At 44.5% G+C, this 144,179-nt stretch overlaps 1 protein-coding gene across 2 annotated transcripts; it reads left to right on the plus strand.

The window, feature by feature from the left end:
• The first annotated feature begins 19,235 nt into the window (after positions 1 to 19,235).
• On the plus strand, positions 19,236 to 83,302 carry LOC138639149 (sodium/potassium-transporting ATPase subunit alpha-2). 2 transcript variants are annotated; one of them, XM_069728737.1, is made up of 24 exons: positions 19,236 to 19,415; positions 19,719 to 19,776; positions 39,991 to 40,095; positions 40,339 to 40,398; positions 47,631 to 47,834; positions 47,921 to 48,034; positions 48,701 to 48,835; positions 48,971 to 49,088; positions 52,472 to 52,740; positions 52,835 to 53,033; positions 54,784 to 54,893; positions 54,992 to 55,126; positions 55,362 to 55,551; positions 55,634 to 55,809; positions 57,454 to 57,590; positions 58,286 to 58,436; positions 58,577 to 58,745; positions 68,224 to 68,378; positions 68,571 to 68,694; positions 72,821 to 72,966; positions 73,489 to 73,619; positions 73,921 to 74,022; positions 74,370 to 74,461; positions 82,913 to 83,302. In XM_069728737.1, the coding sequence occupies exons 2-24, from the start codon at positions 19,765 to 19,767 to the stop codon at positions 82,939 to 82,941; spliced, it is 3,063 nt and encodes a 1,020-aa protein (XP_069584838.1). In that variant the 5' UTR covers positions 19,236 to 19,415; positions 19,719 to 19,764; the 3' UTR covers positions 82,942 to 83,302. The 2 variants fall into 2 exon arrangements, with proteins under 2 accessions (XP_069584838.1, XP_069584837.1); XM_069728736.1 differs by lacking the exon at positions 19,236 to 19,415 and having other exon boundaries at positions 19,600 to 19,776.
• The last annotated feature ends 60,877 nt before the right edge of the window (positions 83,303 to 144,179 follow it).

Raw genomic sequence — 144,179 nt, forward strand, 5'->3', positions numbered from 1 at the left:
GTCTGTGTCCAGCTGGGGTTGTCAGGGGGTACATGGTGATGTTCCTTTTATGTCTATTTCGTCATCCACCCCTTCTGAGGTCCCAGAGTTCTTGCCGGATTACCGGGATGTATTTGATGAGCCCAAGTCCAGTGCCCTACCTCCGCCTAGGGATTGTGATTGTGCTATCGATTTGATTCCTGGTAGTAAGTTTCCTAAAGGTCGACTGTTTAATTTGTCTGTGCCTGAGCACGCCGCTATGCGGAGTTACGTAAAGGAATCCTTGGAGAAGGGTCATATTCGCCCGTCATCGTCGCCATTGGGAGCAGGGTCCTTTTTTGTGGCCAAGAAGGATGGTTCGCTGAGACCTTGTATTGATTACCGCCTTCTAAATAAAATCACGGTCAAATTTCAGTACCCCTTGCCGCTGCTGTCTGATTTGTTTGCTCGGATTAAGGGGGCTAGTTGGTTCACCAAGATAGATCTTCGTGGTGCGAATAATCTTGTGCGTATTAAACAGGGCGATGAATGGAAAACAGCATTTAATACGCCCGAGGGCCATTTTGAGTACCTGGTTATGCCATTCGGGCTTTCTAATGCTCCATCAGTGTTTCAGTCCTTTATGCATGACATCTTCCGAGAGTACCTGGATAAATTCCTGATTGTATACTTGGATGATATTTTGGTCTTCTCGGATGATTGGGAGTCTCACGTGAAGCAGGTCAGAATGGTGTTCCAGGTTCTGCGTGCGAATTCTTTGTTTGTGAAAGGGTCAAAGTGTCTCTTTGGTGTTCAGAAGGTTTCATTTTTGGGGTTCATTTTTTCCCCTTCTACTATCGAAATGGACCCTGTTAAAGTTCAGGCCATTTATGATTGGACTCAGCCGACATCTCTGAAGAGTCTGCAAAAGTTCCTGGGCTTTGCTAATTTTTATCGTCGCTTCATCAATAATTTTTCTAGTATTGCTAAACCGTTGACTGAGTTAACCAAGAAGGGTGCTGATGTGGTCAATTGGTCTTCTGCTGCTGTGGAAGCTTTTCAAGAGTTGAAGCGTCGTTTTTCTTCTGCCCCTGTGTTGTGCTAACCAGATGTTTCGCTCCCGTTCCAGGTCGAGGTTGATGCTTCTGAGATTGGAGCAGGGGCTGTTTTGTCGCAAATAAGTTCTGATGGCTCGGTGATGAAACCATGCGCCTTCTTTTCCAGGAAGTTTTCGCCTGCTGTGCGAAATTATGATGTGGGCAATCGAGAGTTGCTGGCCATGAAGTGGGCATTCGAGGAGTGGTGTCATTGGATTGAAGGAGCTAAGCATCGCGTGGTGGTCTTGACTGATCACAAGAACTTGACTTATCTCGAGTCTGCCAAACGGTTGAATCCTAGACAGGCTCGTTGGTCGCTGTTTTTCTCCCGTTTTGACTTTGTGGTTTCGTACCTTCCGGGCTCTAAAAATGTGAAGGCGGATGCCCTGTCTAGGAGTTTTGTGCCCGACTCTCCGGGTGTTCCTGAGCCGGCGGGTATTCTCAAAGAGGGGGTAATTTTGTCTGCCATCTCCCCTGATTTGCGGCGGGTGCTGCAAAAATTTCAGGCTAATAGACCTGACCGTTGCACAGCGGAGAAACTGTTTGTCCCTGATAAATGGACGAGTAGAGTTATCTCTGAGGTTCATTGTTCGGTGTTGGCTGGTCATCCTGGAATCTTTGGTACCAGAGATTTGGTGGCTAGATCCTTTTGGTGGCCGTCTCTGTCGCGGGATGTGCGTTCGTTTGTGCAGTCCTGTGGGATTTGTGCTCGGGCTAAGCCCTGCTGTTCTCGTGCCAGTGGGTTGCTTTTGCCCTTGCCGGTCCCGAAAAGGCTCTGGACACATATCTCTATGGATTTTATTTCGGATCTCCCCGTCTCTCAAAAAATGTCGGTCATTTGGGTTGTTTGTGATCGCTTTTCTAAGATGGTCCATTTGGTACCTTTTGTCTAAATTGCCTTCCTCCTCTGATTTGGTGCCATTGTTCTTCCAGCATGTGGTTCGTTTACATGGCATTCCGGAGAACATCATTTCTGACAGAGGTTCCCAGTTTGTTTCGAGGTTTTGGCGAGCCTTTTGTGGTAGGATGGGCATTGACTTGTCTTTTTCCTCGGCTTTCCATCCTCAGACAAATGGCCAGACTGAACGAACCAATCAGACCTTGGAAACAAATCTGAGATGTTTTGTTTCTGCCGATCAGGATGATTGGGTGTCCTTTTTGCCTTTGGCTGAGTTCGCCCTTAATAATCGGGCCAGCTCGGCTACTTTGGTTTCGCCGTTTTTCTGCAATTCTGGTTTCCATCCTCGTTTCTCTTCAGGGCAGGTTGAGTCTTCTGACTGTCCTGGTGTGGATACTGTGGTGGATAGGTTGCAGCAGATTTGGACTCATGTGGTGGACAATTTGACATTGTCTCAGGAGAAGGCTCAACGTTTCGCTAACCGCAGGCGCTGTGTGGGTCCCCGACTTCGTGTTGGGGATTTGGTTTGGTTGTCATCTCGTTATATTCCTATGAAAGTTTCCTCTCCTAAGTTTAAGCCTCGTTTTATTGGTCCATATAGGATTTCTGAGGTTCTTAATCCTGTGTCTTTTCGTTTGACTCTTCCAGCTTCTTTTTCCATCCATAACGTATTCCATAGGTCATTGTTGCGGAGATACGTGGCACCTGTGGTTCCATCCGTTGATTCCCCTGCCCCGGTTTTGGTTGAGGGGGAGTTGGAGTATATAGTGGAGAAGATTTTGGATTCTCGTATTTCGAGACGTAAACTCCAGTACCTGGTTAAGTGGAAGGGTTATGGTCAGGAAGATAATTCCTGGGTCTTTGCCTCTGATGTTCATGCTGCCGATCTGGTTCGTGCCTTTCATTTGGCTCATCCTGGTCGTCCTGGGGGCTCTGGTGAGGGTTCGGTGACCCCTCCTCAAGGGGGGGGGGTACTGTTGTGAATTCTGTGGTCAAGCTCCCTCCTGTGGTCATGAGTGGTACTTCGGCTGGTTCTGTCTATGAGCTTCCTCTGGTGGATGTGAGTGGGGCTGCGGCTTCTGAGTTTCCTTCTTCAGGTGACGAGGTTAAGTCGTTAGGTGCTGCTCTATTTAACTCCACCTAGTTCTTTGTTCCTGGCCTCCAGTCAGTGTTCCAGTATTGGTCTTGCTTTCTCCTGGATCGTTCTTATGGCCTGTCTGCCCTGCATAAGCTAAGTTTTGCTTGTGTTACTTTTGTTTGCTATATTTTCTGTCCAGCTTGCTATATTGGTTTTTCTTGCTTGCTGGAAGCTCTGAGACGCAGAGGGAGCACCTCCGTACCGTTAGTCGGTGCGGAGGGTCTTTTTGCCCCTCTGCGTGGTTGTTTGTAGGTTTTTGTGTTGACCGCAAAGCTATCTTTCCTATCCTCGGTCTATTCAGTAAGTCGGGCCTCGCTTTGCTAAAGTCTATTTCATCTCTGTGTTTGCATTTTCATCTTAACTCACAGTCATTATATGTGGGGGGCTGCCTTTTCCTTTGGGGAATTTCTCTGAGGCAAGGTAGGCTTATTTTTCTATCTTCAGGGCTAGCTAGTTTCTCAGGCTGTGCCGAGTTGCATAGGGAGCGTTAGGCGCAATCCACGGCTACCTCTAGTGTGGTATGATAGGATTAGGGATTGCGGTCAGCAGAGTTCCCACGTCTCAGAGCTCGTCCTATGTTAGTAACTATCAGGTCACTTTGTGTGCTCTTAACCACTAGGTCTATTGTGGTTCTGAATCACCTGTTTATAACAGGCAGCCCCCCACAAATATTGGCTGTGAGTAGGAGAGGAAAGACACACACAGGCAGAAAAACAGGATTTAGCACAAGAGGCCACTCTAGCTAAAATAGGAAAGGATAGGACAGAGTTCTGTGCGGTCAGTATTAAAACCCTTCCAAAAATATCCACAGCAGATTATACAAAAAATTCCTCCATCTAACTAAAGACGTGGAACGTATATCTGCAACTCCAGAGACAAATACACTCAGAGCAGGTATACAATCAAAAAACAAGCACACAGCTTGTGTGCCATGGAAAAAGAAACATACACTTACCTTTGCTGAATTGGCAGCTAAGCAGGAGAAGCCAGACAGAGATCCAACACTTCCCAAGAAACATTGACAACTGGCAAGGACTAATGAGTCCTGCAAACCTAAATACCCCAGTCAGAATTGCAATTAGCAGATACACCTGTCCAGGACTGCAGCCCCGGGACAACTGCATTACCACCTACAACCACCGGAGGGAGCCCAAAAGCAGAATTCACAACACTCTGCACTGTTAAGTCTCTGTACCAGGAATCAGGGGCTCTGCACTGTTAAGTCTCTGTACCAGGAATCACAAACTCTCTACTGATACCGCAGGAACCAGGGGGTAGAAGTCTCTGCACCGGCCAATGTCTCTACACGGGTCTCAAAGCACCCCTCTCCAGTCACAGCAGAGTACGCTTTCAAGTACTCACAAGATGCATTCTTTCTGGGCAGTCTCCCTGTATTTGTCCTCAGACCGGGAGCTCTCTCTCTCTCCCGGAGCGCAGCTGCACCCTGCTCTGACCGCTGCTCACGCTGCTATCTCCCTTGCACCCGTGCCTTTCCCGCTCTCTGCCCGCTTCCTTCCTGTCCCAGTCTCTAAGTCTGCCCCCTGGGGAAACTGCAGCACAGCTCAATGGTTCCAGGCACAGAGCCGAGAAGGTAACCGCCCCCAGACTCTTCTGGTGTTTCACCTCCTTACATCTTTGTTATATTATCTGCAGCCGAATCATGGGTGGAAAAAGTTGTCATGTCGGACTGGGCCAGATGGAAAAGACAGGAAAAGTGAACGATTCCATCAGAAAGAACGTCAGTGGTAAGTCACCATCTGTAACTGCGCAGTAATCACTTATATGTTCTGTAGGACTGGTATCTACCACTGACCATATGGCGGAAATATCCATGTTGGTCTTTATATAGAGATGATTTTCAGCAACAGCACTGTCATCTGCTGAGGTCCTCCTCCACTATTAGGGTGCGTCACCCAGTTATAATCAAGGTTACCTGGTTAGGGGCCCACTCAGAAGTTTTGCCCCCCACCCATGAACCTAAACCCTAGCTTCGCCTCTGCTGATACAATGAAAGAATGAACCACAAAGCGTAAAATATTGCATGTTTTCACCCAGAGGGGAAGTTACAGTTTTTTTTTCTGTATTTCTGAGCATGTGTTACACTGTATTAATGTTATTTTCCCAGCTGCACCAAGGCTACAGGGAGGTCTGTCTGTGTTCCGCATTTGCACAAAGCCAGGGGGCAGGTGAGCTGCAGAGGAAGTATGGGGATGCAGAGTCAACAAGGGGGTCAAGAGCTGTAAATATCTCATTAAGGAGGGAGGATCTAATTCGGTCTGCGTGATGCAGGGAATCATTCACACAGGCTGATAAATCCACCAACTACACTGGCTTGTGAATGTATTCACCCCCTGGCATTTTTTCGTGCTTTGCTACCTCACAACCTGGAATTTCACTGTTTTTTTTGAGGGCTTGCATCAATTAATGTAAAAAACATGAACAAATACCCTGCTGTAAGTAATTAACTAAACGTAACAGTGCATATGAATAACATTGGGTGCTTAGTAAACATTATTTTTTATTTTAAAAAAAGCATAAAAACCATCCCACCACGACAAGGTGTACCCTAGTTCAGGATGATCCTAACCTCTAATATTAAAACCTTACCCAAATGACCCTTGACAAAAAAAGATTCGCCACCCCTGCCCTAAAGCAAAACTTTTCCAGTTCCTTCAAGTTAGATGGTTTCCTCTGGAGAACAGCAATATTCAAGTCTGACCACAGATTCTCAATTGGATCAAGATCTGGGCTTTGAGTAGGCCACTGCAAAACATTCACGTTTCCCCTTAAACCACTCGAGTGCTGCATTAGCAGTATGCTTTGGGCAATTGTCTTGTTGGAATGTGAACCTCCACCCCAGTCTCAAATCACCGACAGCCTGAAACATGTTTTACTCAAGAATATCCCTATATTTAGCATCATTCATCTTCCCCTCGACTCGGACCATTTTCCCTGTCCCTGCTGCCAAAAAACATCCTCACAGCAAGATGCTGCCACTACCATGTATCACTGTGGGGATGGTGTTCTGGGATGATGAACTGTGTTGGTTTGATGCCAGACATAGCGTTTACCTTGGTGGCCAAAAAGTTCAGTTTTGGTCTCATCTGACCATAGCAGCTTCCTCCATACATTTGGGGAGTCTACCACATGTCTTTTGGAAACTCAAAACGAGTCTTACAATTTTTGTGTGTAAGTAAAGGCTTTTTCTTCCCACTCTTCCATAAAGGCCACCTCTATGGAGTGTACGCTTATTGTGGTCGCTTGAACAGTTACTCCAGCCTCTGCTTGGGAACTCTGCAGCTCCTTCAAGGCTACCTTTGGTCTCTGTGCTGCCTCTTTGATTAATGCCCTCCTTGCCCGAGCTGAGAGTTTTGATAGGTGGCTCTCTCTTGGCAGGTTTGTTGTGGTACCATGTTCTTTCCATTTGATGATAATGGATTTGATGGTGCTCCAGGGGATCATCATAGTTGACCCTGACTTGTACTTCTCAACAATGTTGTCCCTGACTTGTTTGGAGATCTCCTTGGTCTTGATGGTTTTGTTTGGAGATCTCCTTGGTCTTCATGGTGTTGTTTGGAGATCTCCTTGGTCTTCATGGTGGTGTTCGGAGATCTTCTTGGTATTCATGGTGTTTGGTTAGTGGTGCCTCTTGTCAACGGTGTTGCAGCCTCTGTGGTCTTTCTGAATAGGTAAAGTGTACAGTATATACCGCCCGACGTGTGACACTTAAATTGCACTCAGGAGGATGTCCTGTCACTAAGCATGGGACTTATGAAGGGAATTGCTTGCACAGAAATTTCATAGCAAATTATTATTATTATTTAATAAATATAGCACCATTAATTCCATGGTGCTGCACATGTGAAAAGGGGTTACATACAGGGTTATAGATATCGTTAACAGTAAACAAATTTACAGTGACAGACTGGTACAGAGGGGAGAGGACGCTGTCCTTGCAGACTTACATTCTTCAGGATAATGGGGAAGAGACAGGAGGTTGGTGTGCTGCAGCACTGGTGGTGGTGAGGCGGCTGCTCGGGTGGTCGTGGTGGCAGCTCGGGTGGTCAGTGACGTGGCGTCAGCTCGGGTGGTCGGTGATGTGGTGGCAGCTCGGGTGGTCGGTGATGTGACGGCAGCTCGGGTGGTCGGTGACGTGGCAGCAGCTCGGGTGGTCGGTGACATGGCGGCAGCTCGGGTGGTTGGTGACGAGGCGGCAGCTCGGGCGGTTGATGAGACGGCAGAATGGTTATTGCAGCCTGTAGGCTTTCCTGAAGAGATGGGTTTTCAGGTTCCGTCTGAAGGATCCGAGGGTGGTGGATAATCGGATGTGTTGAGGCGTGGAATTCCAGAGGATGGGGGATATTCGGGAGAAATCTTGGAGGCGGTTGTGTGAGGAACGAATAAGTGTGGAGGAGAGTAGGAGGTCTTGGGAGGATCGAAGATTACGTGAGGGAAGATAGTGGGAGATTAGTTCAGAGAAATAGGGAGGGGACAGGTTGTGGATGGCTTTGTACGTCAGTGTTAGTAATTTGAACTGGATTCGTTGGGGAATTGGGAGCCAGTGGAGGGGAGAAGCAGGGGAGTAGCGAGGAGAGAGGTGGATTAGCCGAGCAGCAGAGTTGAGGACAGACTGGAGTGGTGCAAGGGAGTTAGCGAGGAGGCCACAGAGGAGGGTGTTGCCGCAATCGAGGCGGGAAATGATGAGGGCATGCACAAGAGTTTTAGTAGATTGTGGACTGAGGAAGGGACGGATTCTGGCAATATTTTTGAGTTGGAGGCGACAGGAGGTGGCAAGAGTTTGGACGTGCGGTTTGAAGGACAGGGCAGAATCGAGAGTTACCCCGAGGCAGCGGATTTCAGGTGCGGGAGAGAGCGTGATGCCGTTTACTATAATAGATAGATCAGGTAGAGGGGATACGCGAGATGGGGGAAAGATGATGAATTCGGTTTTGTCTACATTGAGTTTTAGGAAGCGAGAGTTGAAGAAGGAGGATATGTCTGACAGACACTCCAGGATTCTGGACAGAAGAGAGGCGACTGTTGTGAATTCTGCTCTTGGGCTCCCTCCGGTGGTTATGAGTGGTAGTGCTGCGGTAGTTGGATCACAGCATTTATCAGGTGTATCTATTTTTTGCAATTTGGGCTGGGCTATATAGCCTTGCTTGATCCTTTAGTCAGTGCCAGTTGTCCATTGTTTTTGAAAGATTCACTTCCCTGCTGGTCTCTCCAGTTTGCTGTGCTTTTCTACAAAGATAAGTCCTGGCTTTGTTTTTTCTGTCCACCTGCTGTGGACCTTAAAGTTTTGTGCATATTCATGTTTTTGTCTTGTTCAGCTTTGTCTGTGAAGGATTTTTTGCAGCTAAGCTGTGTCTCTGGAGATGCAGATATACCCCCCATGTCTTTAGTCAGATGTGGTGATTCATATTTTCTGTGGTGGATATTTTCTAGTGTTTTTATACTGACCGCATAGTACTCTGTTCTATTCTTTCTTTTTAGCTAGTATGGCCTCCTATGCTAAAATCTGATTTCATTTCTGCGTATGTTATTTCCCTCTCCTCTCACCGTCAATATTTGTGGGGGGCTATCTATCCTTTGGGGATTTTCTCTGAGGCAAGATAGGTTTCCTGTTTCTGTCTTTAGGGGAAGTTAGATCTTAGGCTGTGTCGAGGAGTCTAGGGAGTGTCAGGTACCCCCCACGGCTACTTTTAGTTGCGCTGCTAGGTTCAGGGTTTGCGGTCAGTACAGGGACCACCTTCTCCAGAGTCCATCTCATGCTGCTCCTAGGCCACCAGATCATAACAGTACAACTGGCCTACAATGAGTTAATTGCATCTCAGAAGAAGGGAGAGAAGCTTTTGAGCCATTTTTTTTTCCTTAGCCTGTTCCTCCCTCTTAATCTCTGGGTGGCTGCGGAACCTAGTAATAACATGAATGTTCAGGAGTTAGTTTCTCGTGTGGATCAGCTTGCTGCTAGGGTACAGGGTATTTCAGAATATATTGTTCAGACTCCTGCCTTAGAACCTAAGATTTCTACTCCTGATTTATTCTTTGGTGACAGATCCAAATTTTTGAGTTTCAAAAATAACTGTAAACTGTTTCTTGCATTAAGACCCCGGTCTTCTGGTGATCCTATTCAGCAGGTTAAAATCATCATATCTCTGCTGCGTGGTGTCCCACAGGATTGGGCATTTTCCCTGGAAACTGGCAATCCTGCTTTGCTTAATGTTGATTCGTTCTTTCAGGCATTGGGGTTGTTGTATGATGAGCCTAATTCTGTGGAACAGGCTGAGAAAATCTTGTTGGCCCTGTGTCAGGGTCAAGAAGTGGCAGAATCGTATTGCCAGAAATTTAGAAAATGGTCTGTACTGACTAAATGGAATGAGGATGCCTTGGCGGCAATTTTCAGAAAGGGTCTTTCTGAATCCGTTAAAGATGTTATGGTGGGGTTCCCCACGCCTACTGGTTTGAGTGATTCTATGTCTCTGGCCATTCAGATTGATCGGCGCTTGCGCGAGCGCAGAATTGTGCACTCTATGGCGTTGTCCTCTGAGCGGAGCCCTGAGCCTATGCAGTGTGATAGAACTTTGTCTAGAGCTGAACGTCAAACATTCAGGCGTCAGAATAGGTTGTGTTTTTACTGCGGCGATTCTGCTCATGTTATTTCTGATTGCCCTAAGCGTATAAAGAGAACCGCTAGTTCTGTTACCATCAGTACTATACAACCTAAATTTCTGTTATCTGTGACCTTGATCTGCTCATTGTCATCATTTTCTGTCATGGCATTTGTGGATTCAGGCGCCACTCTGAACTTAATGGACTTAGAATTTGCCAGACGTTGTGGTTTTCCCTTGCAGCCTTTGCAGAACCCTATTCCTTTGAGGGGCATTGATGCTACACCGTTGGCTAAAAATAAGCCCCAGTTTTGGACACAGCTGACCATGCGCATGGCGCCAGCCCATCAGGAGGACTGTCGTTTTCTGGTGTTGCATAATTTGCATGATGATATTGTGCTGGGTTTTCCATGGTTGCAGCTACATAATCCAGTGTTGGATTGGAAATCCATGTCTGTGACTAGTTGGGGTTGTCAGGGGGTTCATGATCAGATTCCTTTGATGTCAATTTCCTCTTCCCCCTCTTCTGAAATTCCTGAGTTTTTGTCAGACTTCCAGGATGTATTCGATGAGCCCAAATCCAGTTCCCTTCCACCGCATAGGGACTGTGATTGTGCTATTGACTTGATTCCAGGTTGTAAATTACCTAAGGGCCGACTTTTCAACCTGTCTGTGCCTGAACATGCCGCCATGCGGAGCTATATTAAGGAGTCCTTGGAGAAAGGGCATATTCGGCCATCTTCTTCACCGTTGGGAGCTGGGTTCTTTTTTGTTGCCAAGAAGGATGGCTCCTTGAGACCCTGTATTGATTATCGCCTCTTGAATAAGATCACGGTCAAATTTCAATATCCTTTGCCTTTGCTTACTGATTTGTTTGCTAGGATCAAGGGGGCTAGCTGGTTTACTAAGATTGACCTTCGAGGGGCATATAATCTTATTCGTATTAAGCAGGGTGACGAATGGAAAACTGCATTTAATACGCCCGAAGGCCATTTTGAATACCTTGTGATGCCATTCGGACTCTCTAATGCCCCATCTGTGTTCCAATCCTTCATGCATGATATCTTTCGGAGTTATCTTGATAAATTCATGGTTGTATATTTGGATGATATTTTGATTTTTTCCAATGATTGGGAGTCTCATGTGAAACAGGTCAGGATGGTATTTCAGATCCTCCGTAATAATGCTTTATTTGTGAAGGGGTCAAAGTGCCTCTTTGGAGTGCAGAAGGTTTCTTTTTTGGGTTTCATTTTTTCTCCCTCATCTATAGAAATGGATCCGGTTAAGGTTCAGGCCATTCATGATTGGATTCAGCCCACATCTGTGAAGAGCCTTCAGAAATTCTTGGGCTTCGCTAATTTTTATCGTTGTTTCATTGCCAACTTCTCCAGTGTGGTTAAACCTCTGACCGATTTGACCAAGAAAGGCGCTGATGTGACGAATTGGTCCTCTGCGGCTGTCTCTGCCTTTCAGGAGCTTAAACGCCGATTTACTTCTGCCCCTGTGTTGTGTCAGCCAGATATTTCTCTTCCATTTCAGGTTGAGGTTGACGCGTCTGAGATTGGGGCAGGGGCCGTTTTGTCTCAGAGGAATTTTGATGGTTCCTTGATGAAACCATGTGCCTTCTTTTCTCGGAAGTTTTCGCCTGCGGAATGCAATTATGATGTCGGCAATCGGGAGTTGTTGGCTATGAAGTGGGCATTTGAGGAGTGGCGACATTGGCTTGAGGGGGCCAAGCACCGTATTGTGGTCCTGACCGATCATAAGAATCTGATTTACCTCGAGTCTGCCAAACGGCTGAATCCTAGACAGGCTCGATGGTCCCTGTTTTTCTCCCGTTTTGATTTTGTGGTCTCGTACATTCCTGGTACTAAGAATGTTAAGGCGGATGCCCTCTCTAGGAGTTTTTTTCCCGATCCCCCTGGGGTTCTTGAGCTGGTCGGCATTTTGAAGGAAGGGGTGATTCTTTCTGCCATCTCCCCTGATTTACGATGGGTTCTTCAGGAATTTCAGGCTGATAAATCTGATCGCTGTCCTGTGGGGACACTATTTGTTCCTGATAGATGGACTACTAAAGTGATTTCTGAGGTTCATTGTTCTGTGTTGGCTGGCCATCCTGGGATTTTTGGTACCAGAGATTTGGTTGGTAGGTCCTTTTGGTGGCCTTCTTTGTCGCGGGATATGCGTTCTTTTGTGCGCGGGCTAAGCCTTGCTGTTCCCGCGCTAGTGGGTTGCTTTTGCCATTACCGGTCCCCGAGAGGCCCTGGACACTTATTTCTATGGATTTTATTTCCGATCTTCCGGTTTCCCAAAGAATGTCGGTTATCTGGGTTGTCTGTGACCGATTTTCTAAGATGGTTCATTTGGTGCCTTTGCCTAAATTGCCTTCTTCTTCTGATTTGGTTCCGTTGTTTTTTCAGCATGTGGTACGTTTGCATGGTATTCCGGAGAATATTGTGTCCGACAGAGGTTCCCAGTTTGTCTCTAGGTTTTGGCGGGCCTTTTGTGCCAAGCTGGGCATTGATTTGTCTTTTTCTTCTGCATTTCATCCTCAGACAAATGGCCAGACTGAGCAAACTAATCAGACCTTGGAGACCTATTTGAGATGCTTTGTGTCTGCTGATCAGGATGATTGGGTGGCTTTTTTGCCATTGGCCGAGTTTGCCCTTAATAATCGGGCTAGTTTGGCAACTTTGGTTTCGCCTTTTTTTTGTAATTTTGGTTTTCATCCTCGTTTTTCTTCTGGGCAGGCTGAGCCTTCTGACCTTCCTGGTGTGGATTCTGTGGTCGACAGGTTGCAGCAGATTTGGGCTCATGTGGTGGACAATTTGGTGTTGTCTCAGGAGGAGGCTCAACGTTTTGCTAACGGTTGTCGGTGTGTTGGTTCCCGGCTTCGGGTTGGGGATCTGGTTTGGTTATCTTCCCGTCATGTTCCTATGAAGGTTTCTTCCCCTAAGTTTAAGCCTCGATTTATTGGTCCTTATAGGATTTCTGAGATTATTAATCCGGTGTCCTTTCGCCTGGCGCTTCCGGCCTCTTTTGCTATTCATAATGTCTTCCATAGATCTTTGTTGTGGAAATATGTGGAGCCCGTTGTTCCCTCTGTTGATTCTCCGGCCCCTGTGTTGGTTGATGGGGAGTTGGAATATGTGGTTGAGAAGATTTTGGATTCTCGTTTTTCGAGGCGGAAGCTTCAGTACCTTGTCAAATGGAAGGGTTATGGCCAGGAGGATAATTCTTGGGTTTCTGCCTCTGATGTGCATGCCGCTGATTTGGTTCGTACCTTTCATCGGGCTCATCCTGATCGGCCTGGGGGCTCTGGTGAGGGTTCGGTGACCCCTCCTCAAGGGGGGGGTAGGTACTGTTGTGAATTCTGCTCTTGGGCTCCCTCCGGTGGTTATGAGTGGTAGTCCTGCGGTAGTTGGATCACAGCATTTATCAGGTGTATCTATTTTTTGCAATTTGGGCTGGGCTATATAGCCTTGCTTGATCCTTTAGTCAGTGCCAGTTGTCCATTGTTTTTGAAGGATTCACTTCCCTGCTGGTCTCTCCAGTTTGCTGTGTTTTTCTACAAAGATAAGTCCTGGCTTTGTTTTTTCTGTCCACCTGCTGTGGACCTTAAAGTTTTGTGCATATTCATGTTTTTGTCTTGTTCAGCTTTGTCTGTGGAGGATTTTTTGCAGCTAAGCTGTGTCTCTGGAGATGCAGATATACCCCCCATGTCTTTAGTCAGATGTGGTGATTCGTATTTTCTGTGGTGGATATTTTCTAGTGTTTTTATACTGACCGCATAGTACTCTGTTCTATTCTTTCTTTTTAGCTAGTATGGCCTCCTATGCTAAAATCTGATTTCATTTCTGCGTATGTTATTTCCCTCTCCTCTCACCGTCAATATTTGTGGGGGGCTATCTATCATTTGGGGATTTTCTCTGAGGCAAGATAGGTTTCCTGTTTCTGTCTTTAGGGGAAGTTAGCTCTTAGGCTGTGTCGAGGGGTCTAGGGAGTGTCAGGTATCCCCACGGCTACTTTTAGTTGCGCTGCTATGTTCAGGGTTTGCGGTCAGTACAGGGACCACCTTCTCCAGAGTCCGTCTCATACTGCTCCTAGGCCACCAGATCATAACAGGCGACATCTGAGCCAGAGAGGTAGATCTGAGTGTCGTCCGCATATAGGTGGTACTGGAAGCCATGGGACTTTATGAGTTGTCCTAGGCCAAGGGTATAGATGGAAAAAAGTAGAGGCCTTAGGACAGAGCCTTGGGGGACTCCAACAGAGAGGGGGCGGGGTGAGGAGGTAGTGTGGGAGTGGGAAACGCTAAATGTGCGGTCGGAAAGGTATGAGGCAATCCAGGACAGGGCAAGGCCTCTGATGCCGAGGGAAGAAAGAATCTGTAGCAGTAGGAGGTGGTCGACTGTGTCGAAAGCAGAGGACAGGTCGAAAAGGAGGAGCACAGAGAACTGTCTGTTAGCTTTGGCTGTAAGTCATTAGTAATTATGATCAGAGCAGTTTTGGTGGAGTGGTGGGTGCGGAAGCCAGATTGGAGGTTGTCAAGGAGAGAGTTAGATGAGAGGTGGGAGGTGTTCTGTCCCATCATGAGGTGAATGCAGGTGTTGTTGACTAAGAGATTTGTACCTTCAGTATTTTCCTCGATATGAGGCAGATAGGATCAATGCTGCTCAGCGTCCGAAGAGATGTTGCACACCAGGGATTGTGCAGTCCAGACTTGTTTATTTGGGAATCTGGACATACAGTGTATAACTGGTAATACAGTAACTTCTCCAGAAATGCAGGTGTAGACAAGGTACAGTAAGATGTAGCACCAAGTGTGACTGCAAGTGAGCAACAAAAGGTCGAAAGACTGATGCCTTCCTAAGCCCGGTTAAAGCATGTCCTCTCACAACAGCATGAAACTGAAACTGAAATGGCTGCCAGAGGAAGAGAAGACTTGACCCCTGAACCGGAAGTGAAAGACATGCCCACAAAAAATAATGAATTACAAGCTGCCATACGGAAAAAGGCCATTGGGTGGCAGCAGAGTAAAATATAACAACATACCGTATATACTCGAGTATAAGCCGAGATTTTCAGCCCAAATTTTTGGGCTGAAAGTGCCCCTCTCGGCTTATACTCGAGTCACGGTGGGTGGCAGGGTCAGCGGGTGAGGGGGAGAGGGCGCTGAGGTATACATACCTAGTCCCGGCAATCCTGGGGCTCCCCCGAAGGCTGTCCCACGGTCTTCGGGTGCTTCAGCTCTTCCCCTCTTCAGCGGTCACGTGGGACCGCTCATTAGAAAAATGAATATGGACTCCACTCCCATAGGGGTGGAGCCGCATATTCATTTCTCTAATCAGCGGTAATGGTGACCGCTGATAGAGGAAGAGGCTGCGGCACCAAAGACCAGCTGTCCGGGGGAAGGAGCGGGACGCCGGGAGCAGGTAAGTATTGCATATTCACCTATCCCCGTTCCCCACGCCGGGCGCCGCTCCATCCGGCATCGCTCCATCTTCCCGGTGTCTCTGCGCTCTGACTGTGCAGGTCAGAGGGCGTGATGACGCATATAGTGTGCGTGGCGCCCTCTGCCTGATCAGTCAGAGCGGAGAGACGCCGGGACCGGACGCTGGGAGCTGCAAGCAAGAGAGGTGAGTATGGCATTTTTTTTATTGCAGCAGCAGCAGCAGCAGCAATGGCACAGCTTTCTATGGTACATCAATGGGACAATAATGAACGGTGCAGAGCACTATATGGCACAGCTATGGGACAATAATGAATGGTGCAGAGCACTATATGGCACAGCTATGGGGCAATAATGAACGGTGCAGAGCACTATATGGCACAGCTATGGGGCAATAATGAACGGTGCAGAGCACTATATGGCAGAGCTATGGGGCAATAATGAACGGTGCAGAGCACTATATGGCACAGCTATGGGGCCATAATGAACGGTGCAGAGCACTATATGCCACAGCTATGGGGCAAAAATGAACGGTGCAGAGCACTATATGGCACATCTATGGGACAATAATGAACGGTGCAAAGCACTATATGGCACAGCTATGGAACAAAAATGAACGGTGCAGAGCACTATATGGCACAGCTATGGGGCAATAATGAACGGTGCAGAGCACTATATGGCACAGCTATGGAACAAAAATGAACGGTGCAGAGCACTATATGGCACAGCTATGGGGCAATAATGAACGGTGCAGAGCACTATATGGCACAGCTATGGGGCAATAATGAACGGTGCAGAGCACTATATGGCACAGCTATGGGGCAATAATGAACGGTGCAGAACATTGTATATGGGGCACAGCTTTATATGGAGCATCTATAGCGCAATATTGAACTGTATGGAGCATTATATGGGGCTCCTGATTTAATATGGATATTCAAAAACACTTAACCTACTGATGTCTCAATTAATTTTACTTTTATTGGTATCTTTTTATTTTTGACATTAACCGGTAGCTGCTCCATTTTCCACCCTAGGCTTATACTTGAGTCAATAAGTTTTCCCAGTTTTTTGTGGCAAAATTAGGGGGGTCGGCTTATACTCGGGTCGGCTTATACTCGAGTATATACGTTACATAGAAACTGAAGAACATACATGGAACAGCACAGGAGGAAAGTTGAGCATGGACATGCTGCTCAAGGAGTTTGGAAGCAAACGAGAGCAGTGATATGGGGCGATAGCTGGGCATAGCAGTTGGGTCAAGGATAGCTTTTTTGAGGATGGGTGTGATGGTGGCATGTTTGAAGGCAGAGGGGAAAGTACCAGAAGATAGCGATAGGTTGAAGAGATGGGTTAGGGCTGGAATGAGCGTGTTAGTGAGGTTGGGGAGCAGGTGGTAAGGGATGGGGTCAATAGCAAATTTGTTGAATACATATGCACGGACCAAGTTTTAATTATTTGATCCCATAAAATTAACTTATGTCTAGATTTTTCTCACTATTTAGTGCTGATGTATCTCACACAAATCGGATTACAAAAATATTTACACACAGGTTGTAATGTAAAAAAAAGGGAAAAAACAAGTCACTGTATATAGGAAGTCAATCAAAGCTAGTCAAATTACCATTTAGATGTTGCAATAATTGTGATAGTTGTGTACAAACTGCTTTACGTTATTGTCTGCAGCAAAATTGCCTGTTAATGCGTTTGTGTGCTGTTGAACATTGATGTCTCTAAGGTCCGCCTAAAAATTATCCGATCAATGATCATTTGTTTGTCCGCTCCCTGGAGACAGGGCGGTTTTAGACAAAGTGGGGCTCTGGGCAAAAGTTTAAAGTGGGGCCCCAAATACTCACATATTGCACCATCACACAGAAACATTTCGATTGCAGTTGTTGCGCTGTTAAACAAGCGTGATTGACAATATTGAAGTCGTTTGATGCTTGTTCCTGAGTTTCTTTACACTGACTGAAGAAGAATGATGGGCACAAATAGTCTTCGATACAGTATAATGCAGGTCCCATATAGTATAATGCACTCCCCTTGTTCCTTGATAGAGTATACTGCAGCTCCCCTCAGAATATACTGCAGCCCCACACACACACAGTACAATGTAGCCCCCTCAGGGTATAATACAGCCCCATCAGGGTATAATGCAGCCCCCTCAGAGTATACTGCTGCCCCCCTCAGGGTATAGTGCAGCCCCCCACACAAACAGTATAATGCAGCTCCCTACACACACAGTATAGTGCAGACGCACACACAGTGTAATGCAGTCCCCCACACATACACACATAGTATAATGCACCCCCCATACACAGTATATTGCAGCCCCCCACACAGTATAGTGCAGCCCCCCATACAATATAATGCAACCCCCACACAAAGTATAATGCAGCCCCCACACACAGTATAGAGCAGCCCCCATACACAGTATTTTGCAGCCCTCCACTCACAGTATAATGCAGCCCTCCACTCACAGTATAATACAGCCCTCCTTACACAGTATAATGTAGCCCCCATACACAGTATAATGCAGCACCCCCACACACAGTATAATGTAGCCCCCACACACATACAGTATAGTGCAGCCTCCCGCACGCAGTACAGTGTAGCCCCCACACACAGTATAATGCATCCCCCACTCACAGTATAATGAAGCAGCCCACTAACATAGCATAATGCAGCCCCCCACTCAGTATAATGCAGCCCCCACTCACAGTATAATGCAGCCCCTCCACTCACAGTATAATGCAGCCCCCAAACACAAATAGTATACTGCAGCCCACACAGTACACACATCTATACACATACACACACACACACACACACACACACACACACACACTACACATATACAATACTCACCTCTGCTCCACGCTCTGCTCCAGGCTCATCAGCTCCAGTCCTAGCACAGCGTGGCGCACGATGAAGTGACATTATCATGTGTCCGCTGAGTCAAAAGCAGTGTGGAATGATGGGGGAGGGAGTGTTGAAAATGATTATTTTAATATCTGTATCAATTATCCCGTCAGCGATCACTTGCTGAACACAATCAATTGAGCAATAATCTTGATAGTTCTTGCAAAACTTTTTTCATTAGCTGGCAGCAAATAACTGAATGAACTGACAAAGAATTATAATTTGTGGCATAAAGGGCTACTTACAGAGAGCTGCCATGATTTATCCCCAATTTAGACATTTCTTAAAGGGGAACTCCATTCTTGTGTTCCGATATAGTCACAGTTGTCATTCAGCGGCATGAGTCATCATTTGAGTCATAGGGATGCTCCTTAATACAGAGAACGAGTTGACATAGCTCCCTAAATTGCACTCCCTGTTTTTAAAGGGGTTGTCCACTTCGGGTACAAGGCTCCACAGACAAGGAGATGAAGGGCAACCCTGTGCTCAATTATAATCTGAAAATTGCTTCTTCAGAGAGGATGGGAGCCACTTATCAGAAATAGCAATCCTAAAAGTCAATATCGACCTTTTAACAAGCCTTGTCACGTGACTTAGGGTAACTTCTATTTGCAGACACCTGTTTTGGGATGTTGCCCCTCCTCAGCACAAAGCAAGAGATTTGATTAACCTGTATGAGAGGTGTTTTTTGACCATGTTCTAAGGAGGAGAGACATTACCCCTTAGACCAGAGGTCTCAAACTGCATTCCTCGAGTGCCGCAAACAGGTCATGTTTTCAGGATTTCCTTGTATTGCACAGGTGATAATTTAATCACCTGCACAGAATGATTCCAGCACCTTGTGCAATGCGAAAGAAATCTTGAAAACACGCATGGTTTGACGCCCTCGAGGAATGCAGTTTGACCCACTGCCCTAGACCCAAACTGTAACCTGTGAGGAATCTTATATTACGTTTCCCACTCTCTGCAGCGCCTCCGCAGGATTCGTGAAGTATTACACAGTTCTCATTCAAATCAATGGGACTTTACGATGTTCCGATGCGAAAATATGGGGCTGGGCAGGTAAGGGTTAATCGGAGATGTTGTGAGATAATGAAGGAAATGTGATGGGGGAGGAATGAGCCATGGGGGATTCTGGCGGTCTGCATAATGAGGAATTAAAGAAAAATGAGGACGAGCGAGGAACAAAGCAAGGGATGATCCGGGGGAAAAAGAAGATAAATTTAGAAATAAGGACAACAAAGAAAGGAGGGGAGACAATAGCAGAATAAAGGATTGAATGTGACACACAAAAAAGGAGGAAGAAGAGGAGACGGGCATCGGAAGGGATACAGGCAGGGTAGGCATGGGGCGAGGGGGATGGGCGCTTGTTTTGGAATTGACCCCAGACACTGATGGACTTTAGATGCAGCCAAACTTTTTTTTTCTTCATCTGGCACCAGAATCCAAAGGGACAAGAGGAGGGTCTGGGGTGCCCCCCAGGGAGGGAGGAGTTCATCCCAAAAAACAGCTCCAGTTTCAACAAGTGCTTCTTTCCCGAGAAGGAGAAACGCACACTGGCTGCTATTTAAAGAAGGAATTGCTCCGTTCTGCTTTCCTTTGGGGATTTTTCTTCCATTTTTTTCTTCAAATTTAATTTTAGGATCATCGGATTCTCATCTGTAAATTCCACAGGACGCGGGAGGACAATGGGCAGAGGGGTGAGTACTCCGCACGTAGGGGTAATAGGTTCATGTGTATACTGTGCGGGGTCCTGCCAAATAATGTGCGGATAGGGAAAGCGGCTGTACATGCAAGGGGTCATTGTGCGCTGCACAGACAAGACGTGTCTGCAGAAGGGAGAAATGGTGGCATCTGGGGCTGCGGGATCTATCCACAACAGCCGGGAACACACCAGGAGATCGAGTTCTGAGAAATCTTAGAAAATATAGCTCATAGAAATGTAAGATATTTATTTCCTTTAACTAGTGGTGCAAATGTATACCCTATATTATACTCCAGAGCTGCACTCACTATTCTGCTGGTGCAGTCACTGTGTACATACATTACATTACTGATCCTGCACTGATCCTGAGTTACATCCTGTATTATACCCCAGAGCTGCACTCACTATTCTGCTGGTGCGGTCACTGTGTACATACATTACATTACTGATCCTGAGTTACATCCTGTATTATACTCCAGAGCTGCACTCACTATTCTGCTGGTGTAGTCACTGTGTACATACATTACATTACTGACTCTGTACTGATTCTGAGTAACATACTGTATTATACTCCAGAGCTGCACTCACTATTCTGCTGGTGTATTCACTGTGTACATACATTACATTGCTGATCCTGAGTTACATCCTGTATTATACTCCAGAGCTGCACTCACTATTCTGCTGGTGTAGTCACTGTGTACATACATTACATTACTGACTCTGTACTGATTCTGAGTAACATACTGTATTATACTCCAGAGCTGCACTCACTATTCTGCTGGTGTAGTCACTGTGTACATACATTATATTACTGATCCTGTACTGATCCTCAGTTACATCCTGTATTATACCCCAGAGCTGAGCTCACTATTCTGCTGGTGGAGTCACTGTGAACATACATTACATTACTGATCCTGATTTACATCCTGTATTATACCCTAGAGCTGCACTCACTATTCTGCTGGTGCAGTCACTGAATACATACATTACATTACTGATCCCTTACTGATCCTGAGTTACATCCTGTATTACACACCAGAGCCGCGCTCACTATTCTGCTGGTGCAATTATTGTGTACATACATTACATTACTGATCCTGTACTGATCCTGAGTTACATCCTGTATTATACCCCAGAGCTGCACTCACTATTCTGCTGGTGCAGTCACTGTGTACATACATTACTGATCCTGTACTGATCCTGAGTTACATCCTGTATTACACACCAGAGCTGCGCTCACTATTCTGCTGGTGCAATTATTGTGTACATACATTACATTACTGATAACATTACTGATCCTGTACTGATCCTGAGTAACATCCTGTATTATACCCCAAAGCTGCGCTCACTATTCTGCTGGTGCAGTCATTGTGTACATACATTACATTACTGATCCTGATTTACATCCTGTATTATACTCCAGAGCTGCAATTACTATTCTGCTGGTGCAATCACGGTGTACATACATTACATTACTTATCTTGTACTGATCCTGAGTTACATCCTGTATTATACCCCAGAGCTCCACTCACTATTCTGCTTTTGCAGTCAAGGTGTACATACATTACATTACTGATCCCTTACTGTTCCTTAGTTACATCCTGTATTACACTCCAGAGCTGCACTCACTATTCTGCTGCTGCAGTCACTGTGTACATGCATTACATTATTGATCCTGAGTTACATCCTGTATTATACTCCAGAGCTGCACTCACTATTCTGCCGGTGCAGTCACTGTGTACATACATTACATTATTGATCCTGAGTTACATCCTGTATTATACTCCAGAGCTGCACTCTCTATTCTGCTGGTGCAGTCACAGTGTACATACATTACATTACTGATCCTGTACTGATCCTGAGTTACATCCTGTATTATACCCCAGAGCTGCACTCACTATTCTGCTGGTGCAGTCACTGTGTACATACATTACTGATCCTGAGTTACATCCTGTATTACACACCAGAGCTGCGCTCACTATTCTGCTGGTGCAGTCACTGTGTACATACATTACATTACTGATCCTGTACTGATCCTGAGTAACATCCTGTATTATACCCCAAAGCTGCGCTCACTATTCTGCTGGTGCAGTCATTGTGTACATACATTACATTACTGATCCTGAGTTACATCCTGTATTATACTCCAGAGCTGCACTCATTTTTCTGCAGTGGAGTGACGCACATTACATGATTTATCCTCTTACCGATCCTCACGCATTTTCTTCGGTAGAATTATCTATGAAGATTCTCTCTTACATTGTTTTTCTGTTGATGTTATTAGACGCATGAAACAGATAATTGAATAGTTAACACCTCACATATGGTTAGCAGAAATGATTCCTTCTTCCGCCCAATGGCGGTTTGCCCATTCACCCTGGATGAGGATAAAGGAGATTTATGGGTTATGCAATACATGGCTTCTCAGGGAAAAATCTTATGAACATACAATATGAGGACCACCGTGACTTCTCCAGATAAAATTATGAATAAACCTAAGTGGGTCTAAAGAAGGTTGGACGTCCACTCATCAGACACTTGACACATTCTATGGATGTTATTGATGTATCGGCTAAGGGAAATCCCTCTTGATCCGATTAATGACCATTAGAGTACTAATCAAACTGTGTTTTCGGAAATGGTGGGTCCTCCAGGGGTTGTACCTCAACCAATAAGACATTCATGACTTATTCTATGGAAATATTCAAGATGTAAGTGAGGTAAACTCCCCAGTAATGACCATCGTCCTGGTCAAACTTAACTTTAGGAAATGTTTGGTCCACCGGAGCTTGGACTTTCTCCAAACAGACATTCATAAACTATCCTAAGGTTCTAGTTAATATATCTGTTGCAAAAACAAGCTTTAATAACTAAGGTTCTGAACATACTGGTCACACTTATATTTAGAAAACGTTTTGTCTACTGGAGTTTGCGCCACCACCAGTCAAACGTTTGACATGTTCAATGGATGTTATTGATGTATCCAGTAGGAAAACAATTTTTAATGACTAGTGTCCTGATCCGATCACTCGTCAGCCATGTCCAGTCTTCATTCATGGTCCGAATCTTTACAACAATACTTGTCATTTCAACAGATGACCTCCACCTTGTCTCAAGACAACAATCGATACCCAAGAGAGATCCAAAGACTTCTATGTCATCTATTTTCCCTCACATTCTTGACATTGAAGATGACCATAAATATAGCCCCATCCAATGTCCTAATCAGAAACCTGGTCTGATCAAATGTAGGTTTTCGTAAACAGTGGGTCAAACTAAAGGACCCTCAATGTGGTAATAATTGTCTGATTGGTTATATTGTCTACGTATCTGATGTGAAGACAACCAGTGTTACGATTAGGGCTCGTAGTCATCTGCGTGAAAAATGGACAAGTGCAATTCCCTACCCATCTGTGACTTTTTTTCTTGCCACATGCTGTGAGTGTCCTTGTTTATCGGACATGACTCGTCAATGCAAGTCAATGGGTGAGGGGAAAAAATTGCACCGAACACGGACCATGCGAGTGCCATCCGATTTTTACACACCCATCTCCTAGAAAATCTGACATATCACCAGCCACGTACAGTAAAATCACAGCGTGATCTGACAGAATAGAATAGATCGATAGAAAGATATCAGTCAGGGGTTAGTAATGGAGACGCCCCCTTTACTAACCCCAAAGTCAAATTGTAAAAAAAAACACAGCCTGAATAAAGTCCTTTTATTTTAAATAAACACTCCCCCCCTCTTTTACCCATTTAATTTAAAATAATAAAAAAGCAAACTTATACTCACCTGTCCAACGAGGAGATAATCCATGTTTCCTGTAAAAGACAAAAAATAATAAACCATCATATTCTTCATGTGTTCAACGAGAAGATAATCTATTTGTCCTATGACGAGTCTAGCTCTGCTACATCTAGATACCATGCTGAACGTTGGCATCATGCGAGCGTTCTGCCTGGCATCCAGCAGAAACACTGAGCTGTTCGTGATAGCGCAGCATCAATGTCTCGCTATGATGTGAACAGAGTTCTTAGCCAATGAACTCCGCTCACCCCACTGAAGTCACCGCTAGGGCACGAGAAAGTTTTTTTTTTACAATTTGACTATGGCGTTAGTAATGGGGGCGTCTTATTGAAAACTTCTCCATTACTAGCCCCTGGGCTTGATGTCAGCTGCCAATACAAAGCTGACATCAAACCCAATACTGTTACCCCACTTGCCACCGCACCAGAGCAAGTGGGACGAGCAGAGGCTAAGTCCCGGAATTGGCACATTTTATGTGAACTGATGTTTTTAGTCTGGGAGGGGGGTAGTATCCATGGCCCCTTCCTAGCCTATTATTATAAGAATTCAGCTGTCTTCCTAGCCTTTCTTTATTAATTATAGGGGGCACTATGTCAAATTTTTCTTTAATTACTTTATTTATGACTTAATTATATGTACAGTAAGCTACACAGGCAAAGCAATGATTATATGCTTCACTTACATAATTCTTTCTATCTATCTATCTTTCTATCTATTATCTATTTATCTATTAGTATAGTAGGCTCCACAATCATGGGGAAGACTGCCTGACTTGACAGATGTCCAGAAGGCAGTCATTGACACCCTCCACAAGGATGATAAGCCACAAAAGGTCATTATTAAAGAAGCTGGCTGTTCACAGTGTGCTGTATACAATCACATTAATGGAAGATTGAGTGGAAGGAAAAAGTGCAGCAGAAGAAGGTGCACAAGCAACTGGGATTAAAAGGATTGTTAAGAAAAGGCCAATGAAACATTTGGGGGAGATTCACATGTTGCTGCTGGAGTCATTGCTTCAAGAGCCACCACACACAGACGTATCCAGGACATGGGCTACAACTGTCGCATTCCTTGTGTCAAGCCTCTTGTGGCCAGTAGACAATACCAGAAGCTTCTTACCCGGGCCAAGGACAAAAAGAACTGAACTGTTGCTCAATGGTCCAAGGTGTTGTTTTCAGATGAAAATAAATTTTGCATTTCATTTGGAAATCAATGCCCCAGAGTCTGGATTAAGAGTGAAGAGGCCACAATCCAAGCTGCTTGAGGCCTAGTGTGAAGTTTCCACAATCAGTGATGGTTTGGGGAGCCATGTCATCTGTTGGTGTAGGTCCAGTGTGTTTTATCAAGACCAAAATGAGCGCAGCCGACTACCAGGAAAGTGTAGAGCACTTCATGCTTCCCTCTGCCGACAAGCTTTTTGGAGATGGAACTTTCATTCTCCAGTACGACTTGGCACCTGTCCACACTGCCAAAAGTACCAATACTTGGTTTAAAAACAGCAGTATCACAGTGCTTGATTGTCCAGCAAATCGCCTGACCTTAATGTCAAAGAGAATCTATATGGTATTGTCAAGAGGAAAATGAGAGACACCAAACCCAACAATACAGACAAGCTGAAGGCTGCTATCAAAGCAAAGCTTCCATAACACCTCAGCAGTGCCACAGGTTGATCGCCTCCATGCCACGCCGCATTGATGCAGTAATTAATGCAAAAGGAGGCCCGACCAAGTATTGAGTGCATTTACATTTGGCCTACATTTGGCCTACATTTCAGTAGGCCAACATTTCACATTTAAAATCATTTTCAAGCTGGTGTTATAAAGTATTCTAATTTACTGAGAAAATGACTTGTGGGTTTTCATTCGCTGGAAGCCATAATCATCAACATTAACAGAAATAAACACTTGAAATAGATCACTCTGTTTGTAATGACTATATAATACACTGCTAAAAAAATAAATAAAAAGAACACTTAAACAACAGAATATAACTCCAAGTAAATCAAACTTCTGTGAAATCAAACTGTCCACTTAGGAAGCAACACTGTTTAACAATCAATTTCACATGCTGTTGTGCAAATGGAATAGACAACAGATGGAAATTATTGTCAATTATCAAGACACACTCAATAATAGAGTGGTTCTGCAGGTGGGAACCACAGACCACATCTCAGTACCAATGCTTTCTGGTTGATGTTTTGGTCACTTTTGAATGTTGGTTGTGCTTTCACACTCGTGGTAGCATGAGACGGACTCTACAACCCACACAAGTGGCTCAGGTAGTGCAGCTCATCCAGGATAATAAATCAATGCGAGCTGTGGCAAGAAGGTTTGCTGTGTCTGTCAGCATAGTGTCCAGAGGCTGGAGGCGCTACCAGTACACCAGGAGACATAGAGGGGGCCGTAGGAAGGCACCAACCCAGCAGCAGGACTGCTACCTCAGCCTTTGTGCAAGGAGGAACAGGAAGAGCACTGCCAGAGCCCTGCAAAATGACCTCCAGCAGGCCAAAATGTGCATGTGTCTGCACAAACGGTTAGAAACAGACTCCATAAGGATGGTCTGAGTGCCCGACGTCCACAGATAGGGGTTGTGCTCACAGCCCAACACCATGCAGGAAGCTTGGCATTTGCCACAGAACACCAGGATTGGCAAATTCGCCACTGGCGCCCTGTGCTCTTCACAGATGAAAGCAGGTTCACACTGAGCACATGTGACAGATGTGACAGAGTCTGGAGATGCCATGAAGAGTGATCTGCTGCCTGCAACATGCTTCAGCATGACCGGTTTGGCAGTGGGTCAGTAATGGTGTGGGGTGGCATTTCGTTGGAGGGCCACACAGCCCTCCATGTGCTCATCAGAGGTAGCCTGACTGCCATTAGGTACCGAGATGAGATCTGTTGTGAATTCTGTTGTCGAGCTCCCTCCTGTGGTCGTGAATGGTACTTCGGCGAGTTCTGTCTATGGACTCCCTCTGGTGGCTGTGAGTGGAGCTGCTGCTTCTGAGGTTCCTTACACAGGTGACGTGGTTTATCCTGTGGTTGGCTGCTCTATTTAACTCCACTCAGATCGTTACTCCATGCCAGCTGTCAATGTTCCTGCATTGGTTCAGTTCGCTCTTGGATCTTTCTGGTGACCTGTCTATTCCAGCAGAAGCTAAGTTCCTGCTAGTTATTATTTGTTCATTGCTTCCTGTTGTGAAAGGTAATTCAGTACCACAATGGACATAGAGGTCAGAACACATACAGTGACCTGACAATAACCCAAAAACATAGAACGAGCTCTGAGACGTGGGAACTCTGCTGACCGCAATCCCTAATCCTCTCCAACCACACTAGAGGCAGCCGTGGATTGCGCCTAACGCTCCCTATGCAACTCGGCACAGCCTGAGAAACTAGCTAACCTGAAGATAGAAAATAAGCCTACCTTGCCTCAGAGAAATACCCCAAAGGATAAGGCAGCCCCCACATATAATGACTGTGAGTTAAGATGAAAAGACAAACGTAGAGATGAAATAGATTTAGCAAAGTGAGGCCCGACTTTCTGAACAGAGCGAGGATAGGAAAGGTAACTTTGCGGTCAACACAAAACCCTACAAAAACCACGCAAAGGGGGCAAAAAGACCCTCCGTACCGAACTAACGGCACGGAGGTACACCCTCTGCGTCCCAGAGCTTCCAGCAAGCAGGAAAAAAACAAATAGACAAGCTGGACAGAAAAAACCGCAAACAAAATAGCAAAGCGGAAATTAGCTATGCAGAGCAGCAGGCCACAGGAACGATCCAGGAGGAAACAGGTCCAATACTAGAACATTGACTGGAGGCCAGGATCAAAGCACTAGGTGGAGTTAAATAGAGCAGCACCTAACGACTTCACCACATCACCTGAGGAAGGAAACTCAGAAGCCGCAGTACCACTTTCCTCCACCAACGGAAGCTCACAGAGAGAATCAGCCGAAGTACCACTTGTGACCACAGGAGGGAGCTCTGCCACAGAATTCACAACAGTACCCCCCCTTGAGGAGGGGTCACCGAACCCTCACCAGAGCCCCCAGGATGACCAGGATGAGCCATATGAAAGGCACGAACAAGATCGGGAGCATGGACATCAGAGGCAAAGACCCAGGAATTATCTTCCTGAGCATAACCCTTCCACTTAACCAAATACTGGAGTTTCCGTCTTGAAACACGAGAATCCAAAATCTTCTCCACAATATACTCCAACTCCCCCTCCACCAAAACCGGGGCAGGAGGATCAACAGATGGAACCATAGGTGCCACGTATCTCCGCAACAATGACCTATGGAATACGTTATGTATGGAAAAAGAATCTGGAAGGGTCAGACGAAAAGACACAGGATTAAGAACCTCAGAAATCCTATATGGACCAATGAAACGAGGTTTAAACTTAGGAGAGGAAACCTTCATAGGAATATGACGAGAAGATAACCAAACCAAATCCCCAACACGAAGTCGGGGACCCACACAGCGTCTGCGATTAGCGAAACGTTGAGCCTTCTCCTGGGACAAGGTCAAATTGTCCACTACATGAGTCCAAATCTGCTGCAACCTGTCCACCACAGTATCCACACCAGGACAGTCCGAAGACTCAACCTGCCCTGAAGAGAAACGAGGATGGAACCCAGAGTTGCAGAAAAACGGCGAAACCAAGGTAGCCGAGCTGGCCCGATTATTAAGGGCGAACTCAGCCAAAGGCAAAAAGGACACCCAGTCATCCTGATCAGCAGAAACAAAGCATCTCAGATATGTTTCCAAGGTCTGATTGGTTCGTTCGGTCTGGCCATTAGTCTGAGGATGGAAAGCCGAGGAAAAAGACAAGTCAATGCCCATCCTACCACAAAAGGCTCGCCAAAACCTCGAAACAAACTGGGAACCTCTGTAAGAAACGATATTCTCTGGAATGCCATGTAAACGAACCACATGCTGGAAGAACAATGGCACCAAATCAGAGGAGGAAGGTAATTTAGACAAGGGTACCAAATGGACCATCTTAGAGAAGCGATCACAGACCACCCAAATGACTGACATCTTTTGAGAGACGGGAAGATCTGAAATAAAATCCATAGAGATATGTGTCCAAGGCCTCTTAGGGACCGGCAAGGGCAAAAGCAACCCACTGGCACGAGAACAGCAGGGCTTAGCCCGAGCACAAATCCCACAGGACTGCACAAAAGTACGCACATCCCGCGACAGAGATGGCCACCAAAAGGATCTAGCCACTAACTCTCTGGTACCAAAGATTCCAGGATGACCAGCCAACACCGAACAATGAACCTCAGAGATAACTTTATTCGTCCACCTATCAGGGACAAACAGTTTCTCCGCTGGGCAACGATCAGGTTTATTAGCCTGAAATTTTTGCAGCACCCGCCGCAAATCAGGGGAGATGGCAGACACAATTACTCCCTCTTTGAGGATACCCGCCGGCTCAGATAAACCCGGAGAGTCGGGCACAAAACTCCTAGACAGAGCATCCGCCTTCACATTTTTAGAGCCCGGAAGGTACGAAATCACAAAGTCAAAACGGGCAAAAAACTGCGACCAACGAGCCTGTCTAGGATTCAACCGTTTGGCAGACTCGAGATAAGTCAAGTTCTTATGATCAGTCAAGACCACCACGCGATGCTTAGCTCCTTCAAGCCAATGACGCCACTCCTCGAATGCCCACTTCATGGCCAGCAACTCTCGATTGCCCACATCATAATTTCGCTCAGCAGGCGAAAACTTCCTGGAAAAGAAGGCGCATGGTTTCATCACCGAGCAATCAGAACTTCTCTGCGACAAAACAGCCCCTGCTCCAATCTCAGAAGCATCAACCTCGACCTGGAACGGAAGCGAAACATCTGGTTGACACAACACAGGGGCAGAAGAAAAACGACGCTTCAACTCTTGAAAAGCTTCCACAGCAGCAGAAGACCAATTGACCACATCAGCACCCTTCTTGGTCAAATCGGTCAATGGTTTAGCAATGCTAGAAAAATTGCAGATGAAGCGACGATAAAAATTAGCAAAGCCCAGGAACTTTTGCAGACTTTTCAGAGATGTCGGCTGAGTCCAATCATGGATGGCTTGGACCTTAACAGGGTCCATCTCGATAGTAGAAGGGGAACAGATGAACCCCAAAAATGAAACCTTCTGAACACCAAAGAGACACTTTGATCCCTTCACAAACAAAGAATTAGCACGCAGGACCTGAAACACCGTTCTGACCTGCTTCACATGAGACTCCCAATCATCCGAGAAGATCAAAATGTCATCCAAGTACACAATCAGGAATTTATCCAGGTACTCTCGGAAGATGTCATGCATAAAGGACTGAAACACTGATGGAGCATTGGCAAGTCCGAATGGCATTACTAGATACTCAAAATGGCCCTCGGGCGTATTAAATGCAGTGTTCCATTCATCGCCTCGCTTAATACGCACAAGATTATACGCATCACGAAGATCTATCTTGGTGAACCAACTAGCCCCCTTAATCCGAGCAAACAAATCAGATAACAACGGCAAGGGGTACTGAAATTTAACCGTGATCTTATTTAGAAGGCGGTAATCTATACAAGGTCTCAGTGAACCATCCTTCTTGGCTACAAAAAAGAACCCTGCTCCTAATGGCGACTATGACGGGCGAATATGCCCCTTCTCCAAGGACTCCTTCACATAACTCCGCATAGCGGCGTGCTCAGGCACAGATAAATTAAACAGTCGACCTTTTGGGAATTTACTACCAGGAATCAAATCGATAGCACAATCACAATCCCTATGCGGAGGTAGGGTATCGGACTTGGGCTCATCAAATACATCCCGGTAATCAGACAAGAACTCTGGAACCTCAGAAGGGGTGGATGACGAAATAGTCAGAAATGGGACATCACCATGTACCCCCTGACAACCCCAGCTGGATACAGACATGGATTTCCAATCTAATACTGGATTATGGACTTGTAGCCATGGCAACCCCAACACGACCACATCATGCAGATTATGCAACACCAGAAAGCCAATATCCTCCTGATGTGCAGGAGCCATGCACATGGTCAGCTGGGTCCAGTACTGAGGCTTATTCTTGGCCAAAGGCGTAGCATCAATTCCTCTCAATGGAATAGGACACTGCAAGGGCTCCAAGAAAAACCCACAACGCCTAGCATACTCCAAGTCCATCAAATTCAGGGCAGCGCCTGAATCCACAAATGCCATGACAGAATACGATGACAAAGAGCAGATCAAGGTAACGGACAGAAGAAATTTTGACTGTACCGTACCAATGGTGGCAGACCTAGCGAACCGCTTAGTGCGCTTAGGACAATCAGAGATAGCATGAGTGGAATCACCACAGTAGAAACACAGCCCATTCAGACGTCTGTGTTCTTGCCGTTCAACTCTGGTTAAAGTCCTATCGCACTGCATAGGCTCAGGTTTAAGCTCAGGTAATACCGCCAAATGGTGCACAGATTTACGCTCACGCAAGCGTCGACCGATCTGAATGGCCAAAGACATAGACTCATTCAGACCAGCAGGCATAGGAAATCCCACCATGACATCCTTAAGGGCTTCAGAGAGACCTTTTCTGAAAATAGCTGCGAGCGCACCTTCATTCCATTGAGTGAGTATGGACCACTTCCTAAATTTCTGACAATATACCTCTATCTCATCCTGACCCTGACACAGAGCCAGAAAATTTTTCTCTGCCTGATCCACTGAATTAGGTTCATCGTACAGCAATCCGAGCGCCAGGAAAAACGCATCGATATTACTTAATGCAGGATCTCCTGACGCAAGAGAAAATGCCCAGTCCTGAGGGTCGCCACGTAAAAAAGAAATAATGATCCTAACTTTTTGAACTGGGTCACCAGAGGAGCGAGGTTTCAAAGCCAGAAATAGTTTACAATTATTTTTGAAACTCAGAAATTTAGTTCTATCTCCAAAAAACAAATCAGGAATAGGAATTCTCGGTTCTAACATAGAATTCTGAACCACAAAGTCTTGAATATTTTGTACTCTTGCCGTGAGCTGTTCCACACATGAAGACAGACCTTTAATGTCCATCGCTACACCTGTGTCCTGAACCACCTGTTATGTTTGCTAATGACAGGTGTTATGAAGGCAATCCAGAAACACAGTGTGCTTAGCGATCAGAGCGCACACAGTGATCTGACAAATACCCAAAAATACAAGAACGAGCTCTGAGACGTGGAAACTCTGTAGACTGCATACCTGATCCTATCCTAAACACAACTAAAAGCGGCTGTGGATTGCGCCTAACAACTACCTAGGCAACTCGGCACAGCCTAAGAAACTAGCTAGCCTGAAGATGGAAAAATAGGCCTGACTTGCCCCAGAGAAATTCCCCAAAGGAAAAGGCAGCCCCCCACATATAATGACTGTGAGTAAGATGAAAAGACAAAACGTAGGGATGAAATAGATTCAGCAAAGTGGGGCCCGATATTCTAGGACAGAGCGAGGACAGTAAAGCGAACTTTGCAGTCTACAAAAAACCCTAAAGCAAAACCACGCAAAGGGGGCAAAAAAAAACCACCGTGCCGAACTAACGGCACGGCGGTACACCCTTTGCGTCTCAGAGCTTCCAGCAAAACAAAAGACAAGCTGGACAGAAAAAAAGCAACAAAAAAAGCAAAAAGCACTTAGCTATTCAGAGCAGCAGGTCACAGGAACAATCAGGAGAAGCTCAGATCCAACACTGAAACATTGACAAGGAGCAAGGATAGCAGCATCAGGCGGAGTTAAGTAATGAAGCAGTTAACGAGCTCACCAGAACACCTGAGGGAGGAAGCTCAGAAGCTGCAGTACCACTTGTGACCACAGGAGTGAATTCAGCCACAGAATTCACAACAGTACCCCCCCCTTGAGGAGGGGTCACCGAACCCTCACCAGAGCCCCCAGGCCGACCAGGATGAGCCGCATGAAAGGCACGAACAAGATCGGAAGCATGAACATCAGAGGCAAAAACCCAGGAATTATCTTCCTGAGCATAACCCTTCCATTTAACCAGATACTGGAGTTTCCGTCTAGAAACACGAGAATCCAAAATCTTCTCCACAATATACTCCAATTCCCCCTCCACCAAAACCGGGGCAGGAGGCTCAACAGATGGAACCATAGGTGCCACGTATCTCCGCAACAACGACCTATGGAATACATTATGTATGGAAAAGGAGTCTGGGAGGGTCAAACGAAAAGACACAGGATTGAGAACCTCAGAAATCGTATACGGACCAATAAAACGAGGTTTAAATTTAGGAGAGGAAACCTTCATAGGAATATGACGAGAAGATAACCAAACCAGATCCCCAACACGAAGTCGGGGACCCACACGGCGTCTGCGATTAGCGAAAAGTTGAGCTTTCTCCTGGGACAAGATCAAATTGTCCACTACCTGAGTCCAGATCTGCTGCAACCTATCCACCACAGAATCCACACCAGGACAGTCCGAAGACTCAACCTGTCCTGAAGAGAAACGAGGATGGAACCCAGAATTGCAAAAAAATGGAGAAACCAAGGTAGCCGAGCTGGCCCGATTATTAAGGGCGAACTCAGCCAACGGCAAAAAGGACACCCAATCATCCTGGTCTGCAGAAACAAAACATCTCAGATATGTTTCCAAGGTCTGATTGGTTCGTTCGGTCTGGCCATTAGTCTGAGGATGGAAAGCCGAGGAAAAGGATAGGTCAATGCCCATCCTACCACAAAAGGCTCGCCAAAACCTTGAAACAAACTGGGAACCTCTGTCAGAAACAATATTCTCAGGAATGCCATGCAACCGAACCACATGCTGAAAGAACAAAGGTACCAAATCAGAGGAGGAAGGCAATTTAGCCAAGGGCACCAGATGGACCATTTTAGAAAAGCGATCACAGACCACCCAAATGACTGACATCTTTTGAGAAACGGGAAGGTCAGAAATGAAATCCATCGAAATATGTGTCCAAGGCCTCTTTGGGACCGGCAAGGGCAAAAGCAACCCACTGGCACGAGAACAGCAGGGCTTAGCCCTAGCACAAATCCCACAGGACTGCACAAAAGTACGTACATCCCGTGACAGAGATGGCCACCAGAAGGATCTAGCCACTAACTCTCTGGTACCAAAGATTCCAGGATGACCAGCCAACACCGAACAATGAAGTTCAGAGATAAGTTTATTAGTCCACCTATCAGGGACGAACAGTTTCTCTGCTGGACAACGATCAGGTTTATTCGCCTGAAATTTTTGCAGCACCCGCCGCAAATCAGGGGAGATGGCAGACACAATGACTCCTTCCTTGAGGATACCCGCTGGCTCAGATAAACCCGGAGAGTCGGGCACAAAACTCCTAGACAGAGCATCCGCCTTCACATTTTTAGGGCCCGGAAGGTACGAAATCACAAAGTCGAAGTGGGCAAAAAATAACGACCAACGGGCCTGTCTAGGATTCAAGCGCTTGGCAGACTCGAGATAAGTCAAGTTCTTATGATCAGTCAATACCACCACGCGATGCTTAGCTCCTTCAAGCCAATGACGCCACTCCTCGAATGCCCACTTCATGGCCAGCAACTCTCGATTGCCCACATCATAATTACACTCAGCGGGCGAAAACTTCCTGGAAAAGAAAGCACATGGTTTCATCACTGAGCAATCAGAACCTCTCTGTGACAAAACCGCCCCTGCTCCAATCTCAGAAGCATCAACCTCGACCTGGAACGGAAGAGAAACATCTGGCTGACACAACACAGGGGCAGAACAAAAACGACGCTTCAACTCCTGAAAAGCTTCCACAGCAGCAGAAGACCAATTAACCAAATCAGCACCCTTCTTGGTCAAATCGGTCAATGATTTGGCAATGCTAGAAAAATTACAGATGAAGCGACGATAAAAATTAGCAAAGCCCAGGAACTTTTGCAGACTTTTCAGAGATGTCGGCTGAATCCAATCCTGGATGGCTTGGACCTTAACTGGATCCATCTCGATAGTAGAAGGGGTAAAGATGAACCCCAAAAATGAAACTTTCTGCACACCGAAGAGACACTTTGATCCCTTCACAAACAAAGAGTGAGCACGCAGGACCTGAAAAACCATTCTGACCTGCTTCACATGAGACTCCCAATCATCTGAGAAGATCAAAATGTCATCCAAGTAAACAATCAGGAATTTATCCAGATACTCACGGAAGATGTCATGCATAAAAGACTGAAACACAGATGGAGCATTGGCAAGTCCGAACGGCATCACTAGATACTCAAAATGACCCTCGGGCGTATTAAATGCAGTTTTCCATTCATCTCCTTGCCTGATTCTCACCAGATTATACGCACCACGAAGATCTATCTTAGTGAACCAACTAGCCCCCTTAATCCGAGCAAACAAGTCAGATAACAATGGCAAGGGATACTGAAATTTATCAGTGATCTTATTAAGAAGTCGGTAATCAATACACGGTCTCAGCGAACCATCCTTCTTGGCTACAAAGAAGAACCCTGCTCCCAGTGGTGATGACGAATATGTCCCTTCTCCAGGGATTCCTTCACATAACTTCACATAACTGCGCACAGCGGCGTGTTCGGGCACGGATAAATTAAATAATCGACCTTTAGGGAATTTACTACCAGGAATCAAATTGATAGCACAATCACAATCCCTATGCGGAGGTAGAGCATCGGACTTGGGCTCTTCAAATACATCCTGATAATCAGACAAGAACTCTGGGACCTCAGAAGGGGTGGATGACGAAATCGACAAAAATGGAACATCACCATGTACCCCCTGACAACCCCAGCTGGATACCGACATGGAATTCCAATCCAATACTGGATTATGGGTTTGTAGCCATGGCAACCCCAACACGACCACATCATGCAGATTATGCAACACCAGAAAGCGAATAACTTCCTGATGTGCAGGAGCCATGCACATGGTCAGCTGGGCCCAGTATTGAGGTTTATTCTTGGCCAAAGGTGTAGCATCAATTCCTCTCAATGGAATAGGACACCGCAAAGGCTCCAAGAAAAACCCACAACGTTTAGCATAATCCAAATCCATCAGATTCAGGGCAGCGCCCGAATCCACAAACGCCATGACAGAAAACGACGACAAAGAGCATATCAAGGTAATGGACAGAAGGAATTTGGACTGTACAGTACCAATGACGGCAGACCTAGCGGACCGCTTAGTGCGCTTAGGACAATCAGAAATAGCATGAGTGGAATCACCACAGTAGAAACACAGACCATTCAGACGTCTGTATTCCTGCTGTTCAACTCTAGTCATAGTCCTATCGCACTGCATAGGCTCAGGTTTAACCTCAGGCAGTACCGCCAAATGGTGCACAGATTTACGCTGGCGCAAGCGTCGACCGATCTGAATGGCCAAAGACAAAGACTCATTCAAACCAGCAGGCATAGGAAATCCCACCATGACATCCTTAAGAGCCTCAGAGATACCCTTTCTGAACAAAGCTGCCAGCGCAGATTCATTCCACTGAGTGAGTACTGACCATTTCCTAAATTTCTGACAATATACTTCTATATCATCCTGACCCTGGCACAAAGCCAGCAAATTTTTCTCAGCCTGATCCACTGAATTAGGCTCATCGTACAGCAATCCGAGCGCCAGGAAAAACGCATCGACACTACTCAATGCAGGGTCTCCTGGCGCAAGAGAAAATGCCCAGTCTTGAGGGTCGCCGCGCAAAAAAGAAATAATAATCAAAACCTGTTGAATAGGATTACCAGAAGAATGAGGTTTCAAGGCCAGAAATAGCTTACAATTATTTTTGAAACTTAGAAACTTAGTTCTATCTCCAAAAAACAAATCAGGAATAGGAATTCTTGGTTCTAACATAGATTTCTGATCAATAGTATCTTAAATTTTTTGTACATTTATAACGAGATTATCCATTGAAGAGCACAGACCCTGAATATCCATGTCCACACCTGTGTCCAGAATCACCCAAATGTCTAGGGGGGAAAAAAAAAGTGAACACAGAGCAGAAAAAAAAAAAATGATGTCAGAACTTTTTCTTTCCCTCTATTGAGAATCATTAGTTAGGCTCCTTGTACTGTTATGTTTGCTAATGACAGGTGTTATGAAGGCAATCCAGAAACACAGTGTGCTTAGCGATCAGAGCGCACACAGTGATCTGACAAATACCCAAAAATACAAGAACGAGCTCTGAGACGTGGAAACTCTGTAGACTGCACACCTGATCCTATCCTAAACACAACTAAAAGCGGCTGTGGATTGCGCCTAACAACTACCTAGGCAACTCGGCACAGCCTAAGAAACTAGCTAGCCTGAAGATAGAAAAATAGGCCTGACTTGCCCCAGAGAAATTCCCCAAAGGAAAAGGCAGCCCCCCACATATAATGACTGTGAGTAAGATGAAAAGACAAAACGTAGGGATTAAATAGATTCAGCAAAGTGGGGCCCGATATTCTAGGACAGAGCGAGGACAGTAAAGCGAACTTTGCAGTCTACAAAAAACCCTAAAGCAAAACCACGCAAAGGGGGCAAAAAAAACCCACCGTGCCGAACTAACGGCACGGCGGTACACCCTTTGCGTCTCAGAGCTTCCAGCAAAACAAAAGACAAGCTGGACAGAAAAAAAGCAACAAAAAAAGCAAAAAGCACTTAGCTATTCAGAGCAGCAGGTCACAGGAACAATCAGGAGAAGCTCAGATCCAACACTGAAACATTGACAAGGAGCAAGGATAGCAGCATCAGGCGGAGTTAAGTAATGAAGCAGTTAACGAGCTCACCAGAACACCTGAGGGAGGAAGCTCAGAAGCTGCAGTACCACTTGTGACCACAGGAGTGAATTCAGCCACAGAATTCACAACACCACCCAAATGTCTAGGGGAAAAAAAAAGGCAAAACACAGTGCAGAGAAAAAAAAATGGTCTCAGAACTTCTTTTTTCCCTCTATTGAGAATCATTAGTACTTTGGGCCTCCAGTACTGTTGTGAAAGGTAATTCAGTACCACAATGGACATAGAGGTCAGAACACATGCAGTGACCTGACAATAACCCAAAAACATAGAACGAGCTCTGAGACGTGGGAACTTTGCTGACCGCAATCCCTAATCCTCTCCAACCACACTAGAGGCAGCCGTGGATTGCGCCTAACGCTCCCTATGCAACTCGGCACAGCCTGAGAAACTAGCTAACCTGAAGATAGAAAATAAGCCTACCTTGCCTCAGAGAAATACCCCAAAGGATAAGGCAGCCCCCACATATAATGACTGTGAGTTAAGATGAAAAGACAAACGTAGAGATGAAATAGATTTAGCAAAGTGAGGCCCGACTTTCTGAACAGAGCGAGGATAGGAAAGGTAACTTTGCGGTCAACACAAAACCCTACAAAAACCACGCAAAGGGGGCAAAAAGACCCTTTGTACCGAACTAACGGCACGGAGGTACACCCTCTGCGTCCCAGAGCTTCCAGCAAGCAGGAAAAAACAAATAGACAAGCTGGACAGAAAAAACAGCAAACAAAATAGCAAAGCGGAACTTAGCTATGCAGAGCAGCAGGCCACAGGAACGATCCAGGAGGAAACAGGTCCAATACTAGAACATTGACTGGAGGCCAGGATCAAAGCACTAGGTGGAGTTAAATAGAGCAGCACCTAACGACTTCACCACATCACCTGAGGAAGGAAACTCAGAAGCCGCAGTACCACTTTCCTCCACCAACGGAAGCTCACAGAGAGAATCAGCCGAAGTACCACTTGTGACCACAGGAGGGAGCTCTGCCACAGAATTCACAACAGTTTCCTTGTCCAGCTGGTTATCATGATTTTGTCTTGCTAGCTGGAAGCTCTGGGATGCAGAGTGGCATCTCCGCACCGTTAGTCGGTGCAGAGGTCTTTTTGTACACGCTGCGTGGTCTTTTGTAGTTTTTTGTGCTGACCGCAAAGATACCTTTCCTATCCTCTGTCTGTTTAGTAAGTCTGGGCTCCCTTTGCTGAAATCTGTTTCATTTCTATGTTTGTGACTTCATCTTAACTCACAGTCAATATATGTGGGGGGGCTTCCTTACCTTTGGGGAATTTCTCTGAGGCAAGGTAGGCTTTATTTTCTATCTCTAGGGCTAGCTAACTCTTAGGCTGTGAAGAGGCGTCTAGGGAGAGTCAGGAACGCTCCACGGCTATTTCTAGTGTGTGTGATAGGATTAGGGGTTGCGGTCAGCAGAGCTCCCACATCCCAGAGCTTGTCTTGTGTCAGTTTAACTATCAGGTCATGCCGGGTGCTACTAACCACCAGGTCATAACAGAGATCCTCAGACTCCTTGTGAGACGATATGCTGGTGCGGTTGGCCCTGGGTTCCTCCTAATGCAGGACAATGCCAGGCTGGAGTGTGTCAGGAGTTCCTGCAAGATGAAGGTATTGAAGCTATGGACTGGCCCGCCCCAGACCTGAATCCGATTGAATACATCTGTGACATCATGTCTCGCACCATCCACCAACGTCACGTTGCACCACAGACTATCCAGGTGTTGGCAGATGCTTAAGTCCAGGTCTGGGAGGAGATTCCTCAGGAGACCATTCGCCGCCTCATCAGGAGCATGCCCGGGCATTGTAGGGAGATCATACAGGCACGTGGAGGCCTCACACACTACTGAGCATCATTTCCTTGTCTTGAGGAATTTCCACTGAAGTTGGATCAGCCTGTAACTTCATTTTCCACTTTGATTTTGAGCATCATTCCAACTCCAGACCTCCGTGGGATATTAGTTGTGATTTACGTTGATCATTTTTAGGTTTTATTGTTCTTAACACATTCCACTATGTAATGAATAAAAATTTATAACAGAAATATTGTGTTCAGTGATACCTAGGATGTGGGATTTTAGTGTTCCCTTTATTTTTTGAGCGGTATATATGAGTTTCACTTTTTGTATTGAAGAATTGAAATAAACTAACTTTTTGATGATATTCTAATTTAGTGAGAATTTTGGTGGCTCCGAAATACACAGAGGTGATCAACCTTTTCTCATGACCGATCCCACCACCTCGGACTATTTTTGTCCCACTATAGTCATGTTCTCACAGAACAAGCTGTCCTTGTGGAATTAGAACTGGTGGTCAGAGGAGTGAACTGACCTCGGGTCATGAACAAGAGGTGCGACTCCTACATCCAGGAGACCTAAAATAGCTAAACTAAACACAGCTGGTAAAGATATAAATCCTCCTGTATGTGATATGGAGTATGCTGATAGAACCTGGACATGTTCTAGTTTTCTCTTGCTCTGTACATAGTTATACCAGCTCTTTCGGTCTTTCATCTTAGTGTACATAATACTTTTTATCTTGTCCTCAGCTCAGACCTACACTGCATGGTCTGGGAACCTAACGGTCAATATCACCCCTCTTCTATCATCTCATGTTGTAGGAGGGTCGGGAGTACTCGCCTGCTGCAACCAATGCAGACAATGGAGGGGGCAAGAAGAAGCAGAAGGAGATGGAAATGGATGAGCTCAAAAAGGAAGTTAATATGGTGAGAAATACCCGGACTTGTGATACTTAATAGTGCGAAAGTAGAATCATGCCCCGGTGGTAATTTGTGGTGCTACAGTTTATAATTTTCCATGACTAGGACAATAGTTGTCACACTAGTCCTTAGATGGATTAGTATCTAGATAAGTCTCTTTACAAATATGTGCGCTCCTCCGCACGACATGTCCAATGCTGTCAGTTGCCTTTGTTTTAACAATGTAAATAAGTTACACTTTTTCGGCAGGATGACCACAAACTTTCGCTTGAGGAGTTGGCCCGAAAATATGACACCGACCTTGCCAAGGTAAGAATATGCGAGAAAGATTATTAAACCTACCGTAAATCTGTTCCTAATTACGATGCTGCAGGCTTATGTTTGACAAGTTTGCTTTAACATTTAAAGGGACCATTAACATAAATAGACCCCCTTTAAATGACAGCCAAACTTACAGATGTCATAACAATACTGGATCCTGCGAGTAAATATTGGTGGAATGGTAAGTTACATATGACAAAACACCTAAGCAACAAGGATATATTACTGCAGCATGCACTTTAGATAATCTGATTATGACTTGAGACATTGTTCTATCTATAGGATGGGCTTAATGCATAGCACTGTGCATCTTAAACAGTTCAAGTATAACACATGGTGACATCCATATGCTTTGAAGTGTCACTTTATCTCCAGTCTTTTGCAATATATGTCTATTCAATATACCGTATATACTCGAGTATAAGCCGACCCGAGTATAAGCCGACCCCCCTAATTTTGCCACAAAAAACTGGGAAAACTTATTGACTCGAGTATAAGCCTAGGGTGGAAATGCAGCATTTACCGGTGAATTTCAAAAATAAAAATAGATCATTATTTCCCCATAGCTGTGCCATATAGTGCTCTGCACCGTTCATATTTCCCCATAGCTGTGCCCCATACAGTGCTCTGCACCGTTCATTTTGTCCCATAGCTGTGCCCCATATACAATGCTCTGCACCGTTCATTTTGTCCCATAGCTCTGCCCCATACAGTGCTCTGCACCGTTCATTATTGTCCCATATCTGTGCCCCAAATATGCTCTGCACCGTTCATTATTGCCCCATATCTGTGCCCCATATATGCTCTGCACCGTTCATTATTGTCCCATAGCTGTGCCCCATATAGTGCTCTGCACTGTTCATTATTGCCCCATATCTGTGCCCCATATATGCTCTGCACCGTTCATTATTGTCCTATATCTGTGCCCCATATAGTGTTCTGCACCGTTCATTTTGTCCCATAGCTGTGCCCCATACTGTGCTCGGCACCGTTCATTATTGTCCCATATCTGTGCCCCATATATGCTGTGCACCGTTCATTATTGCCCCATATCTGTGCCCCATATATGCTCTGCATCGTTCATTATTGCCCCATATATGCTCTGCACCGTTCATTATTGCCCCATATCTGTGCCCCATATATGCTCGGCACCGTTTATTATTGCCCCATATCTGTGCCCCATATATGCTCTGCACCGTTCATTTTGTCCCATAGCTGTGCCCCATATATGCTCTGCACCGTTCATTATTGTCCCATATCTGTGCCCCATATATGCTCTGCACCGTTCATTATTGCCCCATATCTGTGCCCCATACTGTGCTTGGCACCGTTCATTATTGTCCCATATCTGTGCCCCATATATGCTCTGCACCGTTCATTATTGCCCCATATCTGTGCCCCATATATGCTCTGCACCGTTCATTATTGCCCCATATCTGTGCCCCATATATGCTCTGCACCGTTCATTATTGCCCTATATCTGTGCCCCATATAGTGCTCGGCACCGTTTATTATTGCCCCATATCTGTGCCCCATATATGCTCTGCACCGTTCATTATTGTCCCATATCTGTGCCCCATATATGCTCTGCACCGTTCATTGTGCCCCATAGCTGTGCCCCATATATGCTCTGCACCGTTCATTATTGCCCCATAGCTGTGCCCCATATATGCTCTGCACCATTCATTATTGTCCCATATCTGTGCCCCATATATGCTCTGCACCGTTCATTATTGCCCCATATCTGTGCCCCATACTGTGCTCGGCACCGTTCATTATTGTCCCATATCTGTGCCCCATATATGCTCTGCACCGTTCATTATTGCCCCATATCTGTGTTCCATATATGCTCTGCACCGTTCATTTTGTCCCATAGCTGTGCCCCATATATGCTCTGCACCGTTCATTATTGTCCCATATCTGTGCCCCATATATGCTCTGCACCGTTCATTATTGCCCCATATCTGTGCCCCATATATGCTCTGCACCGTTCATTTTGTCCCATATCTGTGCCCCATATATGCTCTGCACCGTTCATTATTGTCCCATATCTGTGCCCCATATATGCTCTGCACCGTTCATTATTGCCCCATATCTGTGCCCCATACTGTGCTCGGCACCGTTCATTATTGTCCCATATCTGTGCCCCATATATGCTCTGCACCGTTCATTACTGTCCCATATCTGTGCCCCATATATGCTCTGCACCGTTCATTATTGTCCCATATCTGTGCCCCATACTGTGCTCGGCACCGTTCATTATTGCCCCATATCTGTGCCCCATATATGCTCTGCACCGTTCATTGTGCCCTATAGCTGTGCCCCATATATGCTCTGCACCGTTCATTATTGCCCCATAGCTGTGCCCCATATATGCTCTGCACCATTCATTATTGTCCCATATCTGTGCCCCATATATGCTCTGCACCGTTCATTATTGCCCCATATCTGTGCCCCATACTGTGCTCGGCACCGTTCATTATTGTCCCATATCTGTGCCCCATATATGCTCGGCACCGTTCATTATTGTCCCATAGCTGTGCCCCATATATGCTCGGCACCGTTCATTATTGTCCCATATCTGTGCCCCATATATGCTCGGCACCGTTCATTATTGTCCCATATCTGTGCCCCATATATGCTCGGCACCGTTCATTATTGCCCCATATCTGTGTTCCATATATGCTCTGCACCGTTCATTTTGTCCCATAGCTGTGCCCCATATATGCTCGGCACCGTTCATTATTGTCCCATATCTGTGCCCCATATATGCTCGGCACCGTTCATTATTGTCCCATAGCTGTGCCCCATATATGCTCGGCACCGTTCATTATTGTCCCATATCTGTGCCCCATATATGCTCGGCACCGTTCATTATTGTCCCATATCTGTGCCCCATATATGCTCGGCACCGTTCATTATTGCCCCATATCTGTGTTCCATATATAATAATAATAATAATAATAATTTTTATTTATATAGCGCCAACATATTCCGCAGCGCTTTACAAATTATAGAGGGGAATTGTACATACAATAGACATTACAGCATAACAGAAATACAGTTCAAAACAGATACCAAGAGGAGTGAGGGCCCTGCTCGTAAGCTTACAAACTATGAGGAAAAGGGGAGACACGAGAGGTGGATGGTAACAATTGCTATAGTTGCATATTGCATATATGCTCTGCACCGTTCATTTTGTCCCATAGCTGTGCCCCATATATGCTCTGCACCGTTCATTATTGTCCCATATCTGTGCCCCATATATGCTCTGCACCGTTCATTATTGTCCCATATCTGTGCCCCATATATGCTCTGCACCGTTCATTATTGCCCCATATCTGTGCCCCATACTGTGCTCGGCACCGTTCATTATTGTCCCATATCTGTGCCCCATATATGCTCTGCACCGTTCATTACTGTCCCATATCTGTGCCCCATATATGCTCTGCACTGTTCATTATTGTCCCATATCTGTGCCCCATACTGTGCTCGGCACCGTTCATTATTGCCCCATATCTGTGCCCCATATATGCTCTGCACCGTTCATTATTGCCCTATATCTGTGCCCCATATAGTGCTCGGCACCGTTCATTATTGCCCCATATCTGTGCCCCATATATGCTCTGCACCGTTCATTATTGTCCCATATCTGTGCCCCATATATGCTCTGCACCGTTCATTGTGCCCCATAGCTGTGCCCCATATATGCTCTGCACCGTTCATTATTGCCCCATAGCTGTGCCCCATATATGCTCTGCACCATTCATTATTGTCCCATATCTGTGCCCCATATATGCTCTGCACCGTTCATTATTGCCCCATATCTGTGCCCCATATATGCTCTGCACCGTTCATTATTGTCCCATATCTGTGCCCCATATATGCTCGGCACCGTTCATTATTGTCCCATATCTGTGCCCCATATATGCTCGGCACCGTTCATTATTGCCCCATATCTGTGTTCCATATATGCTCTGCACCGTTCATTTTGTCCCATAGCTGTGCCCCATATATGCTCGGCACCGTTCATTATTGTCCCATATCTGTGCCCCATATATGCTCGGCACCGTTCATTATTGTCCCATATCTGTGCCCCATATATGCTCGGCACCGTTCATTATTGCCCCATATCTGTGCCCCATACTGTGCTCGGCACCGTTCATTATTGTCCCATATCTGTGCCCCATATATGCTCTGCACCGTTCATTACTGTCCCATATCTGTGCCCCATATATGCTCTGCACCGTTCATTATTGTCCCATATCTGTGCCCCATACTGTGCTCGGCACCGTTCATTATTGTCCCATATCTGTGCCCCATATATGCTTTGCACCGTTCATTATTGTCCCATATCTGTGCCCCATATATGCTCTGCACCGTTCATTGTGCCCCATACAGTGCTCTGCACCGTTCATTGTGCCCCATACACATACTCACCTTTCTTGCTTGCAGCTCCCACCGTCCGGTCCCGGCGCCTCCATCTTCCCGGCGTCTCTGCACTGACTGATCAGGGAGAGGGCGGCGCTCACACTATATGCGTCATCGCGCCCTCTGACCTGAACAGTCAGAGCGCAGACGCCGGGAAGATGGAGGCGCCGGGAAGATGGAGCGACGCCCGGCGGCTGGAACGCGGACAGGTGAATATAAAATACTTACCTAGTCCCAGCGATCGTGACGCTCACTCTGCCTGTCACAGCTGGTCTTCGGTGCCGCAGCCTCTTCCTCTATCAGCGGTCACCGGCACCTCCTATGGGAGGTGGAGCCGCTTATTCATTTTTCTAATGAGCGGTCCCACGTGACCGCTGAAGAGGGGAAGAACTGCAGCACCGAAGACCGTGGGACGGCAGGGGGAGCGCCAGGATCGCCGGGACTAGGTAAGTATACCTCAGCGCCCTCTCCCCCTCACCCGCCGACCCTGCCGCCCACCTTGACTTGAGTATAAGCCGAGAGGGGCACTTTCAGCCCAAAAATTTGGGCTGAAAATCTCGGCTTATACTCGAGTATATACGGTAATACATTAGTCTATTGAGACGACTCAGTATTTATCTATGATTGCTATCTTTGGAGGTTCTTTTATAGTGCACACCATGATGCAGTAAAGAGCATGCTTTTCATCTGATATACATGCACTGAGCACCGTTTTATCATATTACAGGAGCGCTTTTCTTTGTATTTTGATATGGACAATATTTAATGACATTGCTATATCTCACTCACCCATATTGAGATTATTGCATCTACACCTGTATATATTTTTTGTGAGGGCATATTTATGCTTCACTATAGAGACGCCCTATATCTGATTATCTGGGTGTATCTTTTTTAGTGTCTCATTATTTTTGTATTTTTGAGATTTTTTTCTTTTGTGTTTTTCTTGATTTTTTTGGGTTGTTTGGGAGTATTTTGGCACATTTCTTTATTTCTATCCTTATTTAAGGAATTTGTAGGGTTCCTAGGGTCAGTCGACGCGGAGTGGGGGCGCCTACCGTTTCACATTAGGGTGCCTACCCCCACTGTCAGGCAGGTTTCTTTCCCATAGGGATATTGTCAGATCTTTCTAGGGTTCCTTATTTAGGGAATTCTAGGGATTTTGAGGGTCGAGTCGACGCGGAGTGGGGGCGCCTACCGCAGAAAATTAGGGTGCCAACCTCCACTGACAGGCAGGATCCAGCATAGAGACGCCCTAGGACCTAATAGGTACACAATTTGTCTATTTAATTTATTATTATTCGTGTCATGATTAGAGATTTTTAAACTATTGCTTAATAAAGGTTATTTTTTAGGGATCCTTGTTGCTTAGGTGTTTTGTTTTTTCTAGGGTTCCAAGTTATCCCCTTTTCGTTTTTTTTTTAAGTTACATATGACCCTGCTCTTCACTTCCCATATTGCTTTGTGACTGGGCAACGGCATACTTCCAAAGGAGTCAGGTCCCACAGCTATCTGGTGCTGAGTGTCTCTTCCCCTGCAGAGCATCCACGTTCTGAGAACTCTGAAATCCTCTGCCATTGCTGGCCAAAAGTGACTTCCAGCAGTGGTTCTGCCAATAATTCCGCTTCTCTGCACAAAGCATATTTTAGGTGGTGATGGTGGGGGTTAGCGGCAATGTTCAGTCTTCATTACTTGGGTTAGACCACTGGAATTATGCAAGGGCTTCACATTCTATCGAGGATGCAAGATTTTGTTTTAGTTTTGTTCTGAACTAACTAAAAAATTTTTGTAGAACAATAGTCCTAGTTCCAACTTTTGACATAATGCTAAACTGCTCATATCTGTCTGTTTGCTGCTTATGCAGAGAGCAGTAGCTAATAACAAAGTTGTCTTGACGGCTACGTTCTAGACAGACAGCGACTAGACAGATGAGTGCTTAATAGTCACGGCTAGGGCTAGAACAGTGATAGGAGTAGCGCTAGGGATACAGCTATTGTAGTTTTAGCAGAAAGCTGAGAAAACTTGAGGCCAAATTGCAAACGTCGAGTAGATCAGTATCCAATAACTTTATTGTGTTGGGGATGTGACTCCACTAACGATGAATCGCTGCCACAGAACGGCAAGCAGCCTGCCGCTCAGCCAGAGATCTGTGTGAGCAGATCACATGCCCCAATTATCTCCCACCGCACACGATCCAAAGCCCCCACATTATACCCCGCATCACCGGAGAGGAGGACATGACACTACACTAGTCTGATTGCCATATGTGGAGTCGGGAAGGAATTTTTTTCCCCAAGGTGGAGCTTACTCTTTGCCACATGGGTTTTTTTTGCCTTCCTCTGGATCAACATGTTAGAGCATGTTAGGTTAGGCTATGGGTTGAACTAGATGGACTTAAAGTCTTCCTTCAACGTTAATAACTATGTATATATGTACATAGATAAATACCAGGAAAATTATAGACAAATAGACTAATAGCTTCTATAGAGCATCGAGGGAAAATGAAAGAACCTGTCGCAGGTGAAAATTGGCCCGGCCTGGTCTTATATTATATTATTATTTTATTTAGTGCACCCACTATGCTAATTTTTATGGTCTGTACAGGATTGTCTAAGAGCGTGTGTTTAAGCTGCATAAATACCCTATTAGCTCTACAAGTGAGATCAATGCACTTTCTCTCAAAATTTGGCTTTTATCAATGTCAAATTAATGGAATTTCTATGATTGATAATTTTGGCTATTTTATACTTTCTCACCAACCTTTTTCTTGCCTTGCTGACTTCTCACAGGGTCACACAAACACTCGTGCTGCGGAAATCCTGGCACAAGATGGCCCCAACGCACTCACACCTCCTCCTACCACCCCAGAGTGGGTAAAGTTTTGCCGGCAGCTGTTTGGTGGATTCTCCATCTTGCTGTGGATTGGAGCCATTCTTTGTTTCCTTGCCTATGGAATCCAAATTGCCATGGAGGACGAACCCATCCACGACAATGTTAGTATCATCCACATGTCAGAACATGCTTTCGTCTACATTTTCTGAAACTTCTCTCATAACTAGTCTCATCTGCCTTTCCTTAGCTCTATCTGGGGGTGGTCCTGGCCGCCGTAGTCATTGTCACTGGATGCTTTTCTTACTACCAAGAAGCAAAAAGTTCCAAGATCATGGACTCCTTCAAGAACATGGTGCCCCAGGTAATGGACTGGTTAGTGGAGTCACCTCAGCATGATATCTGTCCCTTCAAAGATTCCAAGTGTGGTCTGACATTTATGTCCTCAAAATAATTAAATTTCTGTGGCAATTTCTACCTCTGCATACTCAATGGCTATGCTCCTGGGATATATGCCATAGACGGGAAGAAGTTGTTAATTTGGATTGGTTTTGTTCATGGGGCGCCTGGGCAGTTAGATGGACCTCCATTTGACATATCCAAGTCAGGCAAATGTACTCTAGGCTTGACTTGGAGTCCTTGAATAGAAAATCCACCCATAAACCTGGCAGTGATTGCTATTTAGACATCACCAAGCCTCATGCTTTGTGTTTACACCCATGAAAAGGGAAGGACTAAGTTGTCTTAGCTTAGTCAAAATGATAGCACCAAAATACTACCTTCTCTAAGATCAGTTGACCTAGTGATGGCCTTCCACCAAAATGCTAGCCGATAAGGGAGTGACTGTCCTAATTGGGATGGTCTTGTGTTTGCTTTAGACATTGAGACATCCTTAAGAGTTTACCCTACAGAGAGGCATCAACCAATGTTTTCAAGGGTAAATCTATAGGCCAAGTGATAAAATAAAGCTTTAAAGCGTTGATTAGTATCTACCGTATGTGTCTCAAATTTTCACTTTACATTCTTCCAGCAAGCTCTTGTAATTCGCGAAGGGGAAAAGCTCCAGATTAACGCAGAAGCCGTTGTCGTTGGGGATCTGGTGGAGATCAAAGGAGGTGACCGAATTCCTGCAGACATCAGGATTATCTCATCCCACGGGTGTAAGGTAATTTCACTCACACCATATTCATCACTAGAGTCATATGGGATGTTCTGAGTGCTAGGAAGTTCCATCAGTAATCGAAAGAGCTCAGGTTCTTCTTCCGGTCTTAGCATTTTTTTTGTGATCCCTCCCTGCCAGGTGGACAATTCCTCATTGACTGGAGAATCAGAACCTCAGACACGCTCTCCAGAATTCACCAATGAAAACCCTCTAGAGACAAGAAATATCTCTTTCTTCTCAACCAATTGTGTGGAAGGTAAGAATGAAAAAGACTCCTACATGTGAAATCAATTTTGTAGATTGACTTATGGTTCCACAACATGGTGTCTGTAAGTAATAAAAGATTGCTTGAAAGATTTCAGTTCCATGTGGAGAAAAGAGTCCATCGAATCACCTGGGAAACCCAAATGAGCGAGCCTCCATATTTGTATTTTAATTCTATTTAGTTCTCTAAGGCTATGCACGCTCGTTGCGGATTTACTGCGGATCCGCAGCGTTTTTTCCGTGCAGAAACGCTGCAGAACCGCTTGTGATTTACAGTACAATGTAAATCAATGGGAAAATAAAAATGCTGTGCATATGGTGCGGAAAATTCCGCACGGAATCCGCAGCGGATTAAAAAAAGGACCATGTCAATTCTTTGTGCGTTTCTGCAGCGTTTCTGCACCCATTCCATTATAGGAAAACGCAGAGGTAAAAACGCATGAAATCCGCACAAAATCTGTAGCAAAGCCGCAGAAAAAAAACGCACAAAATCCGCAGAAAAACGCGCAGATTTTGACCTGCGTTTTCTGCCAAGAGATGCAGAACCTGCGCAGAAAATTCCACAGGCAAATCCGCAACGTGTGCACATACCCTAATAGGGTTAATTGCGTTTTTTTTTTTTTTTCTAAACTGGAAAGTCTCTAAGTTATCAGCTTCCAGACTAAGCCCCAAAATTATTAGATCCTTTAAAGGGACACTGTCACCTGAATTTGGAGGGAACAATCTTCAGCCATGGAGGCGGGGTTTTTGGGTGTTTGATTCACCCTTTCCTTACCCGCTGGCTGCATGCTGGCTGCAATATTGGATTGAAGTTCATTCTCTGTCCTCCGTAGTACATGCCTGCACAAGGCAATCTTGCCTTCCACAGGTGTGTACTATGGAGGACAGAGAATGAACTTTAATCCAATATTGCAGCCAGCATGCAGCCAGCGGGTAAGGAAAGGGTGAATCAAACACCCAAAAACCCCGCCTCCGTGGCTGAAGATTGTTCCCCCCAAATTCAGGTGACAGTGTCCCTTTAACCTTAAACTCTGATTCTTGAAAACCTAAATTACACCCCTGACTGGACCCCTAAATAATCTTACCTAGATCTCTAAATTACCAGATCCAAGGCCAGATCCATAATGTGAAGTTTAAAGAGTATTTTCATTTATTAGCCACTCCAAGCAAGACCACCAAATTATTATTACTTATTAGTCTTAAATTATGGGAACCTAAAATTATCAAACGTTACCGTAAGGCTATGTGCACACGTCAGGATTCTTTGCAGAAATTTCCTGAACAAAACCGGACTTTTTCCGCAGGAAAAATCCGTTTTTATCGCGTTTTTCTCACTTTTTTTTTCGCAGATTTTTTTTTTTTTTCCTGAGCTTCCCAATGCATTAATTAGCGGGAAATCCATGAAAAATCAGCAAAACTAATGAACATGCTGCGTTTTTACCGTGATGCATTTTCTTTGTGGAAAAAAACGCAATATGTGCACAAAAATTTTATCGTGTTTTTAGTGTGAAAAAACGCAAAAAATCCGGAACGTGTGCACACAGCTAAAGTAATCCAGACCAGATCCTTGAATTAGAGCTTTTGCTTTCAGTCCACAAAAACATAAATTATTAAACCCCAGACTATTCCCCAAAACTGTCATTGCCCAAACTCATAAATTTACCTAACCCAGAGGAGGCTCCTAAATTATCATAATTGCAATCTTAAATTCAAAACCGAAACAAGACATCAAATTTTCACATCCTAATTAACAGACCTCTAAATCAGACCTCAGAACAGACCAGTACATTTTCACACTGTAGACAAGATCCCTAAATAATCATAACCTTTGTCCTTAAAATACAAGACACTGAAACAGACCCCAAAATGATCATACTTTTTATTCTAAATCTGAAGTGAGACCAGACTCGTAAATTATTGACAGAGTGACAGAGCCCAATTTTAAAAATCTGACCAGTGTCACTTTATGTGGTAACTCTGGAATGCTTTGACAAATTCCACTGATTTTGAGATTTTTTTTTGTGACACATTATACTTTATGATAATGGTGAATTTAGGTTGATATGTTTTGTATTTATTTATAGAAAAAATATCAGAAATTTGACAAAAAGTTTAAAAAATTAGCAATTTTCAAACTGATTATCTCTTTAATTCAGATAGTCATACCATAGAAAAACACTAACAAATAACATTTCCCACATGTCGGCTTTGACTCAGCACCATTTGTAAAATGTTATTTGATTTTGTTTGTATTTTTGGAGGTTTAAAAATGTAGCAGTAATTTTTCATTTTTTCATGGAAATTTACAAAATTATTATGTTTAGGGACCTATCCAGGTTTGAAATGACTTTAGGGTCATATATAATGGAAAAACCCAAAAAGTGAAACTATTTTAAAAACAGCACCCCTTGACATATTGGAAACTGCTGTCGGGTAGTTTATTAACCCTTCAGGTACTTTTCAGGAATTAATGTAAAGTGACGTGACAAGAATGACAAAGTAGATTTTTACCACCTAAATGTCGCTAACTTCTGAACAGATTACTACACCCGTCAGACTCTATAAGGCCGCTATTTGCTTGTGAAATGCCATGACAAACATCAGGACCACACAATCATGATCTCAGGGTGCCGATGGGAATAAAGAGGGAGCCCCCACATTCTGTTAACCATTTATATGATGTAGTCACTATTGACAGCAGCATCTAAGGGGTTAAACAGATATGGACGGTGCCAACACTGATTGTGGCTGATGCAGCAAGTTGTCAGCTATAGTGTACAGCTGACAGCTGCTGGATTGTTACCTGTATGAGGATGCTATTCTCTTATAGCTCAGGCCAGTAAAAAGACGTATTGGCTGTCATTAAGGGGTTTAAGTTAGAATACCCAAACTCCTAATCCTAAATTATTAGACCTCTAAAACACCATACCTAAACCAGACTCCTAAATTGACATACTCCTTATCACTGTAAATTATCAGACACCCCCCCAAAAAAATAAATGTCAGACCCCAGACCCATCCTTTAAATTTTTAGCCTTTAGATCAGACCCCTAAAGTATTTGAACTCAGGAACAGACTCCCAAATGATCAGAACTAAGATTTGGCTCCTTAATTACCTTAGTTATAAGACCTTAGATAAGGCAGACCCCACCGTATTTACCAGTCTCATTCTCAATGGGTCCTCTTGACCTTTAGGTACTAATTACCCTAAACTCCTGACACTGCCTAGTGTGAGTATCTTGTGTGCTAGGCCACCCCGAGACTGCACACCCCATAGCAAATTATATAGTTGGTATTTTTGTCCTGGTAATGTAGCCCCCTTTGCTCATGAGACAAAAGATCTTGAATCACTCAGATTTCCTTCTTTATTTGTAGGGACAGCTCGAGGTATTGTCATAGCAACAGGAGACCGCACAGTAATGGGCCGTATTGCCACTCTGGCTTCAGGCTTGGAAGTAGGCCGCACTCCTATCGCCATGGAGATAGAGCACTTCATCCACATCATCACCGGAGTGGCTGTCTTCCTTGGAGTCTCCTTTTTCGTCCTTTCCCTCATCCTTGGCTATTCTTGGCTTGAAGCTGTAATATTTCTTATTGGTATCATAGTGGCTAATGTGCCCGAGGGTCTCCTGGCCACAGTCACGGTGAGGTGCAGACCTCTCTAGTCACTATTAAATAATATAGATGTGAAATAACAAGCTCAGTCCTATTTCATTGTCTTATATGGCTTCTTCATAGGTGTGCTTAACACTGACTGCTAAGCGGATGGCTCGTAAGAATTGCCTTGTGAAGAACCTGGAAGCTGTGGAGACTTTGGGATCTACATCAACAATCTGCTCTGATAAGACAGGAACCCTGACACAGAACAGAATGACCGTGGCACATATGTGGTTTGATAACCAAATTCACGAGGCAGACACCACAGAGGACCAGTCAGGTTTGGGAAATACTTGGTCATCACTTAAGGCTGGGATAATACATAATATCAATCGCCATTCTTTGGTTGGGGTCAGGGGTGGATTATCCATAAAGATACTGCAGGCTACCTGACCTAATTGTAAGGGTCACACAGACCAAGGGATTTCTTCACATCCCAAAACACCAGTGAAATGAAATCATTCTCATGTGTGGTGATCACCTCTTTGGACATCTTCCCTTCAAGTTGCATATTGTTCACATAAAAAATATGATACCCACAGATCTGGTAAGAGTATTTCCAGTAGAAGAAAATTAAACTTTAGTTTACTGGAGGTATTGATGGACAGTGTATACAGTTAATATCCGGTACATAACTTGGTAAACTTCAGGCATTTATTACATACTAGATGGTGGCCCGATTCTAACGCATCGGGTATTCTAGAATATGTATGTAGTTTATTTATGAAGATTTCAGAATAATGTAATGAATACTCAGGATTTGGCCGGCCAGGTGCGACCAATTAGCGAAGGGTGGTTCAAATCTCGCGCCAATTCGCGGCCGGACTGCGTCTGTCGCTGATTGTTCACGGCCGGCCGGGCACGACCAATCAGTGAAGCCAGCGTGAGCTCCAGGTTTTTGAGGGCCCCGGGCGAAAGAGTCTCACAGCCCACGTAGCATATAACACAGCCCACGTAGTATATAGCACAGCCACGTTGTATATAACAGCCATGTAGTATATAGCACAGCCACGTAGTATATTGCACAGCCACGTAGTATATTGCATAGCCACGTAGTATATAGCACAGCCACGTAGTATATAGCACAGCCCACCTACTATATTGCACAGCCATGTAGTATATTGCACAGCCACGTAGTATATAGCACAGCCCACATAGTATATAGCACAGCGACGTAGTATATAAAACAGCCCACGCAGTATATAACACAGCCCATGCACTATATAACACAGCCCACTTAGTATATATCACAGCCCACATAGTATATAGCAATGTGGGCACCATATCCCTGTTAAATAAAGAATGAAAATAAAAAATTGTTATATACTCACCTTCCGGCGGCCCCCGGATCCAGCCCAGGCGTTTAGCGATGCTCCTCGCGACGCCCCGTTCCCAGTAATGCCTTGCGGCAATAACCCGCACTTCTTATCCTTTGCTATCTTGGGGTCTCCACAAATTCACAGTTATACCTTCCTGGGCTCTCGGATTCATACCATCTGTGGCTGAGCTCTCCATCCTCTCTACTTTATGTTCCTTGGCACCAAGGATGTTCTGACTGTATCCGCCACGTTTATATTTCGGTTGTTAGGCTTTCTACAACTGTTCTTCCTTCTTGACCTACAGTTTTCACACTCCCTCTGCAATTGTTCTCAGTTCTCACTAACCAAACTAACTAGACCTTCCTAGCAAACATCCCTTATGTTCCCGAAACTGCTCAATGTTGTAGGGTTTGGACTCTAATAGTTCTTCACTGCCCTTCTATCTGCAGTGTTATGTCCTCTTTTCCCTAATATCCTGGCATTCTAGCAATGATTATGCGATGATGTATAAAATCATGAAATCATAGTAATTTCCATCAGTGTAAAAAATAAAGCTCTTGGTATACTGCCATAAACAGTTGCATCAGACATCAACATACAGACATTACAATAGCGCAACACACCACAGCATTGAGTCATAATAGTAATATCTTCAGGGGTGCCAACAATCATCCTCTTCTTTACATGATCACCAATTGTTTTGCCTTTTAGGAGCCACCTTTGATAAGCGATCTCCTACCTGGACTGCTCTGTCTCGAATCGCTGGACTTTGTAACCGTGCTGTGTTTAAAGTGGGTCAAGAAAAGATTCCCATCTCCAAGGTGAGGTGTTAATAAAAGGATTGATGTGAGATCGATAAATTATTGGAGCTACTCAGACAAAGGATGGATAATCAGCTTGTCACATTATCTCTGTGCAGCGGGACACCGCTGGGGATGCATCTGAGTCTGCTCTTCTGAAGTGTATCGAGCTTTCCTGTGGTTCAGTGAGGAAGATGAGAGACAGGAACCCGAAAGTGGCAGAGATCCCCTTCAACTCGACCAATAAATATCAGGTTAGTAGTTGATGCAGATGAAAACATTACTGTGTCAGACCTGATGATTCTAAGATATAGTGCCATTGGGCATACTCTGAACATTCAGTAAGATCTAGATATCTACTTTCATACCTTGCAGGTGGCCAGTGGTGGCCCACTACATGGAGGATGTAGTTGTAGTTGTATAGTTGAATAGTTGTAGTTGATTATGAGGCTATGACCTCACAAAACATTGTTTTTCTTACTTCTATAGTTATCTGTTCATGAACGTGAGGACAGTCCTGATAGCCACCTGCTGGTCATGAAGGGGGCACCCGAAAGAATCCTGGACCGCTGTTCGTCCATTATGTTACACGGAGAGGAACAACCATTGGATGAGGAGATGAAAGAAGCCTTCCAAAATGCCTACTTTGAGCTTGGAGGACTGGGCGAAAGGGTCTTGGGTAGACATCTTTGATTTTACTGATTTAACAAGATCACAAAGCTAGAAATGCCCATTTTATGACTTTACTCTGTTTCCTCTAGGGTTCTGCCACACCCATATGCCCGCTGACACCTTCCCACGTGGATTTAAATTTGACACTGATGAAATTAACTTCCCCATTACCAACCTGTGCTTCATAGGACTTATCTCTATGATAGATCCGCCTAGAGCTGCTGTACCGGATGCTGTTGGCAAGTGCCGCAGTGCTGGCATCAAGGTAAACTTTTCAGAAAAACTGAAACATGATGATGCTTCATAGGGTATTATACTGGTGTGACTACCAAGGTGGTTGTACAGATGTTGGCTAGAGATACACCTACTGTTCTGGCATGGACCCCGAACACGGACTTCACCAGGAAGTCTGTTTTACTGTGCTGTTCAGCACCCCGAAGACCGGGTGTTTCTCGCACTGTCATCTACATGACTGCACAAAAAACACCGGTGGCTCTTATTGGCGGTAAGATTAATACCACCAGTTAGAGCGAAACGGTTTCCATGCTGTCAGATGACAGCGTTAGTTCTCAGCTCTGATTGGAGTTAAAAAGTTTACCTTCCACACTGGCGTCAGCTGATGGGACTACTTCTGCCATCAGCCTACGCCTTCTGTCGCTAATAACAGCAACAGCAGGCAGCAACTGATGGGACAATTCATCAGCCGGCACCTGCGCTATAAATAAATAAAAAAAGAAACAGTTTGAGTTCCCCTGTATTTTTGATTACCAGCCAGGCAAAACTCACAGCTGGGGGCTGCAAACTTTAGCAAGGCTGGTTATCAAGAATAGAGGGATATCCATGCCTTTTTTTAAATTATTCAAGTAAATAATTTAAAAAAACTGCTGGGGGTTGGTATATTCAGATTGGTAAGGGGCCATGGAAATTGGCCCCCCCAGCCTAAAAATAGCTTGCAACCGCCTCAGAAAAGGCACATATATTAGATGCACCAATTTTGTTTCTTTGCCCGGCTCTTCCCACTTGCTCTATAACGGTGGCAAGTGGGATTCATATTTGTGGGGTTGATATCACCTTTGTATTGTCTGGTGATATCAAGCCCATGGATTAGTAATGGAGAGGCTTCTATAATACACATATCCATTACTAATCCTACAGTATAGTTACAGTACATGGTGACTACAGACACAGCCAGAATAAAGTCTTTCATTTGAAATAAAAAAAACACATTTTTACTATTTTATTTAAAAATAAAAAACACTGTTATACTCACCTAATGCCTAATTCAACTGAATCCCTCATCTCCTGTAAGAAAACAAAATTAAAAAACAACTATATGCCTTACTTATCCGTTGATCTGCCCACACAGTAATCCATGTCTGGGAATAAACATTTTGAACCCGGACGGTGTAAAGATGCGACCGTCCAGGCTGAGAACCACTGGGGAATGAGCTGCTGCAAGCACAGCCTCAGTGACTAGCGGCGACATCATCGAGGTTACCTCCAGACACTGAGGCCGCATTCCCAGCCGACTTTGGTGAGATCATCGCTAGCACCATAAGAATACTCCCACTAGCACCCTACTCCTGCTGTTATTAGCAGCAGGAGGCGTAGAGTTATACAAGTAGTAGTCCCATCAGCCGGTGATCAGAGATACATTTTTTGGACATAACAGCGTGGTAAACACTGGATGTTGGGGCCCCCCACCCAAGTGAATGAGGTCTGGGTTTGGGTACTGTTCTTGTACCCGAACCAAACTTTAACTGTTCGACCAGACCCAAACATCCCGGGATTCGTCCATCGCTAATGATGACCTACTCGTTGGTGGAGTGGTCCCTACCAGTAGACAAGAGGCATAGGAGATTGGAGAAGTGACCTTTCGTTTGGAAACACTGATGCACATATGTTCCAGGTCATCATGGTAACTGGAGACCATCCCATTACTGCCAAAGCGATTGCCAAAGGTGTCGGTATCATCTCCGAAGGAAATGAGACAGTAGAAGATATTGCAGATAGGCTTAACATCCCAGTAAGCCATGTCAATCCCAGGTGAGTCATATTCGAGAGTTCAATGAACAGTGTGCAGTGCAATAAAGGGTCTGACCCCAAGGGTGCAGTACAAGATTTGACCACTAGTATGCAGTACAGGGTATCACCACAAGGGAGCACTGCGGTGCTGTACAGGGGCTGACCACCAAGCCGTAGTGCCATATAGGGGCTGACCACCAGGCAACGGTGCAGTACAGGGGCTTGACCACCAGACAACGGTGCAATACAGGGGCTGACCACCAGGCGGCAGTGCCGTACAGGGGATGACCACCAGGCAACGGTGCCATACAGGGGATGACCATCAGGTGGCGGTGCTGTCTAGGGGCTGACCACCAGGCAGCGGTGCTGTAATGGAAGCTGTACTACAGGTCACCCCCTGTAAAATAATGTCCCATTGAGCTGATGGTTAATGTTATCTTTTAAGAAAGTTCACCGGGAGCAGGCTATTGTTAACTATGATCACTGGTATACGGTGATTTTAGTGCTAACAATGTCTGAACAGTTTTATATTAAGTTTATGGAGCAGAGTAAGAATATGGCTTAGGTGTTGCCATACCCTAAATCCACTCAAAAAAAACATGTAGCCCTGTGAGCTATTAGCTGCTCCAACATGAATTGTTTCCAATCACTGGCATGGCAATGTTACATTATATAGACCATGTCTGTAATATAACCAACTTTTATCATCTTTCCAGGGAAGCCAAAGCTTGTGTGGTCCACGGCACGGACCTGAAGGACATGACCTCGGAGCAGCTGGATGACATACTGAAGAACCACACAGAGATCGTATTCGCTCGGACGTCGCCACAGCAGAAGCTGATCATCGTGGAGGGTTGTCAGAGACAGGTGAAGTGTGGAGGAGGAGAACTTTAAGTCACATTTTTGGCAACTGACCTTCACAAAATGTTCCAATGTCATTCACGACCCTCATAATGTCCAAATTTATGGGATGCCAGCACCATAACTCAGTATTCTCTCCTCCGCAGGGTGCTATAGTGGCGGTGACAGGAGATGGTGTCAATGACTCCCCAGCCCTGAAGAAAGCAGATATTGGGGTGGCCATGGGCATAGCAGGCTCCGACGTTTCCAAGCAAGCAGCAGACATGATCTTACTGGACGATAACTTTGCTTCCATTGTGACCGGAGTGGAGGAAGGTTTGTAAAATCACAATCCATGAAAAATAATGAATGGCTGACAGCAGGGAACAATTTATTGCATTTATCTACATAGGAAATGAAGATTAGAGCCCCAGAAATCAGGGCCTAGCATACAATGTCCTATTGGTGCCCACAGGTTGGTACAATTCACCGATTGCCGTCTTTAAGCCAAACCTGACATTCGCCACCCCCTGGATTAGTGATTAGCTGCCAGTACTCCATCTTATGATGGAACATCCCAGTGTCACGCACAAAAAGGCCTACTGGAAACCTTACATCTGGGAGGTTTCAGAGGACTTTCTCAACTGTGGGAACATTTCCCTTTTTTTCAAACAGTCAAGGAGATTTCCCATTTTTATGGGAGCCTCACTAATACCTTGGTAGCTCAAGTGGGGTGAAACTTCTGAGCGGGCCCTTGTTACAACTACGATGGCGCACCCCAATAGTGAGTATAGGGGAAGCTCGGCAGATGGCCAGGCTGAAAATACATCTCTATACAAAGACCAGAACTGATATTACCGCCATACAGTGACATATAGTGGTAGACAACAGTCCTGCACAACATACAAGTTATTGCAGGACAGTTATATATTATTACAGCTGACGTTCTTTCTGATGGAGTCACACACTTTTTACGTCTTTTCCATCTGGCCCAGACCAACATGACGACTTCTCCAAGACTCGGCTGCACAGATTACAACATGCACAATATGGTGGGCCCACAGCTACCCTATGCACAGTATAGTGGGCCAAGAGCTCTCCTATGCACAGTATGGTGGACCCACAGCTCCTCTATGCACAGCATGGTGGACCCACAACTTCCCTATGCACAGTATGGTGGGCCCACAGATCCCCCATGCAGTATGTTGGGCCCACAGCATCCCTATGCACAGTATGTTGGGCCCACAGCTCCCCTATGCACAGTATGATGGGCCCACAGCTCCCCTATGCACAGTTTAGTGGGCCCACATCTCCCCTATGCATAGTATGGTGGACCTACAGCTCCCCTATGCATAGTATGGTGGAGCTACAGCTCCCCTATGCATAGTATGGTGGAGCTACAGCTCCCCTATGCATAGTATGGTGGACCTACAGCTCCCCTATGCATAGTATGGTGGACCTACAGCTCCCCTATGCATAGTATGGTGGACCTACAGCTCCGCTATGCATAGTATGGTGGATATACAGCTCCCCTATGCATAGTATGGTGGACCTACAGCTCCCCTATGCATAGTATGGTGGACCTACAGCTCCCCTATGCATAGTATGGTGGACCTACAGCTCCCCTATGCATAGTATGGTGGAGCTACAGCTCCCCTATGCATAGTATGGTGGACCTACAGCTCCCCTATGCATAGTATGGTGGACCTACAGCTCCGCTACGCATAGTATGGTGGAGCTACAGCTCCCCTATGCATAGTATGGTGGACCTACAGCTCCGCTACGCATAGTATGGTGGAGCTACAGCTCCCCTATGCATAGTATGGTGGACCTACAGCTCCCGTTCCCTATGCACAGTATGGTGGACCCACAGCTCCCTCATGAACAATATGGTGTGCCCACAGCTCCCGTATGCACAGTATGGTGGACCCACATGTCTCCTATGCACGGTATGCCCACATTGCTCCCTCAAACACAATAAACTAACACTCTCACTCTATATAATGGCCCCCACACACTCCCACACTGTATAATGGTCCTCAAATTAGCTCCAACACTATATAATGACTCCCACAGTAGCCCCCACAATCTTTGATGGACCCCTCAGTAGCCTCTAAACTATATAATGAACCCACGCTGTATGATGACCCCCTCACACTGTATGACTGCCCCCAACATAGTCTCCAAATTGTAGAATAGTTCCCACATTAGCTCCCACACTGGAAAATGGTCCTTATACTGACCCTTCAGTAGTTCCCACACTTTGATGACCTTCCATAATAGCCCTCACACTTTATAATAATTGTTATGATTAGGTAATTCAGAACCACAATGAACCTTGAAGTTCAGAGCACACAAAGTGACCTGACAATAACCAAAAGACATAGGACGAGCTCTGAGACGTGGGAACTCTGCTGACCGCAATCCCTAATCCTATCCAACCACACTAGAGGCAGCCGTGGATTGCGCCTAACGCTCCCTATGCAACTCGGCACAGCCTGAGAAACTAGCTAGGCCTAAGATAGAAAAACAAGCCTACCTTGCCTCAGAGAAATACCCCAAAGGAAAAGGCAGCCCCCCACATATAATGACTGTGAGTAGAGATGAAAATACAAACGCAGAGATGAAATAGATTTAGCAAAGTGAGGCCCAACTTACTGAACAGACCGAAGATAGGAAAGATAACTTTGCGGTCAACACAAAACCCTACAAACAACCACGCAGAGGGGCAAAAAGACCCTCCGCACCGACTAACGGTACGGAGGTGCTCCCTCTGCGTCCCAGAGCTTCCAGCAAGCAAGAAAAAACAATTAAGCAAGCTGGACAGAAAAAATAGCAAAACAAAAATAACACAAGCAAAACTTAGCTTATGCAGAGCAGACGGCCACAGGAACGATCCAGGAGGAAGCAAGACCAATACTAGAACATTGACTGGAGGCCAGGAGCAAAGCACTAGGTGGAGTTAAATAGAGCAGCACCTAACGATTTCACCACATCACCTGAGGAAGGAAACTCAGAAGCCGCAGTACCACTCGTGACCACAGGAGGGAGCTCTGCCACAGAATTCACAACAGTACCCCCCCCTTGAGGAGGGGTCACCGAACCCTCACCAGAGCCCCCAGGCCGACCAGGATGAGCCATATGAAAGGCACGAACAAGATCGGCAGCATGGACATCAGAGGCAAAGACCCAGGAATTATCTTCCTGACCATAACCCTTCCACTTAACCAGATACTGGAGTTTCCGTCTCGAAACACGAGAATCCAAAATCTTCTCCACAATATACTCCAACTCCCCCTCCACCAAAACCGGGGCAGGAGGATCAACAGATGGAACCATAGGTGCCACGTATCTCCGCAACAATGACCTATGGAATACGTTATGGATGGAAAAAGAATCTGGAAGGGTCAAACGAAAAGACACAGGATTAAGAACCTCAGAAATCCTATACGGACCAATGAAACGAGGCTTAAACTTAGGAGAGGAAACCTTCATAGGAATATGACGAGATGACAACCAAACCAAATCCCCAACACGAAGTCGGGGACCCACACAGCGTCTGCGATTAGCGAAACGTTGAGCCTTCTCCTGGGACAAGGTCAAATTGTCCACTACATGAGTCCAAATCTGCTGTAACCTGTCCACCACCGTATCCACACCAGGACAGTCCGAAGACTCAACCTGCCCTGAAGAGAAACGAGGATGGAACCCAGAGTTGCAGAAAAACGGCGAAACCAAGGTAGCCGAGCTGGCCCGATTATTAAGGGCGAACTCAGCCAAAGGCAAGAAGGACACCCAATCATCCTGATCAGCAGAAACAAAGCATCTCAGATATGTTTCCAAGGTCTGATTGGTTCGTTCGGTCTGGCCATTAGTCTGAGGATGGAAAGCCGAGGAAAAAGACAAATCAATGCCCATCCTAGCACAAAAAGCTCGCCAAAACCTCGAAACAAACTGGGAACCTCTGTCAGAAACGATGTTCTCTGGAATGCCATGTAAACGAACCACATGCTGGAAGAACAATGGCACCAAATCAGAGGAGGAAGGTAATTTAAACAAGGGTACCAAATGGATCATCTTAGAGAAGCGATCACAAACCACCCAAATGACCGACATTTTTTGAGAGACGGGGAGATCCGAAATAAAATCCATAGAGATATGTGTCCAAGGCCTCTTCGGGACCGGCAAGGGCAAAAGCAACCCACTGGCACGAGAACAGCAGGGCTTAGCCCGAGCACAAATCCCACAGGACTGCACAAAAGAACGCACATCCCGCGACAGAGACGGCCACCAAAAGGATCTAGCCACTAAATCTCTGGTACCAAAGATTCCAGGATGACCAGCCAACACCGAACAATGAACCTCAGAGATAACTTTATTCGTCCACCTATCAGGGACAAACAGTTTCTCCGCTGGGCAACGATCAGGTTTATTAGCCTGAAATTTTTGCAGCACCCGCCGCAAATCAGGGGAGATGGCAGACAAAATTACTCCCTCTTTGAGAATACCCGCCGGCTCAGACAAACCCGGAGAGTCGGGCACAAAACTCCTAGACAGGGCATCCGCCTTCACATTTTTAGAGCCCGGAAGGTACGAAACCACAAAGTCAAAACGGGAGAAAAACAGCGACCAACAAGCCTGTCTAGGATTCAACCGTTTGGCAGACTCGAGATAAGTCAAGTTCTTGTGATCAGTCAAGAGACCACCACGCGATGCTTAGCTCCTTCAAGCCAATGACGCCACTCCTCGAATGCCCACTTCATGGCCAGCAACTCTCGATTGCCAACATCATAATTTCGCTCAGCAGGCGAAAACTTCCTGGAAAAGAAGGCGCATGGTTTCATCACCGAGCAATCAGAACTTCTCTGCGACAAAACAGCCCCCGCTCCAATTTCAGAAGCATCAACCTCGACCTGGAACGGAAGCGAAACATCTGGTTGACACAACACAGGGGCAGAAGAAAAACGACGCTTCAACTCTTGAAAAGCTTCCACAGCAGCAGAAGACCAATTGACCACATCAGCACCCTTCTTGGTCAAATCGGTCAATGGTTTAGCAATACTAGAAAAATTACAGATGAAGCGACGATAAAAATTAGCAAAGCCAAGGAACTTTTGCAGACTCTTCAGAGATGTCGGCTGAGTCCAATCATAGAAGGCCTGGACCTTAACAGGGTCCATCTCGATAGTAGAAGGGGAAAAAATGAACCCCAAAAATGAAACCTTCTGAACACCAAAGAGACACTTTGATCCCTTCACAAACAAAGAATTAGCACGCAGGACCTGGAACACCATTCTGACCTGCTTCACATGAGACTCCCAATCATCCGAGAAGACCAAAATATCATCCAAGTATACAATCAGGAATTCATCCAGGTACTCTCGGAAGATGTCATGCATAAAGGACTGAAACACCGATGGAGCATTGGCAAGTCCGAAAGGCATAACTAGGTACTCAAAATGGCCCTCGGGCGTATTAAATGCAGTTTTCCATTCATCGCCCCGCTTAATACGCACAAGATTATACGCACCACGAAGATCTATCTTGGTGAACCAACTAGCCCCCTTGATCCGAGCAAACAAATCAGATAGCAGCGGCAAAGGGGTACTGAAATTTGACCGTGATTTTATTTAGAAGGCGGTAATCTATGCAAGGTCTCAGCGAACCATCCTTCTTGGCCACAAAAAAGAACCCCGCTCCCAATGGCGACGATGACGGGCGAATATGACCCTTCTCCAAGGACTCCTTCACGTAACTCCGCATAGCGGCGTGCTCAGGTACAGATAAATTAAACAGTCAACCTTTAGGAAACTTACTACCAGGAATCAAATCGATAGCACAATCACAATCCCTATGCGGAGGTAGGGCATTGGACTTGGGCTCATCAAATACATCCCGGTAATCAGACAAGAACTCTGGGACCTCAGAAGGGGTGGATGACGAAATAGACAGAAATGGGACATCACCATGTACCCCCTGACAACCCCAGCTGGACACAGACATTGATTTCCAATCTAATACTGGGTTATGGACTTGTAGCCATGGCAACCCCAACACGACCACATCATGCAGATTATGCAACACCAGAAAGCGAATATCCTCCTGATGTGCAGGAGCCATGCACATGGTCAGCTGGGTCCAGTACTGAGGCTTATTCTTGGCCAAAGGCGTAGCATCAATTCCTCTCAATGGAATAGGACACTGCAAGGGCTCCAAGAAAAACCCACAACGCCTAGCATACTCCAAGTCCATCAAATTCAGGGCAGCGCCTGAATCCACAAATGCCATGACAGAATAAGTTGACAAAGAGCAGATCAAAGTAACGGACAAAAGAAATTTTGACTGTACCGTACCAATGGTGGCAGACCTAGCGAACCGCTTAGTGCGCTTAGGACAATCGGAGATAGCATGAGTGGAATCACCACAGTAGAAACACAGCCCATTCTGACGTCTGTGTTCTTGCCGTTCAACTCTGGTCAAAGTCCTATCGCACTGCATAGGCTCAGGTTTATGCTCGGATAATACCGCCAAATGGTGCACAGATTTACGCTCACGCAAGCTTCGACCGATCTGAATGGCCAAAGACATAGACTCATTCAGACCAGCAGGCATGGGAAATCCCACCATGACATCCTTAAGGGCTTCAGAGAGACCCTTTCTGAAAATAGCTGCCAGCGCACCTTCATTCCATTGAGTGAGCACGGACCACTTTCTAAACTTCTGACAATAAATCTCTATCTCATCCTGACCCTGACACAGAGCCAGCAAATTTTTCTCTGCCTGATCCACCGAATTAGGTTCATCGTACAGCAATCCGAGCGCCAGGAAAAACGCATCAATATTACATAATGCAGGATCTCCAGGTGCAAGGGAAAATGCCCAGTCTTGAGGGTCGCCACGTAATAAAGAAATAATGATCCTAACTTGTTGAACTGGGTCACCAGAGGAGCGGGGTTTCAAAGCCAGAAACAGTTTACAATTATTTTTGAAACTCAGAAATTTTGCTCTATCTCCAGAAAACAAATCAGGAATAGGAATTCTTGGTTCTAACATAGAATTCTGAACCACAAAGTCTTGAATATTTTGTACTCTTGCAGTGAGATGATCCACACATGAAGACAGACCTTTAATGTCCATCACTACACCTGTGTCCTGAACCACCCAAATGTCTAGGGGAAAAAAAAAGGCAAAACACAGTGCAAACAAAAAAAAAATGGTCTCAGAACTTCTTTTTTTCCCTCTATTGAGAAGCATTAGTACTTTGGGCCTCCAGTACTGTTATGATTAGGTAATTCAGAACCACAATGAACCTTGAAGTTCAGAGCACACAAAGTGACCTGACAATAACCAAAAGACATAGGACGAGCTCTGAGACGTGGGAACTCTGCTGACCGCAATCCCTAATCCTATCCAACCACACTAGAGGCAGCCGTGGATTGCGCCTAACGCTCCCTATGCAACTCGGCACAGCCTGAGAAACTAGCTAGGCCTAAGATAGAAAAACAAGCCTACCTTGCCTCAGAGAAATACCCCAAAGGAAAAGGCAGCCCCCCACATATAATGACTGTGAGTAGAGATGAAAATACAAACGCAGAGATGAAATAGATTTAGCAAAGTGAGGCCCAACTTACTGAACAGACCGAAGATAGGAAAGATAACTTTGCGGTCAACACAAAACCCTACAAACAACCACGCAGAGGGGCAAAAAGACCCTCCGCACCGACTAACGGTACGGAGGTGCTCCCTCTGCGTCCCAGAGCTTCCAGCAAGCAAGAAAAAACAATTAAGCAAGCTGGACAGAAAAAAATAGCAAAACAAAAATAACACAAGCAAAACTTAGCTTATGCAGAGCAGACGGCCACAGGAACGATCCAGGAGGAAGCAAGACCAATACTAGAACATTGACTGGAGGCCAGGAGCAAAGCACTAGGTGGAGTTAAATAGAGCAGCACCTAACGATTTCACCACATCACCTGAGGAAGGAAACTCAGAAGCCGCAGTACCACTCGTGACCACAGGAGGGAGCTCTGCCACAGAATTCACAACAAATAATATAATAATGTCCTCCACAGTGGTTCCCACACCACACTTTTAGGGTCCCTAAACTGTATAATGGCTCCCACATTAGCTGTCATGCTGTATAATGGCCCTCACAGTAGACCTCAAACTGTATACTGCCTCCACTCTATATAATGGCCCCCATAGTAGTACCCGAACAGTATAATTGCACCCACATTTACTGCCACACTATATAATGGCCCCCACAGTAGTACCTTAACAGTGTAATGGCCCCCACATAAGCTGCTTCAATATATTATGGCCCACCACAGTAATACCCGAACAGTATAATGGCCCCACACTTTGAGGGCCCCTCACAATAGCCCTTTCAATGTATGATGGGCCCCCTCTCTCATTGTTTATGTTGCCCCTATAGTCACATCACAAGTTTTCATTAAAATATAAAACATATACTCAACTAATGCAGGATCCTGAGAGGTCCACCTGCAAAGCGCTGGTGCACGCATAGGATGTCAGAGGCCCAGTGCGGAGTGATGATGTCAATGTGCTGGGACTCAGATGCAGTTCTGTAGACCACAGGCTTAAAGCGACCTGCCTTGTTCAGAACGGAGAGAGGTGGTGTAAGGAGACCGTGTCTCCCTGCTCTACTGCAGATCTTAACTATATCCGCGAGCTGCGCACGCCAATATATAAGGGTAGCATGGCTCCTCCGAGCGCTGAGCCTGGAGTGACCGCACCCTTTGCCCCCTGGTAGCTATGCCAAACAGAAGGGAGAGGAAATTAAAAATGGTTATGGCTTATCAGGTGAGGTAGATTCTGCAAAATCGGGGTGAATAGCAGGGACCCCAGGTGACAATGTAGTGGTGCATGATAAGCTGTCCAGTACCTGGACAGGTAAACCTTAATATCCGGGATGGAATACGGATCAACAGAGATGGATGCAGTAGATGCAGCAGAGATGGTGGTGCGGGCAGCACTTACCGTAAATCGACAAGTGGGTCTGCAGGCAACTTGATGTAGCAGATCTGAGTGTGCAGACACTACCTTAAATAAGCAGAGACAAGTAGACAAGGTTTAGTGTGCGGACGCACACAAAGTAGACAGAGCAGCATGAAGACAAGAAGAGGACGTCATCCTAAGAAGATGGGAGGCCCCGGACCGGACCGCAACACCCATTGAATCGGATTGCCCCTGGGTGAGTATAATCTAACCTCTTTTTCTCATCTTTCAGGATACATCGGGGGCTTATCTACAGCATTACAGACTGCTGTAGATAAGCCCCTGATGCCATTGGGCTTAGCTCAACTTCCATTTTGTGGGTGACAGGTTCCTTTTAAAGCAACGTTCAATGTGCGGCCTGTACACAGGAACAGCAGAAGTGAGTAGGCAACTGGGCACCTTGCTGAGGGACAGCTGAATGTGCAGATGGCACTCAGGAACAGCTTTGGTGACAGGTCAATCAGGTAGCTGTTTTCAGCATAGGGGATGTGTGGTTAGACCCCCTTGACAGCACACATGGCCTCAGGGTGCACTACTACTTGAATACTCATGGGGCATGCAGCTGCCAGCAATGCACACTATAGTGGAGAGGGAGAAAGCAGAGCCCGGACAGGTAAGTACACAAGCCTTGACACCCCAAAAGTCCTGACTCGTCCTGATTCTAAAGCGTCAGGACCACAAGGAAGTTTTTCATGTGACCTCTGAGTTGAATTAGTTCTCCCACTAATCGGTGTGATGTTACTGTCCTCCTAAGTAATATTATGAAATATAGTAAGTCTATTTTTTTTTTTTTAAGGACGTCTGATTTTCGACAACTTGAAAAAATCCATCGCATACACACTGACCAGTAACATCCCAGAAATCACGCCATTTTTACTTTTCATCATCGCCAATATCCCTCTTCCTCTGGGCACGGTTACCATTTTGTGCATCGATCTGGGCACTGACATGGTGCGTATGTCTCCTCTCTCGCCTCATAAGGACTGATTTTAATGAGGCATAATTTGTCTTGAACCTCATGCCTCACTACTGTCAGACGTTGATAAATAGGGGTATTCCACAAAATATAGTCTCCAGACATAAAATGACTACAGACCACCTTACTGATTTGTCAGTTTTTCTGTTTTACCCTATCTGATCCAGGTACCTGCGATCTCCCTGGCGTATGAAGCCGCTGAAAGTGACATAATGAAGAGACAGCCCAGGAACCCGCGGACTGACAAACTGGTGAATGAGCGTCTCATCAGCATGGCATATGGACAAATTGGTGGGTAGGACACTTGATTTTGAATACAGGTGCAGTACCACTTATGACCACTAGATGGTGATAAAGACTCTCGCTATGCGAATTGAGACATTGTCACTATTTTAGAGGGAGGAAACGAGCCTTTTTATTAACTCGTTGATTGGGATTTCAGAAAATCACTGATGGGGTGAAAAGGCGCCTCCTAACTGAGAGTTACCGGTGAAAAATCTAGTCAACTGACCGTTTCCCTTTAAATCACTATTATGGCTGTTTCAGGAGTTATTCCCCTTTTAAGAAGCACATTCTGTGCTGTGTACGGACATTTGTGGTCCCCAGGCCTAGATTGGTGCCTTTTTTCCCAGGGCAGTGACTCTGCGCAGGACACTCTGCTTTATTTATTCATTACCGCTGAACTGATTTCATGATTTAATCACCTGCCTTTTAATTTGAAGAAAAAAAACTAATTGATTTCCAGGTCTGAGTGGCGAAGCGTAATGGCTCTGTTTAGAGAGTGACATTACAGCAGTTCTGTTACGTCACGATCACAGCGGGCAGGGGGTGATCGCTGCGGATCTATGGAGCTTAGGGATACATTGCTCTGGATTATTAGGGGTAACGCAGGGGGCTGATAACTGGTGGAGTCCATGATCAAGATCCCCAGTGATTCCTAACAATAGGTCTATGCTCAGGGTCGGCCTCGTGTTAGATACATATATGTGACAGACGTGATATTGTACAGTATCTAAACACAGGCTCCGTCATTGGGGCAGGATTTCCTGAAATGTCGGCACTAGATATTAGACAAAACTTTTTCACAGTGATGGTGATCAATGAGTGGAGCAGGCTGCCACGAGAGGTGGTGAGTTCTCCTTCAATGGAAGTCTTCAGAGGCTGGACAGACATCTGTCTGAGATGGGTTAGTGAATCCTACATTGGGCAGGGGGTTGGACACGATGACCCTGGAGGTCCCTTTCAACTCTAACATTCAATGATTCTATGACTAGGGACCCTCTGGGGAAAAAATAGTTTGGGATGTCACTACCTATATTTGTCTTTAAGAGAATGAAAGATCTAGAAAGTTACCATCAGACTTCAAAATTAATTCTGACCCAAGACCATAGGTACAAAATTATTCAGACCTTAAACTACAGCCTTCAACAAGACATTTAATCTATGGTGCTTTACATGTGAGGAGGGGTATACATAATAAAAGACAATAATCTGAAACAATACAAGTCACAACTGGTACAAGAGTAGAGAGGACCTTGCCCGCAAGGGCTCACAATCTACAAGGGATGGGTGAGGATACAGTAGGTGAGGGGAGAGCTGGTCATGTAGCGGTTTGGTGGCTACTGCAGGTTGTAGGCTTGTGGGAAGAGGTAGGTCTTCAGGTTCCTTTTGAAGGATTCTGATATTAGACCAGACACCTAAATCAAACTGCAGACGAGGTGCAAAAATTCACACTCCAGATGCAAAAATGAAAGACATGAGACCTCTAAAGAATTGGACCCCAGATCAGATCCTAGAATTAATACTAGCAGGCACTTTCCTCTCTGGGCTTCAGCTCCTGATACCAGTAATGATACCAGTCAGTGTTGGCAGCACAGCATCCTGACCAGTCCAAAACCACAGAACTCTGTTGGGAAATCCTGTAGTTTTTGGCATGGTGCTCAAATACCAGTGCCATACATTGGCCTAACAGCACATAAAATGCTAATACAGTTGTGGCCAAAAGTATTGACACCCCTGCAATTCTGTCAGATAATACTCATTTTCTTCCTGAACATGATTGCAAAAACAAATTCTTTGGTATTATTATCTTCATTTAATTTGTCTTAAATGAAAAAACACAAACAAGAATGAAGCAAAAAGCAAAACATTGATCATTTCACACAAAACTCCAAAAATAGGCCAGACAAAAGTATTGGCACCCTCAGCCTAATACTTGGTTGCACAATCTTTAGCCAAAATAACTGCGACCAACCGCTTCCGGTAACCATCAATGAGTTTCTTACAATGCTCTGCTGGAATTTTAGACGATTCTTTTTTGGCAAACTGCTCCAGGTCCCTGATATTTGAAGGGTGCCTTCTCCAAACTGCCATTTTTAGATCTCTCCACAGGTGTTCTATGGGATTCAGGTCTGGATTCATTGCTGGCCACCTTAGAAGTCTCCAGTGCTTTCTCTCAAACCATTTTCTAGTGCTTTTTGAAGTGTGTTTTGGGTCATTGTCCTGCTGGAAGACCCATGACCTCTGAGGGAGACCCAGCTTTCTCACACTGGGCCCTACATTATGCTGCAAAATTTGTTGGTAGTCTTCAGACTTCATAATCCCATGCACACGGTCAAGCAGTCCAGTGCCAGAAGCAGCAATGCAGCCCCAAAACATCAGGGAACCTCCACCATGTTTGACTGTAGGGACTGTGTTCTTTTCTTTGAATGCCTCTTTTTTTCTCCTGTAAACTCTATGTTGATGCCTTTGCCCAAAAAGCTCTATTTTTGTCTCATCTGACCAGAGAACATTCTTCCAAAACATTTTAGGCTTTTTCAGGTAAATTTTGGAAAACTCCTGCCTGGCTTTTTTATGTCTCGGGGTAAGAAGTGGGGTCTTCCTGGGTCTCCTACGATACAGTCCCTTTTCATTCAGACGCCGACGGATAGTACGGGTTGACACTGTTGTACCCTCGGACTGCAGGGCAGCTTGAACTTGTTTGGATGTTAGTTGAGGTTCTTTATCCAACATCCGCACAATCTTGCGTTGAAATCTCTTGTCAGTTTTTCTTTTCCGTCCACATCTAGGGAGGTTAGCCACAGTGCCATGGGCTTTAAACTTCTTGATGACACTGCGCATGGTAGACACAGGAACATTCAGGTCTTTGTAGATGGACTTGTAGCCTTGAGATTGCTCATGCTTCCTCACAATTTGGTTTCTCAAGTCTTCAGACAGTTCTTTGGTCTTCTTTCTTTTCTCCAAGCTCAATGTGGTACACACAAGGACACAGGACAGAGGTTGAGTCAACTTTAATCCATGTCAACTGGCTGCAAGTGTGATTTAGTTATTGCCAACGCCTGTTAGGTGCCACCGGTAAGTTACAGGTGCTGTTAATTACACAAATTAGAGAAGCATCACATGATTTTTCGAACAGTGCCAATACTTTTGTCCACCCCCTTTTTAATGTTTGGTGTGGAATTATATCCAATTTGGCTTTAGGACAATTCTTTTTGTGTGTTTTCATTTAAGACAAATTAAATGAAGATAATAATAACAAAGAATTTGTGTTTTCAATCATTTTCAGGAAAGAAACTGAGTATTATCTGACAGAATTGCAGGGGTGTCAATACTTTTGGCCACAACTGTATAATACATTTTAAACCAACACGTACCGCTAGAAAGTGCCCCACGAAATGTCATACTGTACCTCCCATTTTGCCTCTCCATAATAAAACATTCTACAGTACTCTCCTCCTTCCGATCATACGAGGTGCAGGGGGATATGGGGGGTGTACTCATTTATGCTGAGTACAGTATACTGCCATAGAATTCCACACAACATATACATCAACACAATATATATACTGCCACTTATTATTTCATAACCTTCGGCTCAGTCTCGAGCCATGGTGACTTGATGGATGAATGATATGTAGGAAGATTGATCTTATGCAAGCCTAGATAGGTCCACCAGGGTTAGGTCCACTCCTCTGTGTTATCTTGATATTGTCAAGCTATCAGGATGCTAGTTTTCGCCTTGTTCCTTCTATTCTTCCATCCATTATGTTCTTCTCCAGTGATTGCTCTCTTCGTATGATGTGTCCACAGAACGTAAGTCGTACCTTGGTGATCCTCTAATACCACCAAATAACAGCTCTATAAGTTATGTAATCCAGTAGCAGTGCTAAATATGGACATAATTCTGCTGCACCATGCATATTAGGGTTTATAGTGGTCACAAGCCTCATGTGCCAGTTGTTCCCCTAAGACTGACAATTGTCCTGTGGTTCAATCCCATTAGATGGGAAGAGAAACCAATTCTTAAAGAGGGGAAGATGCCTATGTCTTCCAGTCAGAATTAGGAATTGTTTTCCCTTCAGCTTTTGGATTGAAGCGTCTGGCTACGCTTACATTGTCTCATCTGTTGACCCTACAGGTATGATCCAGGCCTTGGGTGGGTTCTTTACCTACTTTGTAATCCTGGCGGAGAATGGTTTCCTGCCTGCTCATCTGCTGGGTATAAGACTGGACTGGGACGACCGATCTAATAATGCCGTAGAAGACAGTTATGGGCAGGAATGGGTGAGTGGACACCTTCATACCTACATTGTGAGTGGTAGTTTCAGGGGTGTGCTAAGGATCTGGAACTGTCCAACTGATTCTCCTGACAATCTCACTAGCTAGATGACATCCTTCTCTGGCAGATAGTGGAGACATCACTGCTTTTCACCGGTGATGTGACTGAATAGTCTCTGACAATCACCAGCAGAAATGACCTTCTCAATATTTTGTGCTGGAACAACAGTATTTTCAGGCTGTGTGGTGGTGCTGAAGTTTTTGGCCAGTCCAACGGAGGTCTACATCTAGATGACTTCCTCATCAGGCGAATACTGGTGACATCACTGGTGATGTCACTTAATATAAGAATTAGTCCAGGGGTCCCTGAGGAGGCAAGTACCAATAGAAATACATTCTTTGTGTCACCACAACCTGGTAAGACAAGGTTTGGGTGGTCGTAGGACTTCCTAGTGTCATTAGAGCTTATGTTACTCACTAGCCAATCTATGAGGTCTCTTTTAACACCAATTGCATGATTCTTTCCAGACCTATGAACAGCGCAAAGTGGTGGAGTTCACGTGTCACACAGCGTTTTTTGCCAGCATCGTGGTCGTCCAGTGGGCCGATCTGATTATCTGTAAGACCAGAAGGAACTCTGTCTTCCAGCAAGGCATGAAGTAAGGAGCTCACGGTGGAGTCTTGCCATTTGAGATTATTAGTGATGATCGAGGGGATTCAGTATCAAAGGTGGCAAATACAGAGGTGGTCCCATATGTGGTCCCTCTTCCACCTTCAACATAGAATGTGTGGACCTGCCCAATTCTCCACTTCTCGTAATCCAACATATGGACTACTGACTACTGATGTGATAGGATAAAAATTTCTCATAATGGGTGACATGGAGATGAGAGACCTCGGGCTACCACTCCTGGTCTGAAGGTTGTATGGGACTGAATGCAATACTTAATGTCTCTTCAGGAACAAGATATTGATATTTGGTCTACTGGAGGAGACTGCACTGGCCGCATTCCTGTCCTACTGCCCTGGAATGGATGTGGCACTCCGGATGTATCCACTAAAGTGAGTTATATTACAAAAAAAAAAAAACCTGATAATTAATTCCAGAGTGCTGGTATAGTCTGATAATATTTAGTCGTGCTAGTTTACATATTGCAGTAGGTTGCAAGTTTGTCCAGCAGATGATGGTGTGAGCATACTCCAAAAGAGCTCCATTTCTGTCCTCATAACTATTGTGTAGCTGGCTTGCTGCTTGTAAAATATTATGCAATGTAAAAAAAAAACCTGCAAAAAAGGCTTTGGACAGCTAATAGGGAATTTAGCCCCAGTAATAAGTGAGTTTCCACACAACAATGTGTCATTATTAATGCTAGAAGAATCAATTATTTAATTTTTGCCTTTTCAACTAGGGTGACATGGTGGTTCTGTGCCTTCCCGTACAGTCTGCTCATCTTTGTGTATGATGAAGTCCGCAAGCTGATCCTACGCCGTGACCCAGGAGGTAGGAAAGATACTTCCCCCTATGTACAAGAATACAACTTATATAATACTGCTCTTATGTACAAGACTATAACTACGAAAATACTGCCCCCTTTATGCAAGAATATAACAACTATAATACCGCTCCTATATAAAAGAGACAAACTGCAATAACACTGCCTCTATGTACAAGAATATAACTACTATAATACTGGAAAAGAAAAAGCAACGAAGATCAGCTCACCTCCTCTCAGGCCCAGCGCACGGATCATGCAGTGCTGCAAGTGGTTTGAAGGAAAAAGCAGAAGTCCAGCGCGGGTGATGTCCATAAAAAATACCTTTTATTCCATATTCGTTAAAAGCACATAAATCCAAAGTCCATCTTCATATCCATAGACACAAAAACGGGTGATTCATACCAGTGACAGTCACAGGCTTAAAGTGCATTAAAATCATACGCGTTTCAACGGTCGTGCCGCCTTACTCATTGTGTAGCCAATTGTTATAACCAATATAATACTGCCCATATGTACAAGAATATAATTACTGTAATACTACTCCTATGTACAAGAATATTACTACTAAAATACTGCCCCCTAGGTACAAAAATGTAACTTCTGTAAAAATGGCCACTATGTACAAGAATATAACTACTATAAAACTGCTCCTATATACAAGAATATAACTATATAACTACTATAATACTGCCTCCTAGGTACAAGAATATAACTACTGTAATACTGCCCCTATGTACAAGAATATAACTACTATAATACTACTCATATGTACAAAAATGAAACTGCTATAGAAATGTCCACTATGTACAAGAATATAACTACCATAATAGTGCCACCTAACCTACATACAAGAAGATAACTACTGCAATACTGTCCCTATGTACAAGAATATAACTGTTATAATACTGTGCCTATGTAAAAGAATATAACTACTATAATACTGCCCCTATGTCCAAGTACAGGGTGGAGCGCGGTAATTTGCTTTTTTGCACTGCATGCTGTGGCGGCACTGTCGGTCGAAGAGAGGGGAGAGTGGGTGTGGCTTACAGTGGCTGATCATAATTTTTTTATTTCATTCCCAAATCAGCAAATTACCGCGCTCCACCCTGTATATAACTACTATAATACTACTCTTATGTATAAGAATATAACTACTATAATACTGCCACTATGTACAAGAATGTAACTACTATAATGCTGCCCCTATGTATAAGAATATTTCTACTATAATACTGCCCCTATGTACAAGAATATAACTACTACTAGATTGTGGCCCGATTCTAACGCATCGGGTATTCTAGAATATGCATGTCCCCGTAGTATATGGACAATGATGATTCCAGAATTCACGGCAGATTGTGCCCGTCGCTGATTGGTCGAGGAAACCTTTATGACATCATCGTCGCCATGGCAACCATTATGACATCTACGTCGATACTGTGCCCGTTGCTGATTGGTCGAGGCAACCTTTATGACATCATCGTCGCCATGCTGTGCCCGTCGCTGATTGGTCGAGGCCTGGTGGCCTCGACCAATCAGAGACGCGGGATTTCCAGGACAGACAGACGGAAAAACCCTTAGACAATTATATATATATAGACTAGATTGTGGCCCGATTCTAACGCATCGGGTATTCTAGCATATGTATGTATGTATGTATGTTGCGCTGTCAGTGGTGTTTAAATCCCGCACTAATATCGCTGATTGGCTGATATCCGAGACAGACAGACAATTAGACCCTTAGACAACACAATGGCGGCACTTGACAGCAGTGGAGGACAATGATGATTCCAGAATTCACGGCAGACTGTGCCCATTGCTGATTGGTCGAGGCCTGGCGGCCTGTTGGCGATTCTAACGCATCGGGTATTCTAGAATGTGCATGTCCCCGTAGTATATGGACAATGATGATTCCAGAATTAGCGGCAGACTGTGCCCGTCGCTGATTGGTCGAGGCAACCTTTATGACATCATCGTCGCCATGGAAACCATTATGACATCTACGTCGATACTGTGCCCGTCGCTGAATCAGAAACGTGGGATGTCTACGTCCTTTATGACATCATCGTCGCTGTGCCCGCTGCTGATTGGTCGAGGCCTGGTGGCCTCGACCAATCAGAGACGCGGGATTTCTACGTCGATACTGTGCCCGTCGCTGATTGGTCGAGGCCTAGCGGCCTCGACCAATCAGAGACGCGGGATTTCCAGGACAGACAGACAGACGGAAAAACCCTTAGACAATTATATATATAGATAATACTGCTCCTATACACAAGAATATAACTGGTATTATACTGCCCTCTATGTACAAGAATATAGCTAATATAATACTGCTCCTATGTCCAAATATATAACTACTATAATACTGCTCCTATGTCCAAGAATATAACTGCTATAATACAGCTATGTATAAGAATATACCTACTATAATACTGCCCCGTATGTACACAAATGTAACTACTATAATACTGCACCCATATGTACAAGAATATAACTACTATAATACTGCCCCTATGTGCATGAATATAACTACTATAATACTGCTCTTATGTACCAGAATGTAACTGCTATAATAATGCTCACTATGTACAAGAATATAACTACTATAATACTGCTCCCTATGTACAAGAATATAACTAACATAATACTGCCTCCTATCTACAAGAATATACCTATTATAATACTATCCCTATGTACAACAATATAACTACTATAATACTGCTCCTATATACAAGAATATAACTAGTATAATACTGCCCTCTATGTGCAAGAATATAACTACTATAATACTGCTCCTATGTACAAGAATATAACTACTATAATACTGCTCCTATGTACAAGAATATAACTACTATAATACTGCCTCTATGTACAAGAATATAACTACTCTAATACTGTTCCCTATGAACAAGAATATACGGTAACTACTATAATTCTGCCCCTATGTACAAGAATATAACTACTGTAATATTGCCCCTGTGTACAAGAATATAACAACTATAATACTGGCCCCTGTGTACAAGAATATAACTACTATAACACTGCTCCTATGTATAATAATATTTCTACTATAATACTGCCCCTATGTACAAGAATATAACTACTATAATACTGCCCCCTATATACAAGAATATAACTACTATAATACTGCCCCCTATATGCAAGAATTTAACCTACTATAATACTGCCCCTATGTACAAGAATGTAACTACTATAATACTGCCCCTATGTATAATAATATTTCTACTATAACACTGCCCCTATGTATAAGAATATAACTACTAAATTACTGCTCCTATGTACAAGAATATAACTACTATAATACTGCTCCCATGTGCAAGAATACAACTGCTATAATACTGTCCCTTATTTACAAGAATATAACTACTATAATACTGCTTCTATGTACAAGAATATAACTGCTGTAATACTGCTCCTATGTACAAGAATATAACTACTATAATACTGCTCCTATGTACAAGAATATAACTACTATAATACTGCTCCTATGTACAAGAATATAACTACTATAATACTGCTCCTATGTACAAGAATATAACTACTATAATACTGCTCCAATGTACAAGAATACAACTGCTATAGTACTGTCCCTTATTTACAGGAATATACAGTGCCTTGCAAAAGTATTCGGCTCCCTGGAACTTTTCAACCTTTTCCCACATATCATGCTTCAAACATAAAGATACCAAATGTAAATTTTTGGTGAAGAATCAACAAGTGGAACACAATTGTGAAGTTGAACAAAATTTATTGGTTATTTAAAATTTTGGGGGAAATTCAAAAACTGAAAGTGGGGCGTGCAATATTATTCGGCCCCTTTACTTTCAGTGCAGCAAACTCACTCCAGAAGTTCATTGTGGATCTCTGAATGATCCAATGTTGTCCTAAATGCCTAATGATGAAAAATACAAACCACCTGTGTGTAATCAAGTCTCCGTATAAATGTACCTGCTCTGTGATAGTCTCAGGGTTCTGTTTGAAGCACAGAGAGCATCATGAAGACCAAGGAACACAACAGGCAGGCCCGTGATACTGTTGTGAAGAAGTGTAAAGCTGGATTTGGATACAAAATGATTTCCAAAACTTTAAACATCCCAAGGAGCACTGTGCAAGCGATCATATTGAAATGGAAGGAGTGTCATACCACTGCAAATCTACCAAGACCCGGCCATCCCTCTAAACTTTCATCTCAAACAAGGAGAAGACTGATCAGTGATGCAGCCAAGAGGCCCAGGATCACTCTGGATGAACTGCAGAGCTCTACAGCTGAGGGGGGACAGTCTGTCCATAGGACAACAATCAGTCATACACTGCACAAATCTGGCCTTTATGAAAGAGTGGCAAGAAGAAAGCCATTTCTCAAAGATATCCAAAAAAAGTGTCGTTTACAGTTTGCAACAAGCTACCTAGGAGACACACCAAACATGTGGAAGAAAGTGCTCTGGTCAGAATAAACCAAAATCGAACTTTTTGGCACCAATGCCAAATTATATGTTTGTCGTAAAGGCAACACAGCTCATCACCCTGAACACACCATCCCCACTGTCAAACATGGTGGTGGCAGCATCTTGGTTTGGGCCTGCTTTTCTTCACGGACAGGGAAGATGGTTAAAATTGATGGGAAGATGGATGGAGCCAAATACAGGACCAGTCTTGAAGAAAACCTGTTGGAGTCTGCAAAAGACCTGAGACGGGGACGGAGATTTGTCTTCCAACAGGACAATGATCCCAAACATAAAGCAAAATCTACAATGGAATGGATCACAAATAAACATATCCAGGTGTTAGAATGGCCAAGCCAAAGTCCAGACCTCAATCCAATCGAGAATCTGTGGAAAGAGCTGAAAACTGCTGTTCACAAATGATCTCCATCAGACCTCACTGAGCTCGAGCTGTTTGCCAAGGAAGAATGGGCAAGTTTTCAGTCTCTCGATGTACAAAACTGATAGAGACATACCCCAAGGGACTTGTAATCACAGCAAAAGGTGGCGCAACAAAGTATTAAGTTAAAGGGGCCGAATAATATTGCACGCCCAACTTTTCAGTTTTTGAATTTCCACAAAAATATAAAAAATTAAATAAATTTCGTTCAACTGCACAATTGTGTTCCACTTGTTGTTGATTCTTCACCAAAAATTTACATTTGGTATCTTTATGTTTGAAGCATGATAGGTGGGAAAAGGTTGAAAATTTACAGGGAGCTGAATACTTTCGCAAGGCACTGTAACTACTATAATGGTGCTCCTATGTACAAGAATATAACTACTATAATGGTGCTCCTATGTACAAGAATATAACTACTATAATACTGCCCCCTATGTACAAGAATATAACTACTATAATGGTACTCCCATGTACAAGAATACAACTGCTATAATACTGCCCCCTATGTACAAGAATATAACTACTATAATGGTACTCCCATGTACAAGAATACAACTGCTATAATACTGTCCCTATGTACAAGAATATTACTACTATAATTTTGCCCCTATGTACAAGAATATAACAACTATAATACTGCCTCCTATGTACAAGAATATAACTACTACAATACTGCCCCTGTGTACAAGAATAGAACTACTACTAGATGGTGGCCCAATTTTAACGTATCGGGTATTCTAGAATATGTAGGTAGTATATAGCACAGGCTACGTACTATATTGCACAGTGACGTAGTATATAACAACCGACGTAGTATATAACAGAGCTATGTAGTATGTAACACAGCGTACGTAGTATATAGCAGAGCTAAGTAGTATATAACATAGCCACGTAGTGTATTGCACAGGCACGTAGTATATTGGTCAGCCACGTAGTATATAGCAGAGCCACGTAGTATATAACATAGCCACGTCATATATCGTAGTATATTGCACTGCCACATAGTATATAACAGAGCCACGTAGTATATTGCACAGCCGACGTAGTATATAACAGAACCGACACAGCCACATAGTATATTGCACAGCTGCGTAGTATATAGCACAGAGCACGTAGTATATTGCACAGCCACGTAGTATATTGGACAGTCACGTTGTATATTGCCCAGCTACATAGTATATAGCAGAGATGTAGTATATAACAGAGCCCACGCAGCATGTAACACAGCCCACGTAGTATATAGCAATGTGGGCACTATATGCGTGGTTAAAAAAAGACTTAAAATAAACATATACTCACCTTCCGAGGGCCCCTTGTAGTCCTGTCGCCTGTGTGCGGTGCACGCGGCAGCTTCCGGTCCCAGGGTTGGTATGAGCGCAGGACCTGTGATGATGTCGCGGTCACATAACCGTGACGTCATGGCAGGTCCTTCTCGCATAGCATCTTTGGCACCGGAACCTGCCGCTTGCACTGCCGAGGACAGCAGGCGATGTCGGAGGGTGAGAATAACCTTTTTTTATTATTATTATTATTATTATTATTTGTAACATTAGATCGTTTTACTATTGATGCTGCATATGCAGCATCAATAGTAAAAAGTTGGTCACACAGGATTAATAGCTGCGTTAACAGAGTGCGTTACACCGCGGTCCGTTAACACTGGCATTAACCCTGTGTGACCGCTCAGCGCTGACTGTAGGGCAGTAAAGCAGCGGCCATTTTGCTGCCAGACTATGCCCGTCGCTGATTGGTCATGGCAATGGTCGTGAGCATTTTGCCATGACCAATCAGCGACTTGGATTTCCATGACAGACAGAGGCCGCGACCAATGAATATCTCTGACAGACAGAAAGACAGACAGACAGACGGAAGTGACCCTTAGACAATTATATGGTAGATAATACTGCCTCCTATGTACAAGAATATAACTACTATAATACTGCTCCTATGTACAAGAATATAATTACTATAATACTGCTCCTATGTACAAGAATATAACTACTATAATACTGCTCCTATGTACAGGAATATAACTACGATAATACTGCCCTCTATGTAGAAAAATATAAATACTATAATACTGCCCCATGTACGAGAATATAACTACTATAATACTGCCCCTATGTACAAGAATATAACTACTATAATACTGCCCCTATGTACAAGAATATAACTACTATAATACTGCCCCCTATGTACAAGAATATAACTACTATAATACTGCCCTCTATGTACAAGAATATAACTACTATAATACTGCTCCTATGTACAAGAATATACCTACTATAATACTGCCCCTATGTACAAGAATATAACTACGATAATACTGCCCTCTATGTAGAAGAATATAACTACTATAATACTGCCCCATGTACGAGAATATAACTACTATAATACTGCCCCTATGTACAAGAATATAACTACTATAATACTGCCTCTATGTACAAGAATATAATTACTATAATACTGCCCCTATATACAAGAATATAACTACTATAATACTGCCCCCTATGTACAAGAATATAACTACTATAATACTGCCCCCTATGTGCAAGAATATAACTACTATAATACTGCCATTATGTACAAGAATATAACTATTATAATACTGCCCCTATGTGCAAGAATATAGCTACTATAATACTGCCCCCTATGTGCAAAAATATAACTTCTATAATACTGCCATTATGTACAAGAATATAACTACTATAATACTGCCCTCTATGTACAAGAATATAACTACTATAATAGTGCTCCTATGTACAAGAATATAGCTACTATAATACTGCCCCCTATGTGCAAGAATATAACTACTATAATACTGCCATTATGTACAAGAATATAACTACTATAATACTGCCCTCTATGTACAAGAATTTAACTACTATAATACTGCTCCCTATGTACAAGAATATAACTACTATAATACTGCCCCCTATGTACAGGAATATAACTACTATAATACTGCCTCCTATGTACAAGAATAGAACTACTATAATACTGCCCTTTTGTACAAGAATTTACCTACTATAATACTGCTCCCTATGTACAAGAATATAACTACTATAATACTGCCCCCTATGTGCAGGAATATAACTACTATAATACTGCCCTCTATGTACAAGAATATAACTACTATAATACTGCCCTTTATGTACAAGAATATAACTACTATAATACTGCTCCCTATGTACAAGAATATAACTACTATAATACTGCCCCCTATGTACAGGAATATAACTACTATAATACTGCCTCCTATGTACAAGAATAGAACTACTATAATACTGCTCCTATGTACAAGAATATAACTACTATAATACTGCTCCCTATGTACAAGAATATAACTACTATAATACTGCCCCATATGTACAAGAATATAACTACTATAATACTGTCCCTATGTACAAGAATATAACTACTATAATACTGCCCTCTATGTACAAGAATATAACTACTGTAATACTGTTGTGAAGGTTCAATTACTTCGCTTTAGCTATGTTCATTAAATTTTTGTGGTCTTGGTAACATGTGATTCTCTGTATTTACAGGATGGGTGGAGAAGGAGTCCTACTATTAGAGGCCCTTGAGGAATAGGCGCCATGTTTGGAGGCTACGTTGGCTGCTGACCTGATGAGAAAATTATATCCACTTTATAGGGGGAAGTCTATATTACATTGTAGATGCTTGAGTGTTACACTCCGGCCACCAATCCTAGGCCATGGAAATTAAAGCCGCCTTCTGGCAGACAGCTATGACAGCCGCTAGACTATTAACCTCTCCGACACTAACCGCAGTGCGCACAGCGAGCTTATGATCCTCTGACTGCTCCTCCTGTCTGAACAGTACAGCGATCCTCTTGTTCTTCCTTTAACGGCCATGTTATATCAGTATTTCTCCTCTATTTTACGTAATTACATTTATAAAATGAAGTCACTCGTTGTCCGTATCAATTTATTTCAGCATCGTACAGTCGCAATACAGAAAAAAACCTTATAGTGTTCTTATAGGGACAGTCAGCTTTTAATAATCTGATGGACATGTTTCTGCTTTCTGATACATTGTATCTTCTTCACTCTGCAGTGAGAATTCTGATGGTTGCCCCCTAGTGGATATCATATTGGAATCATAGACATAAAATGCTAATATCTCAGCCTTGAATGTCTAAAATCTAAAGGTATTCACTCTTGTGTTCATAGGTGTAGAAAACCCATACTCTGCCATCTAGAAGGCATGGTGCCACCATGATGGTGGTGTTAGCATTTATCACTGCAATGTCTTGAATGCCTCCACTGCAGCTCCACATCTTCCATGCTGGTCTTTTGGTTCTTCAGGTGCTTCCTCGCCAGTGATGGCGCCTATATGGCTAGCTCTGAGGCTTCCTGAGGCCAAGCTTTGTTCTCTGCAATGGTCATGTTAGGAGTGATATAAGTCGTGACCGTGTGAGGCCTCTGCACTGGAAGAATCGAAGACTAGTGCAGAGGACCAGGGAGCTATGAATTCATCTGGTAGTTGCGAATCTGCCCATAATTATTTTTTTTGCAAAGGTTTGTTTATATTTGGTGGGGAACCTCTTTAGGTTGAACTACTACTATACTACTGCGCTACTACGTAGTATTTGACTCTTTTTATGGTATAGGTGGTATCTCAGAGGGATGTTGGCATCTTTGCTACTTTGACAAGTTTTCTAAAGTTGGTGACACTGAACTATGTGTGCAAATATCTAATTACGAAGCATGGCACTAAAAGAGAGGTCCACCTTCTCTAGAAATGGTAGAGAGGTGAACTACTCATTATGTCCAGGGTAAGCTAAGTGTCCATGGTTCTATTTACAGAAGAGGTTCGGCTGAGGCCCTCAGCTGATTCCTAAGAAGACCTCAGTCCTTGACCATCCCTCCACTCGCCTCCCTGACTATTAATACACTGCCCAGGCTGGCAGCTGTAAAATGTAGCACTCTCTGAAATAAGGTATGAAGCCTGCTGGCCGGAGGATAAAGTGTGCCTCATACCAAGCATGTATCATTACACCACTCCGGGACATCAACAGCTCGAATGCATGTAAGGCGCTGACATTTACTGACCTCACCTGATAGGAGCCGCACATATCTGTCCACATTACTGAACATACGAGGCATTATTAATGTTATCTGGAAAATCTGCAAGACATGGCCGAACGGGGTTGTACTAGAAATTAGACCCCCAAAAGTTACAATTCTTGAGTGCCACCTGTTGGAAGTAGCGATCCTACAAGTCACAATCAACCCTTTGTCGTGCAATATGACTTAGGATAAAAGCCAAATCAGTATCTCAATTCGCAGACACGGTGTTTCGGGCTGTTGGCCCTCGTCAGTGCGAAGCATGAGAACTGATTTGGCTAGGTGAGAGAGGCAATTTGCATATTATATTTCCCAGAGGAGCATTGCACGGCGAATAAGCCTCCTTACCTTGACAAGCCAGAGATGGTATGTCACTCTCCATAAGGAGAAACGATACCCCTTAGACCCCAGTCCAGAGCCTCTCATCTAGCCAAATTAGCTCTCATGCTTCGCACTGATGAGGGCCAACAGCCCGAAACACCGTGTCTGCGAATTGAGATACTAATTTGGCTTTTATCCTAAGTCATATTGCACGACTCGTTAAAGGGTTGATTGTGACTTGTAGGATCGCTACTTCCAACAGGTGGCGCTATAGAGTTTAAGTCCTCTTTTTCTCAGAAGAGGCAATTTGCATATTATAATTCTTGAGTGACAATTCATTATATAGGGGCAGTATTACATGGTTCTATCAGTGCTATAATACTGGCCTCTATGGCGTGTGTTGTGTATTTTTTTTACTTTGCGTGTATTGTGTTTTTTTGTACTTCGCTTTTTTGTCTATTCTTTGTACTTTGCATGTATTGTGTATTTTTTGTACTTTGCATGTATTGTGTATTTTTTTTACTTTGCGTGTTTTTTTACTTTGCGTGTGTTGTGTATTTTTTGTACTTTGCATGTATTGTGTATTGTTCTTACTTTGCGTGTATTATGTATTTTTTTACTTTGCGTGTGTTGTGTATTTTTTGTACCTTGCGTGTATTGTGTATTTTTCTTACTTTGCGTGTGTTGTGTATTTTTCTTACTTTGCGTGTATTGTGTATTTTTTGTACTTTGCGTGTGTTGTGTATTTTTTGTACTTTGCGTGTATTGTGTATTTTTTTACTTTGCGTGTATTATTATTATTATTATTTATTATTATAGCGCCATTTATTCCATGGCGCTTTACATGTGAGGAGGGGTATACATAATAAAAACAGGTACAATAATCTTGAACAATACAAGTCACAACTGATACAGGGGGAGAGAGGGCCCTGCCCGCGAGGGCTCACAATCTGCAAGGGATGGGTGATGATACAGTAGGTGAGGATACAGCTGGTCGTGCATTGGTTTGGTCGATCGGTGGTTACTGCAGTTTGTAGGCTTGCCGGAAGAGGTAGGTCTTCAGGTTCTTTTTGAAGGTTTCGATGGTAGGTGAGAGTCTGATGTGTTGTGGTAGAGAGTTCCAGAGTAGGGGTGATATGCGAGAGAAATCTTGTATACGATTGTGGGAAGAGGAGATAAGAGTGGAGTAGAGAAGGAGATCTTGTGAGGATCGGAGGTTGCGTGCAGGAAAGTACCGGGAGACGAGGTCACAGATGTATGGAGGAGACAGGTTGTGGATGGCTTTGTATGTCATGGTTAGGCTTTTATATCGGAGTCTCTGGGTAATGGGGAGCCAGTGAAGGGAGTGACAGAGGGGAGAGGCTGGGGAATAGCGGGGGGACAGGTGGATTAGTCGGGCAGCAGAGTTTAGAATAGATTGGAGGGGTGTGAGAGTGTTAGAGGGGAGGCCACAGAGCAGGAGGTTACAGTAGTCAAGGCGGGAGATGATGAGGGCATGGACTAGGGTTTTTGCAGATTCTTGGTTTAGGAATGTACGGATCTGTGAAATATTTTTGAGTTGAAGGCGGCAGGAAGTGGAAAGGGCTTGGATATGCGGTTTGAAGGAGAGATCAATGTCAAGGAATACCCCGAGGCAGCGAGCTTGTGGGACTGGGGAGAGTGGGCAGCCGTTTACTGTAATGGATAGGTTCATTGGGGGGGGTCGTGTGAGATGGGGGAAAGATGATGAATTCTGTTTTGTCCATGTTAAGTTTTAGAAATCTAGTGTAGACTTTGAGGGATTCTGGTTAGTAGGGTGGTGATATCTGGTCCAGAGATGTAGATCTGTGTGTCATCAGCATAGAGATGATACTGAAAGCCATGAGATTCTATGAGCTGTCCCAGGCCAAAAGTGTAAATGGAGAAGAGCAGGGGCCCTAGGACTGAACCTTGCGGGACTCCGACAGATAGGGGGCGAGGTGAGGTATTGTGAGGTATTGTGTATTTTTTTACTTTGCGTGTGTTGTGTATTTTTTTATACTTTGCGGGTATTGTGTATTTTTCTTACTTTGCGTGTATTGTGTATTTTTCTTACTTTGCATATATTGTGTATTTTTTACTTTGCGTGTGTTGTGTATATTTTGTACTTTGTTTGTATTGTGTATTTTTCTTACTTTGCGAGTATTGTGCTTTTTTTTACTTTGCGTGTATTGTGTATTCTTCTTACTTTGCGTGTGTTGTGTATTTTTTGTACCTTGCGTGTGCTGTGTATTTTTTGTACTTTGCGTGTATTGTGTGTTTTTTTACTTTGCGTGTGTTGTGTGTTTTTTTTACTTTACGTGTGTTTTTTTACTTTGCGTGTGTTTTTTTTACTTTACGTGTGTTGTGTATTTTTTTTACTTTGCGTGTGTTGTGTGTTTTTGAACTTTGCTTGTGTTGTGAGTTTTTTTACTTTACGTGTATTGTGTTTTTTTTACTTTGCGTGTGTTGTGTGTATTTTTTGTACTTTGCGTGTATTGTGTATTTTTTGTACTGTGTGTATTGTGTATTTTTTGTACTTTGCGTGTATAGTGCATTTTTTCACTTTGCATGTGTTGTGTGCTTTTTTTACTTTGTGTATGTTGGGTGGTTTTTCTTACTTATGCAAAGTAAAACGTGTTGTGAATTTTTTTCACTTTGCGTGTGTTGTGTTTTTTTTTTTACTTTGCATGTGTTGTGTATTTTTTTAACTTAGCGTGTATTGTGTATTTTTTGTACTTTGTGTGTACTGTGTATTTTTTGTACTTTGCATGTGTTGTGTGTTTTTTTTCACCTTGCATGTGTTGTTGTAAAACGCATGCATTACAAGCAACAGACGCATTTGTGTTGCACAGCTGCTGCCTTTCAAACGTATATTTTTTGTTGTGTTAAGTTGTATTTTATTTGCTATGTTATGTTGTATATTTTATGTATTGTATGTTATGTATAATATATGTTATGGTTGGAGGAGTAACAAGAGTCCATGGGTCCCAGTGGCCAGTGCAAAATTTGGACCTGAGCCTTCACTTCCATATTGGTCAGATGCAAAGGCCTTTGTAGCCTTCTAGAAGTTATACACACATGTGTAATAGTGTCCCAATAATGGCACTGTCCTGTAATAATGACTTTCATCCTGAGCCCCTTCCAGTAATAATGTCTGCCATCTTGGGTTTCTACATAATGACTCCCATCCTGGACCCGTTTCTACATAATATAAATCATAAATTGCCAAAGGGCAAAAAATCCCTAACTAAAGACTCTAAAATATAACTTTTAATGGTGCAATTAAAAAGGGAAATAATTCTAAAACTTGCACGTGTCATTGTGTATCAATAGGACAAACATATACTGCTTTAAAAACTGGTGTCTTATCTAGACTTTTTTTTAATTGCACCATTAAAACTTATATTTTAGAGTCTTTAGTTAGGGATTTTTTGCCCTTTGGCAATTTGTGATTTATGTTAGTATTACCCTACGCTGACTTGGTTTGGACAGCAATTGTTGTTCGTTCCTACATAATGACTCTCGTCCTGGGCCCATTCCTGGCATAATGACTCCTATGCTGGGCCTGTTCTTGGCATAATGACTCCGATCTTGGTTCCATTCCTTGCATAATGACTCCCATCCTGGTTCCGTTTCTGGCATAATGACTCCTATGCTGATTCCGTAACTACCATAATGACTCCCAGCCTGGTTCTGTTCCTGGCATAAATACTCCCATCCTGGGACCATTCCTGGCATAATGACTCTCATCCTGGTAATGTTCCTGGCATAATGACTTCAATTCTGGTTCTGTTCCTGGCATAATGACTCCCATCCTGGGTCCCTTCCTTGTATAATGACTCCCATCCCGAGTCCCTTCCTTGCATAATGACTCCCATCCTGGGCCTGTTACTAACATAATGACTCCCTTCCTGGTTCCGTTCCCAGCATAATGACTCCCATCTTGGTTCCCTTCCTTGTTTGACTCCCATCCTGGTTCCGTTCCTGACATAATGACTTCCGACCTGTGCAGTCCTTTTTTTTAGCTGGCATCTGACTTGAGTGTGACACACATGTAGTCACTGCTATGTGCTTCTTGTGAATGGCACACCGACGTCAGCTGATGACCTGTGAATGGGCGGAGTACCCTGCACTGTGTGGATATTTGCATTTGTTTGAAAATGGAAATATTTGGGATTTATTAAGAAAGTGACCTACTAGGCATCTTGTACTCCCAGTTGATTGGTCCAAAAAGTTGTTAAGATGCATCCAACCACAGGTAGGATCTTCATTGACATGAAGAAAAGTACTCAACAGTAAAAAGGCTCTTTAAGAAGACTTTAGGGAGCCATCGTCCCCACCTCTATGGAACAGAGGCCGACAAGCCCTCCCCGGCTTACTTATGTGATGCTCCTCCCCTCGTTTATAACCCTTCCTGTTTTGCATACTGATTTGCATGCATTCTCAGAGTGCATCACCTCCTCTTATAGGATAAATGGATTTCTCATTGAAACTGTACCAATAAAAGGCTATTCCTTTACAATGGCTGTATGTGGAGCAAGATCACTTTGGTTAAGCAAATGCACAACATCCTTAGCTGCAAGAGGAAAAAACATAACAAGGATTTGTCTCCTTTTTGTTTCTTAAAATGAAAATGGCGACTCAACCATGAACGCCTTGTACTTCATTCCCAACATCATCTCATATCATGGGCAGAAAGCTGTCAAGAATCAACCAACCACAGGCTGTAATCTTCAATGAGCTCAAGAAGGAATATCCATTAAGTAGATTATGGGCTGACTTGATGCTTCTCCTCCTTCCTTTTTTACTCCTCTTGATACTATGCAGTAAAGGTACCTTCACACTAAACGATATCGCTAGCGATCCGTGACGTTGCAGCGTCCACGCTAGCGATATCGTTCAGTTTGACACGCAGCAGCGATCAGAATCCTGCTGTGATGTCGTTGGTCGGGGCTAGAAGGCCAGAACTTTATTTGGTCGCTGGCTCTCCCGCTGACATCGCTGAATCGGCGTGTGTGACACCGATTCAGCGATGTCTTCACTGGTAACCAGGGTAAACATCGGGTTAGGTTAGGGCCGCGCTTAGTAACCCGATGTTTACCCTGGTTACCATCCTAAAAGTAAAAAAAACAAACACTTCATACTTACCTTCCGCTGTCTGTCCTCCGGCGCTGTGCTTTCCTGCACTCACTGTGAGCACAGCGGCCAGAAAGCAGAGCGGTGACGTCACCGTTCTGCTTTCCGGCCGCTGTGCTCACAGCCAGTACACATGTGGGGGTTGCCTGGTTGCTAGGGAACCCCCACATGTACTTATGCTGGCTAACAGATGTAAATCATTCAGCTGCGGCGATGAAAACTAAAACTCCGAGCACTAAAAAATACTCGGAGGTCACCCGAGCGTGCTCGAGAAATCTCGAGCAACGAGTATACTCGCTCATCACTAGTTATAGGCGGTCCTGCTCAGAAGAGACTGAAACAGGGTCAGCAGCCTTGGTTTCTTCACTGGTTTGGTCAGGAAAGGCGCAGCTTAGGCCAGAATAGGGAGAGTGGATGGAGTAGTGACTGCTGGTGTTAGTCAACTTGTCAATAGATGGCGCTTCTACACAACCAAGTCAAGGGATATAAGACTTGGTCAGAGAGTAGAGGAGGCCTGGAGAGGGAGCATGGATGGAGCTGACTGCTGAATTGCTTAATAGGACACTTCTCTTTGGTCAAAGCTGTTGCTGTAGATAGATGTTCATCACCACTGAGACATAACAGGGACATAAGGCTGGGCCAACATTACCTGTGCCACGGACCAAGTGGTTATGAGGCCATGGATGGCTTGGTGCAGTTCGGTCAATGGAGTTTCGGCACAACTGGGAATGGGAAAGTCTTGGGCAACATGGCGACTCTGGCTGTGACACAGTAAGGCCAAGGATGGCTCAGTGCAGCTGCTAGACCAGCGTTGTAGCTAAAGTTGCCATGTAGCATCAAATGAGGACATCAATGTTCGGAACTAGAGAAATAACTGAGAGAAGAGACAGGATTGTGTGTTCATGTCTGTACCCCCAGAAGGAGGAGAATTAACGACAGTAATTATACCTCCTCTCAGGTTCTGAATTACAATACATAACCTGCATCATCAATCACAAAATCCCCAATTATCCCCTGGCTTTGTCAGTAAAGGGGAGGAGTACTAAATAGGTTGACAAGGATCAGAAAAACATGGCTGCATTCTTCTAGGAACAACACCACCCCATCAACTGGTTGTGTGTGGTTTTACGGAACTGCCACATTCACTTACAGCTGAACTGCAATACCAGAGACAACACATGGGCAGGAATGGGGCTGTTTCTGGAAGCACTCAGCCATGTTTTTCTAATGCTGAACAACCCATTTAGTATTTCAATGTTTAATTGGCGGAGGTACAAGACCACCGATTTTCCAGATACAACTCCTCCTATAATTAAAGCCCTGATAGTAAAGGTTCAAATTTTAGTGGTGACAATTTTCTATCCACTGTACCTGGTATTGGACCTGCCTAATAGTCTCCCCCACTTAATGGACAGTATTAAAAGAAAAAAAATATATATATATTTTAATTTTCAAGACAATTCCATTAATTGCTTTGCCCCAGGATTCCAGCAGCAGCAGGACCTGGAATCCTCCAAGCTTTTGGCCCAGTAAATAGGCTCCATCCATTTCATTATACTAAGCTCCACACACCTTTTCTGGGCCCTGCACTTTGATTTCTAAGGTTTTTTCTTTCAATTTAATTTATTTTTTTCAATGCCTACACAACTTAGGGATACTTTTATACTAATGAGGTACTTTTTGGACTAAATTATTAAAATAAGGTGGGGGTTATAGGTAGTGATGAGCGAGTATACTCGTTGCTTGAGATTTCTCGAGCACGCTCGGGTGTCCTCCGATTATTTGTAAGTGCTCGGAGATTTAGTTTTCATCGAGGCAGCTGAATGATTTACATCTGTTAGCCAGCATAAGTATACATGTGGGGGTTGCCTGGTTGCTAGGGAACCCCCACATGTACTTATGCTGGCTAACAGATGTAAATCATTCAGCTGCGGCAATGAAAACTAAAACTCCGAGCACTAAAAAATACTCGGAGGTCACCCGAGCGTGCTCGAGAAATCTCGAGCAATGAGTATACTCGCTCATCACTAGTTATAGGCGGTCCTGCTCAGAAGAGACTGAAACAGGGTCAGCAGCCTTGGTTTCTTCACTGGTTTGGTCAGGAAAGGCGCAGCTTAGGCCAGAATAGGGAGAGTGGATGGAGTAGTGACTGCTGGTGTTAGTCAACTTGTCAATAGATGGCGCTTCTACACAACCAAGTCAAGGGATATAAGACTTGGTCAGAGAGTAGAGGAGGCCTGGAGAGGGAGCATGGATGGAGCTGACTGCTGAATTGCTTAATAGGACACTTCTCTTTGGTCAAAGCTGTTGCTGTAGATAGATGTTCATCACCACTGAGACATAACAGGGACATAAGGCTGGGCCAACATTACCTGTGCCACGGACCAAGTGGTTATGAGGCCATGGATGGCTTGGTGCAGTTCGGTCAATGGAATTTCGGCACAACTGGGAATGGGAAAGTCTTGGGCAACATGGCGACTCTGGCTGTGACACAGTAAGGCCAAGGATGGCTCAGTGCAGCTGCTAGACCAGCGTTGTAGCTAAAGTTGCCATGTAGCATCAAATGAGGACATCAATGTTCGGAACTAGAGAAATAACTGAGAGAAGGGACAGGATTGTGTGTTCATGTCTGTACCCCCAGAAGGAGGAGAATTAACGACAGTAATTATACCTCCTCTCAGGTTCTGAATTACAATACATAACCTGCATCATCAATCACAAAATCCCCAATTATCCCCTGGCTTTGTCAGTAAAGGGGAGGAGTACTAAATAGGTTGACAAGGATCAGAAAAACATGGCTGCATTCTTCTAGGAACAACACCACCCCATCAACTGGTTGTGTGTGGTTTTACGGAACTGCCACATTCACTTACAGCTGAACTGCAATACCAGAGACAACACATGGGCAGGAATGGGGCTGTTTCTGGAAGCACTCAGCCATGTTTTTCTAATGCTGAACAACCCATTTAGTATTTCAATGTTTAATTGGCGGAGGTACAAGGCTACCGATTTTCCAGACACAACTCCTCCTATAATTAAAGCCCTGATAGTAAAGGTTCAAATTTTTTATTTTTTAATGATAATTTCTTTCAAAGGTACAGTATGTGTCGTCAAAAAATTTATGTTTTCAACAAGTGAATAAATGTTAAGTATTAATGTTTTTATTTATTTTTTGTTATGGAATAAAACATGATAGTTTTAACCTTAAAAATAATAGTGGCTGACATTAGTTACGAAAACCTAGTATACTGCTAACTCGCATTACGACTGTAGTAAATGTGAACGGAATCTGCATCATGTGTCTGATGTCGCTCCTGCCGTCACCTTCTGAGGAGGAAAAAGAAGTTTAGGATCATGTTGCAGGGCCATTTTGATGGTGACTGCTATGTAATTACACAATTCAGCAGTCAGTATCACACATGCTATGATTAGATACACACCTCAGTGGACAATTACTGTGATCTAAGTGGAGCCGTCATGTTATTGCGGCACTGAGATCACAGTGATATATATATATTTCCCAGATACAGCCACTGCTAGCTCCACAAAAACAAAAATAACTACTACCTGCCCACCACCAATAGTTTATGCAGGGTGTTAGGGAGGTCTGCAAGTCAGACCCTCAGGGATATTGGATGGTTGCCAAATGTGTGAGTTGCTCCGGAGAATGACGGACAGAGACAGGGATGAATCTGTATCCAACCGTAAGTTTATTCCAGGAAGGACCTTCAGTTATATATACTTTTGAGTAGGCGTATACATCATGTTCGTGCTCAAATCAACTGTTTATTACATATGAGATCATTCTTAATTCATCAGGTGATCGATACCCAAAGGTAACTTGGGTTTGAGACACGTAGGGGCTAATGTCCTAAGTCTCCTTTCTTGATTAGGTTTTACCTATCTCAGCAGTTCCTAATAGTCAACAAGATGACTTAGCAGAGTCAGGCATGTCTGGACATATTCAGAGACATATGTATGAATTATGAGAATTATGAGAATACATTAACCCCTTTACCCCCAAGGGTGGTTTGCACGTTAATGACCGGGCCAATTTTTACAATTCTGACCACTGTCCCTTTTTGAGGTTATAACTCTGGAACGCTTCAACGGATCCAAGTGAATCTGACATTGTTTTCTCGTGACATATTGTACTTCATGACAATGGTAAAAATTATTTGATAGTACCTGCGTTTATTTGTGAAAAAAATGGAAATTTGGCGAAAATTATGAAAATTTTGCAATTTTCCAACTTTGAATTTTTATGCAATTAAATCACAGAGATATGTCACACAAAATACTTAATAAGTAACATTTCCCACATGTCTACTTTACATCAGCACAATTTTGGAACCAAAATTTTTTTTTGTTAGGGAGTTATAAGGGTGAAAAGTTGACCAGCAATTTCTTATTTCTACAACACCATTTTTTTTTAGGGACCACATCTCATTTGAAGTCATTTTGAGGGGTCTATATGATAGAAAATACCCAAGTGTGACACCACTCTAAAAACTACACCCCTCAAGGTGCTCAAAACCACATTCAAGAAGTTTATTAATCCTTCTGGTGCTTCACAGGAATTTTTGGAATGTTTAAATAAAAATGAACATTTCACTTTTTTTCACAAAAAATTTAATTCAGCTCCAATTTGTTTTATTTTACCAAGGGTAACAGGAGAAAATGGACCCCAATCATTGTTGTACAATTTGTCCTGAGTACGCCAATACCCCACATGTGGGGGTAAACCACTGTTTGGGCGCATGGCACAGCTCGGAAGCGAAGGAGCGCCATTTGACTTTTCAATGCAAAATTGACTGGAATTGAGATGGGATGCCATGTTTCGTTTGGAGAGCCCCTGATGTGCCTAAACATTGAAACCCCCCACAAGTGACACCATTTTGGAAAGTAGACCCCCTAAGGAACTGTAAAAATAAAAAATCATATTTTTTCACAAAAATTATCTTTTCGCCCCCAATTTTTTATTTTTCCAAGGGTAAGAGAAGAAATTGGACCCCAAAAGTTGTTGTACAATTTGTCCTGAGTACGCTGATACCCCATATGTGGGGGTAAACCACTGTTTGGGCGGATGGGAGAGCTCGGAAGGGAAGGAGCGCCGTTTTACTTTTCAATGCAAAATTGACAGGAATTGAGATGGGACGCCATGTTGCGTTTGGAGAGCCACTGATGTGCCTAAACATTGAAACCCCCCACAAGTGACACCATTTTGGAAAGTAAACCCCCTAAGGAACTTATCTAGAGGTGTGGTGAGCACTTTGACCCACCAAGTGCTTCACAGAAGTTTATAATGCAGAACCGTAAAAATAAAAAATCATATTTTTTCACAAAAATTATCTTTTCACCCCCAATTTTTTATTTTCCCAAGGGTAAGAGAAGAAATTGGACCCCAAAAGTTGTTGTACAATTTGTCCTGAGTACGCTGATACCCCATATGTGGGGGTAAACCACTGCTTGGGCGGATGGGAGAGCTCGGAAAGGAAGGAGCGCCGTTTGACTTTTCAATGCAAAATTGACAGGAATTGAGATGAGACGCCATGTTGCGTTTGCAGAGCCCCTAATGTACCTAAATAGTAGAAACCCCTCACAAGTGACACCATTTTGGAAAGTAGACCCCCTAAGGAACTTATCTAGATGTGTGGTGAGCGCTTTGACCCACCAAGGGCTTTACAGAAGTTTCTAATGGAGAGCCGTAAAAATAAAACAAAAATTTTTTCCCACAAAAATTATTTTTTAGCCCCCAGTTTTGTATTTTCCCGAGGGTAACAGGAGAAATTGGACCCCAAAATTTGTTGTCCAATTTGTCCTGAGTGCGCTGATACCCCATATGTGGGGGGGAACCACTGTTTGGGCGCATCGGAGGGCTCGGAAGGGAAGGAGCTCCATTTGGAATGCAGACTTAGATGGAATGGTCTGCAGGTGTCACATTGCATTTGCAGAGCCCCTAATGTACCTAAACAGTAGAAACCCCCCACAAGTGACACCATTTTGGAAAGTAGACCCCCCTAAGGAACTTATCTAGATGTGTGGTGAGCGCTTTGACCCACCAAGGGCTTCACAGAAGTTTATAATGGAGAGCCGTAAAAATAAAACAAAAATTTTTTCCCACAAAAATTATTTTTTAGCCCCCAGATTTGTAATTTCCCGAGGGTAACAGGAGAAATTGGACCCCAAAATTTGTTGTCCAATTTGTCCTGAGTGCGCTGATACCCCATATGTGGGGGGGAACCACTGTTTGGGCGCATCGGAGGGCTCGGAAGGGAAGGAGCTCCATTTGGAATGCAGACTTAGATGGAATGGTCTGCAGGTGTCACATTGCATTTGCAGAGCCCCTAATGTACCTAAACAGTAGAAACCCCCCACAAGTGACACCATTTTGGAAAGTAGACCCCCCTAAGGAACTTATCTAGATGTGTGGTGAGCGCTTTGACCCACCAAGGGCTTCACAGAAGTTTATAATGGAGAGCCGTAAAAATAAAACAAAAATTTTTTCCCACAAAAATTATTTTTTAGCCCCCAGATTTGTAATTTCCCGAGGGTAACAGGAGAAATTGGACCCCAAAATTTGTTGTCCAATTTGTCCTGAGTGCGCTGATACCCCATATGTGGGGGGGAACCACTGTTTGGGCGCATCGGAGGGCTCGGAAGGGAAGGAGCTCCATTTGGAATGCAGACTTAAGGTACCGTCACACTAGACGATATCGCTAGCGATCCGTGACGTTGCAGCGTCCTGGCAAGCGATATTGTCCAGTGTGACAGGCAGCAGCGATCAGGCCCCTGCTGTGATATCGCTGGTCGGGGAAGAAAGTCCAGAACTTTGTTTCGTCGCTGGATCTCCCCCTGACATCGCTGAATCGGCGTGTGTGACGCCGATTCAGCGATGTCTTCGCTGGTAACCAGGGTAAACATCGGGTTACTAAGCGCAGGGCCGCGCTTAGTAACCCGATGTTTACCCTGGTTACCATCGTTAAAGTAAAAAAAACAACCACTACATACTTACCTACCGCTGTCTGTCCCCGGCGCTGTGCTTCTCTGCTCTGGCTGTGAGCACAGCGGCCGGAAAGCAGAGCGGTGACGTCACCGCTCTGCTTTCCGGCTGCCCGGCAGTTGTTGTCCTATTTGTCCTGAGTACGCTGATACCCCATATGTTGGGGTAAACCGCTGTTTGGGCACACGGTAGAGCTCGGAAGGGAAGAAGCACTGTTTTACTTTTTCAACGCAGAATTGGCTGGAATTGAGATCGGACGCCATGTCGCTTTTGGAGAGCCCCTGATGTGCCTAAACAGTGGAAACCCCCAAATTATAACTGAAACCCTAATCCAAACACACCCCTAACCCTAATTCCAACGGTAAACCTAACCACACCTCTAACCCTGACACACCCCTAACCCTAATCCCAACCCTATTCCCAACTGTAAATGTAATCTAAACCCTAACTGTAACTTTAGCCCCAACCCAAACTGTAGCCCTAGCCCTAACCCTAGCCCTAACCCTAGCCCTAACCCTAACCCTAGCCCTAGCCCTAACCCTAACCTTAGCCCTAACCCTAGCCCTAACCCTAGCCCTAACCCTAGCCCTAGCCCTAGCCCTAGCCCTAATGGGAAAATGGAAATAAATACATTTTTTTAATTTTTCCCTAACTAAGGGGGTGATGAAGGGGGGTTTGATTTACTTTTATAGTGGGTTTTTTAGCGGATTTTTATGATTGGCAGCCGTCACACACTGAAAGATGCTTTTTATTGCAAAAAATATTTTTTGCATTACCACATTTTGAGAGCTATAATTTTTCCATATTTTGGTCCACAGAGTCATGTGAGGTCTTGTTTTTTGCGGGACGAGTTGACGTTTTTATTGGTAACATTTTCGGGCACGTGACATTTTTTTATCGCTTTTTATTCAGATTTTTGTGAGGCAGAATGACCTAAAACCAGCTATTCATGAATTTCTTTTGGGGGAGGCGTTTATACCGTTCGGCGTTTGGTAAAATTGATAAAGCAGTTTTATTCTTCGGGTCAGTACGATTACAGCGACACCTCATTTATATAATTTTTTATGTTTTGGCGCTTTTATACGATAAAAACTATTTTATAGAAAAAATAATTATTTTTGCATCGCTTTATTCTCAGGACTATAACTTTTTTATTTTTTTGCTGATGATGCTGTATGGCGGCTCGTTTTTTGCGGGACAATATGTCGCTTTCAGTGGTACCATGGTTATTTATATGTGTCTTTTTGATCGCGTGTTATTCCACTTTTTGTTCGGCGGTATGATTATAAAGCATTGTTTTTTGCCTCGTTTTTTTTTTTTTCTTACGGTGTTTACTGAAGGGGTTAACTAGTGGGCCAGTTTTATAGGTCGGGCCGTTACGGACGCGGCGATACTAAATATATGTACTTTTATTGTTTTTTTATTTATTTAGATAAAGAAATGTATTTATGGGAATAATATTTTTTTTTTTTCATTATTTAGGAATATTTTTTTTAATTTTTTTTTACACATTTGGAAAATTTTTTTTAAACTTTTTTACTTTGTCCCAGGGGGGGACATCACAGATCGGTGATCTGACAGTTTGCACAGCACTCTGTCAGATCACCGATCTGACTTGCAGCACTGCAGGCTTCACAGTGCCTGCTCTGAGCAGGCTCTGTGAAGCCACCTCCCTCCCTGCAGGACCCGGATCCGCGGCCATCTTGGATCCGGGTCTGGAGCAGGCAGGGAGGGAGGTAAGACCCTCGCAGCAACGCGATCACATCGCGTTGCTGCGGGGGGCTCAGGGAAGCCCGAAGGGAGCCCCCTCCCTGCGCGATGCTTCCCTGCACCGCCGGCACATCGCGATCATCTTTGATCGCGGTGTGCCAGGGGTTAATGTGCCGGGGGCGGTCCGTGACCGCTCCTGGCACATAGTGCCGGATGTCAGCTGCGATAGGCAGCTGACACCCGGCCGCGATCGGCAGCGCTCCCCCCGTGAGCGCCGCCGATTGCGCTGGACGTACTATCCCGTCCGTGGTCATAGGGGCCCACCCCACCTCGACGGGATAGTACGTCCGATGTCAGAAAGGGGTTAAGGTGGTCCCTGATTTCCCTATCAAGGGCGATTGGATACCCATTACAGGTGTGACTTCAGGGGCGTGGTTTACAGAGCAAGAGGAACAGAGCTATAACATTTTATATATTTAGTCTGTAAAGGTAGGTAGTGTTTATAAAAATATACAAAGATGATAAAAAACTGGAACAAGACAATGCGATATATATTCTGATAAAAGAGCATGGACAGCACCTCCACCGTATCACGCTAACCACTACTGCTGTGACAATGCATCGGCAGGACAGGCGGCCTGGTGCTTCACAGTGCCCATGCTCTGTCTTGCACAACTTTCAGCCCCGATTTCCCCAAGATAACAGACATTGTAAAACGTTGTTCATTTATTCTCAATCAGAGAAAAAAACTAGAGAAAATCCTGACACAAACAGTTACATTTATTACAAGTAATGCACCGAGCTTAGGAGACCTGTTAGCTCCCAGTTTATGCATAAGAAGACCTGGTTATCTTAAACTAGCGTAGAAAAAGACCTAAAAATACTATTTACTAGATACGCATTAAAAGGATCACACCCAATTCCAGACAAACATACAAAGAGCAGGGAGAAAAGGTCTCTGCACTGTCGCTCTCTGTTCTGATTCTTCAAGTCACATTAGGCTGGTTTCACATTTGCGGTTGTGTCCGCAGCGTTTCTACCGCATATATCCGCATGAGTTGTGTATTCCTATATCTAACATTAGGGACGCATGCGTTTTTGATTGTTTGCGTTTTGCCACCTTTGATGACGCATGCTTCGTTTCGTCGTTTGCGGCTTGGCGCGGAAATGCAACATGTAGTAATTTTTAGAGGCATCAATTTGCCGCCTGGAAACGTATGCGGTCTATTGCACAAGGATTGCGACAAAAAAACGCATTGCTGTCTATATGAACGCATGCGTTCACAAGCACATGCGATTGCTTGCGTTCGTGAACGCATGCGTTTCACAAGAAAAAACCATGTCTAGACACTGATAAGCCACCCCCCACATAGTAGGTGATAAAGGGAGGTAGTGGACATTTGCAGGTCACTACTCAACAGACACTGAAGCAGACGAGACACAGGCTACATCTTGGAGGAAAACAAGACACTGAACAATAATAATAATAATAATTTTATTTATATAGCGCCAACATATTCCGCAGCGCTTTACAAATTATAGAGGGGACTTGTACAGACAATAGACATTACAGCATAACAGAAATACAGTTCAAAACAGATACCAGGAGGAGTGAGGGCCCTGCTCGCAAGCTTACAAACTATGGGGAAAAGGGGAGACACGAGAGGTGGATGGTAACAATTGCTTTAGTTATTCGGACCAGCTATAGTGTAAGGCTCAGGTGTTCATGTAAAGCTGCATGAACCAGTTACCTGCCTAAGTATGTAGCAGTACAGACACAGAGGGCTAATACTGCATAAAGTGTATGAGAACATGATGCGAGGAACCTTTTTTTTTTTTTTTTTATTATAAATAGGCCACACAGGGATCGTTAGGTTAATGCATTGAGGCGGTAGGCCAGTCTGAACAAATGAGTTTTTAGGGCACGCTTAAAACTGTGGGGATTGGGGATTAATCGTATTAACCTAGGTAGTGCATTCCAAAGAATCGGCGCAGCACGTGTAAAGTCTTGGAGACGGGAGTGGGAGGTTCTGATTATTGAGGATGCTAACCTGAGGTCATTAGCGGAGCGGAGGGCACGGGTAGGGTGGTAGACTGATACCAGGGAGGAGATGTAGGGTGGTGCTGAGCCATGGAGTGCTTTGTGGATGAGGGTAGTAGTTTTGTACTGGATTCTGGAGTGGATGGGTAGCCAGTGTAATGACTGGCACAGGGTAGAGGCATCGGTGTAACGGTTGGTGAGGAATATGATCCTGGCTGCAGCATTCAGGACAGATTGGAGCGGGGAGAGTTTTGCAAGAGGGAGACCGATTAGTAGAGAGTTACAATAGTCCAGACGAGAATGAATAAGTGAAACAGTCAGAGTTTTTGCAGAGTCGAAATTAAGAAAAGGGCGAATTCTAGAAATGTTTTTGAGATGCAGGTAAGAAGAGCGAGCCAGTGATCGGATGTAGGGGGTGAATGAAAGGTCAGAATCAAGGATGACCCCAAGGCAGCGGGCATGTTGCTTTGGAGTAATGGTGGAACCGCACACGGAGATGGCAATGTCAGGCAAAGGTAGGTTAGTAGAGGGAGAGAACACGAGGAGTTCAGTTTTTGACAGGTTTAGTTTCAGATAGAGGGAGGACATGATGTTAGAGACAGCGGTAAGACAATCACTGGTGTTTTCTAAAAAGGTCGGTGTGATATCGGGAGCAGAAGTGTATAATTGGGTGTCGTCAGCATAGAGATGGTACTGGAAACCAAATCTACTGATTGTTTGTCCAATAGGGGCAGTATACAACGAGAAGAGTAGGGGGCCTAGGACTGATCCTTGAGGAACCCCAACAGTAAGGGGAAGGTGAGAGGAGGAGGAACCAGCAAAACATACAGTGAAGGATCGGTCAGAGAGATAGGAGGAGAACCAGGAGAGAACGGTGTCCTTGAGGCCGATGGAGCGGAGCATAGTGAGGAGGAGCTGATGATCCACAGTGTCGAATGCTGCAGAGAGATCCAAGAGAATTAGCATGGAGTAGTGACCATTAGATTTAGCTGTTAGTAGGTCATTAGAGACTTTAATGAGGGCAGTTTCAGTAGAGTGTAAAGAGCGGAAGCCAGATTGAAGAGGGTCGAGAAGAGAGTTATCTGAGAGATAGCGGGTAAGACGGGAGTGGACCAGGCGTTCGAGGAGTTTAGAGATGAAGGGAAGATTAGAGACAGGTCTATAATTAGCGGCACAGTTTTGATCGAGGGATGGTTTTTTAAGTAATGGATGTATGATGGCATGCTTAAATGAGGAGGGAAAAATACCGGAAGTGAGGGAAAGGTTGAATATTTTTGTTAGGTGAGAGGTGATAGCCGGGGAAAGGGACTGGAGGAGATGTGACGGAATGGGGTCACTGGTGCAAGTGGTCGGGCGAGAAGATGCAAGGAGCCTGCTTACTTCTTCTTCTGTAACTGCTTCAAAGTCAGAGAGTGAACTAGATGCAGTGGGGGAGGGAGGACAGTGCATGGTATGAAGAGATTGGGAGATGATTTCCTGTCGAATGTGGTCAATTTTTTCTTTGAAGTAATTGGCCAGATCGTCAGCACGGAGATCCGTGGTTGGGGCCTGCTCTCTTGGGTTGAGTAGGGACTGGAACGTGTCAAAGAGACGTTTAGGGTTATTGGACAGGGAGGTGATGAGGGTGTTGAAGTAGGTTTGTTTGGAGAGGTGAAGGGCAGAATTGTATGTCTTTAGCATGAACTTATAATGGATGAAATCTTCGGGTAGATTAGATTTTCTCCACAGACGTTCTGCGCACCTGGAGCACCGCTGCAGGAAACGTGTTTGCAGCGTGTGCCACGGTTGTTGCCGTCTGTGCCGAGTTGTTTTATGTATAGGAGGAGCAGCTTCATCCAGAGCACTTTGCAGGGTTTCATTGTAATGCTTCAATGCAGAATCAGGACATGAGATGGAGGAAATAGGGGCCAATGAGGACTGCAAGTTCATCATAAGTTTCTGGGTGTTAATGGCCTGTATGTTTCTATAGGTGTGGAAAGTGGGGGTGACCTGAGTGGGATGGCAGTTCTTGATAGAGAATGAAAGAAGGTTGTGGTCAGAGAGCGGGAGAGGGGAGTTTGTGAAGTCATCCACTGAGCAAAGTCGGGAGAAGACCAAGTCAAGGGAGTTTCCATCTTCATGTGTTGGAGAGTTAGTATGCTGCGAGAGGCCAAAAGAGGAGGATAGAGATAAAAGGTGAGAAGCAGATGGGGAGAGGGGAGAGGCAATGGGGATGTTGAAATCACCCATGATAAGGGTGGGGGTGTCACAGGAGAGAAAGTGTGGAAGCCAGGTGGCAAAGTGATCCAGGAACTGATGAGAGGGGCCGGGAGGACGATACACCACCGCCACTCGCATGGAGAAGGGGACGTAGAGTCTGACCACATGGACCTCAAAGGAAGGGAAGACAAGTGAGGGTACTTGGGGGATAACTTGGAAAGTACATTTGGGTGAAAGGAGCAGACCAACGCCTCCACCTGCTCTGTTGTCTGATCTTGGGGTATGAGAAAAGTGTAGTCCACCATATGAAAGAGCAGCAGCAGCGGTGGTGTCTGACTGCTGGATCCAGGTTTCAGTAAGAGCCAGGAGATTAAGAGAATTAGAAAGGAAGAAGTCATGAATGAAGGAGAGTTTATTACACACAGAGCGAGAATTCCAAAGGGCACAATTGAAAGAGACAGCAGGCATGCAGGGAATATTAATAAGGTTAGAGGGGTTTCTGGGTGTAGCAATTGGGAGGTTTGACTGGCTATAACATGGGGGGCCGGGGTTTGGATATATGTCTCCAGCGACTAGGAGAAGGAGGATCGAAAGAGTGAGCAGATGGTTAAGTGATTTGTGAGAGCGTCTCTTGTGTTGGATGTTGGGACTGAATGGATCTGTGCTGTTAAGCAATGTGAATAGAGCATGAGTGCTATACATAGGAGAGGCAAGGACAGAGGGGCCGATATGGATGGAGTGTAGAGAGTTAATGCGAGGGCGGTGAATGTGAGTGAATGCAGCAGCCAGAATATAGATTATACAAATAAATATGGTGAGTATTTGTGCTGTTTCAAGTGAATATGGATTAGATTTAGTTTTTCTTACCTGTCTCCTGCCCAACTGCCATGTTATAACTGCCGAGTACTTAGAAAAAAAAGTACTTTGAATAAAAAATACACGAATAACAGTGCACGAATGCACCCCTGCACGAATGCATCCCCAAGCTACATCTACATTTATAGAAGGCTAGCCCTTAGATCTCTTTTTTTTTTCTTTTTTTTTGTGTTAAAGCTCGTTAGCAATCAATCTAACTCAGTTGAGACAACAGGACACAATAAATGTAGTGATCAGATAAACAAATGTCCAGGTCTACATGGATCATAAAGCACTTTGAAACAGTTATGTGATCTCTCTGAGTAAGGACATGCAAAAGTGAGTTAAATATCTATAAACACAAACAAAGGCATAATAGGATGACTAACATATATAGATACATGCAGGATTCAATGCCGAAGATAGAATGACTCAGATACCATCCAAGCTGCTTGCTGTCAGGGACTGGAGCAATAGACATGCAGGATATTTCAGCTCAACAATGTGAGTATATCCTAGCCAATGCCTTTATTTTCTATTTTCTGTCTCTACATGTCCTCAGTTCTTGCATTTCTTTCTGTCTACATGCATCAGAATGTCGTCTTCTTCTTCTTCTTCTCATGAGGAGTTTCTTCCTGGGCCGTCGGAAGTCAAGCATGTTAGTGAGGTCAGTACTTGCCTCCTCAGATTGGTAAGTATTCACTGTTACATCCACACATGTGACAATTTTTGTGTTTCATTTTTTTAGAGCCCTTCTTCATCTGCGGCAGAGACTGGGCAGGAGCAGCGGAGTCAAGGTCGGGTGGAAAGACGGCAGCGTGTACTTATACAAGGCTAACTGTTTACTGTACCCTCAGTGTAATATTCTTGAATCTTCCTTTCTTTCCGTTCCTATTTCTTTACTTTTTTCTTCTGGAATCCTTTTGTATGTTGACTTTCTTATTCATGCCATTTCTCAGCATCTTTTTTCTTTCTTTTCCTTATGTTAATTGACCAAACTTTAATGACTTTATTTAATTTTTAGGTTCCACAACGGGAGGATGATCTAATTGAAAATTAACGATGAAGAAGGTGCTCACTTGATGAGAGGTGCTCAGGAAAAATAAATACTAATCAAAAAGAACTCCTGCACACTACTAATGGAAGGATAGTCTTTCATTTATTTGTCATTCCTTATATTTCAAGAATTTTTTCATAACAACGGTGAATTTTCAAAAAAAGTTTTTTTCTGCACACTTCGATTGGACATATAATATGAATATCTTTATCTCAACGTTTCGGCTGAAAAGCCTTTTTCAAGAGATTCTATGTCACTCTGAAATATATACAAGCAGATATAATATAAATAAATAACAGAAAAAAGAGGAGAACATTATGTAACATGTACTCCTTAGTGTAACAATACAAAATTATACACCGTAAAATTGTCTCACAATGGTCTCGTGTTGCATGTAACGAAGAAGCGTCGTATAATATATTCAAAACTTGTCCGTTGAACTGACGGCAATCCTAAGAGAAACATCTTATTTAAATCATATTTCATGAAGGCGGATCACAATCGGATTCATCCCATAAGTAAAATGGATCTATGTGTATGTGCATATACAGCTGTGGGGTATGGATAAAACAGGGATATACGCTATATCTAGGTCCTGTGTGAATGCAGGTAGACCCTTACATCAATCCCCAGTGAGGAAATATTGAAAAAAACGTACATACTTGCGAATGCAATGGGCAGGACTAGAAAATCCACTGTGGGAAAAGACATACAAAATATTCCTCACTTAGTATATGATAAGTGAGGTAACAAGCACACAATCCTGCATAGAAAACTGCACAAGGATTACCTTAATGTGAGGTCACATATACAGTTAGGTCCATATATATTTGGACAGAGACAACATTTTTCTAATTTTGGTTATAGACATTACCACAATGAATTTTAAGCAAAACAATTCAGACGCAGTTGAAGTTCAGACTTTCAGCTTTCATTTGAGGGTATCCACATTAAAATTGGATGAAGGGTTTAGGAGATTCAGCCCCTTAACATGTGCCACCCTGTTTTTAAAGGGACCAAAAGTAATTGGACAGATTCAATAATTTTAAATAAAATGTTCATTTTTAGTACTTGGTTGAAAACCCTTTGTGGGCAATGACTGCCTGAAGTCTTGAACTCATGGACATCACCAGATGCTGTGTTTCCTCCTTTTTGATGTTCTGCCAGGCCTTCACTGTGGTGGTTTTCAGTTGCTGTTTGTTTGTGGGCCTTTCTGGCTGAAGTTTAGTCTTTAACAAGTGAAATGCATGCTCAATAGGGTTGAGATCAGGTGACTGACTTGGCCATTCAAGAATATTCCACTTCTTTGCTTTAATAAACTCCTGGGTTGCTTTGGCTTTATGTTTTGGGTCATTGTCCATCTGTAGTATGAAACGGCGACCAATCAGTTTGGCTGCATTTGGCTGGATCTGAGCACACAGTATGTCTCTGAATACCTCAGAATTCATTCGGCTGCTTCTGTCCTGTGTCACATCATCAATAAACACAAGTGACCCAGTGCCACTGGCAGCCATGCATGCCCAAACCATCACACTGCCTCCACCGTGTTTTACAGATGATGTGGTATGCTTTGGATCATGAGCTGTACCACGCCTTCTCCATACTTTTCTCTTTCCATCATTCTGGTAGAGGTTGATCTTGGTTTCATCTGTCCAAAGAATGTTCTTCCAGAACTGTGCTGGCTTTTTTAGATGTTTTTTTGTAAAGTCCAGTCTAGCCTTTTTATTCTTGATGCTTATGAGTGGCTTGCACCGTGCAGTGAACCCTTTGTATTTACTTTCATGCAGTCTTCTCTTTATGGTAGATTTGGATATTGATACGCCAACCTCCTGGAGAGTGTTGTTCACTTGGTTGGTTGTTGTGAAGGGGTTTCTCTTCACCATGGAGATTATTCTGCGATCATCCACCACTGTTGTCTTCTGTGGGCGCCCAGGTCTTTTTGCATTGATGAGTTCACCAGTGCTTTCTTTCTTTCTCAGGATGAACCAAACTGTAGATTTTGCCACTCCTAATATTGTAGCAATTTCTCGGATGGGTTTTTTCTGTTTTCGCAGCTTTAGGATGGCTTGTTTCACCTGCATGGAGAGCTCCTTTGACCGCATGTTTACTTCACAGCAAAACCTTCCAAATGCAAGCATCACACCTCAAATCAACTCTAGGTCTTTTATCTGTTTAATTGAGAATGACATAATGAAGGGATTGCCCACACCTGTCCATGAAATAGCCTTGGAGTCAATTGTCCAATTACTTTTGGTCCCTTTAAAAACAGGGTGGCACATGTTAAGGAGCTGAAACTCCTAAACCCTTCATCCAATTTTAATGTGGATACCCTCAAATGAAAGCTGAAAGTCTGAACTTCAACTGCATCTGAATTGTTTTGTTTAAAATTCATTGTGGTAATGTCTATAACCAAAATTAGAAAAATGTTGTCTCTGTCCAAATATATATGGACCTAACTGTACATGCCGTGCTGGGTGCTGGAACCCCGGGAGGAAAAAGGTGACCGTTATCAGAGAGGCACATGTGAGAAAATGGTGTGCAGCCGGCTTTTTACCTGGTTCCGGCGCTCGTGCCCGTGTAAGTATTTCCGGGTGAAAGTGCAGGTGAGGGACGTGCGCCGGAGATAAGTCCCGAAGAGGAACGGAAAGAGCCGAGGAGAGCCGACGTAGTGCGCCTGCGCAATGGTGTCCGAGCTCGGACTTCAAGTCCCACCTGTGTGCTGCAGACAAAAGGAAGAGAAGATCATTAAGCACAGTATCGCATCGGTGTAACCCTGATAGAAAGGTCACTTGTAAATGCATAGAGAATTAAATTCCGATGTATAAATAATGAAATGCGAGATTTGTTTTGTTAATAAAACACAAGAGGACTTCAATGATGGCATAATGAATGATCAAAGGTTGAATCCATATGGGGAATAGTTCACAATTATTCCAAAGATATCATGACCACTAAGAATTCATTTAACAATGTTATATAATATAATATAATAAAACCCGTAATTCATTAAATCCAGATATATAACAGGAATACAATGGAAGCTACATTTAATACGAGACCTCATATTTCCTGTTCAGACCATACGGGGATAAAGTTTGTAGCGTATAAATCCAAAAGGATTCACGCTCTTTAAGTTTTTTAATCCTGTCTCCCCCCCTCCTAGAAACAGGAACATGATCTATCACTTGGAACCTAAGTTGGGCCACATTATGGTTGTGTTGAGAGAAATGGGCCGGAATGGGCAATAGTGTCCTACCGCATCTAATGGTGGATTTATGCTTTTCCCACAGTGGATTTTCTAGTCCTGCCCATTGCATTCGCAAGTATGTACGTTTTTTTCAATATTTCCGCACTGGGGATTGGTGTAAGGGTCTACCTGCATTCACACAGGACCTTGATATAGCGTATATCCCTGTTTTATCCATACCCCCCAGCTGTATATGCACATACACATAGATCCATTTTACTTTTGGGTTGAATCCGATTGTGATCCGCCTTCATGAAATATGATTTAAATAAGATGTTTCTCTTAGGATTGCCGTCAGTTCAACGGACAAGTTTTGAATATATTATACGACGCTTCTTCGTTACATGCAACACGAGACCATTGTGAGACAATTTTACGGTGTATAATTTTGTATTGTTACACTAAGGGGTACATGTTACATAATGTTCTCCTCTTTTTTCTGTTATTTATTTACTAGCTATTGAACCCGTTCTACGCCCGGGTGGCGAGCATTTATATTGGTATATTGTCTCCATCATGGTATGTGCTGCTCCATCCTGCGTTCCCATCCTGTCATGCGCTGCTCCATCCTGCGTCCCCATCCTGTCATGTGCTGCTCCATCCTGCGTCCCCATCCTGTCATGCGCTGCTCCATCCTGCGTCCCCATCCTGTCATGTGCTGCTCCATCCTGCGTTCCCTTTCCTGTCATGCGCTGCTCCCATCCTGCGTCCCCATCCTGTCATGCGCTGCTCCCATCCTGCGTCCCCATCCTGTGATGCGCTGCTCCCATCCTGTGATGCGCTGCTCCCATCCTGCGTGCCCATCCTGTCATGTGCTGCTCCATCCTGCGTCCCCATCCTGTCATGCGCTGCTCCATCATGCGTCCCCATCCTGTCATGCGCTGCTCCATCCTGCGTCCCCATCCTTATGTGCTGCTGCATCCTGCGTCCCCATCCTTATGTGCTGCTGCATCCTGCGTCCCCATCCTTATGTGCTGCTGCATCCTGCGTCCCCATCCTTATGTGCTGCTCCATCCTGCGTCCCCATCCTTATGTGCTGCTCCCATCCTGCGTCCCCATCCTTATGTGCTGCTCCATCCTGCGTCCCCATCCTTATGTGCTGCTGCATCCTGCGTCCCCATCCTTATGTGCTGCTGCATCCTGCGTCCCCATCCTTATGTGCTGCTGCATCCTGCGTCCCCATCCTTATGTGCTGCTGCATCCTGCGTCCCCATCCTTATGTGCTGCTCCATCCTGCGTCCCCATCCTTATGTACTGCTGCATCCTGCGTCCCCATCCTTATGTGCTGCTGCATCCTGCGTCCCCATCCTTATGTTCATGCTGCATCCTGCGTCCCCATCCTTATGTGCTGCTCCATCCTGCGTCCCCATCCTTATGTCCTGCTCCATCCTGCGTCCCCATCCTTATGTCCTGCTCCATCCTGCGTCCCCATCCTTATGTCCTGCTCCATCCTGCGTCCCCATCCTTATGTGCTGCTCCATCCTGCGTCCCCATCCTTATGTGCTGCTGCATCCTGCGTCCCCATCCTTATGTGCTGCTGCATCCTGCGTCCCCATCCTTATGTCCTGCTCCATCCTGCGTCCCCATCCTTATGTGCTGCTCCATCCTGCGTCCCCAACCTTATGTGCTGCTCCATCCTGCGTCCCCATCCTTATGTCCTGCTCCATCCTGCGTCCCCATCCTTATGTGCTGCTCCATCCTGCGTCCCCATCCTTATGTGCTGCTCCATCCTGCGTCCCCATACTGCCTCTGACCCGCTCGGCGCCGAGTGCTGGGGGGCCTGAGCAGGCGGGGACACCGGCGCGCTGTGGGGGTCAGGTGCCGGTATCGCCGCCAGCTCAGGCCCCCCCCAGCACTTACTATACTCACCTGTCCGGCGTTCCATCGCTGAGCGCCGCCATATTCCCGGTCTCCTGGCTGTGACTGTTCAGTCAGAGGGCGGCGCCGGCGCGCATTAAGCGCGTCATCGCGCCCTCTGAACTGAAGGCCACAGACCGAAGACCGGGAAGATGGCGCCGCTCAGCGATGGAACGGGGACAGGTGAATATAGGCCGATACTCACCCTCCTGGCGGTCCCTGCTTCTGCGGTGGAGATCGCGGTGTGTGTTCAGTGTGAACGCACACCGCGATCTCCCGGGAGCGTCGCTCTGTGAGGCCCAGACTGCGCCGGCGCTTGCGCTTGCGCAGTCTATAGAGGCTTCGGACAGAGTGACGCTCCCAGCGTTAAATTATAGATATTACATCTGCCTGTGTATATTTCAGAGTGACATAGAATCTCTTGAAAAAGGCTTTTCAGCCGAAACGTTGAGATAAAGATATTCATATTATATGTTCAATCGAAGTGTGCAGAAAAAAACTTTTTTTGAAAATTCATCGTTGTTATGAAAAAATTCTTGAAATATAAGGAATGACCAATAAATGAAAGACTATCCTTCCATTAGTAGTGTGCCGGAGTTCTTTTTGATTGATCTAATTGAAAATGACCTCCTCATCTCCCTGGTCCAGGAGCGAGTCCCGTTGTGGGACACCCGGGATCCACTGCACTCAAACAACGTCACGATCCCGCGCCTATGGAATGAGGTGGCCAAAGAGATGTGGAATGGCTGGGACAACGCCCCGACTCGGGTCCGAAATGCATTTGGTAAGTATTGCACTGCAGTGTGAAGCAGCCAAGACCTTGGCCATGCTCACTCAACTGTGTGTGATGAAAGAAACTCTCAGTCTGCTGCAAATCATCTTTTAACTTCCATCTTTTAAATTACATCTTTTTAATTATGATTCTGAATTAGACTGAATTCTAGAATGCATTTGGCTACTCATCACTACTACAATATTATCATCATCTGCACCATCTAATCGAGCTGTTCTCCTCTTCCCACAGGTATGCACTGACTTTACCCAGCTCTCCCTGGCTTCTGAATGTCTCTGTATACTGCATTGATTTTCCATGGTATGCACTGACTTTACCCAGCTCTCCCTGGCTTCTGAATGTCTCTGTATACTGCATTGATTTTCCATGGTATGCACTGACTTTACCCAGCTCTCCCTGGCTTCTGAATGTCTCTGTATACTGCATTGATTTTCCATGGTATGCACTGACTTTACCCAGCTCTCCCTGGCTTCTGAATGTCTCTGTATACTGCATTGATTTTCCATGGTATGCACTGACTTTACCCAGCTCTCCCTGGCTTCTGAATGTCTCTGTATACTGCACTGGCTTTTCTATGCTTCCCCTGGATCTGAGTGTCTTGGTGCAGCACATATAATCCTTTTAGTATGCTTTCTCACCTATGAGCTTGTTTTTCATGACCTGTTTTTCATGTATCCCATTGTGTGATCCTGGCATCTCTTTGAGTGGTCAGTCTTACCCCTCCCTCACTTTATGACCTTTGCTTAACTCTCTACATCTGGTCTCCCATACCCAGCCATCCCCTCATTCACACCTGATTGCCCTTAACTTGGGATATATTCACATGCAGGAGTCTGCTATAGACTCAGTCTGCTGCAAATCATCTTTTAACTTCCATCTTTTAAATTACATCTTTTTAATTATGATTCTGAATTGGACTGGAATTGACTGGAAGGTAACAGACTACTAACCACTACAATGTTTCGGTTTCTTTTCTCTTTCACCCCCATACTACTTTCCTTCTTACAATCTCCTGCAATCCCTCCTCCTAGTAAGGAACTAGTCATTTCTTCCTCCATACTCCCCAGCCATCTCACCTTCTCCTCAGAACTGTTCCTCCACATACAATCCTTTTTCTCCAGACACACACGGCCGCATCATGTCCTATCCTGCTCCCACCTTCTAATGATCTGTCTGTTACTCCTCATTGCTGGTGACATATCCCCAAATCCCGGCCCTCCTCAATTCATCCCCACACTCGTTTCTAACCCCCTGCCACGATCCTCCGCATGTTTTCCCAACCACGACAACCTCATACCCATTCATCCAGCCCCCACTCCCCCGCTCCCCCTACTTGGAGCACTATGGAACGCACGCTCCATCTGCAACAAACTGACATTTATCCATGACCTCTTCATCACCAACAAACTCTCCTTCCTCGGCCTCACTGAAACCTGGCTCACCCCCTCTGACTCGGCCTCTCCAGCTGCGCTCTCCTATGGCGGATTCCACCTCTCTCACACCCCTCGCCCCAGCAACAAACGCGGTGGAGGAGTTGGCTTGCTCCTGTCCGACACCTGCTCCTTCACTCCAATCCCGCTACCACCCTCCGCTAATCTTCCCTCGTTTGAGGTGCACTCTGTCCGCATCTATTCCCCCTCCAACCTCCAGCTGGCTGTCATCTACCGCCCCCCAGAACTAGCCATCTCCACCTTTCTCGACCACTTCACCACCTGGCTACTTCATTTCCTCTCTGTTGACATCCCCACTATCATCATGGGTGATTTCAATGTCCCCAGTGACACTTTCACCTCAGCTACCTCTAAACTTTTATCACTGACTGCCTCCTTTGGCCTCACTCAATGGTCCTCTGAGGCCACTCACAAAGATGGCCACACGCTGGACCTCATCTTCACCCGCCTCTGCTCCCTTACTAATCTCACTAACACACCCCTCCCCCTGTCTGACCACAACCTACTGACATTCTCGTCCCTCTCCTCTCCTAGTGTGCAACCCCCACTCCACAAACTCACTCACCCTCGCAGAAATCTCAAACATCTCAACTTACAATCACTCTCTGAGTCCCTTCTCCCTCTCACAGACATAGCTTCCCTTCATGACACAGATGCTGCTGCCACTTTTTATAACACCACAATAACAACAACACTCGATTCGGCCGCCCCACTCATGCATAGTAAAACTCGTACAATTAACAAGCAGCCCTGGCTGACCAGCCTGACCAAAGAATTGAGATGGGCTTCCAGGATTGCTGAGCGGAGATGGAAGCGATCCCACTCTGCCGACCACTTCACTGCATACAAGCAGTCCCTCGCCAGCTTCAAGTCTGCGCTCACTGCCGCAAAACAAACTTACTTCTCATCCCTCATATCCTCCCTGTCTCACAACCCTAAACAGCTTTTCAACACTTTCAATTCTCTACTCCGTCCCCCCGCACCTCCTCCCTCCCCCCTCATTTCTGCTGATGACTTCGCCTCTTTCTTTAAACAGAAGATCAATACGATCAGAGAAAGCTTTGGCCCACAGCGCCCACTGCCCCTCTTAGCTGCTCAACCCTGCTCCTCCAAAACCAGCTTCTCCACCATGACAGAAGATCAGCTCTCCACCCTCCTGTCAAGATCACACCTCACCACCTGCACGCTTGACCCGCTCCCATCCCACCTCATCCCTAACCTTTCCACGGTCTTCATCCCAACCCTAACGCACCTCTTCAACCTCTCACTCACAACAGGTGTCTTTCCCTCATCCTTCAAGCATGCCAAGATCACACCCATCCTCAAAAAGCCCTCCCTCGACCCATCCTCTGTGTCTAGCTATCGCCCAATATCTCTTCTCCCTTATGCCTCCAAATTGCTGGAGCAACACGTCCATCTTGAACTGTCCTCCCACTTCTCCTCCTGCTCCCTCTTTGATCGGTTACAATCAGGCTTCCGTTCCCATCACTCAACTGAAACTGCCCTAACTAAAGTCACCAATGACCTACTAACTGCCAGGAGCAAGCGACACTACTCTGTCCTCCTTCTCCTGGACTTGTCGTCTGCCTTTGACACTGTTGACCACTCCCTTTTGCTACAAATCCTCTCATCCCTTGGCATCACAGACTTGGCCCTTTCCTGGATCTCGTCATATCTGACAGACCGAACATTCAGTGTCTCCCTCCCCCACACCACCTCCTCACTTCGCCCCTTGTCAGTCAGTGTTCCTCAAGGCTCTGTTCTAGGACCCCTACTCTTCTCCATCTACACTTTCGGCCTGGGACAGTTCATAGAATCCCACGGTATGCAGTACCATCTCTACGCCGACGACACGCAGATCTACCTCTCCGGACCTGACCTCTCCTCCTTGCTTACCAAAATCCCGCACTGTCTGTCTGCCATTTCAGCCTTCTTTTCTGCTCGCTTTCTACAACTGAACATGGACAAAACAGAATTCATCATCTTTCCCCCATCTCACTCTACCCCTCCACCACATCTATCCATCAATGTCAATGGCTGCTCACTATCCCCAGTCCCACACGCCCGGTGCCTCGGGGTGATCCTCGACTCTGCCCTCTCTTTCAAGCCACATATCCAAGCCCTTGCCTCCTCCTGTCGTCTCAAACTCAAAAATATTTCCCGGATCCGTGCTTTCCTTGACCGCAACACTGCAAAAACGCTAGTGCATGCCCTTATCATCTCCCGCCTCGACTACTGCAACCTCCTACTCTCTGGACTCCCCTCTAGCACTCTGGCACCACTCCAATCCATCCTACACTCTGCTGCCCGACTAATCCACCTGTCCCCCCGCTATTCCCCAGCCTCTCCCCTGTGTCAAGCCCTTCACTGGCTTCCTATCGCCCAGAGACTCCAGTTCAAAACCCTCACACTGACATACAAAGCCATCCACAACCTGTCTCCTCCATACATCTGTGACATGGTCTCCCGGTACCTACCTACACGCGACCTCCGATCCTCCCAAGACCTCCTTCTCTACTCCCCTCTCATCTCTTCTTCCCATAACCGCATCCAAGACTTCTCCCGTGCTTCCCCCATACTCTGGAACTCTCTACCCCAACACATCAGACTTGCGCCTACCATAGAAACCTTCAAAAAGAACCTGAGGACTCATCTCTTCCGACAAGCCTACAGCCTGCAGTGATCCTCAACCTACTGAACAGCCGCACAGCCAGCTCTTCCCTCTCCTAGTGTATCCTCACCCACCCCCTGCAGACTGTGAGCCCTCGCGGGCAGGGTCCTCCCTCCTTATGTACTCGTGTGCCTTGTTATCTGCTCATGTTTAATGTAATTGTCTATATTTGCCCCGTATTCACATGTAAAGCGCCATGGAATAAATGGCGCTATAAAAATGTATAATAATAATAATAAAAGGAGTTTCTCTCAATCACACACAGTTGTGTGAGCATGGCCAAAAGTCCTTTTTCTGACCATAATGTTTTTTTTAACAGTGGCCAAAGTCAAAACACGTTGGTGTTCGATGAAGGACCGCTTCAACAAGGACCTGCGTCAAGAGAGCCGTGTTCCCAGTGGTTCAGGAGCAAGGATCAGAAGATACAAATACTATCGAGTTCTGGCATTTTTAAGACCGGTCCTTGCCCAGAGAACGTAAGTATTGATCACGTGCATTAGGTTGTATTGTATTGCCATAATCTGTATTTTTCTATTCCACAGGATTTTGCGTCTGGTTAATTTTTGGTATTAATTTTCTTTTTCCTTTTTTCACAGCACATGGAGCACTACTGTTGGCCCAGGTTCTGGAGCGGTCCTTAATTCGACAGCCACGGACCCGTCCCAGCCATCCAGCAGCGCTGCAGCAAGTGGGCCTTCCACACTAACTGGAGACCAGGGAGCTGGTCCATCAGGTCTTCCCTTTTCGCAGTCTTCTTCCACTGCCTTTTTTTTTGGGCTCCTCCCGGCAGCGGCAGTGGGCTTCGGACAGGTCACTCATGCCCGAGTTTTTGCACTTGAGCTCGGTTTTACACAAAGCAATCAAGGCTTTGGGTGACTGAATGGATGTTTCACATAACCTCTTGAATGCACGTATCCAGGAGGTCACCAAAAGCCTTGACCAAGTGAAAGTCGACCTCCAGAGGCCAGCACATCATTTTTTTTAACCAAATTTTGCAGGGCATGTCAGAACACCTTACTCCTGATCTCCAGCTGAGTGTCATGCAGGCCTGCAATGCTGCTTATGTGCAGGCTATGCGGCAGAGTCGGTATTTCCAGCAGCCAGTGTCGGCATATCCACATGTGCCTTCACTGTCACGATTAACCTCAATGCCGACCTCTGCTGCATACCACTGCACGGCCACCTCAATTCCTAGCACTGTTGGACACCACTACAGCACCACCACCATGCCGAGTGCAGTTGGACATCCCACCGCCACCACCATGACAACCACTGCTCCTGCTTGGACCTCCTCCGCCACCACCACCACGATGCAGTGGGACCCTGGCATGGCCTTCCGTACCGCCACCACCACGATGCAGCAGGACCCTGGCATTGCCTTCCGTACCACCACCACCATGCAGCAGGACCCTGGCATGGCCTTCCGTACCGCCACCACCACGATGCAGCAGGACCCTGGCATGGCCTTCTGTACCGCCACCACCACGATGCAGCACGACCCTGGCATGGCCTTATGCTCTACAAGCGCTATGGACTCTGGCATGGCTGCACACTCTAAGAGCACTATGGACTCTGGCATGGCTGCACGCTCTACGAGTACTATGGACTCTGGTATGGCTGCATGCTCTACGAGCACTATGGACTCTGGCATGGCTGCACGCTCTACGAGCACTATGGACTCTGACACAGTGCAGCCGGATCCTGACAGGTCACCCACCACCACGCCACGCCATATGAGCCCACCAAGGCCTCCCAGAACCCGGCAAACCCAAAAACAAAACAAAAAAACAAAACAGTGAACTCTTAGTATTCCTCCCCCTTCACCTCCCAATGTGTCTATAATGTCAGGTTTGTCTCACCCTTCCAGTGCGTCTCAAGCCTCCCATGTGTCAAGCCCCATCCCCGAACTTCCAGACCCCACTAGTTTCATTGCCCCTTCTCCTGCCACCTCTGCGTCGTCCACGGTTAGCCAGGCCTCAGTGCTTCACACCCCCGTTTACATCACTCTACCCCAAGCCGGCGCAGTTAAATAATTTTTTGCGTTGTTAAAAAATAAATACAATTTGATTTGCCTCAATTATGCTTGGTTTATTGTGTCTATCGCCGCCGGCAACACACACCGTGCGCCAAATAAGAAACTTCGCCACACACTTTATTTTTTGGCCACATCATATCTCCAGTAGTTAGCAAATAAAAGACTACAGCTTTGTGTGTCTTTAGTATAAAGATATGAGGTGGGCCAAAAAATAATAGATGTATTATCTCCGTAATCTCTTGTTTCTGCTTAGTCTGTGACTAGTGTTGCAGTCTGAAGAGAAAATGGTGGAAATACAGTGCAGAACTCTACTGAACAGGTCACGTGTCAAAAAACTCATTAGTTAGGACACCTGACCTGGTGAGTAGAGAACAGCCTTGTATAACCTCCATTTTCTATTCTGTGTACATAATCTATTACACACAAATTGAAGGGACGATGGTGGTCACACACGGCATATCTATGCTCACCTGCACAGGTGTCAGAAATAGTGAATTCATGAGGCTGTTATACGTGCATCATGAATTCATTATTTCTGACACCTGACTTGATGAGTATAGATCTCTTGAATGTGACAGTCATTGTCTCTTCAGTCTGTGTCCAATGGATACAGCAGAACAGAATCAGGACGCAATGACGTCAACAAGCTTACCAATAAAGCAACATGGCTGCCATAACACTAGAAGTATGTGGCCAGTGTTTTATATCAGCATTTGTAAGCCAAAACAAGGAGTGGAAAAATTAGAGGTAAATTATGATATTAACATAATAACTAGTACCTCTGCCTTTATCACCCACTCCTGGTTTTGGATTACAAATACTGATATTAAATACAGACCAAATACTGCTAGTTTTAGGACAGCCATGGTATGTAGAGGAAAAACATAGGAGACACGGTCAACACAACCAAAACTAAAGTTTATTAATGAGAAATATAATATTATTATTTCAGAAAATTACTGGTACACATCTAATTACAACAGGACATTTACATAACATTGTCCTGCCATGACACACGTCCAATATCTGAATCAAAAAAGGCAGCAAATTGGTCCCACATGTGACTAACTGCTGCAGTTGACCGCAGCGGGTGTTGCTGGAAATCGGGCAGTGGGTGTGCAACTGGTTCATACAGTTCAATGTGGGGTCGCTCCTTAGCCATGATATACAGTTAGGGCCAGAAATATTTGGACAGTGACACAATTTTCGCGAGTTGGGCTCTGCATGCCACCACATTGGATTTGAAATGAAACCTCTACAACAGAATTCAAGTGCAGATTGTAACGTTTAATTTGAAGGGTTGAACAAAAATATCTGATAGAAAATGTAGGAATTGTACACATTTCTTTACAAACACTCCACATTTTAGGAGGTCAAAAGTAATTGGACAAATAAACATAACCCAAACAAAATATTTTTATTTTCAATATTTTGTTGCAAATCCTTTGGAGGCAATCACTGCCTTAACCCTGCTGTTCTGTTCGGTCTGGGGAGACCTATTTTGAACTTTGGTATTTTTTGGGGTGTTCAAGATGCGGTTCTGAAACTTGTGGTTGATTGACTTAAATGAGGATGGGTCGGTCGGCCACGGGTTTCAGAGCCGCATCTTGAATATTTTAAAGAATATTGAAGTTCAAAGTCGGTCATTTTTGACCAACAGAACAGCAGGGTTAAGTCTGGAACCCATGGACATCACCAAACGCTGGGTTTCCTCCTTCTTAATGCTTTGCCAGGCCTTTACAGCCGCAGCCTTCAGGTCTTGCTTGTTTGTGGGTCTTTCCGTCTTAAGTCTGGATTTCAGCAAGTGAAATGCATGCTCAATTGGGTTTAGATCTGGAGATTGACTTGGCCATTGCAGAATGTTCCACTTTTTGGCACTCATGAACTCCTGGGTAGCTTTGGCTGTATGCTTGGGGTCATTGTCCATCTGTACTATGAAGCGCCGTCCAATCAACTTTGCAGCATTTGGCTGAATCTGGGCTGAAAGTATATCCCGGTACACTTCAGAATTCATCCGGCTACTCTTGTCTGCTCTTATGTCATCAATAAACACAAATGACCCAGTGCCATTGAAAGCCATGCATGCCCATGCCATCACGTTGCCTCCACCATGTTTTACAGAGGATGTGGTGTGCCTTGGATCATGTGCCGTTCCCTTTCTTCTCCAAACTTTTTTCTTCCCATCATTCTGGTACAGGTTGATCTTTGTCTCATCTGTCCATAGAATACTTTTCCAGAACTGAGCTGGCTTCTTGAGGTGTTTTTCTGCAAATTTAACTCTGGCCTGTCTATTTTTGGTATTGATGAATGGTTTGCATCTAGATGTGAACCCTTTGTATTTACTGTCATGGAGTCTTCTCTTTACTGTTGACTTAGAGACAGATACACCTACTTCACTGAGAGTGTTCTGGACTTCAGTTGATGTTGTGAATGGGTTCTTCTTCACCAAATTAAGTATGCGGCGATCATCCACCACTGTTGTCATCCGTGGACGCCCAGGCCTTTTTGAGTTCCCAAGCTCACCAGTCAATTCCTTTTTTCTCAGAATGTACCCAACTGTTGATTTTGCTACTCCAAGCATGTCTGCTATCTCTCTGATGGATTTTTTCTTTTTTTTCAGCCTCAGGATGTTCTGCTTCACCTCAATTGAGAGTTCCTTTGACCGCATGTTGTCTGCTCACAGCAACAGCTTCCAAATGCAAAACCACACACCTGGAATCCACCCCTGACCTTTTAACTACTTCATTGATTACAGGTTAACGAGGGAGACGCCTTCAGAGTTAATTGCAGCCCTTAGAGTCCATTGAAAAAATTACTTTTGGTCCCTTGAAAAAGAGGACGCTATGCATTACAGAGCTATGATTCCTAAACCCTTTCTCCGATTTGGATGTGGAAACTATCATATTGCAGCTGGGAGTGTGCACTTTCAGCCCATATTATATATATAATTGTATTTCTGAACATGTTTTTGTAAACAGCTAAAATAACAAAACTTGTGTCACTGTCCAAATATTTCTGGCCCTAACTGTAATTGTTCAGAACCAGACAGGCTTTGACCACCTCGTCGACTGTTTCCACTTTTAGATTTATGGCTGATGCAAGAATGCGCTATTTAGCGACCAGAATGCCAAAGGTACACTCTACTGTTCTTCGGGCCCTGGTCAGTCTGTAGTTAAAGATCCTTCTAGTGTGGTTCAAGTTCCGACTGGAATAGGGCTTCAGTAGGTTTTCACACATCTGGAAGGCCTCATCCCCAATCATAACAAATGGCAGCGGTGGACCTTGAGTGTTGGGGAGAGGTTGTGGCGGGGGAAAATTGAAATTTTTGCCATACACACGGCGGCCCATATCCGAGTTCTTGAAAGTCTGGGAATCGTTGCCACGGCCAAAAGCTCCAATGTCCACGGCGATGAAGCGACAGTTCGCATCGGCTATTGCCATGAGCACAACAGAAAAATATTTTTTATAGTTGAAATACTCCGATTCTGTTCTGGCAGGTTTGATAATGCGTATGTGCTTTCCATCCATCGCTCCTAAACAGTTGGGGAAATCACACACACTCCAGAATTTTTCCGCAATTTCAAGCCACATGTCCACGGTGGGTAGGGGTATAAACTCATCCCGGAGAACATTCCACAAAGCCCGGCAGGTGTCCGCAACTATTCCGGACAGGGTGGATATTCCAAGCCGGTATTGGAAGTGGAGGGATGATAAACTCTCTCCGGTTGCCAGAAATCTGTAAGAAAAACAAACCCCCCAAAAATTACAAACTATTCTATTTATGGTGTGGTTACACTAAAGAAAGAAAGGAAAATACCCAAAACAAACATGTCAGAAAACACAAAATTTGGACTGTCATTGGTTTAGATTCGGAACGTACCTTAATGTAACCAGCAGACATTCCTCTGGTGGAATCGCTCTATGGAGCTGGGTGTCCTGTCTCCGTATGGCTCCTTGGACACGAGCAAACAAATCCCGGAACGAGTCTTGCGACATCCTTGTATATTCATGGAATTTCTCCGGGTTGGCATTAAGCTCGCCATACAGCGTGTGATAGGCTCCACGTCTCTCACGTAGTTCGATAATGGGGTGTCTCCAAAAACACTGTCTCCTTCTCCATTTTTCGCGATTTCTGTCTTGCTCCCAAGCAAAAGCACAGGCAAGAAACAGCTTGATGCTTAAATCCAGGTTGAAATAAAAGCTCTCCATGCGAAGATCCATCATGACACAGGATACAGGAGCAAAATCTGAATATTACAGTTGTTCAGGGGTCTATATAAAGAAATCCCATAATACACGCCCTCAGTAGTCCCATTGCCGGTGTCTGGTTATCTAGATTTTTCTCTTGTGAAATTTCTCATCATGCGCACCAAAAACGCAAACGCAGGAAAAAACGCATATAAACCGCATGCGTCTAAAAAACACCGCATTTGTACGCGTTTATATGCGTTTTTTCCACCACTTGCGGATGCGGATTAAATGCTGCGGATTTAAACGCAAATGTGAAACTAGCCTTAGACATGTGGCCTACAGAACTGGAGGACCTGGTCAGAGTAACGTGACGACGTAATCTCACTACACCACGCATGGGATGTCAGAGTCTTGACGCGTTGATGTCACAGCGTCGGATTGCCTGGGATGTGCCGCTGTCTGCCAGATTCAATGGGTTTAGGTGAGAATATGATATTTATTTTTTTATTTAAAAATTGTGTCCTTATTTAAGGGAACTTCTAAGGGGAAACTGATAACAGTGTAGAGGCTACTAAGGAGGCCAAAATAGCGGTGTGGGTGCTACTAAGGGGGCTGCAATAACAGTGTGGGGGCTACTAAGGGGGCCATAGTGGCAGTGTTGAGGGTAATGAGGGGGTCATAATAACAGTGTGAGGGCTACTAAGGGGGCTTTATTAACAGTGTGGAACTACTAATAGGGCTTTAATAACAGTGTGGGGGCTACTAAGGAGGCCATAATAACAGTGTGGGGGGCTAATTAAGGCGCACTAATAAGAGTTGGGGAGCTATTAAGGGGGCTGTAATATGTGTGGGGCTACTAAAGGGCCCATAATTAGTAAAGGGGCCATAATAACAGTGCGGGGGCTACTAAGGGAGACATAAAAACAGTGTGGAGGCTACTAAAGGGCCATAATTAGCGTGTGGGCTACTAAGGGGCTATCATAAGTTTGAGGGCTACTAAGGGAGCCATCACACACCATGGAGGCTACTAAGAGGGTCCTCACACATAGTGGGGGCTGCTATGCTGGCCCTCATACATTGTGGGACATGCAGGACATAATACAGCATAGGGGCTACTAATGGTGCCATGATACAGCATGTGAGCTAGTTAGGGGGGACTATCATACAGTGTGGGGGCCACTGAAAGGCACACAGATGGTTGGAGGAGTCAGCTCACTGGGAGATTAGTGTACAGGCCTAATGATGGCATCACTAATAGCAACGAGAAAAGTAAAGTCTGAGGGAACAAGAGGAAAGAATAGCCCCCTTTAAGAGCCCCAATACTGTATCATGGCCCCTTTAGTAGCCCGGCACTCTTGTGTGGATAGAACACAATCTCGAGGATTCATTGTTTGCTATGATTAAAAGCATGCACTGTTCGCGTAAGAAGAATTACTTGTTTTTCCTTGCTATGTATTTTATTCCATGGAAAATAAAGTTGCCATCTTTTTATCCACACAAGAATGCCAGGCTACTAGAGGGGCCATGATACATAGTTGCGGATACTAGGTGGGCCCTCATACGGAGTGGAGGGTAATAATTGGGCTTTCTACAGACTGGTTGCATGGTGGACAAATAGAGACTATCCCATATCATTGGGTGCACTATGGGGTACCATCATACAGCATGGGGATGCTGTATAATAATGCAAGAATATAACTACTATAATACTGCGCTTATGTACAAGAATATAACTACTATAATACTGCTCCTGTGTACAAGAATATAACTACTATAATACTGCCCCTATGTACAAGAATATAACTACTATAATACTGCTCATATGTAGAAGAATATAACTACAATAACACTGCCTCTATGTACAAGAATATAACTACTATAATACTGCTCCTATGTTAAAGAATATAACTACTATAATACTGCCCCTATGTACAAGAATATAACTACTGTAATACTGCTCCCTATATACAAGAATATAACTACTATAATACTGCCTCTATGTACAAGAATATAACTACTAAAATTCTGCCCCTATGTACAAGAATATCACTACTATAATACTGCTCCTATGTACAAGAATATAACTGCTATAATACTGCCCCTATGTACAAGAATATAACTACTATAATACTGCCTCTATGTACAAGAATATAACTACTATAATACTGCCCCTATGTACAAGAATATAACTACTATAATACTGCCCCAATGTACAATAATATAACTACTATAATACTGCCCCTATGTACAAGAATATAACTACTATAATACTGCCTCTTAGTACAAGAATATAACTACTATAACACTTCTCCCTATGTACAAGAATATAACTACTATAATACTGCCCCTATGTACAAGAATATAACTACTATAATACTGACCCTATGTACAAGAATATAACAACTATAATACTGCCCCAATGTACAATAATATAACTACTATAATACTGCCTCTATGTACAAGAATATAACTACTATAATACTGCCCCTATGTACAAGAATATAACTACTATAATACTGCCCCAATGTACAATAATATAACTACTATAATACTGCCCCTATGTACAAGAATATAACTACTATAATACTGCCTCTTAGTACAAGAATATAACTACTATAACACTTCTCCCTATGTACAAGAATATAACTACTATAATACTGACCCTATGTACAAGAATATAACTACTATAATACTGCCCCTATGTACAAGAATATAACTACTATAATACTGACCCTATGTACAAGAATATAACTACTATAATACTGCCCCAATGTACAATAATATAACTACTATAATACTGCCTCTATGTACAAGAATATAACTACTATAATACTGCCCCTATGTACAAGAATATAACTACTACAAAACTGCTCCCTATGTGCAAGAATATGACTATCATAATACTGCTCCTATGTACAAGACTATAACTATTGTAATACTGCTCATGTACAAGAATACGGTGGCGCAGTGGTTAGCACAGCAGCCTTGCAGAGCTGGGGTCAAATCCCACCAAGGACAACATCTGCAAAGAGTTTGTATGTTCTCTCCGTGTTTGCCTGGCTTTCCTCCGGGCACTCCGGTTTCCTCCCACATTCCAAAGACATACTGATAGGGAATTTAGATTGTGAGCCCCATCGGGGACAGTGATGATAATGTGTGCAAAATGTAAAGCGCTGCGGAATATGTTAGCGCTATATAAAAATAAAAATCTACTATACAATTGTCTAAGGGTCACTTCCGTCTGTCTGTCTTTCTGTCTGTCCTTTCTGTCACAGATATTCATTGGTCGCGGCCTCTGTCTGTCAAGGAAATCCAAGTCGCTGATTGGTCGCGTCAAAACAGCCACGACCAATCAGCGACGGGCACAGTCCGGAAAAAAATGGTCGCTCCTTACTCCCCGCAGTCACTGCCCGGCGCCCACATACTCCCGTCCAGCCACCGCTAACACAGGGTTAATGCCGGCGCTACCGGACCGCGTTATGCCGTGGGTAACGCACTCCGTTACCGCCGCTATTAACCCTGTGAGTCCCCAACTTTTTACTATTGATGCTGCCTATGCGGCATCAGTAGTAAAAAAATGTAATGTTAACAATAATAAAAAAAACAAAAAACCTGCTATACTCACCCTCCGTAGTCCGCCGAGCCGATCGCGCCTGCCGCCATCTTCCGTTCCCAGCGATGCATTGCGAAATTACACAGAAGACTTAGCGGTCTCGCAAGACCGCTAAGTCTTATGGGTAATTTCGCAATGCATTCTTGGAACGGAAGATGGCGGCAGCCTGCGCGCCCATCGCCACAGCGCCGTTGGATCCCAGGGGTGAGTATGTAACTATTTTTTATTTTAATTCTTTTTTTTTAACAGGGATATGGCTGCTATATACTACGTGGGCAGTACTATATACTACATTGCTGCTATATACTACGTGGGCAGTACTATATACTACATGGCTGCTATATACTACGTGGACAGTACTATATACTACATGGCTGCTATATACTACGTGGGCAGTACTATATACTACATGGCTGCTATATACTACGTGGACAGTACTATATACTACATGGCTGCTATATACTACGTGGGCAGTACTATATACTACATGGCTGCTATATATACTACGTGGGCAGTACTAGATACTACATGGCTGCTATATACTACGTGGACAGTACTGTATACTACATGGCTGCTATATACTACGTGGGCAGTACTATATACTACATGGCTACTATATGCTACGTGGACAGTACTATATACTACATGGCTGCTATATACTACGTGGGCAGTTCTATATACTACATGGCTGCTATATACTACGTGGACAGTACTATATACTACATGGCTGCTATATACTACGTGGGCAGTACTATATACTACATGGCTGCTATACACTACGTAAGACTGGCCAATATACTACGTGTCTGTGCTGTATACTACGTGGCTCTGTGCTGTATACTATGTCGCTGTGCAATATACTATGTGGCTGGGCAATATACTATGTGGCTGGGCAATATACTACGTCACTGGGCAATATACTACGTCACTGGGCAACATACTACGTGACTGGGCAATATACTATGTGGCTGGGCAATATACTACGTGGCTGGGCAATATACTATGTGGCTGGGCAATATAGTACGTGACTGGGCAATATACTACGTGGCTGGGCAATATACTACGGGGCTGGGCAATATACTACGTGGCTGGGCAATATACTACGTGGACATGCATATTCTAGAATACCCGATGCGTTAGAATCGGGCCACCATCTAGTAATAAATAATACTATAATACTGCCCCATGTCCAAGAATATAACAACTATAATACTGCCCCATGTACAAGAATATAACGACTATAATATTGCTCATGTAAACCGAAGTATCTACTATATAATTGTCTAAGGGTCACTTCGGTCTTTCTGTCTGTCCTTCTGTCTTTCTGTCACGGATATTCATTAGTCGCGGCCTCTGTCTGTCATGGAATCCAAGTCGCTGATTGGTCGTGGCAAAACGCCAACGACCATTGCCACGACCAATCAGTGACGGCCACAGTCCGGCGGCAATATGGCCGCTCTTTCCTCCCCGCAGTCAGTGCCCACTCGACACTCCCCTCCAGTCATCCACTCAGCCCTCACACAGGGTTAATGCCAGCGTTACTGGAGCGTGGTGTAACACACTCCGGTTACGCAGCTATTAACCCTGTGTGACCAACTTTTTACTATTGATGCTGCGTATGCAGCATCAATAGTAAAAAGATCTAATGTTACAAATAATAATAATAAAAAAAACATTATTCTCACCCTCCGATGTGGAGCTGTGCTCGGCAGTGCAAGCGGTAGGTTCCAGTGCTAAGGATGCTATGCGAGAAGGACCTGCCATGATGTCACGGTCATGTGACCGCGACCTCATCACTGGTCCTGCGCTCATAAAAAACCCTGGGACCGGAAGCTGCCGTGTGCACCGCACACAGGCGACAGGACTACAAGGGGCCCTCGGATGGTGAGTATGTTTATTTTTTATTTTTTAACCTGTTACATACGTGGCTGGGCAATCTACTACGTAGCTGGCCAGTATACTACGTAACTGGCCAATATACTACGTGAGTGGGCAGTATACTACGTGTCTGTGCTGTATACTACGTGGCTCTGTGCTGTGTACTACTTCGCTGTGCAATTATACTACGTGGCTGGGCCATATACTACGTGACTGGGCAATATACTACGTAACTGGGCAATATACTACGTGACTGGGCAATATACTACGTGACTGGGCAATATACTACGTGACTGGGCAATATACTACATGGCTGGGCAATATACTACGTGGCTGGGCAATATACTACGTGACTGGGCAATATACTATGTGACTGGGCAATATACTACGTGACTGGGTAATATACTACGTGGCTGGGCAATATACTATGTGGCTGGGCAATATACTACGTGGCTGGGCAATATACTACGTGGCTGGGCAATATACTACGTGGTTGGGCAATATACTACGTGGCTGGGCAATATACTACGTGGGCTGTGCAATATACTACGTGGACATGCATATTCTAGAATAACCGATGCGTTAGAATCGGGCCACCATCTAGTAACTACTATAATACTACTCTCTATGTACAAGAATATAACTACTATAGTACTGCCTCATGTACAAGAATATAACCGTTATAATACTGCCCCCATGTACAAGACTATAACTACTATAATAATGCCCCTATGTACAAGAATACATTTACTGTAATACTGCTCCTTTGTACAAGAATATAACTACTATAATACTGCACCTATGTACAAGAATATAACTACTATAAAACTGCCTTCTATGTACAAGAATATAAATACTATAATACTACACAGATATGCAAGAATGTAATTGCTATAATACTGCCTCTATTTACAAAAATATAACTACTTTAATACTGCCCCATGTAAAAAAAATATAACTATTATAACACTGCTCCCCATTTACAAGAATATAACTACTATATTACTGCCCCATGTACAATAATATAACTACTATATTACTGCCCCATGTACAAGAATATAACTACCATATTACTGTCCCTACGTACAAGAATATAACTACTATAATACTGCTCCCATATACAAGAATATAACTACTATAATACTGCCTCTATTTACAAAAATATAACTACTTTAATACTGCTCCTATGTACAAGAATATAACTTCTATACTACTGCTCCTCATGTACAAGAATATAACTGCTATAATACTGTTCCAAGCATATATTTTAGTAAAGGGCTGTATTTAGGGTGAAAAAGAAGTGATGGGTGGGACTGGTTAACCACACACCTCCGAAGGGGTGGGCTCCAGTAAAGACAGGAAGGTCCTGTTTTGTTTCCTGTGTGCGACACATGGAAAAGAGGCCATGTGTGAGACTAGAGCGGGCTGGAGCTCCTGAAGGTTCACGAGACACCAAGGGTCTGGACTATGGACAGGAGCCAGAGGAAGTCAGGCTGAAAACCTGAAGTGCTGTTAGCCAGCTAACCCAGAACCTGGGGCATGGTGTCCTGACAGACGTCAGGCATTGGAACTGTATGAACGGAACCGAACTGGAATAGACTGTTTGTGGGTTCTGTGTTGTTCACGTGCCTACCAGGTCTTATAGAGTGGTTTATGAGGCTATAATAAACCTGAGTTTTGTACTTATTTAAAAGAGAAGTTTCCCAAAAGGGGTGGAGTCCCAAAAGGGTTTGCATCCCAAAATGGGATAGTTACCCAAATGGGGCGAAGTCCCAGAAAGTGGTACTGACCCAAAAGGGGACGGAGTCAAAGGGGTGGTGCATACGGACTGTTGCTGGGGACAATTGTACTATTTGTATCCAGTCTGCCATATAAACTACCCACCTGGTCAGGGGCTATGTGGGTGTACCCTGCAAATGAATGTAGAGGGTGATTGACCCTGGGAGCTCAGTGACCCTAGTGAAGGCTACGCCCGAAGTCTTTGAGATACCGAAAAGGAGGATCAGCATCACCTAAAGACTACCCAGTGTCCAGAGTGATCCTCGAGACAGCCAGTGACATATCTAGTCATGATGTCGCCATGGTCCCTAACTTAGCCTATCCAGTGACTAGGCTAATGGTGGATCCACCGATAGGGAGGCTGGAGACCAGAGCAGCACCCTGGGTGAAAAAAGGGAGAGGGTTGAAAACTCCAAAGACCCTGAGGTGGAGGAGCTGGAGCGAGCGGAAACCTTCGAAGGTGGCACTGCTGAGACCGAAGAGAGGGTTGAAGGTGACTCGGCTAAGACTCATGCGAATGGCTGAGAGTGCTGAAATAGAGGAAGCCACCAATGAAGTGAGGCCTGAAGCAGCTACCCCTGTGAGTGAATGATGCTCAACCAGTCCAGAGGGGGAAAGAAGTGAGCTAAGGAAGTTCAAGGAATTGATACAGGCCCATTTAAAGCAAGAGGAGCTTCGGAGACAGGCTGCTGAGTGCAGAGTGGCTGCATTGGAAGGAGAGGTGTCTGAGCTTAGAGGTTGGTTGGCAGAAAGCCAGTTGATGAAAACGGCAGCCTTGAAGAAGGTGAAGCAGTGGATGTCTGGACTGGCCAGCCGACTCAAAGAGGGGGCCATCTGGCGACAGCCAATGATAGAAACGAAGCAAGGAGATCATCTCTGAACAATGGACAAGGGTGAGATTCCCTTGTTCAAATGTCTGGTAGACATCCACGAAGACCTGAGAGAAGAATGTGCCAGAGAGTCAGTGCATAACAACTTTAAGAAGGCCGTAGACGCTTGTAAGTTGTACTGGTCCCCAGGAGCTAAATAACTGGTCATTCTCTCCACTTCCAAAGTCATGGTGGATCTTGTGGCTTTCCTGAGTGACATGCACTTGGGATGTCTTCGCATGAAGTGGTTGATCTGGTGGAAGAATGAAGAAGCCGCTAGACGGCTGGAGCTTATGAATTTCTCTAGGATGTCATCCAGGTGCCAAGTGCTCTGCTGGGAGAAGTCAATGAGCGACTCATGCAGGAAATGGTGAATAAATTGATAAAGATGAAGCCAAGGTACCCAGGGAAGTGGGTATGATTCTGTTCCCCATGCTGGGGACAGGGGAGGGTCTTGGAAATATGTGGATTCTCCTCGAGTATAGGCTGGCTCATCTTAAAGAACTACAGCAGTTAAGGCTGGAAAGAGCGAGGATAGAAAGACAGCGGCGTTAACAAAGTTGGAAGCCCTCTGTTAAGCATGGTACCCAATGCAGTGGAGGTTCTCCCGGTAATAAATGGGCCAGTGCAGAAGCTAAAGGCAAGTCGTGCAGCAGGTCTCTAGGTGATGGAGGAAATAGCCATTGGAGAGAACATACTAGGTTGAGGGTCTTAGACAAGAGAGCCAATGGGGTATGTGATGATAACGAGTCAGTCCTGACTGTAGATATGGAGGGAGATGAGTCATTGAGGGAGGGTTAAGCAGAAGTGATGGGTGGGACTGCTAAACCACACACCTCCAAAGGGGTGGGCTCCTGTAAAGACAGGAAGGTCCTATTTGTTTCCTGTGTGCGACACATGGAAAAGAGTCCATGTGTGAGACTGGAGTGGGCTGGAGCTCCTGAAGGTCCACGAGACACCAATGGTCTGGACTACTAACAGGAGCCAGAGAAAGCCATGCTGGAAACCGGAGGTGCTGTTAGCCAGGAAACCCAGAACCTGGGGCATGGTGTCCTGACGGACATCAGGCATTGTGCCAATGTGTTTAAAAGAGAACTTGCTCCTGTGTGTTCAAATATCGCTGCCAAGCGTGTATATCCCAACTAGCTTAGAGACTGGTATGTCACACCATGTACAGGAATATAACTACTATAATACCTACTAAATGTACCAGAATGTAATCACTATAATACTGACTCCCATGTACAAGAATATAACTATTACAATACTGCCTCATGCACAAGAATATAAATACGATATTACTGCCCCATGTACAAGAATACAGTTACATGAAAAAGTTTGGGCACCCCTATTAATCTTAAGCTTAATGTTTTATAAAAATATTTTTTTGCAACAGCTATTTCAGTTTCATATATCTAATAATAACTGTTTGACACAGTAATGTTTCTGCCTTGAAATGAGGTTTATTGTACTAACAGAAAATGTTCAATCTGCATTCAAACAAAAATTTGACCGGTGCATAAGTATGGGCACCCCACCAGAAAAGTGACATTAATATTTAGTAGATCCTCCTTTTGCAAAAATAACAGCCTCTAGTCGCTTCCTGTAGCTTTTAATGAGTTCCTGGATCCTGGATGAAGGTATTTTTGACCATTCCTCTTTACAAAACAATTCCAGTTCAGTTACGTTTGATGGTCGCCGAGCATGGACAGCCCTCTTCAAATGATCCCACAGATGTTCAATGATATTCAGGTCTGGGGACTGGGATGGCCATTCCAGAACAGTGTAATTGTTTCTCTGCATGAATGCTTGAGTAGATTTGGAGCGGTGTTTTGGATCATTGTCTTGCTGAAAGATCCATCCCCTGCGTAACTTCAACTTTGTCACTGATTCATGAACATTATTGTCAAGAATCTGCGGATACTGAGAGGAATCCATGCGTCCCTCAACTTTAACAAGATTCCCACTGCCGGCATTGGCCACACAGCCCCACACAGCCACACTCCACCAAATTTTACTGTGGGTAGCAAGTGTTTTTCTTGGAATGTTGTGTTTTTTGGCCGCCATGCATAACGCCTTTTTGTATGACCAAACAACTCAATCTTGGTTTCATCAGTCCACAGGACCTTCTTCCAAAAAGAAATTGGCTTCTCCAAATGTGCTTTTGCATACCTCAGCCGACTCTGTTTGTGGCATACTGGCAGAAACGGCTTCTTTCGCATCACTCTCCCATACAGCTTCTCCTTGTGCAAAGTGCGTTGTATAGTTGACCGATGCACAGTGACACCATCTGCAGCAAGTTGATGCTGCAGCTCTCTGGAGGTGGTCTGAGGATTGTCCTTGACTGATCTCACCATTCTTCTTCTCTGCCTTTCTGATGTTTTTCTTGGCCTGCCACTTCTGGCCTTAACAAGAACTGTACCTGTGTTCTTCCATTTCCTTACTATGTTCCTCACAGTGGAAATTGACAGGTTAAATCTCTGAAACAGCTTTTTGTATCCTTCCCCTGAACAACTATGTTGAATAATCTTTGTTTTCAGATCATTAGACAGTTGTTTTGAGGAGCCCATGATGCCACTCTTCAGAGGAGATTCAAACAGGAGAACAACTTGCAAGTGGCCACTTTAAGTAGCTTTTCTCATGATTGCATACACCTGGCTATGAAGTTCAAAGCTCAATGAGGTTAGAAAACAAAAAAAAAGTGCTTTAGTAAGTCAGTAAAAAGTAGGTAGGAGTATTTAAAACAAGAACATGATAAGGGTGCCCATACTTATGCACCTGTCAAATTTTGTTTGAATGCAGATTGCACATTTTCTGTTAGTACAATAAACCTCATTTCAAGGCAGAAACATTACTGTGTCCAACAGTTATTAGATATATGAAACTGAAATAGCTGTTGCAAAAAAAACCATTTTTATAAAACATTAAGCTTAAGATTAATAGGGGTGCCCAAACTTTTTCACATAACTGTATAACCAATATAATACTTTTCCTTTGTACAAGAATATAACAAGTTTAATACTGCTCCCATGTACAAGAATATAACTACTATAACTACTATAATACTGCCACCTATGTACAAGAATATATTTACTATAGTACTGCTCATATGTACAAGAATACAGTATAACTACTATAATACTGCCCCTATGTACAAGAATATAACTACGATAATACTGCCTCCTATGTACAAGAATATAACTATTATAATACTGCTCCTACGTACAAGAATGTAACTACTATAATACTGCTGCTATGTACAAGAATTTAACTATTATTATATTACTGCCCTATGTACAAGAATATAACTACTATATTACTGCCCCTATGTACTAGAATATTACTACTCTAATATTGCTCCTATATACAAGAACATACTACTTTAATACTGACCTCTATGTACAATCAATATACCTAATTTGGTTGTGTCCGTGTGTCTGTGCACAATGAGTCATCCATAGCTGAACAGTAACTTAGGTATCCATAGTTACTACCACTAGCAGCTAACTGCGTGGGCATAACCATGGATACCTAAGGAGAGGAGCTCTCCCTGGTGGTGAGTTAAGGCATAAGCCTTTTTTGAACGTTAGCCTGTGAGGCAACACTGTAAGCCAACATTGTGAGGCAATACTCAGGCAACAGTGTGAGGCAACATTGCAAAGATGGATCAAATTGAGCGCGCTGCTGCACGTAGAGGAGTGAATCACATACGGATGTATAACCTGCATCTTGAAACAGAAGACGAACAAAATTGTCGAAGAACTGCTGATGCAGCCCGACAGAGGGTGGCCAGAGCAAGAGAAATGATTGAAGTAACTGAATCACGTAGGGCATCTAATGCTGCACGACAACGATCAACACGCAATGCACAAAGTGATACACATATTTCACAAAAAAGAGAACACGATAGAATACGTGTCCAAAATGCAAGAGCCACTCGACGACGGCAAGCTACATTTGCCGCTAGGGGACTTCTCAATCAAATTGATGAGACACGTATTGAAGAGCACTATGCTGGCGAACTGACATTTCGATGTCAGTTCGGCCAATCTAAAAATTTCAAAGACGAAATGGCGCAGGACAAAACATTCCCTTCCTGCTGCAAGAGAGGGTTCATCCAACTACGTCCCATTCGTATGGATGATCAATTAGTCAAGTTGATGGAAGGAGAGCATCAGCACTCCAATAACTTTATGGCTAATATAATGCAATACAATAGCTCGCTTGCTTTGGCATCAATGGGAGCACAAGTAGGCCACCTCCTGGGCATGGTCCATACTGTTTTCGAATTCATGGACAAATTTACCACAGAACTGCCCTATTGCATCCCGCTGTGGGTAGTACTCAAAAGTTTGCCCAGATTTATATCTTGGACAGTGAAGAAGCATTAAGTACAAGAAGTCAAGCAAATAAAAACAAATAAAAAGGGCCTCCCAGCACTGCTATCATCTCTTGGAGACAAAATAAAAGCAATTAACCCACTCGCAAGAGCCTTCACAATGATGAGGGAATTTGAAATAGAGGAAGAGAGGATTGCTGAATTAGAAAATCGCGATCCACTCGAAATAACAATGTCAATTATAAATTACTACAATGATAACCAGAGGCGCTACAATGCACCAAGGTGCAATGAAGTAGCTATAATTTATCATAATGCAATGGGTGAACCCCCATTTAATAGGGACATCAGAGTTCACCTCAAAAGTGAAAACCACACTGTTCAAATCAGAAAGTGTGATGCAATGACATATCCACTTCTATTCCCATATGGGGACAGTGGATGGACAATAAATTTGACAACTCCAATTGCCCTAAGTGTGCAACATCAAGTAATTGGTGAAATTCATCTACCATCCATACTAGTGGATCAAGATTGACAAGAAAAAAATCACCCAGTTCAGCACTATGCAGGCAGGCATAGCATTCGTGACGAGTTCAATTCCCTTTTAAATGCTGGGAAGTTGACACAACAATTTATCGTTGACAGTTACGTCAAAATTGAATCTGACAGGATCGAATATATAAAACAAAATCAAAAGGCATTACGCATCGACAGTTATGCCGGCGTTATGGATCACATCCATAATGCTGCGTTACACCAAGAGCTAAAAGCTGGGACACCAGTAATTTTACCGTGCACTTTCAGTGGAAGCTCAAGAGCTATGCAGCAAATTACCAAGGCGCCATGAAAATTGTCAGAAAATTCGGAAAGCCAGAAAGCCAGATCTTTTTGTTACGATGACCTGTAACCCAAAGTGGAAAGTAATTACTGAAAACTTAGAACCATGGCAAAGGCCAGAGTTCAGACCAGATTTGGTTGCACGAGTATTTAAAATCAAACTCCAAGCTATGCTTAACAAGATTTTGAAAAAAACACATTTTTGGCCGTGTAGTTGCCTATGTGCATGTAATAGAATTTCAAAAGCATGGACTACCACACGCTCACATGCTATTAATCCTCGGATAGGAAGATAAACCGAGGGACAAAGAATTAATTGATGAATTGGTCTCTGCTGAAATCCCAAATGAGACAGCAAATCCAAAACCGCATGAGGCAGTGATGAAGCACATGATTCATGGCCCATGTGGCGAAGATCAACTTGGTGCTATATGCATGACAGATGGTCAATGCACAAAAAAATTCCTAAAGGAATTTAATACAGAGACAAACCCCAGTGTTTATGGTTACCCACAGTACCGTTGACGCAATACTGGGAAAACCAGACGAGGAACGCGAGCAATCAACAATAGATGGGTAGTTCTATTTATTACTCAAGTACAATTGCCATATCAATGTTGAGATATGTGCTTCAATAAAAAGTGTTAAATATCTTTTCAAATATGTATACAAAGGACATGACTGAGCCAATATCAAGTTTGATACAATAAACTGGAATGAACCAGCCATGTACCTAGATTCTCGGTATATAAGGGTATGTGGAGAATCAGAAAAAATAAAATGCATGATGCTTCACATACCATTAAAAGGCTTGCTGTTCACCTTGAAAACTTGCAGCAAGTGTTTTTCAAAGATGGTAATGTGGATATGGTTATTTCGGACTCAAAAGCCTCTACTCTGCAGGCTTATTTTGAGCTAAACAGAGTTGACGCTTCTGCCCCTCATTATTTGTACAGTGAAATCCCTGAACACTATAGGCCCCTTCACATTAAGCGACGCTGCAGCGATACCGACAACGATCCGGATCGCTGCAGCGTCGCTGTTTGGTCGTTGGAGAGCTGTCACACAGACAGCTCTCCAGCGACCAACGATGCCGGTAACCAGGGTAAACATCGGGTTACTAAGCGCAGGGCCGCGCTTAGTAACCCGATGTTTACCCTGGTTACCATCCTAAAAGTAAAAAAAAACAAACGCTACATACTTACCTACCGCTGTCTGTCCTCCAGCGCTGTGCTCTGCTTCTCTGCTCTCCTCCTGTCCTGGCTGTGAGCACAGCGGCCGGAAAGCAGAGCGGTGACGTCACCGCTCTGCTTTCCGGCTGACCGACGCTCACAGCCAGTACAGGAGGAGAGCAGAGCACAGCGCTGGAGGACAGACAGCGGTAGGTAAGTATGTAGCGTTTGTTTTTTTTTACTTTTAGGATGGTAACCAGGGTAAACATCGGGTTACTAAGCGCGGCCCTGCGCTTAGTTACCCGATGTTTACCCTGGTTACCAGTGAAGACATCGCTGGATCAGTGTCACACACGCCGATCCAGCGATGTCAGGAGGAGTCCAGCGACAAAATAAAGTTCTGGACTTTATTCAGCGACCAACGATCTCCCAGCAGGGGCCTGATCGTTGGTCGCTGTCACACATAACGATTTCATTAACGATATCGTTGCTACGTCACAAAAAGCAACGATATCGTTAACAATATCGTTATGTGTGAAGGTACCTTATGTCTGGGATAGATAAGCTGTACCAGAAGGATGGAAAAAAACGACAGGCTCAATTTGGGAAAACAATTGCCCGAATGTATATAGTCTCTCTAACAGATGGTGAGCTGTATTACTTAAGACTCCTTTTACTTCACGTAAGAGGCGCAAAGTCTTATGCTGACTTAAGGACTGTCAATGGAGTTGTAAATGACATGTGTAAAAATACGTGCATTGATCTTCATCTTTTGGAAGACGATTCCCAATGGGAAGACAGTGTAATGGATGCAATTGCTTTCCAAATGCCCTACCAACTTCGATAATTCTTTGCCATAAATTGCATATATGGGGAACCAGCTAAACCATTGGCATTATGGCAAAAGTATAAAACCGAATTTATGGAGGATTACACCAGGTGGTATACTCCAGAAATTGCTGAGCAACTGGCTCTTCGTGATATTAGTGAAGTGCTCTTAAGCAATAAAAAGTCCTGAGCTGAATACGGATTGCCAAATCCAGTAAATGTTCCAGATGAAATACTGGACCAACTGAATTATGCTGTAATAAAGCAGGAGACTGAGCAATTGAAAGCTGTGCTTAATGAAGCTCATAAATCAGCTTTCAATGCAATTATGCAAACAGTTAATGCTGCATCACAGCCAGACGACACTAGCTCACACTGTTTTTTCCTGTACGGCCCAGGAGGCAGTGGGAAGAAATTTTTGTACAACTGCTTGCACAAGACACTACAAGCAGAAAAGAAGTATATTTGCTCCGTAGCCTCCACTGAATTGGAGGCTACAATTACTACAAAACAAAACAAATGAGACTACAGTGTCAAAAATTAAGCCAACCTCACTTCAAGCAAAGGAGCTTAGGGAGTCATCTGTCGTTATTTGGGACGAAGTAACAATGACTCCCTGTTTTAATATGAACGCTGTGGATAATTTGTTCCAAGACATATGTGGAAAAAAAGACCATTTGGTGGAAAAGTTTTCATAAACGGTGATGACTTTTGTCAAACCCTACGTCACAAAGGTCCTTCGTGGCACGCAATGCATCCCTTGGAACGGAAGCCACCGCATTCACCGCTGAGAACCGGGAGAAATCCGGGGGCCGTTGGAAGGTAAGTATATCCATATTTTTTATTTTTATTCTTTTTTTTTTTACACGAATATGGATCCCAGGGCCCGAAGGAGAGTCTCCTCTCCTCCAGACCCTGGGAACCATCCGGGACCGCTCCCTGCACACGCCATATAAGCCGACACCTGGTGTATAAGATGACCCCCGAAAAGTTGTCTTATACGCTGAAAAATACGGTACTTTATGTACAAGAATATAATTACTATAACACTGCTTCCTATGTACAAGAAAGAATATAAATACTACAATACTGCCTCCCATGTGCAAGAATGTAATTGCTATAATACTGCCCCATGTACAAGAATATAACTACTACATTACTGTCCCCATGTACAAGAATATAACCACTATTATACTGCTCCTATGTAAAAGAAAATTATTACTGCTCATATATACAAGAATATAACTACTACTAGATGGTGGCCCGATTATAACGCATCGGGTATTCTAGAATATGCATGTCCACGTAGTATATTGCCCAGCCACGCAGTATATTGCCCAGCCACGCAGTATATTGCCCAGTCACGTAGTATATTGCACAGCCTACGTAGTATATTGCCCAGCCATGTAGTATATTGCCCAGCCACGTAGTATATTGCCCAGCCACGTAGTATATTGCCCAGCCACGTAGTATATTGCCCAGCCACGTAGTATATTGCACAGTCACATAATATATTTCACAGCCCACGTAGTATATTGCCCAGCTACGTAGTATATTGCCCAGTCACGTAGTATATTGCCAAGCCACGTAGTATATTGCCCAGCCACGTAGTATATTGCCCAGCCACGTAGTATATTGGCCAGCCACATAGTATATTGCCCAGCCACGTAGTATATTGCCCAGTCACGTAGTATATTGCCTAGTGACGTAGTATATTGCCCAGCCACGTAGTATATTGCCCAGCCACGTAGTATATTGCCCAGACACATAGTATATTGGCCAGCCACATAGTATATTGCCCAGCCACGTAGTATATTGGCCAGCCACGTAGTATATTGCGCAGACACATAGTATATTGCCCAGTGACGTATATTGCCCAGTGACGCAGTATACAGCACAGAGCCACGTAGTATATTGCCCAGTTGCGTAGTATATTGCCCAGTGACATAGTATACAGCACAGAGCCACGTAGTATATTGCACAGCGAAGTAGTATACAGCACAGAGCCACGTAGTATATTGGCTAGTCACATACTATATTGCCCAGCTACGTAGTATATTGCCCAGCCAGGTTTGTCACAGTTTAAAAATTAAAAAATAAACACATACTCACCTTTCCAAGGGCCCCTTGTAGTCCACGGCAGCTTCCGGTCCCAGGGTTGGTATGAGCGCAGGACCTGTGATGACGTCGCGTGTTATGGACCTGGTGGTTAGGAGCACCCGGAACGACCTGATGGTTAAACTCACACAGGACAAGCTCTGGGAAATGGGAGCTCTGCTGACCGCAACCCCTAATCCTATCACACAACTAGAAATAGCCGTGGAGCGTACCTAACACGACCTAGACGTCTCTTCACAGCCTAAGAGCTAACTAGCCCTAAAGATAGAAAATAAAGCCTACCTTGCCTCAGAGAAATTCCCCAAAGGAAAAGGCAGCCCCCCACATATATTGACTGTGAGTTAAGATGAAAGTCACAAACACAGAAATAAAACAGGTTTTAGCAAAGGGAGGCCAGACTTACTAAACAGACTGAGGATAGGAAAGGTATCTTTGCGGTCAGCACAAAACCCTACAAAAGACCACGCAGAGTGTGCAAAAAGACCTCCGCACCGACTCACGGTGCGGAGGTGCCACTCTGCATCCCAGAGCTTCCAGCTAGCAGGGCAAGATCATGATAGCCAGCTGGACAAGGAAACAATGAACAAGTAAATAACTAGCAGGGACTTAGCTTCTGCTGGAGTAGACAGGTCACCAGAAAGATCCAAGAGCGAACTGAACCAGTACAAGAACATTGACAGCTGGCATGGAGTAACGATCTGAATGGAGTTAAATAGAACAGCCAGCCAAAGAATAAACTAAGTCACCTGTGGAAGGAACCTCAGAAGCAGTAGCTCCACTCATAGCCACCAGAGGGAGTCCATGGACAGAACTCGCCGAATTACCATTCATGACCACAGGAGGGAGTTCGATAACAGAATTCACAACAGTCGCGGTCACATGACCGTGACGTCATGGCAGGCCTTCTCACGCAGGCGTTCAGGGCCTGTGATGACGTCACGGTCACATGACCGTGACGTCAAGGCAGGTCCTTCTGCCATAACATCTTTGCCGCCGGAACCTGCAACGGAAGATGACGGCCGGCGCGAGCGACTACGGAGGGTGAGTATAGCAGTTTTTTTTTATTATTATTATTTTTAACATAACATTTTTTAATTTTGATGCCGCATAGGCAGCATCAATAGTAAAAAGTTGGGGACACACAGTGTTAAGGACCGGCGGAACGCACCAAGTATAGATGATATGACACTAGGTGCGTTCGCAGTCCGAGGTCCACCGTGCAGGTAAAAGACCCTGCTGCTAGTAAGACGGACTATATGGCGGTACTAAGAATACACACATGGGTTAACTTCACCCTGCGTGAAGGAAGCGATCCTGTTGCGTCACAGGAGCGCAGTACCGCACATAGAGTGCGAGCAAGAAGTCAGCGAACTCAACCCCTACACAGGATTGAAGTCCGATTAGACACTTGCTGGCACAACACCGCAACTGGGTGTGTAAGGAAACTTATAAAATAGAATCAATAGGCACGAGAGTGCGTGCGGTGCCGCACTGACGGACGCCACTAACCACCCAGGCTTGGGTAAGGAAAGCGCAGAGGAAGCGCACGGCGCCGTACTGGCGGACACAGCAACAGGACGCTGTGATGTGTGTTACGTGCAGATGGTTAGTCGGGCGCTAGATAGCTACCATCATCCGCGAGCAGTCAACAACTCTAGGGAGGGATACTTAGGAGCTTTCATCCATCGACATACATCCATCGACACACACACATAATATTAAGACAATACTAGCGCATGGCCGTGCGGTCATGCGCAGTTTATATAGTTGCAGCACAGGAAGCTGCTACTGAAGTTTTTGCCCTTTCAGGACCTTCCAGAAGGACCAATGGAAAGTGCTGCAGTACCTGAGCATGTTTTGCCCTTTCAGGACCTTCCAGAAGGACCAATGGAATGTACTGCAGCACCTGAGCATGTGACCGAACATGTGGCCCTCGACCTCCAATGGGAGACCCTGCCCTGGGCATGCTCAGACAGAGAAAAGCAGGACTTAGAACCAGAAACGTCCACTCTCCGCTGCCCAGCACTGGCTTCAATGGCAGAAGCAGGAGAAGCAGCAGTAACTCTTCGCACAGAGTCAGACTGAGCGAGACGCTGGGATCGACGTCCCTGCTGAGCAGACTCCACTGCGGCTGGAGAAGAATGGGAGACCGCAGCGGAGACGGATCGAGATTCCCCCTGTGCAGCAGAGGAAACTCGACTCCTAACACACAGGGTTAATAGCGGCGGTAACGGAGTGCGTTACCCGCGGTATAACGCGGTCCATTACCGCCAGCATTAACCCAGTGTTAGCGGTGACCTGAGGGGAGTATGCGGGCAACAGGTACTGACTGCGGGGAGTAAGGAGCGGCCATTTTCTTCCGGACTGTGCCCGTCGCTGATTGGTCACGGCAGCCATGACAGGCAGCTGGCGAGACCAATCAGTGAATGAATAACCGTGACATACAGACAGAAGGACAGACGGAAGTGACCCTTAGACAATTATATAGTAGAGAATACCTACTCTATGTTCAAGAATATAATCACTATAATACTGCCCCCTATTTAGAAGAATATAACTACGATAATACTGCCCCTATGTACAAGAATATAACTATTATAATACTGCTCCTATGTACAAGAATATAACTACTATAATACTGCTTTTATGTACCACTTTATAACTATTATAATACTGCCTCTATGTACAAGAATATAACTACTATAATACTGCCCCTATGTAAAAGAATATAACTATTATAATACTGCCCCAATGTACAAGAATATAACTACTATAATACTGCCCCTATGTAAAAGAATATAACTATTATAATACTGCCCCAATGTACAAGAATATAACTACTATAATACTGCCCCTGTGTAAAAGAATATAACTATTATGATACTGCCACAATGTACAAGAATATAACTACTATAATAATGCTCCTATGTACAAGAATATAACTACTATAATACTGCTCCTATGTACAAGAATATAGCTTCTATATTACTGCCCCATGTACAAGAATGTAACCACTATAATACTGCTCCTATGTACAAGAATATACAGTTGAGCTCAAACGTTTACATACCCAAGCAGAATTTTTGCTTTCTTGTCCGTTTTTCAGAGAATATGAATGATAACACTAAATATTTTTTCTCCACTCATGATTAGTGGTTGGCTGAAGCCATTTATTGTCAAACTACTGTGTTTTCTCTTTTTAACCCCTTTCTGCCATTGGACGTACTATTCCGTCCATGTGGGGTGGGCCTTGCTTCCCAAGGACGGAATAGTACGTCCAGCGCGATCGGCCGCGCTTACGGGGGGAGCGCGGCCCATCGCGGCCGGGTGTCAGCTGCCTATCGCAGCTGACATCCGGCACCATGTGCCAGGAGCGGTCACGGACCGCCCCCGGCACATTAACCCCCGACACACTGCGATCAAACATGATCGCGGTGTGCCGGCGGTATAGGGAAGCATCGCTCAGGGAGGGGGCTCCCTGCGGGCTTCCCTGAGACCCCCGCTGCAACGCGATGTGATCGCGTTGCTGCGAGGGTCTCTTACCTCTCCTCCCTGCAGCAGGCCCGGATCCAAAATGGCCGCGGCATCCGGGTCCTGCAGGGAGGGAGGTGGTTTACCAAGTGCCTGCTCAGAGCAGGCGCTTGGTAAGCCTGCAGTGCTGTAAGTCAGATCGCTGATCTGACAGAGTGCTGTGCAAACTGTCAGATCAGCAATCTGTGATGTCCCCCCCTGGGACAAAGTAAAAAAAAAAAATTTCCACATGTTTAAAAAAAAAGAAAAAATAAAAATTCCTAAATAAAGAAAAAAAAATATTATTCCCATAAATACATTTCTTTATCTAAATAAAAAGCAAACAAACAATAAAAGTACACATATTTAGTATCGCCGCATCCATAACGATCCAACCTATAGAACTGTTCCACTAGTTTACTGGAGGGGTTAACACCGTAAGAAAAAAAAAAAAACGAGGCAAAAAACAATGCTTTATTATCATACTGCCGAACAAAAAGTGGAATAACACGTGATCAAAAAGACAGATATAAATAACCATGGTACCGCTGAAAACGTCATCTTGTCCCGTAAAAAACGAGCTGCCATACAGCATCATCAGCAAAAAAATAAAAAAAGTTATAGTCCTCAGAATAAAGCGATGCAAAAATAATTATTTTTTCTATAAAATAGTTTTTATCGTATAAACATAAAAAAATGATATAAATGAGGTATCACTGTAATCGTACTAACCCGAAGAATAAAACTGCTTTATCAATTTTACCAAACACGGAACGGTATAAACGCCTCCCCCAAAAGAAATTCATGAATAGCTGGTTTTTGGTCAATCTGGTCAAAATCGGAATAAAAAGCGATAAAAAAATGTCACGTGCCCGAAAATGTTACCAATAAAAACGTCAACTCGTCCCGGAAAAAACAAGACCTCACATGACTGTGGACTCAAATATGGAAAAATTAAAGCTCTCAAAATGTGGTAACGCAAAAAATATTTTTTGCAATAAAAAGCGTCTTTCAGTGTGTGACGGCTGCCAATCATAAAAATCCGCTATGAAAGTAAACCAAACCCCCCTTCATCACCCCCTTAGTTAGGGAAGAATTAAAAAAATGTATTTATTTCCATTTTCCCATTAGGGTTAGGGTTTGGATTAGGGCTAGGGTTAGGGTTAGGGCTAGGGCTAGGGTTAGGGTTAGGGCTAGGGTTAGGGCTAGGGATAGGGCTAGGGATAGGGTTGAGGCTAGGGGTAAGGCTACAGTTAGGGTTGGGGCTAAAGTTACGGTTAGGGTTGGGGCTAAAGTTAGGGTTAGGGTTTGGATTACATTTACGGTTGGGAATAGGGTTGGGATTAGGGTTAGGGGTGTGTCTGGGTTAGAGGTGTGGTTAGGGTTACCGTTGGGATTAGGGTTAGGGGTGTGTTTGGATTAGGGTTTCAGTTATAATTGGGGGGTTTCCACTGTTTTGGCACATCACGGGCTCTCCAAACGCGACATGGCGTCCGATCTCAATTCCAGCCAATTCTGCGTTGAAAAAGTAAAACAGTGCTCCTTCACTTCCGAGCTCTCCCGTGTGCGCAAACAGGGATTAACCAGGTATCAGCGTACTCAGGACAAATTGGACAACAATTTTTTGGGTCCAATTTCTCCTGTTACCCTTGGAAAAATACAAAACTGGGGGCTAAAAAATAATTTTTGTGGGAAAAAAAAGATTTTTTATTTTCACGGCTCTGCGTTATAAACTGTAGTGAAACACTTGGGGGCTCAAAGTTCTCACAACACATCTAGATAAGTTCCTTGGCTGATCTAGTTTCCAATATGGGGTCACTTGTGGGGGGTTTCTACTGTTTAGGTACATTAGGGGCTCTGCAAACGCAATGTGACGCCTGCAGACAAATCAATCTAAGTCTGCATTCCAAATGATGCTCCTTCCCTTCCGAGCTCTACCATGCACTCAAACGGTGGTTTCCCCCCACATATCGGGTATCAGCGTACTCAGGACAAATTGGACAACAATTTGACCTTGGTGGGTCAAAGTTCTCACCACACATCTAGATAAGTTCCTTCGGGAGTCTACTTTCTAAAATGGTGTCACTTGTGGGGGGTTTCAATGTTTAGTCACATCAGTGGCTCTCCAAATGCAACATGGCGTCCCATCTCAATTCCTGTCAATTTTGCATTGAAAAGTCAAACTGCGCTCCTTCCCTTCCGAGCTCTG

Source organism: Ranitomeya imitator, chromosome 1, assembly GCF_032444005.1.
Source record: "Ranitomeya imitator isolate aRanImi1 chromosome 1, aRanImi1.pri, whole genome shotgun sequence".
Lineage (NCBI taxonomy): Eukaryota > Metazoa > Chordata > Amphibia > Anura > Dendrobatidae > Ranitomeya > Ranitomeya imitator.

What these genes read in the sequence shown, in the direction of transcription:
- LOC138639149 (XM_069728737.1), top strand. An exon ending in CTCAACCAATTGTGTGGAAG is followed by an intron (nt 49,089 to 52,471) that starts GTAAGAATGAAA and finishes CTTTATTTGTAG; the next exon opens with GGACAGCTCGAGGTATTGTC. An exon ending in CCTACGCCGTGACCCAGGAG is followed by an intron (nt 74,462 to 82,912) that starts GTAGGAAAGATA and finishes CTGTATTTACAG; the next exon opens with GATGGGTGGAGAAGGAGTCC.